Genomic DNA, 108,653 nt, shown 5'->3' with positions numbered 1-108,653 from the left:
TGCTCTTGCTGGTAATCTCCAGCTTCAAGCTAAAGGTTTATTCACTCTCATTCTACTCTTGAGCTACTTTAAAAGGCCTTGAAGCATCAGATCAACAGAACACAATAAGTGAACTCTAGCACAAAGGTTTGAACATGAAACCATGCTAGTTTATTATGTGCTTCCAATCATATGCAGCTTGAGTCTAACAATCATGTTCATTGTTATAATTTTTTCTATTTTCTTTATCTTTTGACTTTTATCTTTTATCTTATCAGGATGCCTATCTAATCTTGAGTGCTTCACTTGAGGTATGGGATGATCATGCAATCACAGTAGGTAACCCATGCCATTATCCTATAGACAGTGACAGATGTCATGACAAGAGACAATACCTTATTGTTTGACCTCTGACAACCAGAGGCAACAAGAACTATATTAGATCTAACAGGCACATAACCTGAACACATGATAAACTAGCACTGTATTGTATTTGTACAGTCATGCTAGAGTCCACTTAATGTGTTCTAATAAGTCAAGTGCTTCAAGACCAGAGACAAGCTAGGCTTGAGAGAAGATAGTATGAGATAAACTTATAGCTCAAAGCTGGGGCTATTACAGTGAGAGCTATCCTACTTATATACTGCCTGGGTTGTGATAAATATAACTACTACTTATTGTGCTGTTCTGCATTATACTACTGGTCCTGCCTGGTTGTTGGAGAGCAGACAATGGGATGTTGTTTGTGGACAAAGCAACTAAGTACAATGACACTGTTTGTTTTGTGATTATATAATCTCCTCCATGCCCACTGGTAAACACTCAGAATAAGATAGATGCTCTGATAAGATAAAAAATAAAAAATGATAAGATAAGAAAAATTGTAACATCACCTCTCCAGTTGTTCAGGGTGTTCATGCAGACATCATGAATGCAGACATTCTCAGTGTGGTTAAGTGATCTGGGGAAGACAGCAGTCATGAGGGTCTCACAACTGTTCTCCTGCTCCTCCCAGTGAGAAACCAAGGTGTGATCATGCAGGCATATCCAAACTGCAGTACTCTGCTTGCTGAGAATGATATCCAGACATCAGAGCATGCCATGTCTGGAGGATATCCTGCTGATGAGTATCAGTGGAAAGGAGGAGAGGGCATAGAGCTGGAGGTAATTGAGCTCTGAGGCCCAGGAGTTATCATTCTCTAAGCAGATAAGAATGGAGGTGGTGGTCACACTGGTGCCATTGACCCAGCCAAAGGAGTGTGTGGAGAGAGGCATCAAAGATGAAAGGGCATAGAGAGTGATGGATCAGGTGTGCACTATGAGGACAGTGGGTGGGGTGAGCATGATTTGGATGCAGTGGTCAGGTGGTGTGTCAAGGTATGTTTGCTTGCCCATCTTCCAGTTGTGGACAAGCATGATAGAGGTGTCATCTGTACACCTCAAGAAGAGTTCAGTTTTCAACTAAGTGATCATTGACCAATTTGATTCATGAACCAACATACATGGCACAATACTGAGTATGGGCTAGGATAGTGCACAAAACCTAGGTTTCATTACACTGGAGTTTCAGACAGGTAAGTCACCAGTAACTTACATTCTACTGATTTTGTGTGCAACCAAAAGCCATGGCATGCCAGCAGGACCTTGAACACAGCCAAATAAATCACATTCCCCAACCTCTCTGACTGAGAGTCGAACCCAGCTTTCACACAAATGACCTACTCCTTCAGAATTATGACAGGTGCACTTTCTCAATCTCTTATGTAATCATATAGCAAAGATGTTCCCAAATCCTACAGGTTTTTGAGTGGGTTTTGTTTACAAAATCCCCAGCCATCAAATCTGGATGGTATTTTGTTATGTATTTCACATGTAAATCCCTTTTCCCAAATATAGATTCAAAACCTACCATTTTAGCATGATATTTCCTTACTTGGATTTAGGTTCAAAATTTCTATTAAAATATGTCCCAGGATATGACCCCTTGTAAATACAAATCCATCACAGCAGTGACTAGGCTCCTTTTACAGTGTGTTAAAAAGGCTGGCTCTGACAAAGGTAAGGTTCCATCAATGCTGGTCATTTGACAAATGTTGATAGGCAATCAAAGTCTTGGTCTTTTCTGTCATTACCCAAGATTAATGTTCATTGTAATAACAAAGCGAGTGGCAATCCTTTGTGCTGAGAACCCATAAAAACTGGACTCCTGCCCTCTGTTCTTATCATCGCCATTTGGGCCCTGAAATACAACAGATCCTACCAAAGTAGACAATGAAGTCATTATCGCAGAGTGAGGCGACCAGCGTCTTGCCATCCCCAGGCTGGCCTTCTTGCAAAGATCATTCTCTGTATGCTGAGGTATATTCTGATCATCGCCCCACTATCTGACTTTGAACGCATATGGACAGTCTTTTCAAGCCTATGCAAACCAACAGCTTGATATGGCTGGTGGAACTTTCGTCATGCAATCGCTTAAGGGACAAGAAGGACGGGAATTACTCATCCCAAAACAGCATTGGGCGGCCGTGAAACCACAGATCCGCTCGGTGAAGATACAACGGCCACCCACACCAGGCATGGGGTTCTGTGATATCTTATTCTTAGCTATGGTTTGTGCGGGGATCTTTATGGCAGGTGTCATCATTGGAATCCAACTTCGTGGCCCTTGTGTGTGTTTATCTCACCTTCTTTTGTGCTACTGACTGATTTCCTACTGTTCAGTTTGAAGCGATGGTCTTATATATGTATTCACGGCCTTTCTCTGCCGTTATGCTATGTGATTAGAGCTTTAATCTCATATATGCGTGTCATCCTTTTCGTCATGCTCTGCGAGTCTGTCTGAAGTGGTAAAGGGTATCGTCCTTGTCTTGTCCTTATCTACTGATATTGCTCTGCTTTCTTTATTCATTCCTCTGGCGGACTCGTCGCGGCATTAAACTATTGACTGTCTCATCATATAAGGTGTCCTTCATTGTTCTCGACGACATCGACAAGCAGTAGATGGTCATGGTTGACACTTCGCAATTACAGATAAGTACGACGTCGTAGGCTCAATCCGGATCCAAGTCATCCAGATTGAATGCTATCTTGAAGAACACTGAACCGTGCAGGGGTGGGTCTTGAACGAACCTATAATTGTAGTTGAAGGACCAGACGAGAATCCATGGACTTGCTAGATAAGAAAAGTACAGCGGGAATACCCACACCAACCCTACGTCATCCGGCGGGAACTGGATTCCGGTAACAAGTTACCGTTGATGATCTCTTTCTCTGATACCTGTGCTACCAGGGGGGACCACGTCAAACTGAACTCCAAGGATAAGCCCGCGGGCAATATTATGATGAATAAAGGTCATACCAGTGCGTCTGGATCTTTGTTACCCATCTTTTTTGGAAACGGCGCAAGTCCTGTCAGGCTCGTGATTTCAGGGAAGGCCAGTGAGTCATCTTTACTTGGACAATGATTGGTGAACAAGATTGTTGTTCAGGGTCATTGCCGAAACGACGGCATCATCGTGCCGTCTCAATTTTTTTGTTCGCTCCTCTTTTCTTTGTTCATTCGTTGTATATATATATTTTCGCTGCTTGCAGCATCTTTCTTTACCCTCTCACACGCTGCTAGCAGCCGTTTTCCCCTCGCGCGATGACGAATTTTCACCCACCCGCCTCCCTCATAGACTATCTTCTTAACTACTCTTTTACTACTTCTCGTACTTTCCATAGTTGGCTTGGGTTGTCCCCTTAAAGGCTCCCGAGAACTCGGTATCTCTCAATGACATTATCATTGATCCCAAAACTTGATCCCTATCATGTCCTCTCATCAGTTTATCTTTCCTTTCCATCTTCGGAGATTCGAGCGATGAACATGTAAATTACAAGTTATCGGACAACTGGCCGACCTGGCCATCACCGGCCTGTGGCGGCTTCAAGTTGCCGATACCGGCTTTTTCTTTTCTGTCTTACTCCCGATTGTTCCGCTTACACTTCCTAAGTTCCTTCCTTCCGGTCTTCACGCTTCCTTTCAACTTCAGAATTAATTGAGAACCGTTTTTATGTTTGGGAAGGTGCGCAACATTCCATGAAATAGTATGTGCTGTACGAATCTCTGACACTTCGTTGCGGCAGGGTCAATCATTGATGCTCTGATCTCTTCGTAACAGTGTCAAGTCTTGTTTCAGTATGGTTCGAATGGAGAATGCGAGCTTGCCGAATCCTATCGAGATTGGATCGGTACGGTAAGTGGCGCCCAGGTTTCTGTTTCATCGTTTGAATCCATCCTTTACCTCGGGCGACAGGCATTAAAAATCCTTATCCTGAAACTATTGTATGGCTTTGTTCTGTACCCATGGTTAAAACCTACTATGGATCGCTAGAATTTCCGCAATTTTGTCGTGTTGACCGCTACTACTACGATCCGAGCCACTCCCAGACGATCTTTGTCAAAAGCATCTTTTATCCATGTTACAGGCGGTGCAATATATTAATTGATCCTGTTTGATGATCCTGTCGATCAGAAACAGATACTACGAGTTTGAAGTGCAACTGTCGGAGAGATTTTCTATGTAATTACTAATCAGTGACCCAACGCTGACATCCTGAAACATAGCTTCAGGTTCTTGAGTATAAAGGCAGAAGAGAATGGCCTATAGAGAATTATCAACACTACATTTTCTTTACCTTGCTTCGCTACTTTTGCTTCAGCTACCTTGACCGTCTTCCGTTCTACACTCCTTCACATTCGCTTCACGATGTTCAGCCCTGCTGCTGTGAGCACCACCCGTCTTCGATCTCTGACCATTTTTTTGATATTCGTTCAGTTTGCCGCTTTTTTCACAGTCCTTTCTGGCGTCACCGCTTTGCCTTTTAGCGAGCTTGTCCGGTCACTTCCTAGGAATGTCTCCCACATCGCAGTCGACGAGGCAAAGGGTCACTACCTTGCCTTCAAACGCGACGGCTCTCTCTATGGAAGGTATCCTGTAAATGCCGACTCCAATAACTTCGAGCGTCGTGCTGCTAGCCAATGCGCGCAACTTTCCGTCGCCGAAGCCCAAACCCGTAAGGATCCTTTCATTTCTTCTACAATTTGACACTCACCAGTTGGCCGCTTAGTTTCTGGATGGGATGCTATTGTGCAATACGCCAACGATAACTGGGGTGACGGGTCCCGCAACATTGTCACAAACCCTTCAGATGTAAGGCCGATTCCTTGTTCATAAAACCGATGATCTGACCTTCTTCCTCTTTAGTATGTCAGCCAACCTGCACAAGTCTGTATCACTGACGATGTCGTCCAGCTCAGCTTCTCTGGTTGGCCTGCAGTTATGCCATTTTGATCCTGTTCTGACCTCAAGACAGGAAACCCGGTCTGCCAGACACAAACCACATCTACTGGAGGCACCCTCGTTGGCACCTCCGGCCAAGTCCAAATCGCAGTCTCCCAAGGCTTCACCAGCGACTCTTCTTATACCATCAGCTGTATGTTCTCTGATCTCTTTCTCTGTGACTGTCCCATTATTGATCTGATCTTCAGCCGCTTCAACTATTGGCACTTCCACTACGCTGAGTGTCCAAGTTGGCATTCCAGAGGTAGCCGATGTAAATGCTGCATTTACCGTCTCTGCAGATGTTACCGATACCACGTCGAGCACGTAGGTGATGCTGTGTTTCCCACCCTCAATGACCTGACTATTTTTACCTATAGCTTCGATGCATCTTACAATGACGTGAACACCGTCACCTTAACGATAAATGCCGACGAAGGCAAGACTTGCTCGGCCGAGGTTTGTCTCTTTTACCTTGTGATGATCCTAGATAGTTTTTGACCGTTTCTTCATAGACCAGCACCAAGACCTGTAATACCCAAGCGACAGGAAACATCCGGTACCTCGCAAGTGGCTGGGTTTGGTTCAACTACGACAGTCAAACTCAGGGTCATTACAAATGTTAGCGATTCTGCAATTCCTTGGTTGCATGTTCTAACGCGATTTTGATTCTAGGGGCCGTTAACATCGAATCTGTCCTCACGAACCAGGATGATCGCTCTAGCTTTGCCGAATTCAAGGGTTCTATGGTGGCAAATACCCAGACTAGCTATGCTGGCAGCTGCAGTTAAACTCACGATAGGTGACTGTTCAGGTCAGGTTTTACATAACTGTAGTCTGTAGAGGCCGCCAATTACCCGCTTCGAGTGATAAACCACATTCCTTTCTTCTATCTTGATATTTATGTGGCGTCTATTGTCCTTCATCTTTCTACGTATAATAATATATCCACCTCCCTTATAAACATTCATTGTTGGGCTATACCTTGCCAAGTAAGGCGCTTCTTGAGAACATTTTGTTGAAATGCCAAGTGTCGGACATCACGGTGTCAGCCGAGCTCTTCGGATGTCAAGCATGCTTATTCTCCGACTTGGCTTTATCTATTACAAACCATTGGTTTTTATTAGTGTACATGAATGTGGATAAATAGGTAGATGAGCAAATGACGGCCCCCACCTGTTTGTACTGTTGGAAGATGTCCGTACCATATACCCGTCTGTTTCTTTCTTCTGTTCTTCCTTACTATGTATATCCATACCTCCTGTCCTTTCTCGATCGACAATATATATTCCAACCTTCGATACCCGGATACCTCAGTCGTTTCACCCTCGCTGTGCTCGACTAAGGTATGTATACCTCACTACTGTCCTTACTATATGTTACTCACACCCCTTCGTAGCTCCTTACTTATATCCTTATCTTATTCAGTATAGTATACTCAATACAAAGTTGTTTCACCTTCACTGTGCCTGACTGAGCGCCATACTTATATATCCTTATCTTATTGTGTACGGGTTCCCTGCTGCAATCTGAGTGAGCGCTTGATAATTACCTCTCATTCTAACACATTTATCAGATGAGTAAATTATGATGCGTGAATCGCAATATGTTGCAGAAGAATTCGTGTCTTTTCGATGAGCTGGTCGTTGTTCCGGTGACTCCGTGATATGGAGCGTAGTCACACCCTTCGGCGTTTCCGGGATATCCACTAAGATTCAGTTGTATGGATATTCTCAGGGACCTTCCTGATCGAGGACTACGATCAGAACCTGCGACAGGTAAAACAAGCAAGGAGGGTCGCTCCTATTAGTTGATTTACAACCATGACTCTGTCTGATGCCCAACGTGCAGAAAAATCCAGCATAGTTGCATTCGCTGGCGCAGGAATAAGGCGGGGTACGATTGAGAGGTTCGACGATGAGTGCGCGAAGGGGAGGGAGTGACATGATGTGATTAGCGTGTATGTCACAGCGAACTTCGGCTATAGTGAGTCCAACTAAAAGCTCCACCGAGAGGATTATATGACCTTGCGAATCACACAGTGGACGATGCGGAGCTCTCCTCCCTTTGCTTGGAGCGATTCTCGACGACGAGTAACGCCTATCATCCATGCTTCTTCGTTGTACTTGACAAGAGAACGGAGAAGGATGGAAGCGTATTATTGTACCACCAAAATGAAGATGGTACCGACAGAGTGTCTATCCGGGTCAGCCCTGCAACTATCCCATCTCTTGTCGTGTTGCTGGACACGGGAATGAATGATATTCCCTCCATCAAAGCCAACCATTACCCTAAAGGCGAAGAAGACGCTAAAGATTGGGTGTACGATGCTGTGAGCTACCTTTCTTCATTTGTGAATCACACATTTAATGACCGGGACGTGCCAGTGTCTCGATTGTTCCGACATTCAGATCAACATTAGACTTCCTTCATGGGAGTTCAAACGACAGTCTCCTGGCCCTGACGACGACATGGAAATCTTGAAGAAGCGCGGGATACGGTTCTCTGCCGCCTATGAAGCTGCGAACATAGAATTGAAATGGTTTGGCGAAGCGCCAGACTCCCTGTTGTTGCAAGCCTTCATTTCCGAGAAACAGAACCGTATCTTCGTTACTGGGGCTATTGAATAACTTGATCGACCTATTGTCTCGAAAGTCGAAGGTATTCCGATCGTTGATTAATGTATTTGGACAGGGGATTGGAAGTGAAATGTAAAGGCGGAATTTCGGGAAAACGCCGTCGAGGCCCGTCGCGACGTATCAGTCCTTTGCGATGTTCCTCATACCGGTCATACACGGAGGCTAAAATATACGACAAACGGTAGTCCCACTGAAACATTTGAAACTAAGTGACATTTATTGGCTCCACCCTTTATTGTAATCGGAGAAGTCTATAACGTGTCTAAGCGTGATAAAATAATAGTACGACATTTGTCCAAGATCGATATGTTTTATGGCCTATATGGCAAGATGCATTGGCCAGAGCGGAGCGCAGAGAGTAGCGCTCATCAATGACCGATGTTATTTGCCCTACAGATAGAACCTAGTTTGAGACAACACGATGGAAACCACCGGAGGGTGAGGACGATTTAGTATAAAAAACACACTGGATTTATTTAGTAAATTGACGGTGGTGGACCATAAGAGAGAGAAGGCTTACGAAAAGACAAATAGAAACGAAATGGACTGAGACCAATAAATGGAAGGAATATTGCTCACTACCGCTTGACGCGCTCTCTACGGCCATGAGGCAATGATCAGTACCCCTTCCTTAGATAACCTGTGCGCTATGGCTGAGACAAGAATAGACTCGATTCTCGGCACCGTCAAAACGTCATACGAAGCAACGGCGCACCAAAGAAAGTTTAAATACCACGTCGCCGTTTCAGCAATTAGAATATCACAATGAAGATGAAAGAGGTGGACAAGGCCGACAAACCACGTACTTTAGTTTGTATTCTAAAATATTTCACTTTGTACAGACATAAATAAAGCGCAACCGTTTGTCCTCGACAGAAGGCTTTCACATCCTTGAAGAGGTCATCGCAAGACTCCAAAGACTTCGCGTGCGCAGCAACGGCTTCTTCTATCCTGGGACGAACGCAAAATCGGCAAAAAAAAAAGGAGAGAGCGATGAACAGCGGCGTTTATATCTGGTAACGATTTCTGTGAGCCTTCTTGATGCTCTTCAGAAGTCCTTTCTCGAGGTTGTTATGAAATTCGTCCCGCGCTGCATCGAGTTCTGCCATGAGGAGACAGAGGGCTCGCCATGACAGACCCCAATAGAGAAAAGAGCCGACGAGGACGATAACTAAGAGTGTGTACTGCATCACCGTGCTCTGAGACACAAAGAGCAAGGAGATGAATTGAAAGAGGAGTGAAAACGAGACTTGCGATCGACTAGGAGGCATACTCTCTGGAAGAGCAGGGGAGGTGATAGCCCTCTGGATATCAAAAATACGAGCTTTATACAGTGCGGACACCACACTTGAAAAGTATTATCAGGTAAAAAGTACGACACGACGAGTTAAATATCTCCACATAACAGCATACAAAAAAAGACCGACCCCTTCTTTATGATACGAGTGCAAGAAACCCCAAGCGTCATAATTCGGAAGGTCCTGCTCCAGGAATTTTATGACCAGATGCTTAATGAGGACAAATTTTGAGAGGCCAAGGATGCTCATACATAGTGGATGAAAAGAAGAAAACCGACGGTGATGGGGATACGGCATGGCGACGAGATCTTCAAGGATATTCTGGCCAGGCTCACTCCAGTGAATATCACGCCTTTTGGCGACCATTCCGAGCACTTTTGCCCCCGCGCGATATCCCAGACCATCAGAACAGACCATATCACTTTCGAAACCGTCAGAAGCCACTTATGCTGGCGCCCCGAGACGAATTTGATCTCTGATACGGGCGATCCAGTGAATGTCGTCTCGCTTTTGGGTGATAGAGCAGAGTCTGCGAGCCATCGTGATGCGAGTCGGTATGCATGCCGCGTGCGCTGTTCAAGATCGCTGTCATCGAGTGGGAAAGGATAGTCATTGGACAGAATGTCGAGCTTGTGAGCGTTGGTCCATACGATTGGCAGCCTTGTCAGTGCATTGAACAGTTTACATGTCTGAGAATTCAGCATTACAGGAAATAAGAGCGAAGAGAGCCTCACCTGGCGAAGGAGAAGAATATCGGGGACGGAGAGATACGCGATGGTGTAGATCAAGACGTCGTCGGCGAGCAGAGTAAAGTTCATGTCCAAAGGCTGCGGGCCGATGTTTCCGGTGACTAAGCAGCGTTTATTGCAAATTGTCCATGAGACTGCCTGAAGAAGATGCTGATGAAGTCTTTGTAACTTATATCCCAAAGTTGCATTCATACATATCAATGATCAAAACATTCCCACTAATAGCCTAAGAGAATAAGCTACATCTTGGAATAATGAACATTTCACTCTTCCTTTAATTACATGACTGAAGAGCACAGGGCCGAGCTTGAATTTTCAACTGCCTGCCATGCAAAACCAGCTGACCAAGACCGATGTTACATCACATCCTGGATAGGGAATTGAACCCCAAATTGATGTGACACTAGAAGTTATCCTTTTCTCTTATTCCAACCAGGCAGCCCTCTTGTGTGATTAACATTCAAGATTAATGGCTCTCCTATCTGAAGATGTGCACTACACTACCAATCTGCCATTATAATGAGGACTCGCTGTCTTCTTCTAGAGTGATGGATTCACAGCCTTCTCATGTTTTCTTTTTTTTTGACTTTTGCTCAAGAGAAAAGTGAATGAATGTGCACTGGAAATTACTGTGGCCATCCTCACATCAAACTATCTCTCCAGGGCCCTAAAGCAAAAGAGGAGACTAGAATTTCCTTGATCAATATCTGTGGTGAACTGAACCACTATGCCAACCATTTGAGTGTGACCCTCTCACCCCTGCCCCCCTGGATGCTTTATTTTACATTAAATATCCAGCATTAATTTGAATGACATTCTGCTGCACTCAGGAAGTTGCCCCATTTTATTTGTCCTGCATCTGAAACTGACATCTGCTAACCTTTCAGATGTGGAGCAAGCTGGCATGAATTGCCATCAAAAACACAGTATGAAAAACATCTCTCAACTTGCTTCTTCCATTCTTTCACTTGGTTGAATATGAACCAGCAGAAAAAAGCAAAGTCTACAATTGACACAATTCTTTCCAGAACCACATAGTAGAGGAAGGTTGATGCACTTTGAAGGTGTTCATCTAGAATGAGGCAAGAGCAGATAGATATAAGGGATCTACACAGGGAGAAAGAAAGGTCTCACTGTTGAGGTTTAATACCTGTAGTTGTTGTGGCCACTTAGCAAAACCTGTGGGCAGAAAATGTTAGATCTAATGGGCATGGTGATCTGAACACATGGTAAACTGGCACTGTATTGCATTTGTACAGTCATGCCAGAGTCCATTGGATGTGTTCTGATAGATGTAGTACTTTAAGGCCAGAGACAAGCTAGGCTTGAGAGAAGATAGTATGAGATAAACTTATAGCTCCAAGCTGAGTTACTACAGTGAGAGCTATCATACTTATATACTATTCTGAGTGATGATAAATATACTACTGCTTATTGTACTGTCATGCATTATACTGCTTATTCTGCCTGGTCATTGGAGAGTAGACAATGGGGAATGGTTCATAGATGAGATGACTAAGTACAATAGCACTGCCTGTCTGTTGTGATTATATAATCTTCCTTATACCTTTGAGTAAGCATCCAAGATAAGATAGGTGCTCTGATAAGATAAGAAGTAAAAATCATAAGATAAGAGAAAAATCATAACAGCCTTGTGATGCAGCATATATTGATATTCAAAGAGTTTCATAACACAATATGCTTATCATCAGTTGAGTTTCTGAGGGGATTGGAAGTACCAGAGGTTCTGATGGTCTATCCATATTTGAAAGTCTGTGTCACTCTGATTAAACAGTGCCACCACTCTGCAAGAGTGAGCACAATCACTAAAAGCTTCTTATTATATATTTTGTAATTGTGTTCTGTAATGGTTAATGCTCTAGGGAGAAAGGTGACTGGTCATCACTTTCTGTCCTGCTCCTGTGATAGTATGGTGCCCACTATGCTCTCACTTGAATCTGTCTCTACATGAAACCTCTCTTCCTCTGTTGATACCACTAGTACCATGTCTTCCACTGGCCATCACTTCAAGTCTTCAAACACTGTCTGTTGGGAGAGGCCCTATGATCAGGGTGCATTTCTAGTGAGTTGGGTCATCAGTCAGACAATCTTGCTATAGTCTTGAATGAACCAGTGATAGAAGTTCATAAATCCAAGGAATGATTAAAGCTTCTTCTTTTTTGTCAGTGCCAGCCATTCTACCACTCCTGCCACCTTCACTGGATTCATCCTAATACTTCCTTTGCTGATAATAACCCTAAGGTACTCAGTCTTCAGTATCTCAAACTCACACTTTTCAGCCTTGAGAAACAGTTTCTATTTCCTCATCAGAGTAAGTACTTGTCAAACAAGATCTTGGTGTTCCTCTTGATCCTTCAACATGATGAGAATATTATCAAGATAGATCATAACCTTTTTCATGGCAATAAGATCTTTGAAGATATCATTCATCATCCATTGAAAGGTTGCTGGTGAATTAGTCAGTCTGAAGAACATGACTATAGGCTTGAAGAGTCTCTGATTAGTTTGAAATGCTGCCTTCCACTCATTTCCTTCCTTAATCCTGACATTGTTATATCTCCATCTGATATCTAGTTTGAAATAATATCATGCTCTATGTAGCTTGTCCATAAGTTTAGAGATTAGTGGAAGCAGGTACTGGTTCTTGATTATCATCTTGTTGAGTTTCTGATAGTCCTGAACTGGTCATAGTTTACCATCCTTCTTTTTGATGAAGAAGAATGGTGATGCTATAGGATATTTTGATGGTTGGATCCATCTGCTGGACAAATTTTCATTCAGAAACTTGTCAAGCTCTTGCTGTTTTAGCTGACTAAGAGAGTATATCTTGCAGTCTAAGTTGGCATTGGCATTTGGGTTTAGCTTGATTGTATGGTCCCAAGGCTTCAGTTCAGGTAGTTCATCAAAGTTCTCTTTATTAAATAAGTCTCAGTAGTCTCATGCCCAATCAGGTACCATTTCCTTGAATGTCCTAATCTCCTTTCCTGTGTTGACTCTTTCTGCTAAATCATTGGCATGGTGCATCACCCTGATGTGAATTGCTTGCTCTATGTTGACTATGAGAATCATGTTGCCATCTTCCATTTCCTCATTCTACTGGTCTTTTGGATCTTCATTGGGCAATTTGAATAGTGTTTTATAGCACTGGCAGCAGATGAAGGTAATATAACTGGTCTTCCAATTGACCAGCAGATTATAGTGGATGAGCCAATTATGTCTGAGGAAGATCTCCTTTATTCTGAGTTCTGTGACAGCTAGGTTCATCCACTCAGCATGATCTCTGATAGTTAGCCAGAGTTCAATGAACTCAGTAATTGAACCAGCTTGGTTCTTGGTTCCATCTGCATTGTATACCAGAATCAGAGCCACAGTGGCTCACATTGGAAGATTGTGCTTGGTGATGAAAGCACAATTGATTGAGCTCCTGGTGCATCCAATGTTGATCAGAGCAGTAACAGCATATGTGGTCCTTATAGTGAGAGTCTTAATCTGGGCTTTGGTGGTTAAATCCCTCCTAGTGGTGATATGCAGAGTATATGTTCAGCCTTATAATTTGCAAATTCTATATAACACACTAGAATATGCTAGTAACTGAGGACCATTAGCCAGTAGAGGACTATAGCTGAGGCTCCAAGCTGATAGTCATGCTAGTCACCAATACCAAGTCCAAAAGGGACTTTGTAAAATAACATGGCCTAAGGATAAAAATCCTAAGTCAAGGTTTGAACTTAGAAAAGTTCTGCACCACACCTTGAGGAATACTAAGTCCAAGTTGGACTTAGAAACAGTACCTCAACTAGGGCCAATTCTACATGCCACTAAGACAAGTATATTCTAAGACAGCTAGGGGCATAATACCATAGCCAGTTGTGGAGTATTGAGTAAAGACAGCATCATCCAGGAGCAGTAAGAAGAGAGACCCAATGATCTGTGGCTACCACTCTGAGTTTTGACTCAAATGCCTAAGTCTGAATGTCCTAGATATCAGGTGACCTAAGGGACTTAGAATTGAGAGGAATAGAGTGGATAGAACCAGTTGACCAGGCCTGATCGGGCCTGATCGATCAAGCTACTAAGAATAACTCAGAGGATTAAAACTCTGAGTAGACAGAAAGGAGTTAGATACCCACAGGCACTGTAGGCTTAAAATAAAGCTGTGCAGTGACCAGGTGGGTCGGAGCAAGCCTAAGGGAGTCTAGGAGCACCACCATTCTGGAATAATGGCATGATTTTGCTTTAAACAGGAGAAATACTATTTTTAATGCTTTATTTATAGATTCTGTACCTGTTGTTGATGTATAAAAGAAGAGAATAGGGGAAAATAGGAAGCAAGCAACCCACCCCCACATTCAGGCCTTCTAGCCCACTGTAGCTAGTCCCTGGGACAATGGATTTTGAGTTCTGCTTCTACTTAGTGATTTATTTAAGTTGCTTTGTCACTTAGAGAAGATTGGATTAGAATAATAACTGTATTTTTGGTTTTGGATTAATTTGGGTTTCAAAAATATAAGGGTTTCAGTATCAGAATACAAGTTCTCCAGTTTTGAGGACTGCTAGCCAGCCAAGAGTGCAGCTAGTCAAGCCTAAGTGCATAATAGACTTAGTATTTGGGTTTTGGAGTTTATTGGGTTTTGAAATATTCTAAGTTGATTTGGAGCGTAATTTGGCATTGATTCTAAGTCCTAATTATACTTAAACATTGCTATAAACTACTCTCACAAGTATTGCATCTTTGAAAGCAAGATAGAATTGAATAACTGTCTTTATTGACTGTTTCTTTGGTTTTACTTAAGACTGCAAGAGTGCTTCTATCATACTTGAAACAACTGACCTCAACTGTATTTGGTGATTGTGTATTAAGTAGTTAGGTGTTGGTGTTTGAGAGTTCATTCCTCATTCATCTCTCTTAGTCACTTAGCTGTTACCAAGCACATCAGTGGTCTTCTGTCACTGGATATACTTCTTCAGTCCTCACAGCTCATCTAGCTATTCCAAGGCCTGGCACCTTTCTTCCTCTTTCATCTCTTCAATCATTTTGTCAATCATTTCTTCAGCTCAGATTTGGTGTACTCAATTCTTGAGTACAGCCTTTGCTTCTTCTTCTGTCTTTGCATTCTTGATTGCTTGCCAAGTCTATTCAGTATCAAATAGCTTCAGCCAGCCAGTGAGGGTCACTCCTCCTGTTTAACCCAAAGGCAATTGAGTCTGAGGTTTTGGTGATTCTTTAGGTGGTCTCATAGTAGTCATAGTATGGGGTATATTTGAATGTGCATAAATAGGAGCAACTACAGGGAGTACATAAGTCTGTCCAGTAGCTATATGAGACACACTGTGAAGTCCATTAGCTGACTGAGTGGAATTGCTCACTCATTAGCTCTATCTTTTACCTTCTCAATCTTTATGTCCTTTCCATTATCTTCTAATCCATCTGCCTCCTTTTTCAGCTCAGTTATCTGTGCTCATATGTCTTCTCAAGTGCATTTCTTCTTTAGGCAGTTCTGTGATAAGTGTCCTTTCTCTCCACAGTTAAAACACTTCCCCTCTTTCTTTATCTGATCAGTGTCTATGAGCTTCTCCTGCCCTATATAGATAGTTCCCATCTCTATCTTCTGCATGGTATATGAGGTGGTGGTGCTGGATTTAGTGGGAGTAGGTGATTTGTTAGGCTTCCTCAGGTGATTGGGCTTATAGTTGTTCTGCTGGTAGACATTAGTTGCCTTCTGCCATTGTCACTCCTTGTTCATAATGGTGACCTGTTTCTTCCAGTCTTCATACCCTTTATGGATATTGATACCAATGTCTGAGATGATCTTCATATAGAAGTCTGCTACTCTAAGCTTCAACATCTCAACCATTCATCTGTCATCATCATTGTCCTCAAGAAGCCCAGCCAGTTTGACAAGCCACTTTAGTTCATCAAAGTATTTGTTCACCATCTTATCACCCATTTGGTGTTCCTTCATCTTATTTTTGTGGATCTCCTGAATGGTGAGGTCAATGAATTTGTCTCAAACCACCTGTTTGAAGGTCAACCAAGATGGCAGTCAGTGATGCCCCTGGTCATAGAATAGAAGTCAGCAGACTGCAAGATCCACCAGATCTTTGCCTTGTCTTCAAAGTAGAAGGTGGTGAATGCAACTCAATATAATCTGCTATTAAATAGGCAGAGTATACTTCAAAATATTGCTTGCAGTCAGTAAGAAATCAGCCAATATCATTGGATGCTTCTTTGAAAGGGCATGATTTTCATACAAGGTTAGGCTTGTACTGGATGAGAGCAGAGTCAGCAGCTAGCAGCTCTATTGGATTCAGATCTTATTTGAATGGTGGGTGTCTCCATTCAGTGAGGGGTCTGGAGAAAGAGTATATTGAGTGGTCATCAGTGACTGGGCTTCTGGTAGCTCCAGCTGTTTTCTTTCTGGTTATTCATCCATTGATGATAGTGAAGCCTAGTTTGATAGCTTCAGGATCATCTCCTTTTGCTTGCCCACTTGTGTCAGCTTCCCTTGAGTCTCCAGGGGTATCAGGCTAGAATCAGATCCTTGATCAGATGATGCTGCTGACAGATCATGTGCATGAATGTAGTATACATGATTCAAATAGAGTGTGCTATATACACAGCTCATTAAAAGAGTATGAAAGAAGAGATCAGCATTGGTCAGATGTCAAACTTTGACTGATATAGTGGCAACTCAGCCATCAGGTCTTCTAGATGGGTTTTATTATATAAATAAATAGCCTGCTCTATAGCATAGTACTGTAAAATGTCAATGTATTCCTGGTCATCTGTAGCTAGATACCTCTTTCTCAGAGGGGTGATCCTCCATCCAACATTCCAGAGAATTTCTGCTAGTTATTCTTTATACAATTGGTTAAATTCTTTAATCTTTTTCTGATGGATAGTCTTCTCTAGCCACTCATTGTCTATGACCTCCTTCACCCTTTTGGGATAGGTGACAGGCTGGTCATAGATTGATAGTGGATCTGATCACACTATTGCTGGAGAGTCATCTTTGATTACTAAATCCAGGCTCAAAGATGCTGAGGACTTGACTGGGTCTGGGTCTAGGAGTAGAAACATTTCAATGTTGAGGAAGTTGAGAGTCAGTTGTTTCTCCACTTAAACTGCTTTCTTCTTGACTCTCCTTCAGTTCCTGTCAATACTGGCAGAACTGCTGATTGAAATCATTGTCAAGGAATAGTTCAGCAACTGAGTCTCAAAAGAATCATTAGAGAGTGGCATCACTGACTGAGGCTGAAGTAAGATGCTAGATCTCATAAGTGGAGAGAGGGGTGTCAAGAGTTTGAGAAAGGAGAATGTTGATAAGGCTTGCATAGAGGTTGGTTCAAGGCCAACTGGGTTCTTGGAATAGTGAGGAGTTCTCTTCACTGGTAAGTCCATGTCTCTATGACTAGGAGACAATATCCTACTCTGTTTAGATGAGTTCCCAGTTCTGATATTCATCTTTGGCAGCATGCCACTCCTGAGAATCTTCACTGGTATGGTCATGGGCATCTGCTGGAATTTGGTTTTCATCATAATTATAAGTTGGGAGTGGGTAGTCAGCAGCCTCTGGATATTCTTGGAGAAGTCTATCCAGAGTTCCTGGGTAATGCTCCTCCAATGTTTCTCAATCTGTTCAGCTGTGCTCAGTTGAGCTGTTACTGGCTGTCAGAGGAAGGGGGACATTCTGCTCTTGCATAGAGAGAGTCATGGGATGAAGTCACCCTGGTGGCATCAAGAGAGTCTCAAGCATAGTTTCCAATTCTATGCTTGAGAGAGGCAGTGAAAGAGTCAGAGGATGGTATTTTATTAAGGAAGTCATTGGGGATGTCCTCATCCTTATGGTCTGAGACTGGAGAGAGGTGCAGCAGAACATGACTGATGTTCAGGTGTCAGGGTCATCTAGAAGGATGCTGATGCTTTTTTTGTTCTTCTAGAAGAGCTCTCTGAGTCAGAACTTTGAGGATGGTTTCTGGTATAATTTCTTCCTCAGACTCATCAGAGACTCAGAGAGCCTCTGGAGAAAGGTCATAGAAGAGGAGGATGAGTGAGACATCTTGTAGGTTTTAGTGGAAGGTTCAGAGGACCTAGTAGTATCTGACTACTCTAGCAGCAATAGACTGGTTTCCTCAACAGAGGATGTTGATGATGAATAGCCCAAGTAAGATGTTGATAATGGCACCCAAGATCTTCAGGAAGTCAGCAGTGATTTCATCTGTTGATGGCATTCAGTTTTCTCTGCACTAGTGTGTATAAAAAAAGAGAAGCTATAAGCTTCAAGCTAATTTTTAGATCCAAAGTGCATGTGACCTAAACACATAGTAAACTGATACTGTATCATCTTTATACAGTCATGTTAGAGTCCACTTAAATATACTATGTAGGCATAATTTTTCAAGGCTGAAAACAGTCCAGCTCAAGAAAAGATGGTGTAGAATAAACTTTACCTCAAAGCTGGGTATCTACAGTGAGAGCTAGGCTACTTATATATGGTTTTGTCTGAGATAAATATAGTGCTACTAATTGTGCATTTCTGTGCTATAGTCCTTTTCATGTCTGGTCATTGGAGGCAATACAATGAGGTATTGTCTATCACAGAGGCATCTGTCATCTGCAGAACAATAGCACTAGTTACCTATTGTGATTGCATAATCATCTCACATCTGTCTATAGACATTTGTGATTAGATAGACACTCTGATAAGATAGAATAAAAGATAAGAAATAAGCAGAAAATTATAACATGAAGAACATTCCTTGCTAGCCCATCTTGGTACTGCAAAGACTTGAGCATATTTATATGACTATGTTTGGTGGAAAACTATGAATACAGATATTTATCAATACTGTGAGAGCTGCCAAATCTGTAAACAAAGCAAACCCTCAAATCAGAAGCCACATAGATTACTGAATCCACTTGATATTCTGTTGTACCCTTGGGAATCAATCAGAATTGATTTCATCAGTCCACTATCTGAATCAAGAAATCAGGATGGTTTTTTCAAGGCTCTGATAGTTGTAGTAGACTTACTGTCAGGCATGATGTATTTAATTCTAAGCTGAACAAATTATTGTGTATCTGAAGTAGCTGAATTAGTGTTTGCAGAGATTTACAAACATTATAGCTTACTAAAGAATATTATATCAGGTCAAGATGTACTATTCACCAGTAATTTTTGGCAGCATCTTCATAAGCTTCTGTATGTGAACTTGAAGATGTCCAGTGCCTATCATCTCCAGTCAGCTGACTCAACAGAATGAGCTAATTGTACAGTTACACAGATGATTCAGAATTGTGTTTTACTTGATCAGAAGAATTGAGTTGCACACCTTTCTGGAATTGAGTATGCCATTAATATAGGTTGCTCAGATAGCACTGGATACTCATCATTTTTCCTGAATATGGAGTGTACCCCAAAATCTATGCCATGGGATTCTCCAACTAACAAGACCTATCTTGGAGTCAAAACTTTTGCCCTACATGTGAAGACAGCAATAATGAATGCTCATGATAGTGTCCTTGCTTTATGTGTGAAACAGATATAAAATGCAAACAAACATCATCATGAGGCACCATTTGCTCAGGATGATCTGATTTATATATTGATTCAAAATATCACCTTACTGAAGGGACTGGCTCAAAAGCTTGGACCAAAGTTTGTAGGACCTTACAAAATTGTGAAGAACCTTGGAAATAATTCATATTAGATAGAATTACCATCCAAATTGAAACAACAGGGACTGAACCCCATCTTTTGTGCATCTTTGCTTCATATTTACATTCCAAATGATGATCATTTGTTCCCTCAGAGACTTTATAGTCAGATTGGTCTCATTGCCAAGACTAATAATGAATGGAAAATAAAGAGAATAATCTCTCACAAAGAAAGAGAATGGGATGCTATCTTTGAGGTTGAATGAGCATCTGGAGATAAGACCTGGATGCTCTATAGCAATGCTTAGAGTTACACAGCTGCACTCCAAGATTATTTAGATATGTTGGGTGTCAAGACTATATTGCAATTACTCATGTCTCAGATAGAGAACACAGATAAGGGCATGAAGATATTCATTGGCTCACTGACCATAGATTTGGTCAGATTGGGACAGTGCAATAAAGATAAGTGGCAGGACTTATCTGAAATTTCATCTTACTTCTCTCCTAAGCACTCTGACACCTCTCATACATGCTTGTCATCTCATTGCAGCCTACACAAGCATGCAATGGCTCTGGAGATCATCATCAACATTAGACCTTATGACTTCAATATCATGAAAGTGAGATCCCAGCAGTTGATGATTGAGAACCTCATGGATAGCAACAAAATTGTCTTAGACCACTCTCAGTTCTTGGGCTGCTGCATACTAGCTGATATAGTGATGAAGAAGAGTGGTGACAAACCCACCAATCAGCCAATGCCTCTCAGCTACAAGTACTTGGTTGAGGCTACTCATCATGAACCATACTTCACTATACAGGAGGGAAATGTTTTTGCCCATATCAATGAGATGACTGGCCATTGGAAGGTGGAAAACAAGATCATCAAGATCAGTGACTTGCTGCCTGTTGCCTCCATGCATAAGGTTGAACTGTTGTCAGCTATATAATGGGCTAAACTGGAGGAGTTGAGAGAATGGGAGCTAATAAAGAGTAGATGGAGGAAAAAACAAGAGACTAAGAGACCAAGTTTCAGAAGAGAAAGATGAACTTGATTTTGATGAAGAAGCTTGACTAGTAAAGAGCTAAGGATATACATGCTATCAATCACTCTTTTCATATTGTTCAAGCCTTGAAGACTAGCTTGTGCTGCCATCCTGGACTATCTCACCAGTCAACTATTGCCACACAACTCTTGTCCATTCCTGTGCCAACTTTAAATACCACATCTACATCCACAACCTCCACTGTGTCTGCCACTAATAAATCCACCTTATCTGCTGCTGCAAAACCTTTCATGTGCCAATCAGTGGCTCCTGCCACTGGCACACTGTCAGCCTCATCATCATCTGGTGGTCTTGCAGGCTTGAAGTTCAAAAAGAAGAATAATAGCTGAGACAAGGATCAGAAGGAGGTTGAGCAGAACATAGATGTTGATGATTCAGAGGAGGACAGCTTGTTGAACTATGGAAATGATACTTTAAGGTGTCAACATGGCTATTATCAGGAGGGACACCTTGATCACAAGGCATTGGAGGGTGGATATAACAGACAGGCCTGTTCTACTTCCTTTTTCATAATATAAACTCAGACTTTATTTGAACTATGCTTATCTATGCACTCCACATCATGCCCAGCTAGGGCTTAGTAAGCTGATGTTAGAGAAGCATAACAAATCCTGACAGGATCACCCTCAGCCATAGAGAAACCTTGTAGGAGCTGCATGACATATAGTATAGGACCAGAGGTATTGTCATGAGAAAATAGGTTGGTTTGAGACAGCCAAGGCTTTTATATACAGTATTTAAGTCAGTAGTATACAGTGATATATTCTAGTCTCCAGCTGAGTTTCATATGTCAATCAAACTCTTTGTCTTTGCGTGTGCTGCCCCTTTCAGGGTTTGCCCTGGCCTTTATGTTCTGTCGACGTCTGCGTCTGCTTCGCTTTATCGTTGTTCTGTGTGTTCTGATCTTTATCGTTTTGTTTTATCTTCCTTTGGTTTTTGGTTCTGGCGTTTTGGTTGCAGTGCGTTTGTGGTTGTTTGATTGTCATCTTGGTTTTAGCTGGAGACTAGAGTATATCACTGTATACTACTGACTTAAATACTGTATATAAAAGCCTTGGCTGTCTCAAACCAACCTATTTTCTCATGACAATACCTCTGGTCCTATACTATATGTCATGCAGCTCCTACAAGGTTTCTCTATGGCTGAGGGTGATCCTGTCAGGATTTGTTATGCTTCTCTAACATCAGCTTACTAAGCCCTAGCTGGGCATGATGTGGAGTGCATAGATAAGCATAGTTCAAATAAAGTCTGGGTTTATGTTATGAAAAATGAAGTAGAATGGGTCCATCCATTACAAGTTCTGACTGGTGGGGCTCTGAAGTATGTCTTGGCACCAGTATCTGGGAGACATCAGATGTTATGCCAGATCCCCATCAAACCAGACAGAACAAGTGGACAAGATGAATCATACACACCTTGAAATCATATCCAGCTACCTCATTCAAAGGTAACCATTATCATATGCAAAAAATTGATCTCTCAAAGTCTAAGTTTATGAGCCATTGGTGGCATTATGACTCCACTGCGTTTAAGTCTCTGATGTGCAGATACAGAAAATTTTCTTCATCAATAGAAGGACTTCTCTACTGCTGTACTGAAACAAATTAGTAGTATGGACTAAAGGCTTTGCTAATAAAAGAATTCCTATATGTAAAACAGGCATGATCCTGTAAGTCAATATTATATGGACATGTAATCTATTGCTGAATGATAGGCTCAGCAGCTGTCCAAGTGGAAATTATTGGCTTTTTTTTGGTTCAACATGGTCTGTGTGGAAATCCATCACTGACTAACAATAGGTATGCTAATTATTTGCTATTGGTGATGAGATCTTATGAAAGAAAAAGTGCATAAAGAGAACTGCATTGTTTGGGTATTTGGGCAAGGATCTCCAATGGCAACTATCAGAAGTGATGTTCTTCAGATAGTTTTTGTGTGCACAGTTGAAAGACCAGGACTGTGGGTGATAGATGTCACTTTCAGGACAGAAACCCTGCTTACCTATCAATCTTTGATGGTGGGACATTTTGTAGGGCCTGTAAGTACTCTATGCTGTGCTGATGTTTTTCAGGTAATCAACACTTATTAGATGCCTTTTACTGTGAGATTGAATGGACAATGAGATGTGGGCCAGCTAACCATAAAATGTTAGCAGAGGAGTCCAAATTCTATATCATGACTGGCAATGGATCCTTTGCTTTTGGAGAACTATGACCTCTCAATAAAAGGCAATCCATCTTGACACAGGAGTGAGAAGAAGGTCAGTTTGTTGGAGTGATACAGGCAATAGATGGGAATACCACACTTGTGAGCATCAAGGATGAGTGAGAGCATATGCATGTGACTCATTGAAGCTCATCCTTCATCCATCATGGCATTAGGAAATGACACATCCTTGAATGCCATACCTCCACTCATATGAGGGCCTCCTTGTGATGTGCTTGGGTTTGTCTATCTTCTTGCTCACTTGGAGCAGAGGAGGAAATTCCAGCTATCAGCAGGTACTCTTTATGTGCAAAGGTATTATTCTATGTTTATAGAGTATGCTGGACTACAAGTGTAATGATTTGAATTTTGAAAAACTATATGAATATGATTGTCATCAATGTGGATCCTACAACTTGTATACATGCACCAGGGACAGTACTATGAGTCAGAGGATGGAGAGCAATTTAGTCTTCTTAGTTGAAAGTTTATTGCAGATGCTCATTAAAAAAAAATACATAGTCACAGGCAGCTTGACTTTCATTCAATGTGGGAAGCTTCATGATATAACCATGTCAAAGAATCAGGAGAAGAGCTTTACCCATGCATGTGTCTCTCCCATCTGCTGTATTCAAGTGCCTGCCAGAGTTTATTTATTTCTTACTACTGAACTATATCACTAGGTCCAAGAGAGAGAATCAGGGATAGCTGGGGATAGTCATGGTTGTCACTATGGACAAGCAGATATCTATGGCAATGTAACATATGATCTCAGAGGAACCAGACCATGCCAATGCTTCCACTACCAGGGTTCTTCAAGTTCAGGTCTCTTGCCAGAAGATGTCTTCTTCTTATAGTGCTCCATCCCAACCTTGCAACAATGATGGCTATGATTCATGATCATCTTTATCCTTTTCCTGCCCACAGGTTTTGCTAAGTGGCCACAACAACTACAGGTATTAAACCTCAACAGTGAGACCTTTCTTTCTCCCTGTGTAGATCCCTTATATCTATCTGCTCTTGCCTCATTCTAGATGAACACCTTCAAAGTGCATCAACCTTCCTCTACTATGTGGTTCTGGAAAGAATTGTGTCAATTGTAGACTTTGCTTTTTTCTGCTGGTTCATATTCAACCAAGTGAAAGAATGGAAGAAGCAAGTTGAGAGATGTTTTTCATACTGTGTTTTTGATGGCAATTCATGCCAGCTTGCTCCACATCTGAAAGGTTAGCAGATGTCAGTTTCAGATGCAGGACAAATAAAATGGGGCAACTTCCTGAGTGCAGCAGAATGTCATTCAAATTAATGCTGGATATTTAATGTAAAATAAAGCATCCAGGGGGGCAGGGGTGAGAGGGTCACACTCAAATGGTTGGCATAGTGGTTCAGTTCACCACAGATATTGATCAAGGAAATTCTAGTCTCCTCTTTTGCTTTAGGGCCCTGGAGAGATAGTTTGATGTGAGGATGGCCACAGTAATTTCCAGTGCACATTCATTCACTTTTCTCTTGAGCAAAAGTCAAAAAAAAAGAAAACATGAGAAGGCTGTGAATCCATCACTCTAGAAGAAGACAGCGAGTCCTCATTATAATGGCAGATTGGTAGTGTAGTGCACATCTTCAGATAGGAGAGCCATTAATCTTGAATGTTAATCACACAAGAGGGCTGCCTGGTTGGAATAAGAGAAAAGGATAACTTCTAGTGTCACATCAATTTGGGGTTCAATTCCCTATCCAGGATGTGATGTAACATCGGTCTTGGTCAGCTGGTTTTGCATGGCAGGCAGTTGAAAATTCAAGCTCGGCCCTGTGCTCTTCAGTCATGTAATTAAAGGAAGAGTGAAATGTTCATTATTCCAAGATGTAGCTTATTCTCTTAGGCTATTAGTGGGAATGTTTTGATCATTGATATGTATGAATGCAACTTTGGGATATAAGTTACAAAGACTTCATCAGCATCTTCTTCAGGCAGTCTCATGGACAATTTGCAATAAACGCTGCTTAGTCACCGGAAACATCGGCCCGCAGCCTTTGGACATGAACTTTACTCTGCTCGCCGACGACGTCTTGATCTACACCATCGCGTATCTCTCCGTCCCCGATATTCTTCTCCTTCGCCAGGTGAGGCTCTCTTCGCTCTTATTTCCTGTAATGCTGAATTCTCAGACATGTAAACTGTTCAATGCACTGACAAGGCTGCCAATCGTATGGACCAACGCTCACAAGCTCGACATTCTGTCCAATGACTATCCTTTCCCACTCGATGACAGCGATCTTGAACAGCGCACGCGGCATGCATACCGACTCGCATCACGATGGCTCGCAGACTCTGCTCTATCACCCAAAAGCGAGACGACATTCACTGGATCGCCCGTATCAGAGATCAAATTCGTCTCGGGGCGCCAGCATAAGTGGCTTCTGACGGTTTCGAAAGTGATATGGTCTGTTCTGATGGTCTGGGATATCGCGCGGGGGCAAAAGTGCTCGGAATGGTCGCCAAAAGGCGCGATATTCACTGGAGTGAGCCTGAACGATGATGCAGAGTCTGAAGCCAGTTTGGCAGTGTCATTGTGAGTGCCCATCGCTTTGCTAAACGAGTGCTTATGTCTACAGATCGCAGAAAATCATTCTTCTGCGGTTGGACGACGCTGGAACGCTACACGAAATCGGCTCCATCGACATTGACCTCCGGCCCGTCAACCTCACGGGGGATGTGTTAGCCCTTACAGACGACACCTCCGTCACGCTCATCCACAATTGGAAGACGGGCGAGCAAACATACCTTGACACGCCACCTGACCACTGCATCCAAATCGTGCTCACCCCGCCCACTGTCCTCGTAGTGCGCGCCCGATCCATCGCTCTCTACGCCCTCCCATCTTCGACGCCTCTCTCCACACACTCCTTTGGCTGGGTCGACGGCGCCAGCGCGACCACCACCTCCATTCTTATCCGCTCAGAGAACGATAACCCCTGGGCCTCAGAGCTCAATTCCCTCCAGCTCTACGCCCTCTCCTCCTTTCCACCGACGCTCATCAGCAGGATATCCTCCAGACGTGGCGCGCTCCGATGTCCGGATATCATCCTCGGCAAGCGGGGTACCGCAGTTTGGATACGCCCGCATGATCGCGCCTTGGTTTCTCACTGGGAGGAGCAGGAGAACAGTTGCGAGACCCTCATGACTGCCGTCTTCCCCGGATCGCTTAACCACACTGAGAATGTCCGCGTTCGCGACGTCTGCATGAACACCCTGAACAACTGGACAGCATTGGATTATGACGAGGACCTTGGAAGGATCGCGCTTGGATCGGGGTTTGGGAAAATTACGGTTGTTCAATTGTAGCTAAAATATATATATGTCCGTGGGGGTACTATTATGTTTGCTACGAGGGTTCGATTCCCAGCCGAGTGACGTGTGACCAAGATCGTCTTCTTTTTCTACCGTGCCTCTCCATTCACGTCTAGATTAAGAACCATCCTCTTTTCACTTTTCGGTCGTTCATTGTACTCGACTATGCGCATAGAGCCACCAGCCACATCGTCTGCGACATTTATTCCGCTTTTTGATGCGACCGGCCTTTACCTGGGCCGTCATAGATCAACACAGAAATGTTTTACTCCCACCCGAAAATCCCAGTACTTTATACGACGCTTTGGGGACCCTATGTGTTCGTTTGGCAGCAACTATAGTGGAGGAGGTGAAGCTAACTAATAGTTCGCGTCATATGAGAGGGACGAGCAGGAGGGGAGAAAGAAATACAGCTGCTACCCTAAGTTCCTCTTTCTTCACAGAGCTCGGCCATGCTAATCGTCTATGGTCCAAGTGGTAGTGGCGTGATACGAACAGACGTTGCGCTCTACTGTAGTGATGCGAAGATGGATAATCAGAACATAACGCGGTAGAGCTCCGATCGAGGTCTGACTTTACGTGTCCCTCCAAAACAGGACCTCAACATCGACTCTGACCCCAATTTCTGCCTTTCTTGGAATGTACAATCGCGAGCGGCGGGACCGTCGACTTGGAAAATCAACGAAAAAGAATACTATCTCATCTGTGGAGTTTGCAAATGCGTCGAGTACATAAATCGTGAGTCCTCAGGGAAGACTCAAACCAATCGGAGCATAAACAGAATTACAGGACCAAGTCGGACCGTTCGAGTGTTTGTATATAACCACCTGGGGATATCTTTAGGCATCAGTCCTTTGACAGCGCCGCTAATGATGACACACGTTAACCGTCCGATTCGTACCTCGACAACGGCACGACAAACACCTCTGTTGCGACCACAGTTTTGCTACGGTATCTATCATTTTCTCCCTTTCTACGAATCATATCCCGATCGCACTGTGATTAGGGAAATTGATTTTTTTCGTCAAGCCGTTCGAAGGAATGGCTGGGACAGCCAGTAAGCCTCTAAGCGAATTCAGCAATAAATTGGAGGCTTTTTGGAAATCGTGATACAGAGAAACATGTCAAGTCTGCACAGAGGAGCATCTTGAGTATGCTAACTACCTTCACAAGTTCGTAATCTCTCCCTTCACTGAGACTGACCGGCCAAGAAGAGTCATGTATTCCAGTGCTTTCCTATACTGGTACAACAGCCCGCTATATAACTCAGGACCATTGCAGGCAGCGCAAATGATGTTGAGTGTATGACTATTTTCTCCCCGGGTTGGGAGGAAGTCACAAGTAGAAAAAAGGCCCATCTGAAGAGAGAATCTTTACCGGGACTCGAACCCTGGTGGTGAATGATATATCCACGGAGTTATCGTGCTCATATAGGAAGCAGAGCAGGGAAAAAACAGCCATGATAGCAGAAAAATTGTGTCAACGAGTTGAGAGATTCTTCGACGAGGGCTCGAACCAGGTATTCAGAGAAGCGCACTGTTTGCGCCAAGAAGCTATTGTTTGGAACTTTTTCGTACATTGCTGCGAAGATGGATGCATAAATGAGGATGTAGCTGGGAGGAAATATGGGTTTTTTTGGGAATGAAAGCATGGACTGGGGGTACACACACGACTTGACAGCTCAGGGTCTTCCAAAACAAAACTCAACGCCATATCACAATGAAACTTCGATTGGGATTTGAACCCCTGTAATAGGATTACAATATGAAGTACACCATAAAGGGGATACATCTTGAACATGACTGAACAATCATAATCTTCTTGAACCCCGATGGAAGCGCGATCCTCCCGAGCTCCTCATGTGTAGCAAGAGGTATGTTGGAGGCCATAGATCTAGAGCGATGGATCAGGAGCAGAAGACAAGGATGGGCAACATCCACTGTCAAGAGGACTTTGATGCAAGGGTTTGTCAGCATGTCATCTCCTTCATTGAGATAGGCACCACTTGTTGGTCTTCCAGTGGTAGATCATCCTTGAGAACAGATTGTCACTTAGAGCTATCTGGTCTCTGGGCCAGGTTGACTACATGTTGATGGATCAGATACCATGCAATCTTTCATCATTATCCAGATGCAGAAGCCCAATTTTCTGTGACAAAAAAAACATCTGCATCAGTGGACATTCATTGGGGCAACAACCAGTTACTGATGCTGGCCACCCAGTTAAAAGCCTGTAGACACCAGTTGATACTGGCATATATCAGTGGACAGACCAATAGGTATCTGTCATGAGCTGATAATGACCCATTCTATGTTCCAGTCATAGGTGAATTTGAAGATAGTAGGGAGACATCATGACCTAAGGGTATGTATAACACCAACACACAAGATTTTGAATGTGACAGGCTGTAATAAATGAAGGAACCTCCATGTAGATACATATGCCTTTAATTTTGATATAGGACAGTCTTGGTATGTACTGGATGGGGGAGATAGCTGTATATTTGAAAGCAATGATGAAGACTTTGAATCATGGAACTGGGTGGGAGATTTGGATATACAATTTCTTGGCATGTATGGCTTTGTCTTTTCCACTGTATGGCTCTGAGAGAGAAACATTTCTCTGTTGATCTGTCACAGCCAAGATAGGGGCTTGTCACATCAGAAGCATGATAATTGTACTATCAAAAACAGGATAAACATTGCTGACTATCCAGCAGGTGGCTCTTGGCCCATAGTCAAGTACAATGGATATGAAAATTTGAAAAGAACAGTCACACATCACTCAGATGAGAATTGAATATTGAATATTGAACCCTCATAACAGATATAACAGTACCCAAATAGATATATTTCACCTACAATTGAACAATTGTAATCTTCTCAGACTCTGATGCAAGTGCAATCCTTCCAAGGTCCTCATCATAATTCAATGCCATCCAATGGTCAAGAGTATTCTGGCAGACCTTGCAAATATGGACATCCTTCATGTGATTAAGCAGACTGGAAAAGACAGCTGCCATGAGCATCTGGTAACTGTCCTCCAGCCCCTTCCAATTAGAAATAAGGATATGCTCTTGAGGACATACCCAAACTGTGGTTCTCCACTTCCCAAGAATGAGGCCTGCACATTGGAGCATGCCATGTATGAAGAATATACTGCTGATGAGTGTTGGTGGAAAGGAGGAGAGGGTGTAGAGATTGAGGGAATTGAGCTTTGAGATCTGGTTATGGTTCTCAGAGTAGATGTAAATGGAGGTAGTGGTTGCACTGGCACTGTCGACCCAGCCAAAGGAGTATGTGGAGAGAGGAGTGGAAGATGGGGGGGTGTAGAGGGCAACAAATCAGGCTTGTACAATGAGGACAGTCAGCAGAGTTAAGACAATTTGGATGCAGCAGCTGAGTCATCTGTGAAGGTATGTTTGCTTGCTGGTCTTCCAGTTGTGGATGAGCATGACAGAAGTGTCATTGGTTAGTGCTAGGATATCACCAGTGAGGGTGACAAGATGGAGGTTAGTGTTGATGGAGTAGATTTCATGCAATCTTTCATCATCATCCAAGTGAAGGAGTGAAATTCTCTGTGATCTATATAAATCAGTGGTCATTAAGCAGATTAAAAGGTTGCTCACAATAAGATTATGGCAGTGGCTTCAGACTCTAGGTTATTGTTAACCTTCACATCTGTGAATCTAATGTCTTTCTGATGTGGAGACCACTTGGAGCACTTGTGCCCATACACAATGTTTCAGATTGTCAGGACTGATTATATCCATCCAGATGCAGTCAACAACCATCTGTGTCCTTGCTCTGGTATGAATTTGATCAGTGATATAGGTAAGCTCATCAATGTTGTCTCACTTTTGGGTGATAGAAAACAGTCAGCAAGCCACTATGATGTGAGTCAGTGTGCATGTACCATGCACTGTTCAAGATCAATGCCATTGAGTGGAAAATAACAGTCATTGGTCAGAATATCAAGCCTGTGGGCATTGGTCCATATGATTTGTTGTCTTGTCAGTTCATTGAACAGTTTACACATCTGAAAATTCAGCATCCAGGACTTACAGGACAAAGAGAGCCTCACCTGGCAGAGTCATAGAATATCTCAAACAGAGAGAAATGTGATGGTGTAAATCAGCAAATCCTCAGTGAGCTGGATAAAGTTCATGTCCAAGCACTGTGGCAATCTATCTTGTGACCAAGAAGTGTTTATTGGAAATTGTTTCTGGTAACAATATTCTCCATCATGTCATTGCTCTCAGTGGGCCTTGCACTCTGTATATAGGGATGTCCACTGTCCTCATATATAAGGTGGATATGGGTACTGTATGTACAGTACTGTACCATCAAAGCCTTGAGCCTGGCTTTTATGGTATGGATTCAGCCCATATAATCTGTATTATAATATGGCAGCCATTTTTAGCAATAGAAGGTGTTTGAACCCAGAAATTGCCTCTCTGACTCAGCCTCTACTGCACATCATTGCTTCAGTCATGAGTGAGACATGTCAACTCACTGGTGTCATTCTACTCAGTATAATTTCTTCACTATTATCATTATACCTTTTCAGAAATATGTGTGAATCTATGAGTACTGTCTTTCTGAGCCATTTTTCTCATTCTCTTGCAGTAAATGAGCCATTCAAGGTTGGAGCCTCACATTTTTCCAGCACTGATGCAGCCTAAATTTCATATACTTGTCTTGGAGTAATTTTAGTGCCCATGGCTGCAAACACTGAACTAGTTTCTGACTCTATCCTCATTCTTATCCCAGCACTGATTGAGAGTCTGAGACTAGCATATACCATGGCTCTGAAAGATACATTGCCATATTCTCTTTGCTTTAAATGATAAAAGTAAACTTATATGGCATTTTAGAATATTATCAGTTGAGTAGGCTGTCATTAGTACATAACCATGCATTGTGCATGATTTGCAGACTGTATGTCTTTGCACTACTTTTTTTGTTTTGTGTTTTTGGTGGAGGCTGCAATATTTTCCTATCATGCTGCTCACTCTGTTGTCCAGTGAACTATTACCAGAAGTTCTTTGACCTATGGCACAGGCTCATGGATCTCAGACTGTTGCATCCATGTTTGTCACTGGTGTGATGGATCTCTTTGTATAATCATCTGCATTGGTATGTCCACCAATAATTATGATAAATCAATTATTTGTTAACTGTTATTAGTGCTTATTTCACTGTCTAAGTCTGTTCTTGTGTCTGTCACACTGACACATTGATGTTATAGCTGATATCATATTTCAAACCTCTGTTTGGATAAATACTATTGCTTTGTAAGAGATCCTCATATTCCCTCATATCTGCATATTAAAAACAGGTATAATTCATTATGACTTATTTATCCTTCTGGCTAATTCCCATAAACAAGTCTTGAAACCTCCAGAAACCATAAAATCTTGCTGCAAGTGTGGGGTTTCACATTATTGAGGTAGTCTTCATTAGAGCAAACCAGTCATGGAAGAGCTATACATGCAGAGTTATATTTATACCTCAGAATAGTGGACTTGTGTCTACTGTTGGAGATGTGCTATCATCCACAGTTACAGCTGATGTGAAGCTGCCTTCTCTTGTGTATATTCTGGACCAGCCACAAAGCCTGTCCCACTCTGTAAGTTAGTATGTACACCATCACTGATGCTTTGCTGACAACTTATTTTGTTTTTAGTGGTCAAAAGTGCTACAAGCATAAATGATATCTCATCCTACACAATATACAAGCTCTTGACTGCTTTGCTAGTTACATACCCAAGCAATAGTCTCTGCTTTCTGGACATGAGACAATATCTCAGCAGAACACAGTGTCAAGAAAATCACAACTATGGATTGATATAATACTTATTCTTTTGCTTTGTGTTAGACTCAAATGTCATATGAATGCAAACTTGTGATAAGCTGGCATTGTATCATGTTTCTACAATCACACCAGAGTCCACTTCTACTGTCTGACTCAGTGTGAAGATCAAGGCATTGCAAGTTGCTCAAGAGTGAATGGTATAGAATAAACTTTAGCTTGAAGCTGAAACTACTACAGTGAGAGCTATATTACTTATATATACTTTGATCTATGATAAATATAGTCTGTCCTTTTGTGAATGTCTGTAGGTTATAACTAAAGAATGTATCATGGGTGTATGAAACAATGAAATACAAGCATTATTGAGGTGTCTATCATGAGTCACAGTATAATAGTGCAAGCTGTCCAATTCAGGTATAGTTACTGGTTCAACCAGATAGATAGTAAGAAAGCACCCATGATTAGATAGATGCTTGATAAGATAAGATAAGTGAAAAAATCATAACACTTTGAGTCTGGCATCCTTTCCAGCAAAATCTAGATCTAACTGAGCTACCAATCTATATTATTTTATTTTTGTCTCACAGTGGAGCTGTTAGACCTAAGTAGCACACAATCAAAACATATGATAAACAGACACTGTATCATATTCATACAGTCACACCTGAGTTCACTGTTGTGCTTTATTGACCAGAATGCATCATGGCCATTTGACAAGAGGCTCAAGATAAAATAGTGTGAATAAACTTTAGCTTGGAGCTGGAGTTATACCAGCAAGAGTGGTCCTACTTATATACTACTCATCTGTTAAGATAAATATACTACTGCCTATTGTCCTTGGGCATCATTACTGTCTATGAAAAGGTTGTTGGGCATTGTTGAGGGTTGTCATTGCATTGGAAGACAATGATGGACACAACTTGTTGTGATGACTAAGCCTGTCTCATGGCCTTAAATGCTAGTTTAGGCATCCTGACTAAGCATAAATAGGGATTAATCAAGGAAAGAAATAGAAAAATCATAACAGAAGCTATCATATAAATGCTTACTATATTCTCAGAGTGAGATGGCACTCTTATCATCCAATGATCATCATCCTGCAGATATAGCTACTGTTATAGGCTCTGATTCTGCTTATGACTCTGCATACAGGACTGTATATTGAAGAGATGGTTGCATGTGCAAGCTAGAAACTGATATGGCATAGAAATATATATCAATCACATTCATACCAACATACACATATAACACTCTTAGTTCATAGGGGGATTCTAATGTAATAAGAGTAGCAATGGCCAATACAATTGTATCTTCAAGAATCCACTATGAGAAAATAGCAATAGCATATGTATATAATTGAGATTTCTCTGAGTCTCAAAGCTTTTGTGTAACAAAAGAGGTGATGAATGTTGCTGGGCCTCAAGGCAAGAGTACTGTATCTCAACACAATATTTTGAAACACTCCCACAAAACCTTCAAAGTCTCTAGTGCTGCTTAGACCAAACTCAAACACCTTAACACACATAATATATGACTTAAAGCTTTGCACTCTAAGCAGAAACATTTCACAATTATATCCATAAGAGCCACAGAGTTTGAATCTATATGCTCAAGCTTCCAAACCAATCATAGATCCACAGTGTTTGAACCTATATGATTCAGAGACACAAAACACAATAAAACCCCATTCTCAGATCCAAAGAGTTTGAACCTCTGCCATCTGTAGAGCCTGATGTCACAAATACCTCAAAAACTCAAAAGAGTGTCTTCAAATACTCTCTTATTCTCAGGCTTGAATGCAATTTAAAACCATCCATTAAATTAGACTAGAGTCTCATGTTAGCTTTTGATGCCTCACACAATACTCAAGAGATGCTGGATATACCTTGAGACTAAGGCTTTGAAGCTGGGTGGCTATGTATGTGAGAGTTAGTAGATTGGATTCAACAAAACAAGCAATAGATCCTGCATCTATTGGACAGAGAGTAAGATAGTGCTCATCAAGCAAAATATCTATTCTGACACAACTCATATTGCTGCCAATGATCTCAAAGAGGAGAATGACATTGAGTTACACAAGATTCCATCAATGCTAAAAATTCAGTCTAATCCACCTACTGCAAGGCTATCACAGATATCATCTACCCCCAAAACCCAGCCTACAGTGATGTGCTTGGTAAGGACTAAGTGACTAAGAGAGGTGAATGAGGAATGAACTCTCAAACACTAACACATAACCACTCAATACACAAGGACTAGCTACAGTGGGATAGAAGGTCTGAATGTGAGGGTGGGTCACTTGCTTGCTATTTTCTCTCATTCCCTTCTTTTATACATCAACAACAAGTATAGAGTCTATAAACAAAGCATTCAAAATAGTATTTCTCTTGTTTAAAGCAGAATCATGCTATTATTCTAGAATAGTAGTGCTCTTGGACTCCCCTATGCTTGCCCTGACCCACATGGCCACTGCACAGTGTTATTTTAAGCCTACAGTGCCTGTGGGTACCTAACTCCTTTCTGTCTACCCAGAGTTTTAATCCTCTGAGTTATTCTTAGTAGCTTGATTGATCAGGCCTGGTCAGGCCTGGTCAACTAGTCCTATCCACTCTATTCCTCTCAATTCTAAGTCCCTTAGATCACCTGATACTTAGGAAATTTAGACTTAGGCATTTGAGTCAAAAAGATCATTGGGTCTCTCTTTTTACTACTCCTGGATGATGCTGTCTTTACTCAATACTCCACAACTGGCTATGGTATTACTCTTAGCTGTCTTGGAATATCCTTGTCTTAGTGGCATGTAGAATTGGCCCTAGTTGAGGTATCATTTCTAAGTCCAACTTGGACTTAGTATTTCCCAAGGTGTGGTACAAAACTTTTCTAAGTTCAAATCTTGACTTAGGATTTTTATCCTTAGGCCATGTTATTTTACAAAGTCCCTTTTGGACTTAATATTGGTGACTAGCATGACTATCAGCTCAGAGCCTCAGCCATAGTCCTCTACTGGCTAATAATCCTCAGTTACTAGTATATTCTAGTGTGTTATGCAGAATTCACAAATTATAGGGCTGGACATGTACCCTGCATATCAGTGGTGAAAGGGTCAGAGAATAGTGACTCCTCAAAGAACTTACTGGAGAGGTCTTCATCTTCATGGTTCAGGACTGGAGGGAAGCATGGCATGATCCAGGAATTCTTGAATCCTGTGTTCTGATGCTCATCATGTCCACTAGTTGCTCAAGGGGGTCCAGCTGGTTGCTGAAGTTCTTCTTCCTCAGTGTGTCTTTCATTCAAGCAACTAAGTCTGGCTTTGAGTATGGTTCCACATGTGGGCTGGAAGAAAGTTCAGGCAGAGAGGGGGATGTCATAGAGGGAGAGGTCAGGCATGACATTTTGAAGGATGTGTTAAATTTGTTGGAAGGAGTGGTAGTGTCTAACTACCTGGGCTGTGATCAATTGATGTCTATGGTAGAGTTGTATAATAGCTAATAAGCCTAAAAGTGTTCCAATGATGGAAGCTAGAAGCTTGAAGAAGTCATCAGTAAGATCAGGGGTGGATGTGTCTGATGGTGGCATTCAGTTTCCTTTGCTCTCAGTTGGCATAAGAAAAGGAAAGTAGAAGCCTCAAGCTAATTGTTAGGCCCAAGTGACATATGACCACAAACACATGATAAACAAGTGCTGTATTGAGTTTATACAGTTGTTAGACTCAAGTGTCATAGGGACAGGAACATGTGATAGACAGATGTCACCTCACACTTTTGGTTATCAGCTGAATCCACTGGTGCATATCCTGGCTGGTGTGTCACAAGGCCTGAAGGATTGGCTTGAGAGTAGAATGAAATGAATAAACTTTAGCTCAAAGCTAGGGATTATCAGTGAGAGTGAGCTGTCTTAAATACTGTATAAGTTGTGACTAATAATAATATTACCTATTGTGTGTTATCAAGTCTTTTGTGCTTGTTGTCCTTGAGCATCACTACCATACATAAAAGATTGATTGTGCATTGTTGGGCAACATCATTGCATTGAAGGATAATGACAGACTTGGCTAGTTGTGATGACCAAGCCTGCCTCATGGTCCTAAGCACCTGTCTTTAGTGCTCTGACTAAGCATAAATAAGGGTTAATTGGTGAAAAGAATAGAAAAATCATAACAACAGTCACATCTGAGTCCACTAAGTGTGTTTAGCAGTGTTATGTCTCAAGATCAATACAAGTTGACTCAAGATAAAGTGGTAGAATAAAAGATAGCTCAAGGTGAAGAATATATGACACTTTTTATGCTACTTATATACTATTTGCCTCATAGATAATTATAGTCCTACTAATTGTGCATATCTTGGCTATAGTACTTATTACCCTGAAGTGTTATAGTTACTTACAAAAGGAGTGTTGTCTTGTTGTCAGAGTGTCACTACATGTCATGAAGTATTAGTTGATTGTGCTGACTAAGATCATCCCATAGTCCCAAGCACTTGTTTTAGATGCTCTGACTAATTGTGAATAAGGATAAAAGTAAAAAAAAAGAGTCAAAAAAAAGAAAAAGGGTAAAAATTGTAACAGTCATGGATTTAGAGGAGCTGCACTGGATTCTTAGCATTAAGATCACTCATGAATATAAGTCATGCTCTATTTCCTATAATGCTCATACATTGATGCTATCATTCATTGCTATAGCTTTGAGGATTTCAAGCCAGTTTTCAAACCAATAGACATTAATCTTCACTTGTCTTCTTTTTCTGCACTAGCCTCTATCTGAGAAATTGCAGCCATGATGTTAGGCCTCAACCAAACAACTACAAACTCTAAGCACTGCATCCACCAAGATCAGATATCATCTGAAGTTTATAAAGCAATAGAATGATGATGATACGGGATATAAGATGTAGTGGTCAGTAGACTATATCTGCCAGTGTGAGTACTAGCAGAGGCAGTTGCACCAAGTAGTCAAAGAGTTTGATAGGTGTATTAATCTTAGCTCAAGACTAGGGTATATCATCATATACTACTGTCTTAAATACTGTCCAGAAAACTCTTCACCATACCAGCAACTATTGTCCTGTTACTGTGTCTACTACTTGTTGTCTTCATTATAATAATCCTGTTGTCCTATACTTGCACTGTTGTTATCCTACAATACTATTGTTATAATGAGTTTCTCATAAGCCACAGTGCCTATTATGAAAAGAGTGCAGAAATGTACTGATCAGCATGCTGATACCAGCTGCTTATTGTGTGTTGATGAGTAAGATATAGCTATAGTGTCATCATAGTATCATCATTCATGGTTCTGCATGGTTGAGGTGAGATTCCCCCATGGCAGAGGCCAGACTGCAGTTGGGATCATCAGGCTTCTATAAGTATTGGCATATTAAGCATCAGTGAGTCATGAATAGGGGCTAGAGGTCACAATTAGGGGTAAAAATTGTGACATATGAGAGACATCTCTTACAGGGAGTCTGTTGGTTCTTTAATCTGGATTATGCTCTGACATTGTATTTGCAATGGCAATAGTCTCAAAATACTCAACAGCTGCTGCAGAGGCTCATTGGAGGGCTGTAAAGCACATCTTTTGCTATCTAAATGGTACAACAGATTACTAGTTGATATTTGAGAGAAACAGAAGGGTTTTGCAAGGATATGTGAATGCAGATAGGAGCATGGCCAAGGACAGACATGCCATTACTGAGTACACTTTTATGCTGAATGGTGGAGCTATTTTGTGGTCATCTAAAAAGCAGGAGATCATCTTGCTTTTAACTATGAAGTCCAATTATGTGACTGCAATGCATACATCAAAGGAGGCACTTTAGCTTCACAGTCTGCTCTCTCAAGTTCTCTCACTGATTACTGAGGCTATGACTTTATTCTCAGACAATCAGTCTGCTATTGCACTCTCAAAAGATCATCAGTATCATGCTTGAACTAAGCAAACTGATATTTGCTTCCACTTCATTTGCTAGGTTATCAGTGGAGGCTCTCTTTGTTTTGTTTATTGTCCTACTGAGGATATGGTTGCTGATGCTCTCACTGAGCCTTTATCTTCAGCCAAAGTGAAGTGTTAAGCCCAAGTTGCATATGATCCAAACACATGATAAACTGATGCTGTATTGAGTTCATACAGTCACATCAGAGTTCACTATGTGTGCTTGTTGATCAAGAGTTTCAAGGCCAGTAAACAGTCAGCTTGAGATAAAGTGGTAAGAATAAACTTTAGCTTGAAGCTGAGGATATACAGTAGGAGCTATGCTACTTATATACTGCTCAAATCTGAGTTAAATATATCTTTACTAATTGTATGTTTCTATGCTATAGTGCTCTTTGTTCTTGAGCATCACTACTGTCCACAAAAGAGTATTGTCTGTCATTGAGTGTTGTTGTTATATTGGAGGACAATTGCAGACTTGGCCTATTATGGTGACTAAGCCTGTCTCATGGTCCTAAGTGCTGGTCTAGATGCTCTGACTAAGCATAAATAGGGGTTAATCAGAAAAAGAAAAGAAAAAATCACAACATGAGGCACTTTGCTGCTGAACTCAGACTTTGCTCCACTTGAGGGGGAGTGTTGGATTAGCAAGCAGAAGCTCTGTCATACCCTGCTGGTGAAGCTTGATACTCCTTTATGTCAGGATGGACAATATGTATTGAATATAGACTGTTAAGCACTCTCACCATGTTTCTGCTTATTGCTACACTGTGTGAGGTCTACATTATAGCTAACAGTGTATTCTACTAGATTCTACAAGCATGCATCACCTTCTTAGAGATTGACAATGCACTCTCAGCTGATTTTTATGAGATGTGTCCAAAGACTCCCCATCATCATATGAGTACTGTCTATGACAATATGAATATTCCTACTGATGAATAGCCGACACTCACAACAATGATCACCTACTTATAAGCAGTTTAGATAAACTATATAATTAATTACTATCTGTGAAAGGTACAATGACAAGAAAGAACCTGTTACCATCTATATGGAAAGTCAAGCTATATCTGAGACTGGTATCTCAGACAGAAATTCTCTGAATCTCACCTCCATCATTGTCATACCTCTCACTCTTGTGATCACCATCATTGTATTTGCTCTATATCTTTGCCATCATTCTGTTATTATTGGCAAGTTGCTGACCTACACCTCCTACCCTCCCACTCATAACTATGTAGAGATCAAGCAGCCATCTGATTGGTATTCTGAGATAATTAATCTCTTCTCCTGCCCTTCATACTGCACTATCTGATGACTCATACTATCTGGTCTTAATTCTACTCAATGGATCCCCCACCTTTACTTCATCACATTAAGTAATGCAATACCCACTTTATTTAGTGTTTTGGAGTCCCTCATAATAATGTAGTCTCAATATCTCCTTACACAGCTTCTCCTAAAGTTTTTCCAGGAATTGATTTTAATTAATTAATTATTTCTTTTTTAAATTTTTATTCTCTCCAGAAGAAAAAAAAAGGCGACCGTTGACTGGGAATTGTCGGTGGTGGCCAAAAGGATTCGCTTTCAAGAACTAGCTACGTGAAACCCCCTTCAACTACCAAGAAAAAAAATGTCAGAATTTCCTACCAAGTCTGCAGGGAATCGGGCCGCCAAGATATCATCTAGCGCAACAGCAAGAATTCTCCGGAGTTGTAACCGCTCACTACATGGTCCCGTATCGAATATCTAGCGGAAACCAAATACCGCCACGCTTCCGGAAGGATGGGCGAGAACGGGAAAGACATTGTTTTGCCCCCCCCCCCCCCGCATTTCATCAGATGTACGAGCCAAAACGGCCATCTCGACTCAGAAAATAAGACTGGTTTGCAGAAGCAGTATCAAGAAAAGTTTCATTTGTATGATACATGTATTGAGAAGCGACGCCGGCAGGGCGCTTAGGTCTGTATCTTTCATCGCAAAGCGAAGAGACACGCCAACCTGCACGACACAAAGCCTGCAGATTATGCGGACCGAAAGATCCGTGCATCATTAAGGCCGATGAAACCCCCAAGTAGATCATCATACAGACAAGACAAGCCAATGAGAAGGAAGCCATTTCCATTCGGTGCCTGCACTACAGACGTACTGTAACCGAATCGGCTCGCTGAAGAAACTCTCCCACCACATAGCCCGGCCAGGGAAGAAGGGGTAAAGAGCCAATTATGACATGTTGCGGAAATTTGAAATCTCCTGCATGCGCTATCAGAGAGAACCGGTGGATAACGAGCAGTACGCGTACCTTTGGCGCAGGAAAACAGACACGATGAGGCGGTGATGGTTGTCCTGACGAAACATTGCTGCTGACCGTTATCTGGAATCCGTTGTGTAAAAGCACGTCAGCACCAGGCTCCATAAATTTGGCCCTGCAGCCGAGGATAACAAAGGCATTCTCTGCCAAGCGCAAGTGAGCATCGGATACCCTGATACGAACATCCCATCATGAGCAGGCTTAGGGCAGAACCCTAAGTCATATAGAGGGTGAGGATGGTGAAGGGGGCCATGGTACCTGCATCACAACGATGGCATTGAAAAGGAGGGAGGCGACGAGCCGCGCATGTATAGCTGTGAGTACGACCCGGCGCGGTCGTTCCAGGGAGACCTGGGTCCATTATCGAGACGAATAGGCCAGATAGCGGTGGAAGCAAGGACACAAGGGGGAACGATCCATTATCCTGGAAACGATAAACAGACAAGAATCAAGGTTGGAGGAAGCACTTTGCTGCCTGCCATTCCCATTTTCATCGAGCTCGTGCGTTCGTACGTTCGTTCGCTGTGTCGCTTCTGCTCCCTTTCTTGGGACCAATATTCAACATACGTGGCTTCAAGATGAACTAATCAAACTGTAGAGTCGTGTTAGCTAGAAGATGGAAAGAATAGAAAGTTCTCGCACCATTGCAACACTGGACTGGGACTATACAATGGCCCATATTTGCTCTTGGGCAAAAAACCTAGACGGTGGTCGTGCAATGTCGCAGTTACGCGCGGTCTGAGTAGTCGTGCGCGTTGAGGTGATGTCTATCGCAACACGTATATCAAGTGAAAAAGATGAAAAAGCAAATGAATTTCGTCTAAGAAGGAAAGCACGTCGATCGGAAGAGACCTTACATGTCCGTTACTCTACTCCACACCACACGCCAAAACACCCGGGGAACTCAGAAGGAAGAACGGAGGGACTGGAACAAGAGGGAAAGAGGATCCTGAGGCCCTGTACCTCCACCGCGTCTTAGTAGTTAGCTTACTTGTTGCGGTTAATCAAATGCTGAGGACAAAAAAAAAAAAAAAGATCGGAAGAGACCTAGGTCCGCAATGTCAAACAAATACAAATAAATCGGTGCGAATTGCCGAACTGAACCAACTGCGAGACCTTGTCTAGTCTAGTTTTTTCCGTTTTACCTGCCCTATATGTCTCTACAATCTCTCGCTCTCATCCCATTCTCATTACTCTGTCTCATCGCAGTCGTCCAGGGGCAGTCCTCAACGGCCTCGTCTACAACCATCACGGGTAGCGTAACTGGGACCGCTATTACCGAGCCCACAACTGTCTCAAGATCAAGCTCAGCAATGAGCAGCGGTACCGCATCGAGTGGTAGTGCGAGTTTAAGTGTCAGTTCGACGCTCTCTGCGGCACTACCGAGTCTCAGCGGATACTCGACATGCGGTGCGTCACTACGACAACGCCGTCCCCTTTCTCGAACTAACCGGGTCTCTCCACAGTGACGAATTGTCTGCAGCTTGCCATAGCCTACGCCAACTGCACCAGCGTAGCCGATGTTGACTGTTATTGCGGAACGTAGGTCTCCGTACTGCTCGCTCTCAAACCTCGACTGACCGACGACCGTCCGAATAGCACCATCTTTCCCGCAAGCTTGACTGGCTGCATCTCCTCTGATTGTTCCGACCAGCTCTCGACTAGCGAATCCCTATCGCAACAATTCTGCAATTTGGCCTCGCCGAGCACCTCCCTCTCATTCAGCGTCACGTCGATCTCTTCTTCAGCAGCGATGTCGAGTACCAGTGTTGGCACAACCACTCCTACAGGAACCAGTTCGACCAGCACCAAGACGACATCCTCCAGCACCTCCAGCCGTTCAGTGAGCTCGGTAGCCTCAGCCTCATCGAACGCGGCTCTAGGCAGAACAGTGGTAGCGATTAGTAGTTCCGCATTTTGGGCTGTCTTTGCTTTCGTGCTTGGTATTCTTTTCAGCGGGGCGACCGTGTCCTAATTTATGCCATTCCCGTTTTATCTCATGAATTCATTTTGCATATCATCGTCGGAAAACCACCGCTATACTTTACCATACCCACTTATGTTTTCCCATGAATATGTTCCTACTGTCTACTATTGCTTGCGAATGCTTGTAGGGTCATCACCGGATCATTCCATCGTTAACCTACCGAGAGAGGTTTCTGAAACGAGACATGACGGGCGGAAGAGATCAAGCCGACGGTCTCGTCTCCTTCCAGTGTAGTATCAGGCGAGGGTAAATGTGCTATGATGGGAGGACATGTCGTGGTATTTTAACATCGAGGAACGGAAATCTGAGGACAGAAAAAATAGAAGAAATTGTCGATTCAGACTTGAATAAATATCGTCTAATGGACAAGTTAGCGGTCGATTCTCCAGAGACATATCGTACTTGAAAATGCTGCCATTTTTTTTGCCACCTATAGCGCCAAACAGCCGGTGCAAGGCTTCAGTTGGCCACCTACAATGCACCGCTTTTTCTACTGGATGGAACGAAAAACAAAAACAATTGCTAGAAGAGTCACGGGAAAAGCGGTTTTTGTCTTCGAATGCCTGAGAGGGATCAGGAGAAGACCCTTTGCAGGATATATCGGGGAGCTACGTTTTGATGGGGCATCACCAAGTCTGAAACACTGATAAGAAAACACGTTTTGCCTTTCATTTCATGCAGTAAAGTAAAAATGGGGAATCGACTCTGAGTCATTCCGAGTACAATTACCAGCACTGGGTAATGCGAGGTCTAGCGCTGCGCGCACGGTCTATATCCGTACCGTATACGGTATAGTGATGGATGCTGACGGCGTCGATCCGTAATATAATTACGGCCGTCCATTCATTCATCCTGTAATACATGGTAGGTAGTACGACACACCTTAAAGTACTAAACTAATGTATAAACCTGTTTGACAAGTACTATAGACTGGGTCAGGATGAAGAAATCAGTGATTTTGTGGTGCTTTACTTACCAGGGTTGAATCCATGTTTTTCAAAAGACCGAAAAACAGTTTAACGTACCACCACTTGGAGGATGGATCGAATTTGACCCAGCGGGAGGAAGTGGAAGCGACGCATTGTCTGAGGAAGTCAGGAAAGTCAAGGTGTTGGGTTATGAAGCGGTTCAGCTTTAACTGGATAACTGGGCATGGATTCTTCGAAATTCCAGGACCCTTTGTAACAAAACACAGTATTTCCATGGGAGAATGTCTCCCCATCAGCAAACGGACCAAAGGGTCTGAGAGGTCATGGCGATGTTTCTCTACGAGTGTCGGACACAAAGGAGGGACTGTGGCACTTGTGAGACGGAGGAGAGTTGATTTCCCATGCTATGGGATGCAAACTTGAAAATCAGAAGGAGTAGATCTTCGCACAGACATCGAATGGGAGCAAGGATAGACATGTGATTGGGTCGCATTCATCATTCTGTAGTTCATGTTTCAGATCAGATATCAGGGACTTTTGTAGTTTGACTTCTTGGTCTCTACATCGGACTTCGCTCTCGAGTTAGATAGGGATTGTGTCACGAACGGATGAATCAAGGTCTGCAGCTGAGCATCCACCACGGATGAGTGCGAAAATCATCTCGTTCTTCTTCTGAAGTGTAGCCTTTGAGTTGTTGAGATGGAGAAATGAGGATCAACATTGTTCCATCTCAGCAAGGTTCAGCGTCTCCTATAATTATTCTTCGTGGGCCTGACTTACTCTTCCAGCGGAGATAGATACAAATCAAGCTGCGTGTCTGTCAACGACGGTGCAGTCGTAAAGTCCCCAAAATAGACGTGCACGGATCCTGTCTTTCGCATCTATTAGATAGGAATTCGGTAGGGTTGGTTTACAGCATCAAGGATATCCAATGTGGTGGAACAGCTGCTTGGAAGAGCCAGAAGTTGATAAGGAAATGGATCAGTTGCGAAGCTGATACTTTCGACTACGCAAGTGGGAAAATGAGTCTCCGTTTTGTTCGTCACTCTACAATCAGTGATGGGGTAGGGAGTAAGAATCAGAAACACCACCTGTACAGCCTCCGAAGACGAATTTGGTAATCGATCCTTACTGCATCATGGCGCACCCAAATGAAACATGTCACGGACTTGTATTGCCATAAAAATCAAGCTGCACGACCCGTTGAGCTTAGGGTGAAGAGGTGTGATGCTGAACATTGAACCTTCGAGCTTGTCACACTGAACGCAATGTATAGCACAACAGATGCAGATGGAAGAACATACATACTGGATCCCATCTTCTGTATTATCACTTCACAGAATGTGAATAAAAGATTTATAACATTTACCGCATTTTACGAAGTACTCCCCCGCATGCGACAAGCCTAGCATATTGGACCATAGTTCGAATTCGACAAGAAACATTACAGCTCTTTGTGTGACCCGTCCGATGCCTTGTTTCAATGTCGCGGTCCATGGCAGTGAAGTAAAAAATGAAACTCGGCATGTCTCAAGTAGTGTGAGAACATAGACATTCATTTCGTCACTCTCTAACTCACTGACTCACTCGATCAGACGAATCTGACTGAGACTACTGAGCCTACGATGTCCTTCTATTTCAAGATTAACACATGGTAGACACTAGCACTCATTTATATTTAAGTCTGGATCTCCCTCGCACCTCTAAAGTGTCTTCACCAAAATTTCCTCAAGGAGCATCAGAAATGGTAAGCACTTTTCTTTTAGTCCTTCTCTCCTTTAACAAATGAAATCACGCAGGATACCTGCCCTAAATGCGAGTTTGGCGCTGTAATCCCTTACACACCTTCTGTCAATGCGATTGAGCTCTTGCAATTGGGAGCCTCATCGCACGACGTCTGTCACACCTCCCTGTCGGACGACATCGCCAATCTTGAAGAGGAGCTACAAACAATCGAATCTCTCTTCACACAAATCAGAAATCGACGAGACAGAATTCTCAAGGACCTTGGCTATTGCAAGGTGTTGGGATTTTGCTGGAAAGTTCTAGAAAGGCAATCCGGCATCATGCCGAGAGTTGATGAGTAAGCTCGAGAGAAAGAGAAAGTTGTAGTAAATTCTAGATATAAGCCTGGAGAGTATAAATACAAGCTCTGTAGGAGCTGTAGAATAGGAAGTTCATTCTTTCTGGCCTTACCAGCCTGGAGTCTACCCTGCACAACACCAAGGATTTCCAACACAAGGCCCTCCTGGTGCCAATCTGTTGTTTGCCTCGAGAGTTGTTACTTGAAATATTTGACCTTGCATCTTCCAATGTTCCTGAACCTCATCATGCTCTGTGGATCCTCAGTCAAGTGTGTTCCACACAGTGGTGCATTTCTCATTCTTGTCCCTCCTTATGGACAAGAATCTGCATTGCTAAAGACTGCCACCACTATCCTCTTGGGTTCCTTGAACAATATGCTTCTCTCTCCAGAGACTTACCCATGCATGCCTCCATAAAATACATGGACAGTGAAACAATGTATGCTCTCAGTGGCAGAGTCCTCCATCTGGAATGTTGGTTAACTTTAGAGCTGCACACAAATGCAGAAGAGTTGTCTGAGCTGCTATGGCTAGCCTCCAAGTTGTCTCCAGCTATTCAATTGATGAACCTTCATATCAACCTCTGTGGTACCATTCAACCATGGATTGATGCCACAGTATCACACAACCTCTTCTCTTCATTGCCTTTCCAAGATGTCACTTTTCAAGATATTATATGCCAATAGACATGACCAAGGTATGCAAGCTCCATGTACATTCATACAGTTCTATCAAACCCCACAACATGCTATGGCATGCACAATGTCTCACTGAATTCACCATAACACTATTCATCTCTTTGTGATTTTGCTGCACCAATTACAAATCCTCATATAACCCACACCTCTCTCAAACAGCTTGCACTTGTCTTTCCCATAGAAAATATACTTGATATCAACAAAGTTCCAGTCACTCTCCCTGATCTCCAGCATTTCAATGTTGTACTGCCAGAAAACCGTCTTATTCACCCAGGAACTTTTAAGGCTGTTGAGTACTCCTTTCTGATCAATCTCTTTCAGCGGTCAGAGTGCAATTTGACTATTATCACTCTGTCCATATCTGTCTCTGCTGAACTGTTCCTTGTTCCCATCCTCATGCAATCCCCTGCTCTCCAAAAGCTGGTCCTCATTATTGATACTGCAACAGCAAGAGATACCTTTAAAGCTTTGGAATTCAGAAGAGGAAAAGCCCCATATCTAAGGGAGCTGTGCATCACAGAGGCTGCAATGAACATGTGAAATAGTTGTCTTCTAAAAGAGGTGGATGGATTTCATATGATAGTCCTTTCCAAATTGGACAGTGATAGTCACCTGTTAAAACTGAGACTATTATTGCTAACATTCAATTGGACCAGGCATCAAGCAAGCCTAGTCCCTGAAAATTCACCATTCCACAACTTCTTCAGGATCAAGAATCAAGGAATATACACTGAGTTCTCGTTGGATCGACAGGATTGTCTTGTTGAAGGAGACACTCATGTTCACATCTTTGGTTCATCCTAAATTAGTATTGTTTCTCCTATATATGGATCTGTCCTCTTAGTAATATATGTCTTTACATCATTTCTAGTACTGTTAAATAATATGAATGGAGGACCAAGCACAACATCACTGATATAGTCAGCAAAGAAATAGTAGTAGCTGAAGAGCTTGATGCCATTGCTGATATCAGAGTATATGAGAGCGCTCCCAACGAAGGGACAAATAACGATGGGAATTATCAAGAAGGTGGAGATGTTACGAACACGGCCTGCAATCCAGCCACTATATGTATAGACCGGATTCGGCAAAAGCAAAAGTTGCTAATGGAAGATGTACACTGTACCTTGTAAGAATAGTCAGAAAAGTTATTATAGACGAAGGTAACGCGACAAGAGTCGTCTCGAGGTTAGTGAACCCGAAGCCCTGAGAAACGATGTTAAATATGCGTTAAGGATACGGGAAAAATTACGTACTTCCAGCACCAGATTATCAAAGTTTTGGGTACCGGAGTTTGGTATCTGTTATCAAGTAGTCATCAGCAAATGTCACCAGAGCAAAAGGATGAGCGTACCTGAGTGCATATAGATATTGCGAAGAAGAACCAAGTCTTTGGATCCAAAAAGTACTCAAAGACCTGCTCGCACTTCCACTGGCTCGTCTCCTTTGAAGCTTTGCCCGTACCAGCCACAACAACTCTATCCTGTGCGCATTTCTCCTCCTCCTCGTTCAAAAACCCACACGATTCTATCGAATCTGGGAGAATTAACAAGACAATGATTCCCCACAAGCCTGTAGCGACACTAAATATCTTACAACGGCCAATGAGCACTAGGAACGCAGTATACGATATTAACAACTTACGATGAACAACCACTGCCATGGAGACAAGGGTTCTTCGATCTTTCCAATCCCATGGGCTGCCAACGAAGCCACCAAGCCCCCGAACGAGTTTCCTGCGAACCACGCCCCAGTTTTGACCGGAATCTCATCTCGCGTGTACCACATCGACGTGGTGTACACAAACGCAGGTGTGATCGTCGCCTCTGCAACACCTAGGAGAGACAGAACAGTAATGAGACCACCAAAGGTCTTGCACGAAGCGGTGAGCGCGACTAGGGTACCCCATATTATGGTGTTGATCGAGACGTATTTACCGACAGGGAGTCGTTGTATTAGATACGTCGTAGGATAGGCCCAGCCGAGATAGCCAAAATAGAAGACGCTGGATACCCAGCTGTATTGTTGGCCCACTAGATGCTACTCTTTTTTCTGTGATAGCCCTTCAGAAAAGACAAGAAACAGCGTACCGTATCAGTCTTGAGCCCGAACACAGACGCACTGGAAAGAATAGTCTTGTCAATGAAGTTGAAATTCTACGTGATGAACATGATCGGCAAGAATCTCCAGTCGATTTTCCGTAGCACCTTTCGTGCCAGATCGGCGTCGATAGAGACATTGGACTCGACGTCAGATTTAGACTTGATTGAGGCGGCGTCGGCCATGGCAGGAGCTAAAAGGGCGAAGATCGATTGAGCAGGCACTCTGAAGAGTTAAAAGTGGCGGCGTTAAGTATTGTATACAGTCGTTATCGCTATCATAAAAGCTTCTCCGACGGATGATCACCGAATTCAGAAGCATGGTCCCGCGGCGCATGTAGAAACTGATAGGGCCAGTTCAAGTCGTCAACGTTGAGTAAAGTGGACTACCGTAGACAAGGTGGGTTTGAGAGTCGAAACCCTAAGGATATGTAAGCTTCAAAACGAAAACAACAGTGAAGAAGGCGGAACATGCCGCGGATCAGAGCTCTCGGTCCGCAGTTTTATTGCCGGGGGTCTGCTGTTTCGAGCGTTTGCACCATATGTGCTTCACAAAACTCTCGCCTAGACACCACTGCCTCGGCGCACTGCGATATGGACACCTCTATCTCAACATTCGTGTCCCATCCACCCAAAGTCGAGCTGCATGTCCATATCGGGGGGACGTTGTCGTCATCTCTGCGTTGGCGTCTCGCGCTGAAGAACCAAATCCCTCTGCCTCAGTATCCGACGTACAAATCTCTCGTTTCATCGTACCCGACCATGTACAACCACAGACGAGAATTGCACGGTGACAACGACCTCCCCACCTTTCTTGAAGCTTACTATGGTGGCAGTGAGCAGGGCACACGCACACGGAACAGGATAGCATTCACGAGAATCAACGACGAACACAGATGAAATACTGGTGCAGGACAAACAACATACATCCGAGTTAGCCTAGCAATTCCGGCTATTAGCGGAATTCGTCACATCCGCACTCAGCGTTACAACTCCCTCCCCATTCGGGTAGCGCGTTGGCCCGGCATCGTCTAGGGGCGATAGGCTTTGTCCCATCGGCACAAAGAACGGATCCAAAAAATGCGCCCTATCCGCATCAATGTAACGCTCGTTAAACACCAACTGAGCATCCTTGTGCCAGACAATCGGGTTGTCAGGGTCCGGGCTGGAACCCTTGTACGATTTGGCCAGCGCCTCGGACTCGAGCATGGAGCGGATGTAAACCGCGCTTGGCGAAAGCAGACTTCAAACCACGCTTCTCATGACATCATTCACCCGAAGTCAGCATTGTATGAGGGCTATGTAGTCTAGTCTGACGGAGTGTGATTCGATCACGATCGCATTCTCGCCGAGAGTCATTTCTGCCGAAATACAAACTTGACTGCGATGATGATGATAATCTGAATCTTTGTTAAAATCCGTCGGGATCTCCCGTAAGAGGTCAAGCCGACGGATTTTACTATTTCAGATGCCGGACAGGATTTCATACGAGTTTTCACCCGACCCAAAATAAACGCTTATCAGGACTGCGAGTCGTCACGGATCTGCCCCAGCGCTCTCATGGTTTCAGATATAGAAATTCGTCTAAAAAGGATTCACATGCTCCAAGATGTTCCATCAGGAGCCCAATTAATATCCTGTCGAATCGCTGGCCTTCACCTTTTCCCGCGAAAAAAAAACTTCACCACCGGGAACCGGCACGTATCCTGAGGAAGAATCATCAATCATGGATAACGACGCATCCCCACTTCGTTGCGAATGACCCGTGGAGGTGCCTTGTTCCCGGATAGGCTGAAAAACAGACCCGAGCAGAGTCCTCATGCGGGGACCATGAGAGGAAGGCCAAACGATGTTTATAGCATTACAAAAATGTCGATACAGTAAGGAGGCAAAGAGACGACGATCGCATATAGATAGGAAGAACCTGATACCGATAAATATTGTTCTCGGGAAAGATTGGAGGGTCTTCCATTCTCCGTGTGAAGGCGCTCTTTGGTTGCCCAGAGTGCGGGAAGATCTTGAACGGTGATGCCGAGTAGACCGAGGATGAAACTCTGGACGGTTCAGGTTGCTCTGTCTCTACGATGTTTTCAATTCGTATCATGATTTCTTCCCAGACATCTAAATCTCACTTGGAACTTTGGTCCTTGTGACTGATATTCATCTTTTGGACGGTCTGTCACAGGTAATAGTCCGTCATCCATCACATCAACATTGATGACTTTTACATAAGTATATATATATAAGCGCCTATCAACTATATATTATCTTCAGTATCTCTCCCGCCTTCGGATAGAACTCCGGAACTCTATGCTGCTACTCGCTCCCCTCCTCTTTCCGTAACCATCTGTGACGGCACCATTTAATGGCTTTCGAATCGATATACCTACCAAGTGATCATTGTTAGGCTGCTCTAGCGTCAATGCATTCATTCATTCATTCACATGACGCTGTATAGCCCAGTCCTATTTGTGGATTAAATGCTGATATTTGTCAAGGTCTCGAAGGGGACCGCCGCTATTTCGTTCTCTATGCCAACTTCCCCGTCTTTCTCTTAACCTTCATAACTACTTTGAAATCTCAGAGCCTGAGTGTCTATCTACTATCTTTCCCTGGAGTAAAGATGCGGCTATCTTTTATCTGGACACTGGTTGCTCTTGGTTGGGCCTCAGCGGCCGCGCCGGACCTAAAACCTTCTACTTCCTGGAGAGTGAGTACCGACTGCGCTATCTGACATTGGCAGCAACTGCTAACATTTTAATCAGAAGCCCAATATAACAACCTCCAGGGATGAACGTATCAGTATTGCCAGCGCTGCTCTTGAAAAAGCGCTTAGCAACCTTCAGCCGAACGGAATGTTTAGTGGTATGTTTCCTTCTTCTCACTCTCATTTCCTTCATTTTCAAAACCCATTGTGTCGCACACAGATTCTGCATATGGAACCCCTGGCATGCTTTATGCGCACATGGCCGAGTTCGATAGACTGACGAACCAGACAAAGTACAAAGACACGCTGAAGCAGTACTTTTCATTGGTAGAGTCAGCGAATTCTGGCTTTTTGAACGAGTTGTCAGTACGTTCGCATTATCCCTTCTGAATCACTACTTACCGAAGCTGAGTCAGTGTTAGTCCCGTTCATTTACGCTCTGTCTTCACAACTGATGGTACTATTCTCCACTCAAATAGATGAACTATGGACTGTGAATAGAATGAGCATCTAGAGGTTAAAAATTCTATATTTCTTATCCTTATCTTGCAGGATCTACGGATATGCTGCTGCCCGTGCATATGCTGCTTATCAAGATAGTGACTTTCTTGGCTTTGCTGTGACTTCGTGGACTTCTGGAAGACTATACACCATCAACGATAGCCAAGCAGCATCGGGAATTATGTATGGAAAGGAGATCCAGATTTCATCGTCCTGCCAAAATGGTCAGTCTCATCAATGGGCGTTGGTTGTATTTGATCCATATACTAATACTGGTCCACGCTCCGCAGCTACTATGGCAGGAGGTACCTTTTGGGTATGTTATCATCTACACTAACACTTCATTATTTATTTTTCAACCAGTGCACGGATTCCAACCAACCAGAACTCGATTGTCTAGGAACAGGGTTCGTTTGTCATTGATTTTTGTCAAGTTGGCCATTCATGCTAATTGATATTACAAGCTCCTTTCTTGCGTGAGCTTGACGCTTCTCCAATTAGATGCTTCTCCTGACTATCGCGAAGCGTGTCAGCTCTATTAGCAGAAGCAACCTACAATCAGACATATATTAATGCTTCCATAGAGTCGGCTAATTTCATACAGAACCATCTTCTCAATCCATCTAATATTGTACTCGACTCTATCTCCTCACAATCAAATGAATCTTGCGCCGTAGATTCCAGCATTTATCCCTACAATTCTGGTATCTTCATTGAAGGACTTGCAATCCTTGCTGACATCGCTCAAGGCTCATCGGCCGAAGCCCTGTATGCATTCCAGATCCTCATCATTCGAATACTAATTTGCCTTATAAATTTCTTCTAGACTGCCCAGCACTATCATTGCTACTGTGTCTGAAAGCGGAGTATGGCAGGGAACAGATGGGGTCATTGCTAGTATGTTTTATCTGTAAAATTCTTATTCCACTAACTTATCATTGTCATTTGGAAATGAAGTTAATGGCACTGGAGGATACTTCATTGTACGTGCCCTGACAGAGGTGTATGAGCGTAACACAATATCGTCCGATCTTCGGGAATATGTTAAGGAATACCTTGGTGTTCAGGTCAGCTTTCAAGAAATCATACCTCCTGCCTTAGCTTACTATTCCTGGATGTCGGACCCAGTATAATGCAGTCGTCGATCTGGCTCAGTCTGCAAATGGGAGCAATGTTTATGGAATGCCTTGGACAGGACCACAAAGCGTCCCCACATTCAACAGTGATGCTCAGACGACAGCTTTGACTGCGTTGATCAGTTCATTACTGTTTACAGATGATCAGCCACTGTCAAATCCGAGCACTAACACTACTACTACAAGTGGAAGTGGAAGTGCATCGGCGTCATCAACAAAGAAGTACCTGGCCGGAGTTATAGCCGGCGGTGTCATCGGCGGAATAGCTCTTCTTTCTACATTAATAGTGGTCGCCCTTTTCTTGTATAAGCGGCATCGAAAGAAGAACCATGGCGCCCCTTTGTTTGGAGATGACAGTCCTCCACCAACGCTATCGCCATTCACGGTTTCGCAGAATATGTCATCTTCATGGATATTAGGACAGCAGAAGCAGAGAAGCCAAGGGGAATATATTCGACATCCTGGGGTCACAAATAGAGGAGAACCTTCGTTGTCGGGTGTGGCAACGAATGGTGAGGTGGGGAGAAGAGTGGATGTACAGAGTCTACAGGCCGAGTCGGCAGCATCACTGGATAGAGGAGCTACTTCAGGCTCGCCAAATGCGCTATTAGGTGAAGGAAGAAATGAACGACCGATATCTCTGGGCCAACTGGATGCAGAGGAACCGCCGCCAGAGTATCAGGAAGAAAATGCTATGTGAACCAGGGTCTTATGATTGTTCGAGTATCTAACTCTGTATCATCTATTACTTCACTGACATCTCGAGACTTGTAAATAGATAGAGAAACAGGATATATTGAATACAGTCTTACCTTTCTTGTACCGCCAGAAGTGCAAATCTATTCCCAGATGTCTTCGGCATGACCACTCCACTACCACCAACCTGAACCTTTTTCTTCCGACCCACAGCAATGGACCAATCTCCTCCAGATGTCTGAACTGATGACACTGTCACTCCCATCGTTCGTCGCGGTGACGAAACACTCGACGACACAGAACTGGGCAGAACCTTCGTATAAAGTGATACCGGAGCAGAACCTGGACTCCATATTCGGCCTCCTGCGCTAGCTCCACTGCTCGAGGGAAGTGGCAATATCTTAGAATATTGTGAGGTACATGAGCCAACGGCTGAGAGAGTGCGAGTTCCTGTAGGAGAAATCTCGGAACTTTGGTTTTGACGCTGAAAGAGCGTTTTGACATCGAAATTACGACGCCTCCCATCCAACTGAAGCTTTGCAGGAGAGAGACGAAGAGGTGCGTATTTCCCCTTGGCGTCGGGAAGGTCTACTTGCTGTTCTGCGACAGCGGTCCATTCTGTCCAGTTTCTACCACGAGCTAGTTTACCAACAAGAGTCGATTGGCCAGGGCCCGAGAGGAAACTGCGGCTCGTGATGATAACGAGACCTCGACGACATCGTGTGAGCATGACGTTCATTCGCTGGTCAGAGCGTAGGAACCCGGGCTCCTTGCATCGGACAACAGAGACCAGGACGATATCTGCTTCGTTTCCTGTGCATAAAACATGAGTTTGGAGTTCATATGCTCGCCGTAATGGCCAATTACCTTGAAAGCTATCGACATTGAAAACTCTCTCCCATGGAAGGTTAAGGTTCTTCAGTTCTCTCTCTATGGCAGCTCTTTGGGCATCGTACGGTGTAATAATGCAAAAATTATGGTCTTTGTAATATAGCTTGACCAAATGAACGACCGTACGGATTTCCAAGTTATTCTAAAACAAGATGTGAATGAAATGCTGTGAGTTGATTAGGCAAATGACTCACTCGCCAGCTGAAACCGGACTTTTCCTCCATTCCGATTTTAGTGTCAATAAAGGCAATACAGGACGCGTCTTTTATCGCATGCTCGGAAAGAAGTTGATTATTGTAGACTTCTCGTGAAATGAATTCGCCAAGCGGATGAGGCATGCGGTCTGAGGGGAGATGAGCTACCTGGTTCCGGAACCACCGTAAAGACTCACACTGAATGTTCAAAAAGTGCGATATATCCTTTAGATGATCGATGTCGAAGATGCACTGCATCGATGGAGCCTTGTCTTTCCCATATGGCGGCACTGTAAAACAATACACATGAGATACATATCGATACAAAGATATTCAATAGGAACTAACGTTGTTTTGGATCTCCAAAGAAGCAGACTTTGGTCGTCACGTTTCGAAATTTAAAGAACGTGTTCTGCAATGGAGTCTAGTTACTTTTGAATCCATGTTATGAGATGAAAAGCCACCGACCATGTACTCAAAGACATTAATCTGAGAAGCTTCATCGATAACAAGACTCCTCGGAGGCACAAGGTCGAATATCCTGTTTTCGTCCAGTGCCGGATTCGAGAGCATGCTCAGTGTCGACAGGATGATGTGAGATGCGCCGATGATCCTTCCTAGGTCTACCGGATTCTTTGGAATCTCGTCTCCACGAAACAACCTCTCCTCGATTTTGGTGTAAAGATGTTCATGCCTGTACAACGGGAAATCAGCAACGACATATAACAAAACAATATGTAGCCTTTGCTCACCATTCGACGTAAAACTCTTTGGAAACGATGATCTTGAAATCTACGTCGGACGATGCCAATTTCTCTGCAATATTCTTCACAGCGACATTCGAATGAGCTACAATCCATGTTGGTGATTTCGTCCGACCCCAGATTTCAGCTGCCGCAGAGATGGTCGATGTTTTACCAGTTCCAGGTGGGCCTGGTAAGGTATTTACATCAGCTTCATGTGACATCGATAGAATGCACCTCACCATGGACTATGACGAGCGGCTGGTACGACACCATGGCTGAAACTACCTTGTTCTGCGATTCGTTCAGTTTCCTAGCCATTATGGGTACGATAGGAGTTTCGGCTAAGAGATCTTCCTCGTCATCCTTGCTTGGAAACCAAAGCATTCTGACGAATTTAGAATGCCTGAGATGACACTCGCCCTGTAAAGCACGAAGCAGAAGCTCATCGCGAGCCTTCTCGGTATTCGTTGCTCCCTCTCTGCCAATGACTTTGACATTTGTCACCGTACCATAGAAGCGGTGAGGGACCATGATTTCGGTTTGTCTCCCATGAGATTTCTTTGGCGATCCTCGGAATTCGTTACCATCTGAGGTCGTCAAAACTACGGCAAGCTTTTGTGATAATGTTATAAATTCGAATGAATTTCGGACATGGAAATGCGTACCTGTCTACTTGGGCGTATTCGGGTATTGAAACGAGAGTTTTGCACTTGTAGTCTGCCAGTGCTATCCATCTTCGCTTCGGAGAAGTCGTTGGTGATCTCCGTTGGTTTAGCTCGCTGTAGGATATCGGCCTCGCACAGCAGGCGACTTAGGCATACGATAACCTTATATCGAGATAAGTACGATGAACCTTATTGATGGGAAAGGATGGCTCACTTCTCTCTTCAGCCATCGAGTCTCGACAGGCTTGATTAGATGTACGGCATTCATGTTCTTTTTGATGATGCTATGTTTTACGTATCAGTTGATCTGCAACATGGAAGAATATGGGGAAAACTTACATAGCAGAAATCCATGCCCGAAGGCAAACTTTCCTAATCCTTTCATACTCAGCCTCGTTCAATCTGTCGTTCCAAAGACTGTCGACCGCAAAACTATCAAATGATGTCGCCATCGTCTCACAGAGGAGCTTGGAGGGATAATACGGATTGCGAGGGGTTTTCGAGCGAAAGGTAGATAAGTCGATAGCGTGAACATGATAGTTCAAATGACAATAGAGGCGGATCGAAAGCTGTGGCATATTGAAGCCAGCGAGTATAGGCTGCTTGGCGGACAGCAACGTACGAAGAGCTTCGTCCTTGGGGAAAGTTTGGTGATTATCTGAGAGTGAGATAACGGCGACTGCCTGAGTCGTTGCGATGGCAAGATACTCTATATCACCCCCTCCCTGAGCTTGGACGATGGATATACCCAGGTAATTTTCGTTCAACAGGACTTCAGCAGCACTTGCGGCGTGTCGGCGAGAGAAATGCAGAATACGTATATCAGCGCAGAGCTGGGGAAGGATAGACTGCCTGAGAGTGTCCATGAGAGTACGAAGCAAGGAACGAGGCAATGCTATAGCCAGCACAAAGAATCAAGCCAGGCGCTAATCATCCCGCAGTACGTCTTCTCCCATTGGTGATCATACTACAGGTGGGAAAAACGTGGACTTCTACCTGACTCGCGTTCATTCCATTTAAGATTGACACCGAGCAGCTGTGATTGTGACCATTGGGGTTATGAACATTCATCTTGAGACGTAGATCCCGTAGCACAGAGAAAACCAGTCTTCAGACTTTGAAAGTAAAGATTTTTCTTATTATCGAAAGGGAAGGGAGCAAACCTTGCCCATGGACAATGGATAACAGCATCTGTAGGGCTGTGGGTCCTCGACGCGTGTCGCGCGACAGTTGCACTGCAATGATCCAAATTCGGAGTGCCGGAAGTCATTAGTAAGTTGTTCAATTGATCAATACGTGGAGTGCCAAGATAAAGCCTATGTGAAGGTAACGTTGGTCCAAACGGCGGGGAAATCTGTAGCTCGAGAAGGACTTCACAACTCTGATCTCCTCATGACAAGGTAATCGATGTTGCAAGAATGATCCAGGCTCGACCACTCCGAAACTAGCCGTAAGATTCCATGTCCGAACGGGCATAGCCGAGATTTAAAAGGTACACCGAGAGCCAGAGCCGTCTGTTTCAAGTCTTATTCTCAATTTAGCATTACAAAAATCGAAAAGACAGTAATCTTCGATGGAGGAACTTGTATACAACCAACATTCAAACGTTTACTGAAGTAAAAAGTAAATTCAGTGGGAATTGAACTGTTCGGTGCGCATACTTAACATCCTCTCATTGTTCCTTGATTACCCGTGCCCCTGAGGATCAATTTATCCTCAGAGTCAAATCGAAGCGCCGCAATTAACTGACTGAGATTCACGTGGGTGTACAAATTCATGGATAGACTACCACTTTTGATTGCTCACCCTGCATATGTAGTGAAACCGGAGAGAAATACTGGTACAAACAAAATTCCGGTAAACGTGGCAGGAGTCCTAAGACGTTCTACCCGAGTCACTCGGAAACGTTTTTGCAAGCGAACAAATCATTTACATAGAGTATGAAGACCTAACAGAAGATTGTGAGACATCTTCGAACACGTTCAGTTGGGAGTGCATTTAACACCAGATGGTATGTTTCTTCTCTATTTCTTTCATCGTCAGTGCCGATGCAGGACAGGTATACAGGAAAACTACAGGCAATCAGCAGCCCACGCGCCCAATTATACTCTTCCATTACCTTCTTTTGGATCACCCCCTGAAATCTGCGTCCCGAGAATGTGCACGCGGGACAGAATTCCGCTGCAACGGGTAGATCCTCCACTGTCGTTCCGCATGTCCAATGCCAAAATCTTTCGGCACAATGGCGCAGCTCAAGAAGTGATAAAAGAATGAATAGAGAGGGTGTGAAGACACTCAGGATTCCTTCTTTTCCATCAGAAATGACTTTGGCGTGTGGGGGAAGTGCTGAAGGAGAACCCCCACGACCCTCCAGATCCCATCGGGCTGTCGGTTTTTCATCTCGTGTCAACGTGAGAATTTTCTGCGGGCACCGGCTGGTAAGGAATCTGATCGCTGTCTGGCCGCAGGAGATCGCCCTTCTCGTCATATGCTGTCGGGAGCCGGAAATGTTTTGGATTCCATGGCATGATAAAGGGACTGGCTGAAAATACTGCTTACGTTCAGTTCGTTGTTTCGTATGTAACCTGGTGACGAGAAGGTATGGTAAGCGGATCTATTAATACGATATGTGCTCTCAATGTGTTCGTGGAGATGTAATGATCTGGCATGGGTATTCCATGAAAGGTTAGAATGGGCCAGTGAGCTAAAGGGTGAGAACGGGGATCATCAGATTCATCATAGGCTGGATGCATAACAGACATCTTGCTGTCAAAACAGTGGCCAAGGTGTAATTGTGTACGACCTTGAAGCATAATTAGCTCATATTTGCCATATTTTCGCTGCATCCCTATCTCAGCTTCATTGTCCGCTACTGTTACCAATTGACCAAGTTACAGCGGATCTTTCTCGTGGGCTTAAATGGCTATCTCTCGCCCTTTTCGTATGCTGCCCGAAAGGAGTGTCCAGATAGTCCTTCTTGGGGAGAGTCGTTGCCAGCCATTCAAAAAAATACGACTAAAGACTTTCAGTAAGGCCCGTGAAAGTAAGCGTGAAGGATAATTTACTGTACTGATAAGAAAATGACGTTAGTCAAGTGGGTAATTGTCGCTGCCGCCGACCGGGAGATGGTGCGGTGCGGGCTAGTCGTCCGCTTTGCTTTCCAAAGGGCTCAGGTTGCTTGCCTACTGCTTCCAACTTGATAACCTAAACATTCATGCACTCATGACTTATTTTCTAAACCTTAGTTTCTGGGACTGTCCACGCATATGACATTCTTTGAACCCTGACAAGGTATATTATCATGTCGTTCTATCAATTGCTACACTTTACACTTTCAGGTCTCTCAATTTCCGGTGGTCGCTGATGCAGGGCGTTAGTTGGGCTCATCAGTGCCACTCCCCACAACTCCAGTTAGGTTAAGGCCTCGTGACGTGAACTCCCGAGTCCGAGGGAGGAAAGAAGTGCCATTCTGGAGTGAGAGCTTCGGTAAACGTTTCCCCTCCACTATGACGCGATGATGTCGCACGAATTGATATCGTGCGCCTCAATTGAGGATTCTTGACTGGTTCTGCGCGTCGGAAGCCACGGTCCCATGTGCATAAGGGTGAAGAAGCCCAAAAGCGGTATAGGAAAAGACTAAAAGCCTCATGCTTTAGTCATGAGGCATTCGCTATTGGTGCCATTGGGTGCGTATATTGCTAATAAATTCTTCCGTTGTTTCATCTCTGTTATATAAATAGATCTTCCGAACTTCACCCTTGCGACCCTGCGCAGCAAAAACTATAATAATTACCTACAGGGCAAGTGTGAACGACTCCAGAGACTATGATGTCGGTTTCAGTTCGGTGAGTCAATGCGTTCAGTGACATGTACGAGCCTGACAAAAAGTATGCCTCCCTAATGGTCATTAGCCAAGGTCTTGAACTGAAGGATTCTGCTTTATCGGCCGTTTGTTCTATTTATAGGTACACTGTGACGTTCACACCTATTCTTACTGGAAAGATAATGAACGTCCACATGTATCTCGCGCCCCTACAACTCCGACACTGCGCAGTGACCTTTTTTTCTGCTCCACCAGCCAGTTCTCTAAGGAGTATGTATCCAGTTTAAGTATCATCCAACGTCAGGGATAGCATGGTATATGACAGATGGTGAGGTACGTCTTGCCTCAAAGGTCGGGCCTGGATGTTCTGGCTAAATTTACAACTAAAGGTCCCCGAGGACTCCAAGTCAACAGCCTTCAACTGAAGACTGTATTCGTCAATGTTAGCGATTCATTACGGCTTTCAGGTACAACTAAACTTTTTAAAACGGATAGTCGTGGGTTTTCTGATTGACTTTTGATGACTTCTGACCCAACGTTTGATGCACAAAGATTGTTGTCCAGTCAATCGAGCATTGAAAATGCTCAATTTTACTCCGCCCGTGTCTTCCCTGCAGAGTCTCCGTTTTGTACGCTTCCACGGATGAATTCGTTAGCCTCAATCCCTCTGTACTCACGTCGTCACCCGACCAGAAGTTTACATCTTTTCTCCGTATTTTCCCTTCCAGGCGACTCACCGCGTGTGTCAGTCCTCGAAACGGCAGTCAAGGTGGGCACGATAGCTTTATTGTATTCAGCGACCCGATGTCTGTGACCTTTCTGACGCGAAATAATCCCACTAATCATTCCATATAGGCTCAACTCTCACCCGAACGATTACCCCCGTTGGACGGCATTCGCAAACCCTTAAGACCGACAGCCAATGTTTGGAGTCTTCATCTCGACGTTCCAACCCCAGTCGAGTTCTCCCACACAGTCTAAGATGTTCAAAACTTTCCCATTGGTATTGCTCCTGGTGCTCGTCAAGCTCGTCAACTGCGCCCCCGCATCCGCGAGCGGTACAGTTGCCAGCGATGCGACGGTAGCTGCGAGCTCCACTGTGTCTGCAGCTTCGTCTACTGCAACGGTCGATTACGTCACTACGGACCCCAACGAAGTGCTCTGGAACGAAGACAGTGACACATCTATTGTCACACCCGAACGCGGTACTCTGGGAGCTTCGGTCATAGGTCCCGATAACATACCCATTGATTTGGAGAATCCTGATCTAATGGCACCTCCGACCACCGATTCGGGCACTATGTGAGCTGCGCTATGATCTTATCGTGTGATTACCCTACTACCCTTGTTCCTAGGATGAACGCAAAATGGCCCATGTCATTTAGTCACAACCGACTACAGACAGGTGGTTGGGCGCGTCAGGAGAATAGTGAGCTCTTTTTTTTCTAAATAAACGCGTCTCCACTTGCTAATGACTGACTACTCGTGACAGTCGGTGTGATGCCGCTGGCGACTGGTAAGTTGTCCCTGTGAGCCCTAACGTACTAAACTGCGGATCTGATATTCTTTTCGTTAGAAATGGCTGGCGTCAACATGCGGTTGGAACCGGGGGCTATTCGGTGAGTGATTACGCGTCGATGCAGCCGGGATGCGTATCAGTAGAAACTCTTAGTGAATTGCACTGGCACACGACTGGCGAGGTGCGTGTTTGCTAGCATGATGCTTGATATATATATATATATCTAACGTGATTTGAAGTGGGCTTACGTTCTGAAAGTATGTAGGCTCGTATCAGTGTGATTAAATTTCTAATCTCCTTGGTGAAGGGCTCTACTCAAGTCTCGGCAGTTGACAATGAGGGTCGCAACTATCTAGCCACTGTAGTAAGCCATATCAAGACGAACGTACGTATGATTCGCGTCATTGATTGTTCACCAGGGCACTGGAGACTTGTGGTACTTCCCTCCTGGTATTCCTCACTCCCTACAAGCAACGGATGAAGATCCCGACGGGTCAGAGTTTCTTCTGGTGCATTTCTTTATCCAATTTGATTCCAAAGCAAGCTTTGACTCAGACTCCCATCTACGGCATAGGTTTTCGATAACGGAGACTTTAGTGAAGATTCTACATTCCTGGTTTGTGGAATGGCATCTTTTCCATCGGATCACGTCTTGATTGAGCGGTTTTACAGTTGACAGACTGGCTTGCCCATGTTCCCATGGAAGGTCATCGCTTCCTCCTGCTCTACCTTGTATATGCCTCTGACTCCCCCATCTTCCAGTCATCGAGAGGAATTTCCAGGTCGATAGCTCCGCTTTCGCTCATATCCCAAAAGAAGAGCTGTACATCTTTCCAAGCAGTCCGTGGCATCGTCATTTATGGAGCCCATGACCCTTGATCACTGACCGCATCTTCTTCATACAGCGCTCCCCGGCCCTGACGACTCCGGTCCGGTTAGTCCTCAAGGAACAGTCCCTAACCCTTATTCGTTCGCCTTGTCTACGGCCAACGCTACCGTGACGTCCGGCGGTTCTGTGAAAATCGTGGATTCTACGACGTTCACTGTGTCAACAACGATCGCTATGGCAGAAGTTACTGTGGAACCTGGCGCGATTAGGTGACTTCGGTTGTGTTCGTCCATGACATAATCTTTCTGATACTCTGTGGGTAATTTAGGGAGCTTCATTGGCACCCGACCATGGATGAATGGAGCTTCTTCCTGTCAGTCCAGATTTAGGATTTATTTTTTTGATTCATCCTGATGTCTTCATTTTCCAGCGAGGGCGAAGCTAGGGTTACGATCTTTGCGTCACAAGGCACTGCAAGGACGTACAACTATCAACCTGGCGATGTCGGTACGTGGCGCTTTGAGTGAGATACACGTACGTTTGTAGGCGCTAAATGAAAGTGCTGATTAAGGTTATGTTCCTACCGCTATGGGTATGCTGGCGAAGTTAATTTCAAGTATCATCTACTAATGACATCCTCGGATAGGTCACTATGTTGAGAATATCGGCAACTCGACCATGAAGTTCCTCGAAATATTCAAGTCAGGTAAGGATCTTTGTCGTTCCCTAGCCTTGCACGAATCTTATGCTCTCCCGATCTCCCAAGATCGTTTCGAAGATATCAGTCTTAATCAGGCGAGTTCCATTCGTTTCTCTTCATATCTTCATCTAACGATATTTCATATTAGTGGCTAGCATTGACTCCTCCGGCCGTCGTGAAGGCTCATCTAGACTTATCCGACGATACTATTTCGAAGCTTCAAAAGGTGAAACCAATCGTTGTGGGGCCTTCGTAAACATCTGTGTGCGTAATGGGTGAATATTTATTTATACAAGTTGGGAAGACGGTTGGTTGTATATTTAAACATGACTGCCTATTGCCCGTGAAACCAAAACAAAACGAGTGCTTAGACTATTTGAATCATAAATAGTACGTGTTGAGGCTTCATTGACACGCCAAACGATGGATAATCGCCAGATGTCCGTTGGAAGGCACGCATACGAGGATGAACATGGGTGGAATCATTTTCGTTCCGTGATGCCCCCAAAGGCTGGTGGGAGAAGTGGAGGACGTTGAGAAGAGCGTCGACGAGCTGCGAGGATAAGTGGTATTTCAAGGATGACCCACTGCTGACAGTTGATAAATTATTGTTGGACATAATGATATGGTACTCTAGCGACCTTTAGGATCATTATATATGTTACAATAAATAGAACATTTACATAGAAGCTCACTTGTAAAAGCTACACAGCTGGGTAGTTATACCCTGAACTGAACGCTTGAAAGCCAGTGAATTCGGGAGTCTTTCAGACGAGGTTGTGTTCACTGAAAATGACATACAAGAGCGCAAGAAAGGTTCAGCAGACGTGTATCCTTATGTCATAGGATGTAGACAACAATCTCTCTCACTGGCAGGTCATAACTTCGACGCGGGAAACCTGGATGAACTAGTTAGGAGATAACTGATCACTGACAGACGCACACGGCCTGAGTCTAGTGTCCTTGATATGTAGGCATTGCATTCTGTATTGAGCAGGTAAATAGTACAAGATTGCACAGAATATACATAAGGATCATGACTGCTACAAACTTACTTTTATATAACTGATGATATTAACTTGGATTTATGCAAAACAACCGCTCACGACGCAGGTGCAGCCCCTCCATCGTCCGTCTTAATTTTTTTGGCGCTCTGGATGGCGGGTGGGGCGCCAACTCCGCGTACGCCAACATCCGGGCCGCCATCAGGTTCGACGGCGCGTTTCCGCTTTTCTCCAGCTTTCTCCGGGCCGGCGTCTTCTCCACCTGCATCCTTCCTGTCGTTCTCCCGTCTGCCGTGACCACCACGACCACCCCGACCGCCACGGCCGCGACCGCGAACACGACCACCACCCCTCGCTCCGCCTCGCCCTCTACCCCGTATCGGCCCGCCTTCCTCCGAGCACCGAAGGACTGAACGAGCCGCGGACTGAGCACGTTCAATTTGGAAAGTCTTTTCTTCTTCCTCTGAAACTGCAAATGAGAGAAGGAAAAGGTAGAAAGACAGAAAAGACCGTACCGCCAATGATGGACCAGGTGAGGTCTTTGTCCTCCAGCTTTTTGAATCCGTCTTTGACTTTGGCAATGTCCTCGTCGGTCAGAGCTTTGCTGAACCCAACGAGACCGTGATGGTCGCCGCGCTGGTACCTGATGAACGGGGTCTGGCCTTCGAAAAGGTCCCGGATCGGTTGCTACCATGATGACTGTCAGTAAAGGGTCCAATGGCCAGAGCATCATGACGAACCTTGACCGCGTTAAATGAGACATTGTCAAAGTCCCCCTCAAACTTCAAAGTCGCGCCCTTTACGAAAGGAATCTCTTCCTCCTTCACCGTGCCAACACCCTTGCTGTCTGGGGTGACGAGCAGCTTGGCGCCGAGATACTCGAGGTAGATGTCCTTCTTCTCCACCTCCTTCGCTATGTCATTCGTATTCTTCTCGTTACGCATGTTTTTGAACGCGTCGAATTTCCGGCGCGTGATGAGGTCCTTGCGGAACTGGGCCGCTTTTCCCGTGAGACCTTTTTCTTTCACTTTCATTTGGCAATAATCTTCCCTGTGAGTTTGCGTCAGGGCGAACGCGATAAAGGAGTGAGATTATTCGCACTTGGACATGATCACCAGATCCTTCCCTTCCCACGTCGGCTTTGGGTCGGCATTGAGAAACGCCTCGACGCCACTCATCTCTGTGAACTCGACAAAGACGGAATGCTTGAATTTCTTCGCCTCATCTCTGCGCATGCGCACTTCGTTTGTGTTCCCGTAGAACTGGAAGAAATCCTCTAGCCGCGATTGGAGTTTCGGATTTTCATCCTCGGAGCCGAATCCTTTCTGGGAGTAGCGAATGCGTCAGAAGAAGGCAACTATAGGAAAGGAAAAAAAAAAAAACTGGACGCACTGCATAGATGCTACGTTCGAACTGCCCCACCGGTTCCTTGGGCTCCGTCCGTCGTCGAACCTGCTTCCCGGCCTCGTCCACCTCGAGAAGCTCACTGGCACGGAGGGCATCTGGTATCTTAGCAAGCAGATGAGCATACTCGCGCATCCGCTTGAAAGATGTGACAACGTTGAGAGGTATCCAGTGTTCGGCGTCCTTGGCGTGTAGTGTCCACATAAACCTATATCCAATTTTCGTCGGAGATGTAAACAGCAAGAAAAGCAGAATAATTACTTGTCATAGGGAAGATTGGAGTCGGCAAAGTAAAACTCGACTACGAAGAATAGTCAGAGGGAATGGGGCAAAAAAATGGGGGGTATTAGGCTCACTCTGGCGAACGGCTTTGTCGAGTTTTATCTTTTCTTCGCCTTCATTCATGACGACGTCAGTCACAGAAGTCGCAGCAGATTCAGCATCTACAGTGGTGGCAGGTGCTTCGACCATCGTCTCGTCAGCCATCGTCGCGGTGAGAGAAGAGAAGAAAGAAAAAATTATTGATGAAAGAGAGTCTATCTAATCAATTCCCATCACGTGGTCGAAAATATTATCAATAAATAAAATATTATAATAAACTAACATTATTTGACGACTGATGCGTAATAAAACAGTACCCACCAGGCATCGAGATCGTTCATTGCACGGATGATCTTCTTCCTCTTTTCTGTATAAACAATTCCACTTTCGATACGGGGCCTTGGACGTTCGCTAGATACCTAGTCCATCGTCCACTTCACCGATTTCTCGACAAAGGGCCATCGCGGAGTATGAAAGGAGTAAGAAACGATGGTGATACTCGTAAACTTCCATTGCGCTACTGGAGACGCCGTGTTCACAGTACTGCAAAATAAAAATCTCAACTACATTGATAGTATGTTAAGATGGAGATATATACCTCTGTAGGTCCTGGGTTGTCAAGCCCCCTGTCCGTCGGCAAAATATAACCTTGAGAAAGAGGTGGAGGGTCCAAGCACGAGCGAGCTCTTTTCCAGTGACCGGTAGTAGATTTTGGGTACGGCATGCGCCATATGCACGTCCAGGCCAATTCCTGATAATATGCCTAGGTAATGCATTCGAATAAGATACTCTGGAGAGACTACCAACGAATTTGACCTTGATGGCGCAAGGCGAGGCCCCTTACATGATGTAGGAATACGATGGACGCACGCCATTTGCAGAAGTCCTGGAATTCTGAAGGCGATCTGCTGGTGGGTGCTGCCCTCTCCACGTAATCCACCATGTAGCTGAATTCTTCTCCAGTGTAGCATTTACGGTTACGCCCGGTAAAAGCGCAGAAACGGCGAACGTTGACCTTGAACAAATGGGTATATGCGTCGCCCTTGTTTGTCTTCTTCTACTAGGAGGAGAGGTGGATTAATCTTATCCAAGCTATTACATAGTGCGGGAGGGTGAATCGGAGATGTAAGGGTCTTTTAGACGCTGCAATACAATATGCTGACCCCTCTCGCCAGCACCGTCGGCCCTCAATGCCAGCCGTGGTCTTCATGCAGAGGGCCTCAAGGTAGTGCTCTTCGGTTCAGTTCTAGGGCCAGGGCAGGTTACTGACCCTGTGAGCACAATACTGGGTCTCTAATTCTCGCTCTCTGGATTTTGTTCAATTTAATCCTGGCGGCAATACTTGACCGGTATATAAAAATAGATACCATAAAGTTGAAGCTCATTTCTGAATTATAGATCCCCCGGAGCGGATATACCTCTAGTTGGTTATAGGTGATCATCTTCTTGGTCAAAGCCGGTAATAAACTTGACATTTATGAGCGCACTCTGATGTATGGCAACAAATCCTGCTTGGAACTGCATTTCCCTTACATTTTTCGTAGGGATATGAACTGTCAGACTACGTTCAAAAGTTGGAGAGCTCATCCCCTCCCTGGCCAGTGCTGCCAATATCAAGAACACGAACTCATTAGTCCGAGTGTCACAACAAGCTACTGAACGTCCGAGAACGTATCGCATACCGGTTTTGTTGATACGCACAGCGACAATCTAGTCTACCTCTCCGTGGAGCAGTATGTCTTATCGTTTCCCTCGCTACCCAGTAACGACTGATCTTTCACATGCTTGCACTTACCTTTCAGACAACTGTGAAGCCCAATACTCTCGTATGGACAGGCTCGCGACCCGTAGATACTATCTCTGCAATACTTGAACCATCCAGACAGTGAGATAGGCACTCGCGAAGCCGTATTTGAACTTGAGCACGTATGCGCAGAGCAAAGGAGAATTATCTCGTGGACAATTAGACCTATATGCTATTCGGCGCTGATAACAATAACAAGATATCCAGAAAGGTTCCTTCAATGGGCCGGACGAACATTTGGGGATCGCTTTCTCTCTGACGAGCAGTTCATGTGATGATGACGTGCAGTCCGTTCTTTGTAGTGTCTCGTGTGATATCAATGTGCCAGCGCCAGCGTTGATTTCTCCACCATGGTGCTAAGGTGATGGAGGTGCAGACAAGAACGTTCCCGACGACGGTACTGCGATGGTGGCTGGAGGTGTTCTGGTGGCGAGTAATGAGACAATAGGGTGATGGTGGCGTATGGGAGGACATGTGAGGGACCGCTGAGGAAGAACGCGGCGGGGAACAAGGATGAAGATGGGTAGGTTGGTCATTGTGTTGGTGAGGCTGGGGTTTTTATGGCGAGCGATCCTTCCATGATGTTTCATCAGCAGTTCTGTGGCATTCCAGCACTTCAGAATAGAGGGGTGCCCAAACAGTGGAACAGTGGATTAGAGACTAATGCCTTTTCTGTGGGTTTGAGTTTTTTGGTGGAATTGACTTTAACAACGATGTCATCGTAGATCTGGAGGGCTTGGAAAAGTAATGATGTTATTCTAAGTCCGGACAGTATGCGTTTACGCTTTATATAGGTATCCGAATCTTTATTGATATCTGATCCACGTTATACATGTAATGAATCATTGGGCAAACACAGAGTAATAAAAACACTCCCAGTCTGCGCAGGACTCGTTGCTGGATTGAATATCTGAAGCGAAGGATAAGAGTCTGATCAAAACAGCACGAGAATCGCTACATACCTGGAATTGAGTCTGGCAGATCTATCAACACATGGAGCATCTCATGGTTACATGTTATTCCAGTTATCATACTTTGCCGAATCGTCAGATGGCCGGTTAGTGGTATTTGTAGACCCAGGGTTCACAATATGCCAACAGGTTTTATAATGGCAGCTTGACTGCCTATCGGATCATCCAGATTGATATTGTCTTTATCGGCAAAGTCACGAGGTTCGATTGTCAATGTCTCGTCGTATTATCCATTGATGTCGAGCCCACAGACTGCCGAAGTCCCTTCAGCTAATTCTGGAGCGAACGGTATTCCTCTGATTCATTAATTTTCTTGATCTGCTGTTTCCACTGGTGCCGTTCATCAACAACTCTTTTCAGCTCCGAGACTGCATCAGCTTTCTCTGTGGTAAGCTTCACCCAGCGGGGCATCCGTGCGAGAAAGAGTCAGAAGTAAGTCTCCGCTCCATTCTTCCACCTGGCTTTATTTCAACAATTTGTTTTGGATGCGGACTTCTCCTTCAACCTCATAAATCGACTTGACATCCGCTCGCATACCGGTGAAGTGGCTTCGGATTGGATACTCGCTCTGCAGTAACCGAGGCTCTGACTATCTCTGCTTCGGTTACAGATACGACTTCGAGCACGTACGTTGTACCATCTTTAAGACTCCAGTGCGTGTTCTACGATTTGCTTCGACGCATCATACAACGACGTGACCAAAGTCACCGTAGAGCTGCTCCGGCGGGTAGGACTTGCACCGCTACGGTGATTATAGAAGCTACCTGCAAGACCAACTTCAATGACACTCTCTCCACGCCAAAAGCGTATGAATTCCCTACCTTCAGGCCCTATACAGGTTCCATCAAACATGCCGGATTAACCAAGTGTCCGTCCTGCTACGAAAGAGTGCTCAAAGATCTATGAATTTTTTGATTTATTGATTGTCACAACTCACGGCTCGCTACCTCAAAGTTCGCAAAATCGCACGCACATGCCCCGTCGTTTGGATGCACTCTGCAGATGGCTGAACCGACGCATGTTAATGATCTGATGAATTTGCGCTACCAGACCAGCTCGGAATCTTCTTGGACTATGGATATATTGTAAAACGGCCACACCTACGATGACAATGCGGTGGTAGACGAGCCCTCATTGATCTCAGTCCGTCTGTTTGTTAATCCATTGGCCTCAGGTCCATCGGCTTGATGTACAGTGGACGCGGTCTAATTTCGGGCCTTTATGGTGAGTTTCTTCGCTTGGCTCTCGGTGGTATGGTGAAGACATTGATGGGAAAGTTACGCTCTCCTGGCTTGCCGATAGTATGTAAAAAGGATTTTGATTGATAGGCTGATTCATGTACAATATGAGTGGAAATTAAACGGTTTCTGACTCAATATCCATTGATACAACAATAGCTTGCTGTCAGCCCGTTAGCATACGTCAAATGGATATCGCGCAGCATACCTTATCCTTCCTACAGTGGTCCTGTAGACCTTCCTGAGCCAATCCAGAGGAGTCAATCGTTTGTAGGCGGAAGGATTGATCAACATTTCGAATCATTTTCCTTGCATTCAGCCTATCACATTTGAAGTTCAGTGAACGTCCATGAAAATCGTTACCTGATAACGTACATAGCCAACAGAGAGTTGATGAAGACTATAAGTAAAGGTTAACATCACAATATTCAGTATGGATTTAATGTCAGAAAGACTGGCTTTTGGGCTGTAAACAGTCGACGCCAAGGAATATGAGAGTATCTGGCCAAACGACAAACTATGACATGGATTGTGAGCACCGGTATCATTCGGATGAACCATGGATAATACCGTGACTAGAATGAACATCGAATACAAGCTAAGTAGGTTGTCGTCAGGCCACGGCGAAAACTTGGAAGGGAATTTACTGACCTCGTAGCTAACCCTGATATTAGAACCATCTGCATTAATGTTACAAGTGTCGCAATGGTGCTGTATAGGCGTCGGAGAGGCATTAAGAAACAAATGAATAACTGACTTGGGAAACACTGAAGCGGTCCTGCCCTTATTCAGAGTGTAGATCATCGCAACAGATAAGATGAACTCGGCTGATATGCTGGTGGCAAACAACGAGATGAGAGCGTTCTGCATTGAAGTAAGATAGTGGGTCCGAGACATTGATATTGAATGCGGACCCTGATGGACGGTGTTTGGGAGAAGCTAGGAACCGAAAGCTATAGAGGATATCATTGGCATTGAATGACTAGTGCGAATTGGCTGAGCGCATACACATCTTTAACAAGGTCTGCAGGATGTCCCGTCATTGATGGATCACAGGAAAATAGTATATAAAGCTTACATATCCCACAACCTATCAGGTGTTAGTCGTTAATAAAGAATTTTGACCGGAGAGAGAAAGGATTGTCCTCACCGGCGTTGCTTGCAGTGACGAGAACCTGAAACGGCAAGGAAGGAGATCATTACAAGAAATACAGAAATGCATGTTCCACATACAACCAGCCACAGTATCCATTGATGAAGGTGTTGTCCAACTAACCGTATGTGTCAGGGTGGAACTAGGCGTTGAGACAAGAAAATTTACGTTTCCATAAGCGTAGCGCATACACTCTACACAGGAGACATTTCAATTCGGCCGTGAATGAGTCAAGTGTGAATCCTCACCCTTGGACAAAGACTCGGATAGCGACCTGGGTGAAAATTTAGAATGAAGCTCACGACAAAGAGGTATGGATGATCAGGTACACACACAAATCAAGATATGCAGCTGGGTGATTCAAGTAACATGATCTGATCGAGAAGACACAACACAAACCTTAAAACTCCTTTGCAGGAAGCAAGTCAATGAATAGCAGAAAAAATCCTATGAACTAGAACATACCACACGATGGTACCTTGAGTAAAAGCTTGAACATCCCCAAAGTTCTTGATAGAATAGAAATACCAAACATGGGTAGTAACTGCAATGTCGATTGTATCTAGGACCCTATACATAGTTTCTCGATATGTCAAAATGGAAGTCAAGTGAAGAAACCTACCAGATAATCCCTACGTGCTCATCGTTAGCAACATCATTAATATCGAATCTTTCGAGTGAGATGATAAAGACGAACGGAAGCCTTATAGATCCACCCATCATTCGGGTAATTTTTGTAGTACATTGAGGATTGAAGACATGTTATGCCAAACATACTGCATGGAATCAACATTAGTTTTGCGGTGGGAAGCACACGCACATGTTGGCTAAGGCAGCACCGATAACGAATGCACCGAGTGTGCTGTTGAGCGAGACGTCTGACATGGAGGCTGAGGATCAAAAAATGAACCACGGATCTCGCTTTTAAGCAAGGAATGAAATGCCTTCAGGTACTGTATTTATATTGAACTTGACCATCATGATATGGAACATGTCTAGACGTGCAGGAGGCTGTAAAGTATTTAAGAATAGCACAATTGGCGTTATCGTTGTTCCCGCATTATATCCAACCATAAAGGATTTTATGAAGCATGAAGGATGGTATTCAAGTAACCGTTGATGTCTGGTCTCGGGATCTTTGAGAGGACACAGAAGATAAGTAAAGACGCGCTGATGAGCAACAAGAATAGAAAAAGAACGGTGTGTGCTCTACGTTGTGTAAGAGGATAGCTAAGGCGGTCTGAGGAAGCTCAGCATCTTCCACAGGTTAGTTGGTGGTCTTTGAGGCTCAGGTATTAAGTGGATTATCTTGGCTGTAAGGTTTGTGACGCCCATACCAGAGGAGAAACGGTGCGTTTCCAATACCGGTCAGGATGATCTGTGCTGATTCCACACCGAGTAATTCTCCAGGACACTGCGACTCCCACGGATCAGTCGGCTCAGTCGGCTTCTCATGAACTTGGAGAGCATCAAAGGCAGCTCGAAGATCTGATTTAAGACTACAATTAACAGGCATACTGGCTTATTTAGACAGGAATTTGACTCAGAGAACAGCGAACCGCGCTGAAGACGGGGGAACGTACTGGGGGAAATTTTTTCGAATATGGCTGATGTTTCGATCCAACAAACAAAACATCGACATCATCGCGTTCCCAAATATAACCCGAGAAAAAAATTCTCCTATTGGCGCAGATAGTCCCGATCAGAAGAGTAGTGTCACCTCTGAATTTTTTGCAATGGTATAAAAGGTTTACTACCCTAATTCTTGTCAATGTTTACGTGCACGGCGCATTGGTATAAAGACCCAAAATAAAGAATGGATTTTTTCGGTCCCATTCAAAAGGAAGCGCGGTCCATCTTGATTCGTTTATGTCCAGTGAATGACGCAGTGTTTTTGATCATCTCCCGCTGCCGCGAAATATCAAACGTGGTAGGCACCATGTATTTCATGCGACAGCCTCCATAATAATTTGGCTCAACACCTATGATGACGATGACTCCGGCCTGCCGCGGTGGTTAGGTGGGGGGATTATTAATTTTGGATTCCTCGTCTATAGATCTTCAAGTTCTACGATGGCTTGGGTTGCTTGGTCATAAGCTCGGCTTCGAGGTTGACTAGTGAAGTTACAACTTCATAGTGCAGTTACATGTTTCCTTGCTCAGGCGTGGTACGGTGCCGTGTAATGATGAGATGTCAAATGAAAAGATTTGTGTGGCTGTGCTACAATTCATAAGATCGCATTGGTAGTACAATGCGAACGTAAATAGTAGAGCTCCCCGGAGCTCTGTATGCACATGCTTTGATCTCATGGATCATTACACATTGAATAAGTTGTATTCAGTTTCGCATGTTATGAGGATGTAAAGATTAGTTGTGATGCAAATTCCTGGCATAACATCCTATTTCTACACAGTTTTCTAGAATGGTGAACTGCTATGTATGGAATACAAGACTGGTATACTCCGGTTATACACCGGTTATGTCAATACCCAGTATTTACACATATTTGCTCTTACTATACAAGGTACTGTGACCCCGGAGAAAATGTCTGCAACAGATAAGGCAAATTCAATTTTCATTCTTGCTATTTCTATCTTGATTGGGATTATCAAAAGTGTGCTCTATCTTAGGCAATTACATCTCCGTTGATGCTGTGGAAGCCTTTCCAAGATGCTGATACAAATATATATGAACAATTGATGATTGAAGTTATTTATTTTTTGTCAAACCCTTTATTTAAGGTGATAACCAGATGGGAACTATTTTATAGACACTTGATATAGTATCAGCCTTGTTTTCCAAGCTATGATAAAAAATTAGTGGCTGAAAGAATATCATATACAAAAAGCAAGTATTATAAGCATAATTATGACACTGTAATATTAATTAATGGAGACATGCAACACACACAGTACAGGTCCTCAATGAAAGACTGGATGGTCTTAGACAAATGCAAAAAATATTTCAGCTTGAATGGCTGATACAGGTGCTGACTTTGCCAATATCCATAGCTCAATGGTGAATTTCAAATATGAAGATAAAGCAAATCATCCAGATAGTGAAAATCATGTGATCTATAAATAAAATAAAACATTGGATAGGAATTACACTCAACTTGGCCACCATGTATCATACAAATTATAACTATAAGATTATAGCATTATAGAGATGTATTTTATATTCACTATGATTACAATTTGATATTTATTATCAAGCTCAATGATTGGCTTAGTCAGATTATTGCCTAAATAGGCAACAACTAATATGAAAGACAGGGTCCTTTTTGCTTAATGTTGACAAGTTTAATTGTTTACATCACACTCAGATTATATACACTTTGAGGACATATATTCAGAAAATGGCCTGATTAGATTATGTGATTGTCAGCTTTGGTCTGGATGCCAATGTTCTTAATTAAACTTCATGCTCACAATGGGTCCTATGTCCATCTCATCCAAGATTGCACACAAAGACACAAAATACTCTTATATAAAAGTGTTAATTAATGTCCAGATATTAGCTAATTGAAAACTAATGTATAAAGTAATGAAAGGGTATTGGAGGTTCTAAAGCACCACATCATTTGAAACAGAGCATACCAGTCTTGTATTCCATAGCTATGTTAAAAAATGTCATTAGAAATTACTTCTGTCCCGACATCAAGCCTTGGTCCGATAATGAACATGCAGGAAAGCCCATTTATTGCAACTCAAGGCACAAACGAAATGGTATACGGATTGTAAGCATAAATAGTATGGATCAATGCCAGGGCATGAAACGAAATAAATCATATGTTAAGCTGAAGTCTTAAAGTTCAAATTTTGGTGTCATGGCGATACAGTTACGTGCAGGTGCCAGCATAGCTAGTCTGGGTATTTGCCACCATAGAGCCTTTGAACTCGGCAAAGCTCGAGCGGTCATCCTGGTTCGTGAGGACCGCTTCGATGCTAGCAGCCCCTGTGATGATGTCATGTTAGGGTCTTTAAACAGGCGCGGAAGAATACGAACATTTGTAGTGACCGTCAGTCTCATCGTCGTAGTTGAACCAAACCCACCCGCTCGCGAGGTAACGGATATTTCCTGTTGCCTGGATGTTACAAGTCTTGGTGCTGGTCTAAGATTCGACAGTCAGCCAACTGCAAATACCTCCTCGAAGAAAAGCTAACCGTAGCCGTACAAGTCTTGCCTTCTGGAGCAGTCATCTTTATGGTGACTTTGCTCACGTCGTTGTAGGATACGTCGAAGCTAATGGACCATATAAACGGGAGAAGTAGAGCCTTAAACACGGTCTAACGTACGTGCTCGAGGTCGTGTCCGTGACCTCGGTAGAGATGGTCAAAGCGTCAGTCACTTCGGCTACCTCTGGAACGCCCACTTTGACGGTCAATGTGTCTGAAACTCCAATCGTTGATGCAGCTAGATATCATATCAATAACTGAATGCTCATAGAGAGAGATGAGAAGACATACTGGTGAGGGTGTAAGAAGTGTCAGTGTTGAAGCCTTGGTCGACTTCGATATCGACTTCACCAGAAGTACCAACGAGGCTACCCTCAGAAGAGGTGGTGTGCGTCTGGCAAACCGGGTCGCCTGTCCGCGAATTGGAATGAACACCAAAAGGGTGATAAGTTGAACGTACCGGAGAAACTGAGCTCGACGACATCGTCTGTGATACAAACCTGGGCAGGACTGTCGACGTACTGGAAGAATGGTCAGGGAATGATTTGATGAGGCGATGAAGGATCGCACGTCGGAAGGGTTAGTAACAATGGTGCGGGAACCATCGCCCCAATTATTGTTGGCATATTGCACGATGGCATCCCATCCGGGAACTGCACGGATACAGATCAGCCTGACAGAAAACGAAAGAGACATGGCCACTGACGAGTTTTGGCTTCATCTACCGAGAGCTGGGCGCACTGGCTGGCGGCACGACGCTCGAGGCCGTTGGACTGTGCATCGACAGGGTATCTGCCGTATAGAGAACCGTCGCGCTTGAAAGCGAGGTAGTGTCCGTGGGCCTCGTCGACGGCGACGTGGGAAATGTCCTTAGGAAGGGTCCTGACGAGCTGGCTGAAGGGTACAGCTGCGACGCCAGAAAGGGCAGTCAAAAGCGTAATAAACTGGCGTCGGTGTGTATTAAAATGAGCAATAAGGTTCTAGGATAACAGACCACTCACGGCTGCTGGTGCGAACATAGTGAATTGAAGTACAAAGGACGTAAGAGAGGAGCGAAGAGAAAAGGAGGAATGGTCTGCTATAGCTCGTCTCGAACGGCTTTTATACATGGCTTTCTATGTTTCATGACATTGTCACTGGTTTCATGACCAGAGCGAGGTAAGTAGGCCACCTACGAATTGCACACCGAGCATGTGGTACGCGAGCGCTGAGCGGTGATGATATGTTTGTGTGATCAGCAGGAATGATTGACGAGGACCATGATCCATAGCACTGTGTGTGAGATACCGCCGTGGTGAATAGAGGTCAAGGATTGCATGAACGATCTAAGTCAACAGTATCCTCGCAGTTAACGACGAATCCTTACCTTTCGGCGAGGTGCTCACCATTCGCTTTCTGTAAATGGAAATGCAATCCGTAACGTCCGTTGCATATGGTCCATAGTTACAATCACCACACCGCATAACGACTGCACTCCACAGCAGGAGAAAATAGCCCGAGGAACGAGCGCGGTATTTCAAAAGAGACCAACGTTCCTCCCACTGTATATGAGGGTACGAAGGGAATAACCACAGACATGACGAACCGTAGGCTGTAGGCAGCACTCAATCATAGGCTCAGCCAGCTACCACCGATAGATATTGCAGATAGAGATAGACTGAAGGAAAGAATGTCAGTCGATACCAAGATGGTTTCAACGAGCTATCTAGAACGCACGATCCCTCTATTTCGAACCCGAATTTGAACGTGTCAGAAAGAGCGGCGGTCAAATCTCATCAAAGTCCTTTTTGGGGATACGTGTAAAGGCTTGGCGTCAATCTCGAAATTGAAAGTCAAATTGAAAATGCAGTGCTGTTGGGGATCATCAGTGAATTGTTGTCCAACCGAAACGATATTAGAGCATGGAATAAGTGTTTCACGAACATTCACGCACCATTGAACCTTTTACATTGATCTTGTCACTGAGGCCAAGAGTTGAATGGCCTCGCCAGAGGAAACATCCAAAGTCGGGCCGGGCCTGCTTGAATTTTCTTTTGGGGAGGAATTCATGTAGTCGCTCTGCCATTTTACCCTCTTTGTCTTACCCTGTAAAAACACACTGACAAAACTTCGACAGGTGATGAACAAGGACTCACGAATCGTGCAAACACGTCGCATCTGGCATATGTTCCCAGAAGACTGTCTTAGATGTACATTGATAATTTGATAATTTGATACCATCGAGAGCAACGGAACAAAACGAAAGGGGTTACGCGTTAGTGAGTAGAGAGACGGTGGCTGATGGTGGTTCTAGTAAAGACCGCTGAAGGGCATTCCACAGTCACATGATGCCCTTCCAGTTTTTTTTCCGGACTCCAGAAAACCCACTACGAACGCGCTTCCTAGGATGCGGTGGTGCGCGACCTTTCTTGATCTCGTTCATAATTGTTCGTCCGTTCATTACTAGTCCTGTTATCCCTTTGCCTCGGTGTGCAGGAGACGTGTAGTCTAGTTGGCGCACTTCGCAGGAAAAATTAGCGACTTCCTTTGCTTGTTTCACGAGGACATGGTAATGTAAAGACGTTGACGAGTATGATCACTCAGTATTCTTGGTACACATCAAGTACTTCGAACTTGACTCACTAACCGAGAGTAGGCGGTCGACTAGCTGAAGGATCAGCATACACCAGCAGACATCAAATGGACAACGCGTTTGCGGTATCTAAACTCTGTTCATTTTATGATGACTAGTGCTCTGAATATGGAAAGCGCAATCATAAATACAACTAGCATATGAGTGGAAATCAAACAGTTTCTGACTCAGTATTCATTGGTACAACAATGGCTTGCTACCAGCCCGTTAATATACGTCAAGTGGATATCGGGGAACGTACTTTATCCTTCCTACAGTGGTCCCGTACACATTCGGGAGCCAATCCAGAGGAGTCACTCGTTTGTAGGCGGATGGATTGATCCACATTTCGAATCATTTTCCTTGCATTCAGCCTATCATATTTGAAGTTGAGTGAACGTCCATGAAATCGTTACCTGAGAACGTACATAGCCAACAGAGAGTTAATGAAGACTATAAGTAAAGGTTAACATCACAATATTCAGTATGGATTTAATGTCAGAAAGACTGACTTTTAGGTTGTAAACAATCGACGCCGAAGAATATGAGAGTATCTGGCCAAACGACAAACTGTGACATGGATTGCGAGCACCGGTATCATTCGGACGAACCATGGATAATACCGCAACCAGAATGAACATCGAATACAAGCTAAGTAGGTTGTCGTCAGGCCACGGCGAAAAATTGGAAGGGAATTTACTGACCTCGTAGCTAACCCTGATATTAGAACCAACTGCATTAATGTTACAAGTGTCGCAATGATGCTGTACAGGCGTCGGAGAGGCATTAACACGCAAATAAATAAACTGACCCGGGAAACACTGAAGCGGTCCTGCCCTTATTCAGAATGTAGATCATCGCAACCGACAAGATGAACTCGGCTGCTACGCTAGTGGAAAACAACGAGATGAGAGCGTTCTGCATTGAAGTAAGATAGTGGGTCCGAGACATTGATATTGAATGCGGACCCTGATGGACGGTGTTTGGGAGAAGCTAGGAACCGAAAGCTATAGAGGATATCATTGGCATTGAATGAATAGTGCGAATTGGCTGAGCGCATACACATCTTTAACAAGGTCTGCAGGATGTCCCGTCATTGGTGTATCATGGGAAAATAGTATACAAGACTTACATATCCCACAACCTATCAGGTGTTAGTCGTTAATAAAGAATTTTGGCCGGAGAGTGGAAGGATTATCTGCACCGGTATTGCCTGCAGTGAGAAGAATATGAATGGCGAGAAGGTGATCATTGAAAGAGATACAAAAATGCGTATTCCACATACGATGAACCACAGTATGCCAGTCGCGTTGTAAAAGTGTTTTCCCACTAATTGTATGTGAATGTACGTTTCCATAAGCATAGCGCATACACCCTACACAGGAGACATTTCAATTCGGCCGTGAATGAGTCAAGTGTGAATCCTCACCCTTGGACAAAGACTCGGATAGCGACCTGGGTGAAAATTTAGAATGAAGCTCACGATAAAGAGATATGAATGATCAGGTACATACACAAATCAAGATATGCAGCTGGGCGATTCAAGTAACATGGTCAGATCGAGAAGACACAACACAAACCTTAAAACTCCTATGCAGAAGGCAAGTCAATGAATAACAGAAAACATCCTATGAACTAGAACATACCACACGATGGTACCTTGAGTAAAAGCTTGAACATCCCCGAAGTTCTTGACAGAATAGAAATACCAAACATGGGTGGTAGCTGCAATGTCGATAGTATCTAGGACCCTATGCGTAGTTTTCAGATACATCAAAATGGAAGTCAAGTGAAGAAACCTACCAGATAATCCCTACCTGCTCGTCATCAGCAACATCATCAGTATTGAGTCTTTCGAGTGAGATGATAAACACAAACTGAAGTCTTATAGATCTACCCGTCATTCGGGTAATTTCCGTAATACAATGACGATTGAAGGCACGTTATGCCAAAGAGACTGCGCAGAACCGATATCATGTAGTTTCATGGTGAGAAGCTAAAATAGACGTACATGTTTCCCAAAACAGCACCAATAACGAACGCACCGAGTGTACTGTTGAGTGAGACATTTGACATGGCTGAAGATCACAAATGAACTACAGCGCCTCTGATGGATCTCGCTATTTGAGCAAAAAGTTGAACGCGCCTAGGCATTATCTCAATATAATCATCATCATATCACACACACATCGTGGAGGGTTCACAGAATGTTACGCGTTACATCAGCATTCACTGGATAGTGCCCATAAGCGTTGTGTATATGCGCGGTGCAGCGGCGAAACCTTACTATATTTGTCGTGCACCGGCCCCGTTACTCGTCACACTTTTCCAAAAGTGTTCAGGTAGTCTCGGGCATCGGACAACAAAAACTCGACCGGGAGCCGGGTGGCCAAGCCTGAGCCCCCAAAATCCGAGCCGGTATCGGCCAAGCCCGGCCTGCACATCACTAGATTGACGGCCTGATGGTTCTGCGGATGCATCAGATTTGGAAGCGAGGTTCCGCGACTTGCAATTCGTCGAAGCTACTCCAACATCCCCGAAATAGCCTTGATGGCCACAAACGTGACCACCACTCATACATTTCTGAATCCCATGTCCCCTAAGCCCTGCATGTGGGAAGTGGGTCATGATCAAGCAGTAGGCAAGAGGCTGTAAAATAACTGTCAAACTCTGTTTCTGAGAACTTTTCAGGGTCAGAGATGCCTCTCAATGTCAGAGGTGCCATTCATGATATAGGTTGTAAAGCAAATATACTAGCTAATTCTATAGTAGTCTAGTGGATTCTAAGAATTGTGGCAGCATTTGGATATTCCTAAGTCATGTAGGGTAGTAGAAGGAAATGAAATACACTTGTTGAGTCAAGGAACAAGACAAAACTAAAGATTAAAGAATGTCTGAGTCAGAGCTTAATCTCTAACAGTCCCAAAGAGAATGAATTTCAACTACAATTGGAAAAGCTTGATCTGCCCTGGGTAGGATGCAAGCACAATCCTCCTGAGATTCTCATCATAGTCTATTGTGATCCATGATTCCATCACATTTATCCATATATTGTAAATACAGACACAGGCTATGTGGTTAAGTGGATCAAGAAATATGGCTGCAATGAGGGCCTCAAAAGACTGCCTGCTTTAGCCTGCAAACCAGTGGCTGTTATCAGACTGTATCCAAACTGCAGTGGCCCACTTGCTGAGGACAATGTCTGGACATTGGATGGGCTGATGACAGGTGAACATTTTACTGATAAGCTTCAGTGGAAAGGATAATAGGGAGTAGTACTTGAAGGATTTGCAGTTTAATTCCCAGTGGGGAACATTACCATGGATAAGGATGGAGACAGAGGTTGCACTGGCACCATCAATGGAGCCAAAGGGGTGTATGGAGACAGCTGTGGGTGATGGAAGGATGTAGTGAGAGATGGACTTGGCACACACTATGAAGATGTTGGATGGGTTTAAAATGAGTTGGAGGCAAAGGTTGGATGGCATGTCAAGGTATGTGCATTCATTGGTCTTTCAATTGTAGATGAGTGTGATAGCAGTGTGATTGGTTAGTGCTAGGATGTCACTGGTGAGGATGATGAGACAGAGGTTGATTTTGATGCAGTAGATTTTATGCAATCTTCCATCATCATGCAACTGAAGGAGGGCAATTCTCTGTAACCTATAGAAATCAGTCCTCATTCAGTAGATTAAAAAATGCTCACAATGAGACCACAGCACTGGCATCAGACTCTTGTCTATCATTAACCTTCACATCTGTGAATTCAAGGTCTCTCTGGCATCAGGACCATTTTGAGCACTTTTGTTGCTGCATGATGTCCCAGATCATCAGGACTGACTGTGTTCCCTTTGATGATGTCAGCAACTACTTGTGTTCTTGCCCTGGTATGAAATTGACCTCTGACACAGGTACTGTGATTTGAAACATCTGCTTCTTAGGCATTGGAGAAAAGTCAGCCATTGGAACATGAGTCAGTAGGCATGTCATGTGCAGTGTTTGAGATCTGGCTCTATATAAGTGCCATTGAGAGGGAAAGGGTAATCATTGGACAGAATGTACATTTGAGAGCATTTATCCATACCATTTGTAGCCTCATGAGTCCATTGAATTGTTTACATGTCTGAGAATTCATCAGCAAAGAATGTAGGGTGAGATGAGCCTCATCTGGTGAAGCACATAGATATGTGGAACTGAGAGAAACATGATGGTGTAGATCAACACATTGTTGTTGAGCAGTGTGAAGTTTATGTTGAAGAGCACTGAGCCAATCAATCCTTTAACTGAACAGGATTTATTGTCATGATTCTTGGCAATTCAATGATGTTTTTGAGGAGTTTGAGGTGAGAAATCCAAGTCCTGCCTCGTTTGTTTTCATGCCATGTTCCACTATTATGTCATTTTCCCCTTGATAATGCCTGCCATCAATGGAGATTATGAAGGCAAACCCATGAAGACTCCCATCAAAGCTTTCAACTGAGAGAAGCTGGAAGAGGAGCTGGAATTGTTAGTCTGGTCATGTAGGACATCTTATCTCATATCATGAAATATGAGATAAGAACTAGATATTTCAGATAGAGGTGGACTGTGCAAAAGTATGTCAGTTGATACCAAAATATTTTTAATGGACTGCCTAGGATGCACATTCTCTTTATTTTGAAGACAAGCAGCAGAATCTCAGTAGGATCTCTCTGAGCATTATGCATCAAGTCTTGACATCCTGCTTGAAATCAAAAGTCAAATTCATCAATGAATTATCTTCAGCTAAAATGCATCCAGAGTATGGCACTACTGTATATTTTACATAAATCTCATCGCTTGGGTGGAGAGCACTTCTGAATAGTATGGACCGTCGGAGTACCTACATCTTGCACTGCTACTTGGATTTGCCCATTTGTCTTTCAGTGCAACAAATGGGGCAAAGTTGTGCCCATGTTCTCACGCCACAGACGTGTTCGGTGACATCAGGCGTGATGGCTGTGACTGACTCTCTCAGTTCACGACCACCATCCTCTACCATTATTGCCCTCCATGATCATCTGCTCATTTGCGGCGCATATGTTTCTCGAAAAGATGTTCAAATGATCCTTGTCAGCAGGAACGATATCCATCATCGGATCCTGGGCGTCAATTTCGGCTCGGTTACCCATCAAGCCGGACCATAAATTTGACTCGGCGAAACGTTGACAGCGCTCACTTTCAGACTTCCATCATGCAGAACACTGTCGATATGACGAATGCCCGCGAGAGCGCTACCATCGATGTTGCAGCAGTGAGGAACTTGTTGTACGGCAAGTATTCGTTGTTTGGTATTCTGCCTTGGAATGGAAGTCTCACATACGATATAGACGGTCTTGCGCGTTGGGAACAAAAACAGAGGATCGAAAAAGTTCTTTCTAGCGACCCCATGTTCGATAAAACGAATAGGTGAGCTTTGTAGATGATGTCCCCTCCTTACTGACACGAACCAGACCTTTTATCACTCGAACGGAAGCGTACAGCCGAGGTCAGCGGATGACAAATCGCATATATCAACTCGAGCAGGACTTGAGATGGTCAAAAGGTGATACCGTTGTCGCCTTCTCAGTCCTCGATGATCGCCTCCCTTCGGGTCTGCACAGCGATGGTACGTACGGTGTTCTTTTATGATTTCCATGGCATTAACCGATATATTTCTAGCCTTTGAACCTGTTATTAGTGGTCAAGGATCGCCGGCTCTATTAGATAAGTACGCGAAACTGGTGGTTACACGCAGCATCCTCGGATGTTACTTGCAAACCGAGCTCGGCCATGGTTCTAACGTCGCTCAGCTGGAGACAACTGCTACTTTTATTCCACAGACCCAAGAGTTCGAGATCCACTCGCCCACACTGACGAGTACGAAGTGGTGGATTGGAGCGCTGGGGAAGACCGCGACTCACGGAGTATTACAAGCCAAGTTAATCCTGCCCGGGGGTAAGGATATGGGACCGCATCTCTTTTTTGTCCCGCTTCGGTCTCTGGGTTTGTCTATCCTGTTGCATCCTTCTTTCCAGGTTCCTCATCTGGCTCAATAGAGGACCATAAGCTTCTTCCTGGTATCATTGCGGGCGATATCGGTACGTTTTCTTAGAGACTACTATTGTACATCTTCTGAGTGTTTATTAGGCCCCAAGGCATTGAATGGATACGTTTCTGTTGACAATGGTTATGCACGGTTTGACCGCTACCGGATACCCAAGGAAAATATGCTCTCCAAATTTGCTCAGGTCACTGAAGATGGCACTTATGTCAAGCCGCCTCACTCGAAACTGAGCTATGGCGGTGTAAGCACCTCTGTTGATTATGATGCCTCAGAACTGACCTGTTGTTGTTAGATGATGTATATACGTTCCGGGTACGGATCACTCACCTGTAGCCTGTAGTGTTGGTCTGATACCTGACGCTTGTAGAATGATATCCCATTCGGGGTCAGCGGTTGCCCGAGGTGAATCTGATATGAGCGACCTCTGAGCTTTGATTGACCACGACAATAGCTATTACCATTGCCATACGGTATGCCACCGTTCGCCGACAAGGGGAAAGGGGGCCAGATGGTCTCGAGCAGCAAGTTATCACTTATCCGTCTGTGCATGGCCGGCTACTACCTATCCTCTCGCGTGCATACGTATATGTCCTCCTTGGGCGAAACATGGTATGTGGTCACTCAGATAGCTACAAAGGCATCTAACCGTCCTGCAGTTCAAGTCATTCGGTACCTTCTCACGGCAGCTAGCATCTGGGAACATGTCCATGTTGCCAGAAATGCATGCGATCACCAGTGGACTCAAAGTTCTATGCACAGCGACAATTATGGATGATATCGAATCAGCGAGACGGTCTATGGGAGGGCACGGGTACAGCGCCTTTGCGGGGGTCGGCAAGTTGTACGCAGATTACCTTCCCAGCGTGACGTAGGCTTCTATTTTCCCGTTAAAGTCTACAAAGTCATTGACACGTCTGCAGATTTGAAGGAGAGAACTTTGTGCTAGACAAGCAGGTCGTACGCGCGGCACTCAAGGCCTCCAAGGATGATACATCGTCCCTCTCGCCCTTTTCTCGATACCTTCGACTTCTCCATCCAGGGAAGGAGTTTCCCGTTCCTTCATGGTTGGACCCAACAGAGGTCGTACTCCTGCTCGAATGGCGTGCTGCAGTGTTGGTGCAGGATGCGGCGGAAACGGACGATGATTCGGATACCAGCCTCACGCAGCGGGTATCGAAGGCCGTTGCAGAGGCGTTCGTAGCGACGCAGGTACTAGAGATGATCAGCACTGCACAGAGCTCATTGAGGGCTGAGGATGCCTTGGTGCTGAAAGGGCTTTTCATGCTTGTAAGCAGGCGTGTATCCTTTACTTGACGAGGCTGACTAGACTTTCCGCAGTACCTCCTGTCGACGGTCGAAGGATCCTTGGCAGATTTTTTGACACTCAACCTGATCAAGGGTGACCAGACGAAGTCCCTCCGAAAGGCGATTTCAAAGATTTGCCGAGAGCTGCTCCCGAACGCGATTGGGCTTACGGATGCGTTTGGAATCTCCGATTGGGAGCTCGATAGGTTTGTGTTTGATCCTGAAATTAGGCGAGACTTATAGTGTTGTGTGCAGTGCTTTGGGTGTGTATGACGGGAGGGTGTACGAGGCGCTTTGGGCGCGGGTGCAGACCGAGCCTTTGAATCAGACGGAGGTGCCCGAGGCATATGAGGTACGGCCTTATTCCTGGTGTTTTCTTCTCAGCAATCTAATGGTGGTCAAAAGGAATCTATCAAACCTATACTTGCCAGGGGAAGACAATTAGCGAAGCTATGATGCATCCTTGGTTCCTTCTTTTGGAATGAGGTCGCTACGGTGATACGTGCCCCTCATGGGCACATGGTGTAGTTGGTTTATCACGCCCGCTTAGCATGGCTTTGTCTGAATTTGCGATGCGGGAGGTGTTGGGTTCAATTCCCAATGTGTCCATTTATTTTGCTTTTCTTCGCTGGATCATTATATCTGGCCCATGCTAAATAACCCATTTACAGTACTGCAGTTACTGAGCCATGAGAAGCTTGAAATTTATATATGTTCGACTCCATTTGAACTGAAGATCTTGGATCTTTAGTACTACGCCCACAGAAGACGACTTAAGGTGTCATGCAAACTCTCTCTTGAACCAAAACTAGAGACATGCAGCCACATCCTTAGCGGCAAGGCCAGCGCGTTCTCAATCTAGTAGCCATAATATCTGTGGGACTAGACAGACAAGTACTAGTGCGAAAAATCGCAAGATGTAGTACCGGGCATGGTAGGTATTTCATTGATACTGCTATCCTCTGCTCAATAGACGCTGAACAGGTTCCGAAAAAGAACATGGACATGGATCTTTGAAGCACTGTATATTTCACCGTACGTAACGAGAAAGGCCGTCGCAGCAGGGCGCTATGTACGGGCTTAGAGCAATGCTGAAACACAACCTGCGCCGAACTCGCAGACATCACAAGGGAAGCTGGAAAGCACCAATTACCGTGTCAGTCCGACGGTCGCACATGATGGAATTGGATGGAAGGAAAAAGATTTAGCAACCAGTTTCTTGCCGAACTATCACGGTCGTTTACCATCTGTTATATTTTCTCTAGACACCGCAGCTTGAATAACATGATGTTACAATTACATAAAAACCAGTCGTTCTTTCGGATTGCCATACGTTCAGGCCCCGTCACTGATAAAAGGGAGAAACATCAGGTCGATCCTGAGTCTCGGGACTGGGACTGGGACGCGTAATTGCTAACCTGGATGACGTACGCGTATTTTCTCTCGTTCAATTCACACTGAAAAATGACATACATTACTAGTAGCTACCAGCGGACTGCTCCCTTCCAGCTATTTCCTTTGTTGACGATCCGAAGGGTTTTAAGCACCAGCCGCAGGACATTTATGTTATGGTATTGACGATCGAATTTATTTCCCCGGCATTCTTCCGTTCGCAGGATGCTGGTAGCATTGTGAAACACGGAAAGACAGCTCCCGAAAGGCACGCTAAAAAGTAAGGAAAATTGATAGCGGCAATTGCAAGGCTTGGTTCAACTCCGAAAGCCGAGGACTTAGGCTATGGGTTGGTTTCCAAGGCACAAGTCTTGACGGCGTTGTTTGGGCTATACAGACGGGTGCCGTCGGGTCCAGGGGACCGCGCATGTCGTAATGGCGGTGAAGTACATTGTTGGGCAGGCGGTGGACTTCAGACGGAAATTCTCATTTTTCGGTAATGCTTCGATTATATTCATGATATTGCCCTGCACCGTTTCATGTTTCTGTACCTGGGCCTGGTCCATTCTTACAGGTTAAAAGTGCGCTTTCGATGCCTCCTCGTCCCGACGAATCTCTTCCAGTTCAACCCGAATCCACATACCTGTATTTTTCAATCTTTGAAATACATGCTCGAAGGCCTGTTAATTGCGTTGGCGGTCAGTCTTCTTCCACCGGCCGCTGGTCGTCGTCACTCATTATGTCCAGTTACAGGTCTCGCCAATGGTATCCGCTACGGACCCCTTCGCGCTCTGGCCAGGTTTTGACATCGTTTCAGTTGCAGCTCTTGCAGAGTCTCTTCCTTCACACTCCTGGGAATTCGGCACCGCCTCTGAGGCACTTCTTGAGCTCTACAACCCAAATATATCCATCTATGGCGAAGATCCTTTACCAGCCGAATCATACTCTCCTTCATCTGTTAAAGCGCTCTCGTACGCCCAAGAGAAGATTGTATTGGGCGTTGGAGCTAACGGTTTGAGCGACGGTGATGGTGCGGTTGGCGATCCTGCGAGTCTGGGCGTGTTCGCTTGGTTGATTGGCAAGACGAACGAGTCCTATGCGAACGGAGCCCGGGACGAAATCGAATACATGCTGGGACAGGCACCTAGATGGGAAAATGGTGCGATTAGCCAAAGGACAGATGTCGCTGAGCTTTGGTTAGTGTTTTGACATTCTTATCTTCGCAGCCAGGCTGATGGTGATGCTCACAGGAACGACTTCATATACATGGCGCCTCCCTTTATCGCATACTATGCTGCTGACACGTTTAACATATCGCTTCTCCACGAGTCATACAAACAATGTGGATATTATCGCGAGGTGCTTCAAGCTACTAACATTTCTAGTGAGTCATATGATGGTGTATGGATGCATATCATCGGACCGCAGAGTCAGGACGCTGGTTTGTGGAGCACTGGGAATGGCTGGGCGGCTGGAGGAATGGCTCGTGTATTGGCGACTATCATGAAAGCACCAGCCGCCTCGCTCGCTTCGTGGCGCCAAGAAGCCATCGATGATTTGACGAAGTGGATCCAGGAAATCGTTCATGGCGTTATGGGATCTCCGACGACCGAAGGTCTTGCCCGGAACTACCTTGACGACGTATGGGAAGACGGCCATGGGTTTGGAGAGATCAGTGGGACATCGATGATCGCCTCTGTTATCTATCGCATGGCGGTCTTGCAGCCTGATATCTTTAATACGACGTATATATCGTGGGCTGACGGTGTCCGTGGAACACTTTCGGGGACTGACTCCCAGGGAAACCCACACGTTACTACGAATGGGACGGTTACGCCTGCCGTTAATCCACTGGCGTGGCTTGATACCGAGCCGTGGACTGCTGGAAGCCCGGAAGGACAGTGTTTTGTGGTTCTTATGTATGCTGCTTGGAGGGATTGCGTTTACGCTGGAAAGTGCGAAAACGGCGAGAATACAGATAGTTAGAATCGGCGGCAGAGGGGGCTAGGGAAGTTCATACTCTGATCAGGCGAACATAATGGTTTATTGGACCAGAAGAATTTCACTTCCCATTATATTGCGTTTTCATTAATCCCTTCCGTCTTTAGTAGTTACAACTGAGACTGTACCACCTGTACAAGTTATCTATGGCGGTTGTTTATATTTCATTTTCTCGTTTCATCGTTGGAATACGAAGTATTCATACGCAGAAGTGAAACTGCGGAAAGGAGACAAGAGATCTGGGAGGGCTAAAGATAGGTCTATGTAGAATAGACTGAGTAGGAGCAAGAAATATTGGATTTCTCTGGTTTGGGAGGGAGAGAACTTGGCTTTGAGGGAGCTGAGACGGAAAGAAATGGATCCAGGAATGAATACCTGGGTGAAGGGATGAGGAAATTCCGACTTGTAGCAGAAGAAGCCGAGAACTCAGTTGTTCAGGATTCCTGAAATCTGAGCAGCTGAAAAGATGAAGCTGCAGCATCAGATCAGGTGCTACCCAAACAAAGAAGGGAGGAGGTGGGTGGATCAGAAGGGAGCAAAGAGATGACAGCGTTATTTACAAGAGCTGAACGAAGTGAAAATAGTAATGAAGCGAATGGTGCCAGATGGCCATGTTGTTTGTCAACACCCCCAAAAATAAATATGGGGAAAGGATGGTCTCTCTATTCTACATGCCTTGGCCGATCACAAGTTTTGATGTGAGGAATGAACAGCTGAAAAAGTCGCTGCAGATTCAAAGAAGAGAACTTTGTGTGAGACAAGCAGATCATATGCATGGCATTCAAAGCCTCCAAGAATGATGCACCATCACTCTTGCCCTTTTCTCAATTCCTTTGATTTCTCCATGGAATACTATCGACATTGCAGCAACCACCGATGTTGGGTATTTCTATTCTGTCAAGAACTTTGAGGATGTTCAAGCTTTTACTCAAGGTACCATTATGTGGTATGTTCTAGTTCATAGGATGTTTCCTGTTATTCATTGACTTGCTTTCTGCATAGGAGTTTTAAGGTTTGTGTTGTGTCTTCTCGATCCGATCATGTTACTTGAATCGCTCAGCTGCATATCTTGATTTGTGTATGTACCTGATCATTCATATCTCTTTATTGTGAGCTTCATTCTAAATTTTCACCCAGGTCGCTATCCGAGTCTGTGTCCAAAGGTGAGGATTCACACTTGACTCATTCACGGCCGAATTGAAATGTCTCCTGTGTAGGGTGTATGCGCTACGCTTATGTAAATGTACATTCTCTTCTCTCGACGGCTAGTTCCACCCTGACACATACAATTAGTGGGAAAACACTTTTACAACGCGACTGGCATACTGTGGTTCATCGTATGTGGAATACGCATTTTTGTATCTCTTTCAATGATCACCTTCTCGCCATTCATATTCTTCTCACTGCGGGCAATACCGGTGCAGATAGTCCTTCCACTCTCTGGTCAAAATTCTTTACTAATCAGTATAAAACCCTGATAGGTTGCGGGATATGTAAGCCTTATATACCATTTTCCTGTGATCCATCAATGACGGGACATCCTGCAGACCTTGTTAAAGATGTGTATGCGCTCAGCCGATTCGCACTAGTCATTCAATGTCAATGATATCCTCAATAGCTTTTCGGTTCCCAGCTTCTCCCAAACACCGTCCATCAGGGTCCGCATTCAATATCGATGTCTCGGACCCACTATCTTACTTCAATGCAGAACGCTCTCTCCTTGTTTGCCACCAGCATATCAGCCGAGTTCATCTTGTCGGTTGCGGTGATCTACACTCTGAATAAGGGCAGGACCGCTTCCGTGTTTCCCAAGTCAGTTTATTCATTTGTTTGTTAATGCCTGTCCGACACCTATACAGCACCATTGCGACACTTGTAACATTAATGCAGATGGTTCTAATATCAGGGTTAGCTACGAGGTCAGTAAATTCCCTTCCAAGCTTTCGGTGTGGCCTGACGACAGCAAACTTAGCTTGTATTCGATGTTCATTCTAGTCGCGGTATTATCCATGGTTCATCCGAATGATACCGGTGCTCACAATCCATGTCATAGTTTGTCGTTTGGCCAGATACTCTCATATTCCTCGGCGTCGACTGTTTACAGCCCAAAAGTCAGTCTTTCTGACATTAAATCCATACTGAATACTGTGATGTTAAGCTTTACTTAGTCTTCATCAACTCTCTGTTGGCTATGTACGTTCTCAGGTAACGATTTTCATGGACATTCACTGAACTTCAAATATGATAGGCTGAATGCAAGGAAAATGATTCGAAATGTAGATCAATCCATCCGCCTACAAACGATTGACTCCTCTGGATTGGCTTCCGAATGTGTACGGGACCACTGTAGGAAGGATAAAGTACGTTCCCCGATATCCACTTGACGTATATTAACGGGCTGGCAGCAAGCTATTGTTGTATCAATGAATACTGAGTCAGAAACTGTTTGACTTCCACTCATATGCTCGTTGTATATATGATTGCGCTTGCCATATTCAGAGCACTAGTCAGCATAAAATGAACAGAGTTTAGATACCGCAAACGCGTTGTCCATTTGATGTCTGCTGGTGTATGCTGATCCTTCAGCTAGTCGACCGCCTACTCTCGGTTAGTGAGTCAAGTTCGAAGTACTTGATGTGTACCAAGAATACTGAGTGATCATACTCGTCAATGTCTTTACATAACCATGTCCTCGTGAAACAAGCAAAGGAAGTCGCTAATTTTTCCTGCGAAGTGCGCCAACTAGACTACGCATCTACTGCACGTCGAGCCGAAGGGATAACAGGACTAGTAATGAACGGAAGAACAGTTATGAACGAGATCAATAAATGTTGCGCACCACCGCATCCTAGGAAGCGCGTTCGTAGTGGGTTTTCTGGAGTCCGGAAAAAAAACCGAATTGTCATGGAGGGGCATCATGTGACTGTGGAATGCCCTTGAGCGGTCTTTACTAGAACCACCATCAGCCACCGTCTCTCTACTCACTAACACGTAACCCCTTTCGTTTTGTTCCGTTGCTCTCGATGGTATCAAATCATATACCTATCAATGTATATGGGTGAAGACAGTCTTCGGGGAGCATATACAAGATGCGACGTGTTTGCGCGATTCGTGAGTCCTTGTTCATCACCTGTCGAATTGTTTTCCAGTGTGTTTTTACAGGATAAGACAACGAGGATAAAATGACAGAGCGACTACGTGATTTCCTTCCCAAACAGAAAATTCTAGCAGGGTCTCAAAGGCCTGACTTTGGATATCTCCTCTGGCGAGGTGGCCCTTCGTGCGCTTGTTCCTCTTCGCCTCAGGGACGAGATCAATGTAAAAGGTTTAATGGTGCGTAAATGTTCGTGAAACACTTATTCCATACTCTAATATCGTTTCGGTTGGACAACAATTCACTGATGATCCCCAACAGCACTGCATTGTCAATTTGACTTTCAATTTCGAGATTGACGCCAAGCCTTTACACGTATCCCCAAAAAGGACTTTGATGAGATTTGACCACCGCTCTTTCTGACGTATTCAAATTCGGGTTCGAAATAGAGACATCGTGCGTTCTAGATAGCTCGTTGAAACCATCTTGGTATCGACTGACATCCTTTCCTTCAGTCTATCTCTATCTGCAATATCTATCGGTGGTAGCTGGCCGAGCCTATCATTGAGTGCTGCCTACAGCCTACGGTTCGTCATGTCTGTGGTTATTCCCTTCGTACCCCCATATACAGTGGGAGGAACGTTGGTCTCTTTTGAAATATCGCGCTCGTTCCTCGGGCTATTTTCTCCTGCTGTGGAGTGCAGTCGTCATGCGGTGTGGTGATTGTAACTATGGACCATATGCAACGGACGTTACGGATTGCATTTCCATTTACAGAAAGCGAATGGTGAACACCTTGCCGAAAGGTAAGGATTCGTCGTTAACTGCGAGGATACTGTTGACTTAGATCGTTCATGCAATCCTTGACCTCTATTCAACACGGCGGTATCTCACACGCAGTGCTATGGATCATGGTCCTCGTCAATCATTCCTGCTGATCACACAAACATATCAATATCATCACCGCTCAGCGCTCGCGTACCACATGCTCGGTGTGCAATTCGTAGGTGGCCTACTTACCTCGCTCTGGTCATGAAACCAGTGACAATGTCATGAAACATAGAAAGCCATGTATAAAAGCCGTTCGAGACGAGCTATAGCAGACCATTCCTCCTTTTCTCTTCGCTCCTCTCTTACGTCCTTTGTACTTCAATTCACTATGTTCGCACCAGCAGCCGTGAGTGGTCTGTTATCCTAGAACCTTATTGCTCATTTTAATACACACCGACGCCAGTTTATTACGCTTCTGACCGCCCTTTCTGGCGTCGCCGCTGTACCCTTCAGCCAGCTCTTCAGGACCCTTCCTAAGGACATTTCCCACGTCGCCGTCGACGAGGCCCACGGACACTACCTCGCTTTCAAGCGCGACGGTTCTCTATACGGCAGATACCCTGTCGATGCACAGTCCAACGGCCTCGAGCGTCGTGCCGCCAGCCAGTGCGCCCAGCTCTCGGTAGATGAAGCCAAAACTCGTCAGTGGCCATGTCTCTTTCATTTTCTGTCAGGCTGATCTGTATCCGTGCAGTTCCCGGATGGGATGCCATCGTGCAATATGCCAACAATAATTGGGGCGATGGTTCCCGCACCATTGTTACTAACCCTTCTGACGTGCGATCCTTTATCGCCTCATCGAGTCGTTCTCTGATCATTCTTCCAGTACGTCGACAGTCCTGCCCAGGTTTGTATCACAGACGATGTCGTCGAGCTCAGTTTCTCCGGTACGTTCAACTTATCACCCTTTTGGTGTTCATTCCAATTCGCGGACAGGCGACCCGGTTTGCCAGACGCACACCACCTCTTCTGAGGGTAGCCTCGTTGGTACTTCTGGTGAAGTCGATATCGAAGTCGACCAAGGCTTCAACACTGACACTTCTTACACCCTCACCAGTATGTCTTCTCATCTCTCTCTATGAGTATTCAGTTATTGATATGATATCTAGCTGCATCAACGATTGGAGTTTCAGACACATTGACCGTCAAAGTGGGCGTTCCAGAGGTAGCCGAAGTGACTGACGCTTTGACCATCTCTACCGAGGTCACGGACACGACCTCGAGCACGTACGTTAGACCGTGTTTAAGGCTCTACTTCTCCCGTTTATATGGTCCATTAGCTTCGACGTATCCTACAACGACGTGAGCAAAGTCACCATAAAGATGACTGCTCCAGAAGGCAAGACTTGTACGGCTACGGTTAGCTTTTCTTCGAGGAGGTATTTGCAGTTGGCTGACTGTCGAATCTTAGACCAGCACCAAGACTTGTAACATCCAGGCAACAGGAAATATCCGTTACCTCGCGAGCGGGTGGGTTTGGTTCAACTACGACGATGAGACTGACGGTCACTACAAATGTTCGTATTCTTCCGCGCCTGTTTAAAGACCCTAACATGACATCATCACAGGGGCTGCTAGCATCGAAGCGGTCCTCACGAACCAGGATGACCGCTCGAGCTTTGCCGAGTTCAAAGGCTCTATGGTGGCAAATACCCAGACTAGCTATGCTGGCACCTGCACGTAACTGTATCGCCATGACACCAAAATTTGAACTTTAAGACTTCAGCTTAACATATGATTTATTTCGTTTCATGCCCTGGCATTGATCCATACTATTTACTCTTACAATCCGTATACCATTTCGTTTGTGACTTGCGTCGCAATACATAAAAGGCTTGACGTCGGGACACAAATAACTTCTGATGACATTTCTTGACATAGCAGTTCACCATTCTAGGAAACGGTATGATTTGAGGCAGGACTCACAAGGAGGAGCCCAACACGTGTAGAAATAGGATGTTATGCCGGAAATTCGCATCACAACTGATCTTTACATCCTGATAACACGCAAACCTGAATACAACCTATTCAATGTCTAACGCCGGTGCGTCGAATCCTGCTGCTCTCCGGTCTAAATTCTCGACTATAACACCCTGAGAGATTGCGGAATATGTAAGTCTTGTATACCATTTTCTCGTGATACGTCAATGACCGGACATCCTATAGACCTTGCTAAAGATCTGTACGCGCTCAGCATTTTCCTACTATTCATTCAATGCCAATGATATCCTCAATATCATTTTGGTCCCCACCTTCTCCCAAACACCCACCATCAGGGTGCGCATTCAATATCATCTCGGACGCACAATCTTATTTCAATGTAGAATGCTCTCATCTCGTTGTTTGCCACGAGTGTAGCAGCTGAGTTTATCTTGTCTGTTGCGATGATCTACACTCTGAATAAGGGCAGGACCGCTTCGGTGTTTCCCAAGTCAGTTTATTCGTTTTCTTGTTTATGCCTGTCCGACGCCCATACAGCAGCATTGCAATACTTCTGACATTGATGCGGATGGTTCTGATATCAGGGTTAGTTACAAGGTCAGTAAAGCCGCTTCCAAGTTTCTTCGGCACAGCCTTACACAATGATACTTAGCTTGTACTCAATGCTCATTCTTGTTTACAGTATGCAGGACAATATCTGAGCAATCTCACTGCTCGATCCCATTGAAACCAGCACTAATAATTCATGCCATAGTTTCTCACCTGGCCAGATACTCTCATCACTGCTGTGATGAATCGGTATTTAGAAGGGGTCAAATCCTGTGACATATTTTAATAGAACTTTTGAACCTAAATCCAAGTAAGGAAATACCATGCCAAAAATGGTAGATTTTAAATAAGCCAGGAGTGCATAACTTTCCCATCAATGTCTGCACCATGGCATCGAGAGCCAAGCGAAGAAACTCTCCAATTCACTCACCGAAAGGCCCAAAACTAGACCACATCCACTATACATCAAGTCGGTGAACCTGAGGCAAGCGAATTAACTGACAGGTGCACTGGGATCAAGAAGGGCGATCCACTATCGCATTGTAATTGTAATTGTCCAAGATTCCTACTTGTTATGAAGGGCATCATGGGACTTTGGAATGCTCTTTAATGGTCTTTGATCAGCCATTGCCTCCTTACTCGCTCATTCTCCGTTTCTGTTGTCTCGCAGCGGAATGTCATCGGATCATTTGCATGCATCGGTGCAGCAATCTGCAGAGTGCATCAAATTGATGGGGCATGTTCTTGCGATCTTGCGAAGTTTAGGTAGCGATCTGTGACTCTGAGGTATGTCTATCCATTCTTTCTTTCAACTATTCGTATTTCTTATGTTGCACTTCATAATGTGTTGGGTGCAGAAAGTCCAAGTCGCGAATAGGTACACGTGGATATCACGTGGGCGTGCAGAGTCAGCACCAGCAATATGGTCCGAGTCCGAAACCGTCACTGTTTTTTTTTTTTTTTTGCTTTTTTCACGTACTGCAAATTTACATGAGGCAAATACTTTTCCTTGCAGGAGGACCAAAAGGCCAACTCACACGAACAGTTCACTGGTCATTTGAGTAGCCGGATCTCCCCCAAGTTCGAAATCGGCGCGTACCATAGTAACTTTGAAGTTACTCCTTTATGTCCTGTTTAATGCTAAGTAGTTTGTGGAAAGGGGATTGAAGAAGTATTTCAAGATGAAGCGAACCAAAAACCATTCATCATTTCTCTTTAAACGCTCGCAATCTGGCGCAATGTTCATCGTCACAGCAATGGTATAATCATCAACAAAACATGGGCGCACGTTACTAATTGACTCGGGTATGAGGACACCTGCCGACTGTTTCCATGCCTAGACTCCCTAGACTCCCTCTCTTTATGTATGGCGTAACGAATATTATCTTTGGAGCATAGGTCGCTGATTCAGCGTTTGTAACAGTTAGTCATCTAGGTTTGCTGACTGATTTGCTACACTCCGCATTTACCGACCGTGCCGGAAACTATGGCCGTCGCCCTGGATGAATCATTAGCGCCCTGACGCACGTCGTTGGCTCAGCGATTGAGTATCACTACCGGGAAAGGTTAACATTTCAGATATAAAAGCGCTCTATACCGCTGTCAAGTTTTCTTCATCGTCCACACGAGTATCACGATGTCTTCCAGTAAATTATTCCAGCCTATTACCCTTGGACGTCTCTCTCTATCTCACCGAGTCGTCATGGCTCCTCTGACGCGACTTCGCGTGAATCCAGTCACCCTTGCCCCTTTATTACCTTTGGTGAAGGATTATTATGTCCAACGCGCCAAGATCCCTGGCACGCTTCTCATCGCCGAAGGCACCATCATTGCACCCCAAGCCTCTGGGTTCCCTGGTGCACCAGAAATATGGACTGAGGAGCAGATCGCTGCCTGGAAAGAGGTGCGTTGCCTCTCCACACTCGAGAGTTTCCGTTGACCAGATTCTTTGTATTGCATAGGTCGTCAACGGTGTCCACGCCCAGGGAAGCTACATCTATCTACAAATCGCTGCTATGGGACGTCAAGCATCCCCAGATTTTCTTAAGTCTCGCGACCCTACGTTCCCGCATGTAGGAGCGTCGGCGCTCCCTCCTACACCTGGCGCACCTGTTCCTCACGAGATAACGAAAGAGGAGATCAAGGAACACATAGAATTCTTTGGCATTGCTGCAGCAAATGCGGTGAACAAGGCTGGGTTTGACGGAGTAGAGATCCATGGGGCGCATGGGTTCCTTGTGGATGAGTTCATACAGAGCGTGAGCAATGTTCGGGATGATGAGTATGGTGGAACCGTGGAGAACCGTGTGAGGTTCCCCTTGGAAGTTATTGAACGGGTAGTCAAGGAGGTGGGAGCGGATAGGGTAGGCTTGCGGCTGAGTCCGTGGAACCGTGGTGCCGGTATGTTTTCTGTTGGTCGTGCTAGACGATAGGATGCTGATGATACTTCCTTTCGTAGGAATGCGGATGGAAGATCCTGTACCCACTTTTTCACATCTGGTAACGAGTGTGAAGGAGCTGTATCCCGATTTTGCTTGGATTCACGTCGTCGAGGCTCGTGTCGACGGGTTTACCGATCGGTCCCCAGAAGATATCAAGGATGTCGAAACTAATGATTTCATTCGGAAAATTTGGGCACCAAAACCCCTTATTTCTGCTGGTGGATATACTAGGGAGTCAGGGATAGAGACCGCCGACGAGAAGGGTGATCTTATTGCTTATGGCCGGTGGTATATCTCGAACGCAAGTCTTTTCTTGCTTTCATCGAGAACATTGGCTAACTTTGTTTGTTTAGCCTGATCTTCCCACGAGGCTGGAGAAGAATATACCTTTTACGAAGTACGATCGCCCCACATTTTATGTTTCTGGAGATACCAGTGGTGTGGGCTTTACAGACTATCCATTTGCTGAATGATTTAGATATAGACTGACAGTAGAACTTATAGAGAAAGAGATAGTATTGTTATAGGTATTAACATTTAAAACTCTGAATGTTTGAAGGAAAGCAATATCCTGCAATTTCTACTTGATTTCTGCCAAACGACAAAAGATCGGTGATCGCCTGTTTTACCGGAGTGAAATAGAGATTCCCAGCACTAAGTACGGCGCATAGCATTAATGAAACATAGTGGGCCCTAGACGCGGACTTCACTGATCATGTTCGTTTGCATTGTTAAGGATAAGCGGTCGGTCCTGCCAGTCAAAGAACTTTAAATTTGAATCCAGTTTGGAACGTTTGTTACTGGCACTGGTACATTGGTATTCCTAAGTATGAAAGCTCAAGAGCCAGACATTGGCTCAATGTTTTTCCAAAATTATAAGACGCCCAGAATGTAGATAGTCCTTGGGCAGGCAAATTATACACAAGTACCGTGGTAGGCATTTGTTTTGGAATTCAGAGCCTATGAATGGGATTGCCGAGTTTGGTCGAAATAAGCGATATGAGCTGGTCCAAGGTCGCACAGCTGTTTGGGTTGCATAAGCTGGCTCTGATTCCCGACCAGCATCTTCTCGAGGACAGAGTACTTTTCTTTTTGATCCGATACCCGAACCGGTTGTCATACCATGGAGACCTTCTCGAGGCTGTAGAGGCGAGGCGGCTGGGGAGGAACCCCTCAAAAACTTTGCGGAATATATTTTATGGGTGAGCATTGCCGTGATATTTTTGGGCGTGACATCTGAGTTTTCTTTTTCTTTTAACTTTCTAGGTTGGAAGATTCGTTCGGTGCTTTGCAAGAAGAGACCAGACTGTCTAATAGGTACCCATAGACCGACCTTTGGGTGATGTTACGTGGTAGATTCATCCCAATCTACATGTGTCTGACTTCTCCCCCACAGTGGGCATCGCATTTTATTTCGTTCGGGGGATCAGCGCCGAGACTGCTATCTCCGGACTCATTGCTTCATCCCCAACCTATGATGCCCAAATAATGAGGGCCGAAATCAAGCGTGTTAGGTAGCTCTCACCCTGGATTTCGACCACCATCACTTGGCGTCATAGTCTTGTATGTATATAAAAGATTTAATGAACAAAACATGTCTTGTTGTTGTCAGGATGAAGAATTCAGAGCGACCGTCTTCTTCACAATATACGACACTTCTGGCAACTCGTTCAGCAAGCCGTTCTGCCAGATATGTACGGCATTTGCAGATTTTATCATCTTTTCACTAAGCATCTTTCGTATAGCCCTGGATCATAAAACAGAACGGCGATTAGAGGATAAATCACGGTACTATGGGCTCTATTCAATATTGGATGCCATGCTGGCTCACCAGAAAAAGTAAACCTTCGCCGACTGTGCCACTTTCCAACACATTATGCATGCCTACACCTTGTCCCATCAATGGCACAGTTCAGTATAAGCCATCTGCATGTCTGGAGACTCTGATTTCACTGGCGACCAATGCTACGATACAAATTTCAGCACTGGAGCTGCAATGGACAATATATGGAAGGGCCCTATGCATTCAAGAGGGAGACTATGCTCACAACAGTGGAAAAGGAGGCCTGTCATACGGTTGAGATAGCAGCCCAGAGATGCCAGACTCGGTGCTAGGCATTCTCGGGGACCAAAGGGTGCATCAATTCGAAGAGAGATCAACCCAAGAGTGCCCAATGTAGGCTGATACATATTTGAGCATAGAAGGAGGATGGTCTATCAAGAGGTAGCCAGTGGTGGAGGTTCCATGCTATCTCACAAGTTTTGTTCACATCACCATGGTTGTAACTACATTTCAGTCGTGTTGACATTAGCAGTGTGGGATGAAGCCAACACCCTCTAGTTTTTCATGTCCTTGCCCCTTCTCTCTGGGGCTGCCCTTTTGGTTCTAAAACCCACTCTCTGGGTAGTGAAATATTGATGTGAAAGAAACATGGGTGAGGGAAATAATGTCCCTATGTGACTGTGTTGTTCTCTACTTAGTAAGTTTGACTGACAAGATTATCATTAGACATTCTCCTTGGCATTTGTCATCACAGGGACTTAGGAATTGATAGTGCTGTATATTATACACTGTGTGTTGTCATGTTCTCTCTAGCTAGCCAAACCCACACTCCCCAGTCTCCCCTCATGTTAGGGTATAAAATGATACATACAACAAATCAATCATGTTCTGAGTGGGAATTGAACCTGCTCATACCTGTAACAAACAGGATCAAGAATGTTATCTCCTCAGTGATTCTCTCTTCTTCATCAGTATATTGTCTTGTTCTGATCAGCCAGTTTTTGCAACTGCTTCAATAATGAACAGCATAATTTGAAGCAGCTTTCTATTTTTGCCATTAATTGACATCTGGATTATTGCAGAAGCTGAACAATCCATGATCAACAGAGTAGAGATCAATGGTTACATGCTGTGTATAGTTGATGCAGGTGTATTTGGGGCAGCCACAGGTACTTCTTGTGGCAGATCAGTGTGTATGATTCTGCTGAGACAAATATCCATATGTAAGCCTTCTTATATCATTACAGCTGGCACATAGACTAATATCAAAGCAGTTGTAAAGGTGAATATGGAAATCAAGCTCAGTTTGTTATCCTCCATATGTCTCATTCCAAATTTTTGTCACAAATTAGTGGTCTTTGGTTTGATAGCAGCAACCAGCATCCTCAACTTTGATGTACAGGCTGTATATGCTGGATGGAGGAAACAGAAAGATGGACCTGAGGAAGATATCAGGAGTTGAGACCTTACTGTTCTTGAACTACTATGACTACATCATTACTGAGTTTATCAGGTAGTGCAATAGTCTATGTATTTGTATCTATGAATATACTAAGCATCCTATTGCAGCAATTACTTGCTCCTACCATCTGTTGGTTTTAAAACACTTTGAGATGCTGTTATCTTATGATTAGATTGCTGAATGCTGTTTGATATCAGGAATAATGCCCATCTTACCTTTCATCATAGCATTTAAAGTGATCCTGATGATAATCATTCTCATTGTTGCAATGCAACAGATTTTTTGCTGTGCTACTGCATGCTATATAGTGAGAGATATAAAATGTGTTACATCCACAGATTACTCTCTTGCTTATCTTTCACATTTCATCCAGACTTCTTTGATGTCCAATCAGACCAATATCAGTAGAGCTTTGATATACCAATTTCTTGATGTTCAAATGAATTCAATAATACTCTTCTCTCTACTGAGTGGTATGTATATTTATTTCTTCAGATACATGTGTTTAATCAGAGCTTTCCACAGGCCTATATACTGGAATGGTTGCTATCACACTGTGGAATATCTGTGAGAGGAACATTCTAACTCTACTATGCTTTAAATGCTGAAGTGAATGGCACAGTTATGAACAAGTCTCTGCACATCAGACAAGTTGGCATCACTATTGTTATAACCCTCCTCTACATTTTTACTATCATTGGCTTTGCCTTCAATTGGTCATCCATCCATTCTATATTCATAGACAATGGATAAAGCTTTTTAACAGCATATATGTTTTATCAGAGTCCTAGAGCAATAGGAAAGATTAGTATGGGCACAACAGGTATTATCTGTACTATTCTAGCAGATTCCACTATGGTGTGTATGACAACAAGAATTTTTAATGCAGCTTACCATTATTCTAACATATATTTGGCACTATAGGATAGTCTGAGATCAGCACTGGCTGATCATTCTGCCTCCTGTTCTTTTTCTTCTTTCTGCAACTGGTAATATCTCTCAGATCTCTTAGGATTGGTGAATTTATGCAACAATTTGTGCAGCATTCAAAATTATTTTAATATACCAGGACTATATAGAGACCAACTATAAGAAATTCATCAATGTAGTGATGTACTTTATTTATCCTTTATTCTTGCAACAACCTTATGGTGCACAATGTTCATCATCTATCATATCATCACTGTTGTACAAGGAGGAAGTCAGGCATTTGGAATCAGAGCTTACTATCACATCATTAAAGTCTTTGTAGAATCATCAGCTCTTTATTCCATATGCTTGATTCCATATATAGCTTTTTTCTCTCATGATTCTGTTATACTGGAACACTTTGATTGTCTAGCAGAAGCTACATGTTATGATTTTTCCACTTTTTCCTCATTTTAGCCCCTATTCATGCTTAGTCAGAGCATCAAGGCAAGTGCTTAGAACCATGGGACAAGGCTTAGTCATCATAACTGGCTGAGTCTGTCATTGTCTTTTGACATGACAATGCTGCTTGATGATGCACAATGATCCTTTTATGTATGGTAATGATGCTCTAGGACAATGAGCACAATGGACCAGGAAACACACAATAAGTAGTAGTATTATTAGCATATTCTGTATAGTATTTAAGACTGTTAGCTCTTTCTGGTAATCCCCAGCTTCAAGCTAAAGTTTATTTATCTCATTCTACCCTTGAGCTGATTCTTCAAGTCTTGTGACACATCAATCAGAATATGCATCAGTGAATTCATTCAATCATCTGAAGTGCAAGGTGATGACTGTCTATCACATGTATCTGTTCACATGATGCTTGAGTCTAACAATTAGCTCAAAGCTTCCTCTTCCCTTTCCTCATGCACTATAGTGTGGAGGAAACTGAATGCCCTCAGTAATCCCATTAGATCCAAACTTTGATTGAGAGTTCTTTGAACTCCTTTTTTCTATCATTGGAACACTCCTAGACCTACTTGTGATTATTCAGCTGTGTAGAGGATGTCACTCAATTACCACCTAGGCAATCTGACACTATAATGAGTTTCAACATATCCAACAAATCCTTCACAATGTAACCTCTGATCTACCTCTCCATGACATCCCAGAATCCTGACAAACATCTCACCAGCCTCTGACAAGCCCCTTACCTGAAGCCAGGCCTAGCAGCACACATCAAGAGGATGTTCAAGGAGAAGAACACTGATACCCTCCCTGACCAACAAGCAGAAACAGCAACAATCACCTTGCAGGGTTCAGAAACCCTTGGCAATGAACCCTCATCTCTGACCACAAGAACAAGGACCTCTCAGGAGACTTCTTTCAGCAGTCTCTCTCCCCCAATCATTCCAGAATCTCTCGAACCTCTGGGATTGATAACTATGCCAGAGACTCCCTCAGTCCCACTCAGATGGCTGCAGGACTCCGCAGCACATCATCTTGAAGCCAGCCTCACAGCCCTGCCACCTTGGGCCACCACTTGATCGAAACCAGCAGTGGGCTGGGAAGGTCATCCTCAGACTGGCTCGATGACAAGTGACAAATCCAAGAAAACTGAAACAAAATCATCCACTGGCTATTCTCAGCATGGGATCTCAACATCCCCTTCAATTACAATGAGGCTCTCTGACAAGAAGAAAAATGACAGTGAAACATTCTCCAGCCACCCTGCAGTGAGCTTGAGGAGCATCTCATCCTACAGGGGCAGACTAGAAGGGCCACCAAGCACAACAGGCAGCATAGGGAGCAGCAGAGAAGTACTGAAAGAGAGCAGTTGGCAAGGGTCAACATCTTCAATTGGTATGAACTCCAGCCCAAGGTCACATCAGTACTCACCCCTGTCTGCACTGACCACTCACTCTTGATCCCAGTATTTAGAGGGCCAAGCACTGCCAGCTCCAACCCCTAGGCCCCTGAGTGGTGGGCAAATGCAGAAATCCTTACCACCAATGAAATAAGAGAGGACAATAGAATCCCTTCTTCAGCTTGGGACAATGTCCCAGGAACTGCCCCACAACCTCCAACCCCCCAATATCTCCCTCCCCAATGAACCCCCAGTGCCAATACCATGTTTGAGGATGATAAGTCCATCCTTAGGCACTATAAACTATGAGTCCCTAACATGGCTCACATCTCTGCTCATGCCCTCCAAGGTTTCCTCAGGAGTTGAGTGGTTGGGCAACTCCTCAATGATGGATACCAAAGAAATGTCCAGTTCTATCATGAGCAAGTGGAGGCAGTGTGAGTGACAGGTGGGAACTGATATGACTCTGATATCAGAAGTCAGCCTGCTTTCACATATCTCAATGCCTCATACTTCTCAGGCCCCATGGCTGGACTAAGTATCCAGCCAAGACAGTGGAACGATGGTACAACTGCAAGGGGGTGAGGAGAGTTTCTACAACCCACTTGCCACTTCTCTCCTTGAGGAAGAGGAGGACAGTGAGAATGAGAGAGAAGAAACTGAGAGCAGTGACCTGTCCTGTGCTGGTGGAGAACTTGCTTATGGGCTACAGGAAGAAACAGATGAAGAAGAACTAGAATGGGTGATACAGGAGGCAAGGATGCAGGAATATCAGGAGTTTTACTTGTGGGGGGTGAACTTTTTATGGTGTGATGCTACCTGGGTAGCATCACAAATGGGACAATTATATTTGCATTCCACAACTAATGAAAGAACAGAGATCCTCAGGCATGCAGCCACTGACTATGCTGCTATGCAATACAACAAGAAACATCCTAAAGATCAGATTCAATGACTGCTGGCTTACTAGATGCTGGAACCCATAGGACCAATGCCATGGTCACCACCTGTTACCTCAAAATGCACTGTATACACAGCTCCATCTATCTGAAGCATATTTTTATACTTGGCACCCTCATCCCACTCCATGGCAACTTGGCTATCTCAAAGCTGAGCCTTGTCCAACAACCTGCTGACCTCATACCAAAACCCATAGACCAGCAAGAGAAGCTGAATACTAGGGGCCCAATCTCCACCCAATGAAGCAAGTGAGAGTGGCACTGGAAAGAAACTGATCAGGGATGACCCTGAAGCAGTATGACTAGGATTCACCATTTGGGATGGAGTCATAGTCTGAAAGAAGAAACTGCCATGGGAGAGTCCAGTTGCAGATGACAACTTGCTCCATTCATTTTCTGAACCACCACAAGAGTGGTGATGACCCCCATTCTCTGATTGGCCCAATCTGATGGACATGCTACCCAATGATGTGGCAGTCCTTTAATGCCACCCAGACCTCTTACAGAAATCCTGCCCTTTCAAGGGGGCTTCTGACAATGTCGACTGATTCCTGATTGACTGTGAACAATACTTTGAGGTCTATATCAGATATCTAGGAACTGACATGAACAAGGTCATATTCACCACCTCCTATCTCAAAGAGAAGGCCAAGACATGGTGGATGCTTATTTCTCTGAACTTCTGATCAATGACTCAGAAGCATTACTGATACCTCTCATGGCTGGTGTTTAAACAAATGCTCCATGATAAATTCATTGATCCAGCAGTTCAGGAAGTCCATAAGCAGAAGATCAAGGACTACAAAATGGGGGATAAGGCAGCCACAGACTACTTCAATGAGCTGGAACAGCTCATGAAGCTTGCAGACATCAGGGATGACATGGGCAATGAGGGACAAATGGTCAAAGCCCTCAAGAGAGGAGTTCCCTCCTTGTACATCACAATGATTTTAGCAATCAGCATCAAAGCTTTAATGCCAGTTGGGTACAATAAATAAAAGGAGCAAATCATCAAGATGTACAAGGAGCATCAAAGGCAGAAAGCAGAATCATTGATGCTGTAAGATTACTTGAAGAAGTCGACACTGCCAACTCCAACCAATTTTAAATCATCAGGGACAACTGCCAGAAAAACATCAGGATTCTCAACAGCCCCCACCTATAGCACACAGAAAACTGGGACAGGAACTACATATATGAGACAGGGGAAGCTGATGGATATTGACCATATGAAGAAGGAAGGAAAGTGTTTTAACTGCAGACAGAAGGGACACATGGCAAAGGACTGTCCAAGGAAGAAACAAACCTGGGAGGATATCCAGGCCCAAATTGCCAAACTCCAGAAGGAAGAAGAGGGACTTGGCACTGAAACAAAAGTCAAGGAAGTAAAAGACAGAGCCAATCAGTGAGCAATTCCACTGAATCAGCTAAGGACTTTTATGGTGTGCCTACAATAGCCACTAGTCAGACTAACAGTGTTTCTGTAGTTACTTCTATGCCTACCATATCTACACATTCAAATATACCCCAATCAATGATACTGCACACCAAAGAATTGCAAAAAAAGGCTCAAAGGCCTATGGGCCAAACAGGGGCAGAGAGCCCTACTATGTGGCTCAAGCCATTTGATACCAAATAGACTTGGCAGACCATCAAAGATGCAAAAAATAAAGAAGCAGCAAAAGCCATACTCTGGAATTGGATCCACAAGACAAAGGTCGAAGAAGTTGTCAATGAAGCAATCAGAGGACTTAAAAAGGTAGAAAGGTGCCAAGCCTTGGAGTGGCTCAATGAATTACAAGGGCCATGAAAGTTCATCTGTTGATCCAAAATACTCAGTTGGGATCTCCTCATAACAGCCTGAGTTGAGACCTTGACAAACTGATCAAGCCACATGGTGACTGCCCTAATCAACAGTGGTTGCACAGGAAGCTCTATCAATCAAACTTTCATGGAGAGAAATAAACTTCCCATGAGGACTACAGCAGCCCTGATCCCTATATATAATGCTGACAGGACCAAGAACCAGGCCAGATCAATCACTGAGTTTGTCAAACTCTGGCTCACAATCAGTGATCATTCTGAATGGATCGACCTTGCAGTAACTGACTTAGGGGCCAAGGAGGTTTTCCTGAGGCATGACTGGCTGATCAGGCACAATCTGCTGATCAACTGGAAAACCAGCAAAATAACCTTCACCTGTTGCAAATGCCAAAAACTTCTATTTGAATTGCCAGATGAGAACCCAGAAGATTGATGGGATGAGGAGATGAAGGATGGGGAAACCATTCTCACCATTGACCTTCAGTGCAAAATTCACATTCATGCTATCCACCACACCAATAACTTAGCAGCCAAAGTGAATGAGAAGAAGGAAGAGAAGACATTCGAGGAGATGGTCTCAGAGTGGGCCCAAGACTTCAAAGACCTATTCAAGAAGGAGAGCTTTGATGAGCTTCTGGTGCCTAAACCCTGGGATCATGCAATTGAGCTAATCCCAAACACTAATGCCAATCTTGATTGCAAAATCTATCCTCTCAGTAATAATAAGCAACAGGAGCTCGATAAATTCCTCAATGAGAATTTATCCAGTGGAAGGATTTGACCATCCAAATCCCCCATGGCTTTCCCCTTTTTCTTCATCAAAAAGAAGGATGGCAAACTCTGCCCTGTGCAAGACTACTATAAACTGAATGAAATGATGATCAAAAATTACTACCCACTACCTCTCATTTCAGAACTCATGGACAAGCTGCAGGGTATGAGATACTACATCAAACTCAATGTCCAGTGGGGGTATAACAACATTTGAATCAAAGAAGAGAACAAATGGAAGGCAGCCTTCCAAACCAACCAGGGACTTTTTGAACCAACAGTGATGTTCTTCAGACTCACCAATTCTCTGGCAACATTCCAATGGATGATGAACAACATTTTCAAAGACCTCATCTCCACCAGAAAGGTCACCATCTATCTTGACAACATATTGATCATGTCCAAAACCAAGAAGGAGCATAGAAAACTCACACAACAGGTGCTCACCTTGATGAGGAAACATAAGCTGTTCCTCAAGGCTGAAAAGTGCAAGTTCAAAGTACTTGAAACTGAATACTTAGGGGTTATTATTAGTGAAGGGAGCATACACATAGACCCTGTCAAGGTCATGGGCATCACTGAATGGCCAGTCCCCACCAAAAAGAAGGAACTCCAATCCTTCTTGGGCTTCACAAATTTTTACTGGTGATTCATCTGAGATTACAGCAAGATAGTCTGACCAATGACACAGCTCACAGAAAATGCTCCTTGGACCTGGGAACACTCTCAGCAGGTCACCTTTGACAATCTCAAAAGGCAACTGGCCAAGGATGTGATCCTTGCCATCCCTGACCAGAAAGGAAGATTCCAAGTTGAAGCTGACTCTAGTGAAGAAGCAATCAGAGCAGTATTATCACAGGAACAAAGCAGCAAATGGTGACCAGTAGCCTTTCTGTCTAAGGTGCTTTCTATCACAGAACAAAACTACGAGATATACAACAAAGAGCTGCTTGCAATAATGCTCACCCTGGAAGAGTGGTGGCATTACCTAATAGGCACAGTCAAAGTCTTTGAAATTTGGATGGACCATCAGAACCTCCAATATTTCCAACAGCTGCAAAAATTAAACTGAAGACAGGCATGATAAGTAACTGAGCTCAGTCAATATCAGTACACCCTACACCACAAAGTGGGAATGACAAATAAAAAGGCCAACCTTCTTAGCTGATGATCCAATCATGATCAAGGAGAGAGCGATAATGAAGGAGTAACACTATTACAGCCTGAACACTTCTGGGCCATGATAATGCCAACAGAGGAGGAAATCCATGAACACATTAGGAGCATGACTCGAGATAGCCACAAGTGGGATCAGCAGGTGGCTCTCTCTCTTAACCATGAGTGAGGGATGACAAAAGAAGAAGGACTGATTCACTATGATGGATGAATTTATGTTCTCTGAGATCAAAAACTATGTGATGAAATCATTGCCACCTGCCATGACCATGCAACTGTGAGACATCTCAGTATCATCAAAACCAAAGAACTGGTGCTTCAGGAGTATTGGTGGTTCAAATTAGATAATGACATCACCATCTATGTCAAAGCCTGTGAAGTCTGCCAATGAGGAAAGTTGTTGACACAAGCTTGAGCCATTCCACTTCATTCCAATGAGGCCCCATCATCCCCATGGACTCATATCTCAGTAGACATGATCACTGGATTACCTGACTGCAATGGCTATGATGCCATCATCATCATTGTTGATTGGTTCTCGAAAATGATCATTCCTATCATCTGCTCAACCAAGCTAAACTCTGAAGGATGGGCCAAGATCCTATGAGACAAGGTATACACCAAATACAGCATGCCCCAAGTCATCATCTCTGACCAGGGACCTCAATTCATCTCCAAGTTCCTTGATGACCTGTATCAATTATTAAACATCAAGCAAAACACATCAACAGCATACCATCCCCAGACAGACATGCAAACTGAAAGAGCCAATCAAGAAATTGAAAAATACCTCTGGCTCTTTATAAACTATTGACAGGACAACTGGATGGAATGGCTTGGCCTTGCTGCCTTTCAACATAATAATTGTGTACATTCCACCACAGGAAAAACCCCATTTTTTATTAACTATGGATGCTATTCCAACATTGCACAGACAGAATGACACCACACAACCACACCTGCATCCACTGACTTTGCCACTATGATGATAGCAATTCATAAGGAAACCAAGGTGGCCCTTGAAAAGGCTGCTGCTACC

The 108,653-nt window shown here is 44.2% G+C and overlaps 26 protein-coding genes and 1 non-coding gene across 27 annotated transcripts; 18 read left to right on the top strand and 9 right to left on the bottom strand.

Moving 5' to 3' along the window:
- Nucleotides 1-2,250: 2,250 nt before the first annotated feature.
- On the top strand, nucleotides 2,251-3,261 carry BT62DRAFT_997300 (uncharacterized protein; the record flags this gene model as incomplete). Its single annotated transcript, XM_043190641.1, has 3 exons — nucleotides 2,251-2,337; nucleotides 2,388-2,646; nucleotides 3,010-3,261. 3 exons carry the CDS (start codon nucleotides 2,251-2,253, stop codon nucleotides 3,078-3,080), a joined length of 417 nt encoding a protein of 138 aa, XP_043034773.1. The 3' UTR covers nucleotides 3,081-3,261.
- Nucleotides 3,262-4,691: 1,430 nt separating this feature from the next.
- On the top strand, nucleotides 4,692-6,289 carry BT62DRAFT_974993 (uncharacterized protein). Its single transcript, XM_043189176.1, has 9 exons — nucleotides 4,692-4,745; nucleotides 4,797-5,034; nucleotides 5,089-5,171; nucleotides 5,226-5,286; nucleotides 5,335-5,454; nucleotides 5,510-5,627; nucleotides 5,681-5,759; nucleotides 5,816-5,921; nucleotides 5,976-6,289. Exons 1-9 carry the CDS (start codon nucleotides 4,728-4,730, stop codon nucleotides 6,089-6,091), a joined length of 939 nt encoding a protein of 312 aa, XP_043034772.1. The 5' UTR covers nucleotides 4,692-4,727; the 3' UTR covers nucleotides 6,092-6,289.
- A 759-nt stretch (nucleotides 6,290-7,048) lies between these two features.
- BT62DRAFT_937307 (uncharacterized protein) lies at nucleotides 7,049-8,107 on the top strand. The gene is made up of 4 exons (XM_043187290.1): nucleotides 7,049-7,221; nucleotides 7,258-7,286; nucleotides 7,343-7,632; nucleotides 7,688-8,107. The coding sequence occupies exons 1-4, from the start codon at nucleotides 7,124-7,126 to the stop codon at nucleotides 7,928-7,930; spliced, it is 660 nt and encodes a 219-aa protein (XP_043034771.1). The 5' UTR covers nucleotides 7,049-7,123; the 3' UTR covers nucleotides 7,931-8,107.
- A 16,859-nt stretch (nucleotides 8,108-24,966) lies between these two features.
- BT62DRAFT_974991 (uncharacterized protein) lies at nucleotides 24,967-26,284 on the top strand (the record flags this gene model as incomplete). The annotated part of the gene is made up of 3 exons (XM_043189175.1): nucleotides 24,967-25,062; nucleotides 25,108-25,511; nucleotides 25,540-26,284. Exons 1-3 carry the CDS (start codon nucleotides 24,979-24,981, stop codon nucleotides 26,282-26,284), a joined length of 1,233 nt encoding a protein of 410 aa, XP_043034770.1. The 5' UTR covers nucleotides 24,967-24,978.
- Nucleotides 26,285-26,940: 656 nt separating this feature from the next.
- Nucleotides 26,941-27,657, top strand: BT62DRAFT_547310 (uncharacterized protein). Its single transcript, XM_043181344.1, has 4 exons — nucleotides 26,941-27,028; nucleotides 27,080-27,347; nucleotides 27,406-27,462; nucleotides 27,520-27,657. Exons 2-4 carry the CDS (start codon nucleotides 27,160-27,162, stop codon nucleotides 27,596-27,598), a joined length of 324 nt encoding a protein of 107 aa, XP_043034769.1. The 5' UTR covers nucleotides 26,941-27,028; nucleotides 27,080-27,159; the 3' UTR covers nucleotides 27,599-27,657.
- A 13,333-nt stretch (nucleotides 27,658-40,990) lies between these two features.
- BT62DRAFT_547269 (uncharacterized protein) lies at nucleotides 40,991-41,395 on the top strand. Its single transcript, XM_043181343.1, has one exon. The coding sequence runs from the start codon at nucleotides 41,114-41,116 to the stop codon at nucleotides 41,327-41,329; it is 216 nt and encodes a 71-aa protein (XP_043034768.1). The 5' UTR covers nucleotides 40,991-41,113; the 3' UTR covers nucleotides 41,330-41,395.
- Nucleotides 41,396-41,436: 41 nt separating this feature from the next.
- On the top strand, nucleotides 41,437-42,694 carry BT62DRAFT_937303 (uncharacterized protein). The gene is made up of 3 exons (XM_043187289.1): nucleotides 41,437-41,760; nucleotides 41,817-41,892; nucleotides 41,950-42,694. The coding sequence occupies exons 1-3, from the start codon at nucleotides 41,505-41,507 to the stop codon at nucleotides 42,323-42,325; spliced, it is 708 nt and encodes a 235-aa protein (XP_043034767.1). The 5' UTR covers nucleotides 41,437-41,504; the 3' UTR covers nucleotides 42,326-42,694.
- Nucleotides 42,695-47,010: 4,316 nt separating this feature from the next.
- On the bottom strand, nucleotides 47,011-48,333 carry BT62DRAFT_1080261 (MFS general substrate transporter; the record flags this gene model as incomplete). The annotated part of the gene is made up of 6 exons (XM_043179569.1): nucleotides 47,011-47,254; nucleotides 47,305-47,349; nucleotides 47,403-47,639; nucleotides 47,693-48,088; nucleotides 48,139-48,204; nucleotides 48,256-48,333. The coding sequence occupies 6 exons, from the start codon at nucleotides 48,331-48,333 to the stop codon at nucleotides 47,114-47,116; spliced, it is 963 nt and encodes a 320-aa protein (XP_043034766.1). The 3' UTR covers nucleotides 47,011-47,113.
- Nucleotides 48,334-48,650: 317 nt separating this feature from the next.
- Nucleotides 48,651-49,365, bottom strand: BT62DRAFT_1080260 (uncharacterized protein; the record flags this gene model as incomplete). The annotated part of the gene is made up of 4 exons (XM_043179568.1): nucleotides 49,138-49,365; nucleotides 49,002-49,086; nucleotides 48,883-48,967; nucleotides 48,651-48,825 (listed from the first exon to the last, which is right to left on the bottom strand). Exons 1-4 carry the CDS (start codon nucleotides 49,354-49,356, stop codon nucleotides 48,651-48,653), a joined length of 564 nt encoding a protein of 187 aa, XP_043034765.1. The 5' UTR covers nucleotides 49,357-49,365.
- Nucleotides 49,366-50,675: 1,310 nt separating this feature from the next.
- BT62DRAFT_547128 (uncharacterized protein) lies at nucleotides 50,676-53,245 on the top strand. Its single transcript, XM_043181342.1, has 12 exons — nucleotides 50,676-50,857; nucleotides 50,913-51,012; nucleotides 51,075-51,220; nucleotides 51,334-51,347; nucleotides 51,407-51,579; nucleotides 51,646-51,671; nucleotides 51,719-51,762; nucleotides 51,820-51,831; nucleotides 51,881-52,123; nucleotides 52,182-52,252; nucleotides 52,313-52,422; nucleotides 52,484-53,245. The coding sequence occupies exons 1-12, from the start codon at nucleotides 50,771-50,773 to the stop codon at nucleotides 53,189-53,191; spliced, it is 1,734 nt and encodes a 577-aa protein (XP_043034764.1). The 5' UTR covers nucleotides 50,676-50,770; the 3' UTR covers nucleotides 53,192-53,245.
- Nucleotides 53,246-53,800: 555 nt separating this feature from the next.
- On the bottom strand, nucleotides 53,801-54,163 carry BT62DRAFT_849527 (uncharacterized protein; the record flags this gene model as incomplete). The annotated part of the gene is made up of 2 exons (XM_043182468.1): nucleotides 53,801-54,000; nucleotides 54,055-54,163. Coding segments are annotated over 2 exons (309 nt in total), but the record flags the coding sequence as incomplete, so codon positions are not given.
- Nucleotides 54,164-54,656: 493 nt separating this feature from the next.
- On the bottom strand, nucleotides 54,657-55,842 carry BT62DRAFT_908809 (uncharacterized protein; the record flags this gene model as incomplete). Its single annotated transcript, XM_043183722.1, has 4 exons — nucleotides 54,657-54,966; nucleotides 55,025-55,205; nucleotides 55,258-55,630; nucleotides 55,684-55,842. Coding segments are annotated over 4 exons (1,023 nt in total), but the record flags the coding sequence as incomplete, so codon positions are not given.
- Nucleotides 55,843-57,344: 1,502 nt separating this feature from the next.
- On the bottom strand, nucleotides 57,345-58,211 carry BT62DRAFT_923480 (uncharacterized protein; the record flags this gene model as incomplete). The annotated part of the gene is made up of 4 exons (XM_043184521.1): nucleotides 57,345-57,432; nucleotides 57,490-57,580; nucleotides 57,803-57,914; nucleotides 58,116-58,211. 4 exons carry the CDS (start codon nucleotides 58,209-58,211, stop codon nucleotides 57,345-57,347), a joined length of 387 nt encoding a protein of 128 aa, XP_043034761.1.
- Nucleotides 58,212-60,584: 2,373 nt separating this feature from the next.
- Nucleotides 60,585-62,885, top strand: BT62DRAFT_956114 (oxalate oxidase). Its single transcript, XM_043188362.1, has 18 exons — nucleotides 60,585-60,808; nucleotides 60,862-60,935; nucleotides 60,999-61,022; nucleotides 61,083-61,125; nucleotides 61,179-61,206; nucleotides 61,265-61,281; nucleotides 61,332-61,389; nucleotides 61,445-61,534; nucleotides 61,600-61,641; nucleotides 61,698-61,731; nucleotides 61,788-61,865; nucleotides 61,931-62,123; nucleotides 62,183-62,227; nucleotides 62,285-62,361; nucleotides 62,426-62,446; nucleotides 62,501-62,560; nucleotides 62,621-62,649; nucleotides 62,703-62,885. The coding sequence occupies exons 1-18, from the start codon at nucleotides 60,777-60,779 to the stop codon at nucleotides 62,808-62,810; spliced, it is 1,053 nt and encodes a 350-aa protein (XP_043034760.1). The 5' UTR covers nucleotides 60,585-60,776; the 3' UTR covers nucleotides 62,811-62,885.
- Nucleotides 62,886-63,513: 628 nt separating this feature from the next.
- BT62DRAFT_956111 (uncharacterized protein) lies at nucleotides 63,514-65,460 on the bottom strand. Its single transcript, XM_043188361.1, has 7 exons — nucleotides 65,319-65,460; nucleotides 65,224-65,263; nucleotides 64,951-65,170; nucleotides 64,660-64,883; nucleotides 64,299-64,608; nucleotides 64,074-64,245; nucleotides 63,514-64,021 (listed from the first exon to the last, which is right to left on the bottom strand). Exons 1-7 carry the CDS (start codon nucleotides 65,446-65,448, stop codon nucleotides 63,657-63,659), a joined length of 1,461 nt encoding a protein of 486 aa, XP_043034759.1. The 5' UTR covers nucleotides 65,449-65,460; the 3' UTR covers nucleotides 63,514-63,656.
- Nucleotides 65,461-66,143: 683 nt separating this feature from the next.
- On the top strand, nucleotides 66,144-68,964 carry BT62DRAFT_1080255 (uncharacterized protein; the record flags this gene model as incomplete). Its single annotated transcript, XM_043179567.1, has 6 exons — nucleotides 66,144-66,214; nucleotides 66,247-66,328; nucleotides 66,387-66,408; nucleotides 66,459-66,556; nucleotides 66,952-67,016; nucleotides 68,604-68,964. 6 exons carry the CDS (start codon nucleotides 66,144-66,146, stop codon nucleotides 68,962-68,964), a joined length of 699 nt encoding a protein of 232 aa, XP_043034758.1.
- A 450-nt stretch (nucleotides 68,965-69,414) lies between these two features.
- On the bottom strand, nucleotides 69,415-71,334 carry BT62DRAFT_1011846 (uncharacterized protein; the record flags this gene model as incomplete). Its single annotated transcript, XM_043177833.1, has 16 exons — nucleotides 69,415-69,459; nucleotides 69,505-69,616; nucleotides 69,672-69,696; nucleotides 69,771-69,813; nucleotides 69,867-69,894; nucleotides 69,948-70,007; nucleotides 70,054-70,160; nucleotides 70,211-70,249; nucleotides 70,375-70,386; nucleotides 70,447-70,471; nucleotides 70,530-70,567; nucleotides 70,618-70,643; nucleotides 70,698-70,723; nucleotides 70,915-71,019; nucleotides 71,072-71,119; nucleotides 71,270-71,334. The coding sequence occupies 16 exons, from the start codon at nucleotides 71,332-71,334 to the stop codon at nucleotides 69,415-69,417; spliced, it is 804 nt and encodes a 267-aa protein (XP_043034757.1).
- Nucleotides 71,335-74,144: 2,810 nt separating this feature from the next.
- BT62DRAFT_547037 (uncharacterized protein) lies at nucleotides 74,145-76,027 on the bottom strand. Its single transcript, XM_043181341.1, has 9 exons — nucleotides 75,630-76,027; nucleotides 75,335-75,572; nucleotides 75,199-75,281; nucleotides 75,089-75,149; nucleotides 74,920-75,039; nucleotides 74,749-74,866; nucleotides 74,617-74,695; nucleotides 74,459-74,564; nucleotides 74,145-74,407 (listed from the first exon to the last, which is right to left on the bottom strand). Exons 1-9 carry the CDS (start codon nucleotides 75,735-75,737, stop codon nucleotides 74,292-74,294), a joined length of 1,029 nt encoding a protein of 342 aa, XP_043034756.1. The 5' UTR covers nucleotides 75,738-76,027; the 3' UTR covers nucleotides 74,145-74,291.
- A 921-nt stretch (nucleotides 76,028-76,948) lies between these two features.
- On the bottom strand, nucleotides 76,949-79,315 carry BT62DRAFT_923475 (uncharacterized protein; the record flags this gene model as incomplete). Its single annotated transcript, XM_043184520.1, has 17 exons — nucleotides 76,949-77,127; nucleotides 77,251-77,275; nucleotides 77,502-77,613; nucleotides 77,668-77,692; nucleotides 77,752-77,809; nucleotides 77,851-77,890; nucleotides 77,944-78,003; nucleotides 78,051-78,157; nucleotides 78,208-78,246; nucleotides 78,372-78,383; nucleotides 78,525-78,614; nucleotides 78,754-78,771; nucleotides 78,820-78,829; nucleotides 78,886-78,990; nucleotides 79,043-79,090; nucleotides 79,137-79,196; nucleotides 79,251-79,315. The coding sequence occupies 17 exons, from the start codon at nucleotides 79,313-79,315 to the stop codon at nucleotides 76,949-76,951; spliced, it is 1,053 nt and encodes a 350-aa protein (XP_043034755.1).
- A 3,136-nt stretch (nucleotides 79,316-82,451) lies between these two features.
- BT62DRAFT_908794 (peroxisomal oxidase) lies at nucleotides 82,452-85,064 on the top strand (the record flags this gene model as incomplete). Its single annotated transcript, XM_043183721.1, has 14 exons — nucleotides 82,452-82,522; nucleotides 82,571-82,666; nucleotides 82,711-82,865; nucleotides 82,919-83,242; nucleotides 83,296-83,337; nucleotides 83,387-83,544; nucleotides 83,596-83,615; nucleotides 83,671-83,705; nucleotides 83,755-83,912; nucleotides 83,960-84,171; nucleotides 84,224-84,590; nucleotides 84,642-84,814; nucleotides 84,864-84,960; nucleotides 85,014-85,064. The coding sequence occupies 14 exons, from the start codon at nucleotides 82,452-82,454 to the stop codon at nucleotides 85,062-85,064; spliced, it is 1,959 nt and encodes a 652-aa protein (XP_043034754.1).
- A 57-nt stretch (nucleotides 85,065-85,121) lies between these two features.
- Nucleotides 85,122-85,217, top strand: BT62DRAFT_t169. The gene has a single exon. It is a non-coding gene; the product is annotated as a tRNA-Ala (tRNA).
- A 1,453-nt stretch (nucleotides 85,218-86,670) lies between these two features.
- BT62DRAFT_956103 (uncharacterized protein) lies at nucleotides 86,671-88,095 on the top strand. Its single transcript, XM_043188360.1, has 3 exons — nucleotides 86,671-86,698; nucleotides 86,754-87,196; nucleotides 87,251-88,095. Exons 2-3 carry the CDS (start codon nucleotides 86,763-86,765, stop codon nucleotides 87,984-87,986), a joined length of 1,170 nt encoding a protein of 389 aa, XP_043034753.1. The 5' UTR covers nucleotides 86,671-86,698; nucleotides 86,754-86,762; the 3' UTR covers nucleotides 87,987-88,095.
- A 1,434-nt stretch (nucleotides 88,096-89,529) lies between these two features.
- BT62DRAFT_1011840 (uncharacterized protein) lies at nucleotides 89,530-90,385 on the top strand (the record flags this gene model as incomplete). The annotated part of the gene is made up of 8 exons (XM_043177832.1): nucleotides 89,530-89,564; nucleotides 89,620-89,659; nucleotides 89,710-89,813; nucleotides 89,861-89,920; nucleotides 89,974-90,001; nucleotides 90,055-90,112; nucleotides 90,170-90,194; nucleotides 90,250-90,385. The coding sequence occupies 8 exons, from the start codon at nucleotides 89,530-89,532 to the stop codon at nucleotides 90,383-90,385; spliced, it is 486 nt and encodes a 161-aa protein (XP_043034752.1).
- A 1,869-nt stretch (nucleotides 90,386-92,254) lies between these two features.
- BT62DRAFT_923471 (uncharacterized protein) lies at nucleotides 92,255-93,610 on the top strand (the record flags this gene model as incomplete). Its single annotated transcript, XM_043184519.1, has 9 exons — nucleotides 92,255-92,272; nucleotides 92,330-92,567; nucleotides 92,621-92,703; nucleotides 92,753-92,813; nucleotides 92,863-92,982; nucleotides 93,036-93,153; nucleotides 93,207-93,285; nucleotides 93,338-93,443; nucleotides 93,495-93,610. 9 exons carry the CDS (start codon nucleotides 92,255-92,257, stop codon nucleotides 93,608-93,610), a joined length of 939 nt encoding a protein of 312 aa, XP_043034751.1.
- A 347-nt stretch (nucleotides 93,611-93,957) lies between these two features.
- On the top strand, nucleotides 93,958-94,594 carry BT62DRAFT_923470 (uncharacterized protein; the record flags this gene model as incomplete). Its single annotated transcript, XM_043184518.1, has 6 exons — nucleotides 93,958-93,970; nucleotides 94,025-94,038; nucleotides 94,093-94,203; nucleotides 94,251-94,357; nucleotides 94,452-94,464; nucleotides 94,550-94,594. The coding sequence occupies 6 exons, from the start codon at nucleotides 93,958-93,960 to the stop codon at nucleotides 94,592-94,594; spliced, it is 303 nt and encodes a 100-aa protein (XP_043034750.1).
- A 1,458-nt stretch (nucleotides 94,595-96,052) lies between these two features.
- Nucleotides 96,053-97,330, top strand: BT62DRAFT_989011 (FMN-linked oxidoreductase; the record flags this gene model as incomplete). Its single annotated transcript, XM_043190134.1, has 4 exons — nucleotides 96,053-96,319; nucleotides 96,378-96,816; nucleotides 96,875-97,158; nucleotides 97,211-97,330. The coding sequence occupies 4 exons, from the start codon at nucleotides 96,053-96,055 to the stop codon at nucleotides 97,328-97,330; spliced, it is 1,110 nt and encodes a 369-aa protein (XP_043034749.1).
- A 526-nt stretch (nucleotides 97,331-97,856) lies between these two features.
- On the top strand, nucleotides 97,857-98,700 carry BT62DRAFT_923468 (uncharacterized protein; the record flags this gene model as incomplete). Its single annotated transcript, XM_043184517.1, has 5 exons — nucleotides 97,857-98,059; nucleotides 98,124-98,174; nucleotides 98,417-98,420; nucleotides 98,470-98,551; nucleotides 98,603-98,700. 5 exons carry the CDS (start codon nucleotides 97,857-97,859, stop codon nucleotides 98,698-98,700), a joined length of 438 nt encoding a protein of 145 aa, XP_043034748.1.
- Nucleotides 98,701-108,653: the final 9,953 nt, after the last annotated feature.

The sequence above is a fragment of the Guyanagaster necrorhizus genome, assembly GCF_019112545.1.
Source record: "Guyanagaster necrorhizus MCA 3950 unplaced genomic scaffold BT62scaffold_40, whole genome shotgun sequence".
NCBI classification, from domain to species: Eukaryota; Fungi; Basidiomycota; class Agaricomycetes; order Agaricales; family Physalacriaceae; genus Guyanagaster; species Guyanagaster necrorhizus.
The sequence above is the reverse complement of the archived record's forward strand: the minus strand, read 5'-3'. Positions and strand labels throughout refer to the sequence as shown.

What these genes read in the sequence shown, in the direction of transcription:
- BT62DRAFT_974993 (XM_043189176.1), top strand. An exon ending in CGTCCAGCTCAGCTTCTCTG is followed by an intron (nt 5,287 to 5,334) that starts GTTGGCCTGCAG and finishes ACCTCAAGACAG; the next exon opens with GAAACCCGGTCTGCCAGACA. An exon ending in GCAAGACTTGCTCGGCCGAG is followed by an intron (nt 5,760 to 5,815) that starts GTTTGTCTCTTT and finishes GTTTCTTCATAG; the next exon opens with ACCAGCACCAAGACCTGTAA.
- BT62DRAFT_547310 (XM_043181344.1), top strand. Translation starts at nt 27,160, where the DNA reads ATGATGACACACGTTAACCGTCCGATTCGTACCTCGACAACGGCACGA. An exon ending in AGGAATGGCTGGGACAGCCA is followed by an intron (nt 27,348 to 27,405) that starts GTAAGCCTCTAA and finishes ATCGTGATACAG; the next exon opens with AGAAACATGTCAAGTCTGCA. An exon ending in TATGCTAACTACCTTCACAA is followed by an intron (nt 27,463 to 27,519) that starts GTTCGTAATCTC and finishes CATGTATTCCAG; the next exon opens with TGCTTTCCTATACTGGTACA.
- BT62DRAFT_956114 (XM_043188362.1), top strand. Translation starts at nt 60,777, where the DNA reads ATGGCACCTCCGACCACCGATTCGGGCACTAT. An exon ending in ACCACCGATTCGGGCACTAT is followed by an intron (nt 60,809 to 60,861) that starts GTGAGCTGCGCT and finishes CCTTGTTCCTAG; the next exon opens with GATGAACGCAAAATGGCCCA. An exon ending in AAGATATCAGTCTTAATCAG is followed by an intron (nt 62,650 to 62,702) that starts GCGAGTTCCATT and finishes ATTTCATATTAG; the next exon opens with TGGCTAGCATTGACTCCTCC.
- BT62DRAFT_956111 (XM_043188361.1), bottom strand. Translation starts at nt 65,448, where the DNA reads ATGGCTGACGAGACGATGGTCGAAGCACCTGCCACCACTGTAGATGCT. An exon ending in TCGAACGTAGCATCTATGCA is followed by an intron (nt 64,884 to 64,950) that starts GTGCGTCCAGTT and finishes CGCTACTCCCAG; the next exon opens with AAAGGATTCGGCTCCGAGGA. An exon ending in TCTCATTTAACGCGGTCAAG is followed by an intron (nt 64,246 to 64,298) that starts GTTCGTCATGAT and finishes TCATCATGGTAG; the next exon opens with CAACCGATCCGGGACCTTTT.
- BT62DRAFT_937303 (XM_043187289.1), top strand. Translation starts at nt 41,505, where the DNA reads ATGTCTCTACAATCTCTCGCTCTCATCCCATTCTCATTACTCTGTCTC. An exon ending in CAGCGGATACTCGACATGCG is followed by an intron (nt 41,761 to 41,816) that starts GTGCGTCACTAC and finishes GTCTCTCCACAG; the next exon opens with TGACGAATTGTCTGCAGCTT. An exon ending in GTTGACTGTTATTGCGGAAC is followed by an intron (nt 41,893 to 41,949) that starts GTAGGTCTCCGT and finishes CCGTCCGAATAG; the next exon opens with CACCATCTTTCCCGCAAGCT.
- BT62DRAFT_937307 (XM_043187290.1), top strand. Translation starts at nt 7,124, where the DNA reads ATGACTCTGTCTGATGCCCAACGTGCAGAAAAATCCAGCATAGTTGCA. An exon ending in ATTGAGAGGTTCGACGATGA is followed by an intron (nt 7,222 to 7,257) that starts GTGCGCGAAGGG and finishes TGATGTGATTAG; the next exon opens with CGTGTATGTCACAGCGAACT. An exon ending in CACAGCGAACTTCGGCTATA is followed by an intron (nt 7,287 to 7,342) that starts GTGAGTCCAACT and finishes CGAATCACACAG; the next exon opens with TGGACGATGCGGAGCTCTCC.
- BT62DRAFT_547269 (XM_043181343.1), top strand. Translation starts at nt 41,114, where the DNA reads ATGTCTATCGCAACACGTATATCAAGTGAAAAAGATGAAAAAGCAAAT.
- BT62DRAFT_547037 (XM_043181341.1), bottom strand. Translation starts at nt 75,737, where the DNA reads ATGTATAAAAGCCGTTCGAGACGAGCTATAGCAGACCATTCCTCCTTT. An exon ending in GGTAGATGAAGCCAAAACTC is followed by an intron (nt 75,282 to 75,334) that starts GTCAGTGGCCAT and finishes GTATCCGTGCAG; the next exon opens with TTCCCGGATGGGATGCCATC. An exon ending in ACGGACACGACCTCGAGCAC is followed by an intron (nt 74,696 to 74,748) that starts GTACGTTAGACC and finishes ATGGTCCATTAG; the next exon opens with CTTCGACGTATCCTACAACG.
- BT62DRAFT_956103 (XM_043188360.1), top strand. Translation starts at nt 86,763, where the DNA reads ATGGTATCCGCTACGGACCCCTTCGCGCTCTGGCCAGGTTTTGACATC. An exon ending in ACAGATGTCGCTGAGCTTTG is followed by an intron (nt 87,197 to 87,250) that starts GTTAGTGTTTTG and finishes TGATGCTCACAG; the next exon opens with GAACGACTTCATATACATGG.
- BT62DRAFT_547128 (XM_043181342.1), top strand. Translation starts at nt 50,771, where the DNA reads ATGCGGCTATCTTTTATCTGGACACTGGTTGCTCTTGGTTGGGCCTCA. An exon ending in TGGCAGGAGGTACCTTTTGG is followed by an intron (nt 51,672 to 51,718) that starts GTATGTTATCAT and finishes TTTTTCAACCAG; the next exon opens with TGCACGGATTCCAACCAACC. An exon ending in AGGAATACCTTGGTGTTCAG is followed by an intron (nt 52,423 to 52,483) that starts GTCAGCTTTCAA and finishes TGTCGGACCCAG; the next exon opens with TATAATGCAGTCGTCGATCT.